Genomic DNA, 122,958 nt, shown 5'->3' with positions numbered 1-122,958 from the left:
ATTTATCCAAACAAGTATCCATCATGTGTCACTCAGATTGTATAACTAAAATTTTACTTCTTGGGGTGGAGGGCAGAAATAAAGAGAGCTATTCAGTGTCTTTAGTGATATTTGTCCACTGGACTAGCAGCTGTGTGATTCAATAAAATATGATTGAAGTGAGTGTGACCAGCACCCTGTCTGAAATCAATGGGTGCTTTGAATTCAATGAGAGCTGATTGCAAAGCCACAACATTCTATTCGTCTTGTTTATTTTGTATGCCATTCAAGTGGAGGTGGAAGCTTTCAGTCAGACACATCATCACAGCTAGCTGTCTCTCTTGGCTTTAAACTGTAAATTTGTCATGAGCATCTTGGATTTTGTCACAACTTGAATAAGTTTGATCAGCTCTGGTGGAGCATAAGTACTGCAGTCCTCAACTGTGCGCACACAAGTGCTGTGAGGCCGTAGGGTGTCCCATTTCACATTTTGCTGTTCAAAGGAGTGCTCACAAACAGCCTCTTTGCGCTTTTAGTGCAGCCTTGTCGAGCACTAAATCAAAGCAAACTCAGCAGCGGCCTCCAACCTAAAATTCCTTGAGATACAGACGAAGGTGAAAGGGTTTGTTTACAGCTGCCAGACGACCAAAATGACACAGAAAAACCTGCTTAGATGTGAGTCAAAACACATTTGTTTATTAATTTAACATATCATTGAGACATACTATGTCTGTAATCCAAACTGACCCATTGTAGAGAAGTAAATTAGATCATTAAAAAAAATGAGTACAACACAAGCCTCGGACCGGCCTGCTCCCTGGCTGTGTTTGTATGTGTCTTTTCTGCATGTGTGAATAAAAGAGCACTTCTTATGGCAGAAATAATGGCCTCTCTCACACCTTGTTCTACGACAACAGCACAACACAATACACAACTGCACACTAATGGATAAGCACACTTCTGATAAATTCAGAAACACATTGTGTAGCCGTGAACTTAAGCAAAACTGCAAACAGTATGGACTTTGGGACAGGCTGACAATCTAGTGGTCACCAACCCTGGTGTATAAGATCTACCTTCTTGCAGAGTCTTGTTCCTACCACGGTCTGCCACAATGCCTCCAGCTAATGAACTTTTTCAGACGTTCTTGATTGATTGGATCAGATGCATTAGCGTGAGGCGGCGTGATAGAGCCAGGCTGGAACTGAACTCTGCAGGAATGTAGATCTCTAGGAGGAGGCTTGGTGACCATGGGTCTAGTGTTAGTACAGATGTAGTACATATCCAGGCACTCTTCTACTGTACAGAGGCATGATGTCCTGCACATTGGAGATGTTTCCTTGCTCTAAACAAACCTGATTTAACCAATTAGGTCATTAACAAGCACTTCTTGAGTGCAGATAAGAACTCTAACTCGGGCAGGACATGGGGTGTTACAGGTCCAGGGTCACAGTAATGTGGAGGTGTAGTGTTCAGGCGACCTCTTTTGGTCAGAGGGTGAAAATAAAATAGAAATTCAATTATTCCAGTGCAGCTGGGGGCGCTGCGGGATGTTTCTGTTTCCAGCGCAGAGCTGAACTCGTTACTCGGTGTCCTTCCCTTTCCTGGCGGCAAGGCGTGCGGGTGAGCTTCAGAAGCAGAGGCGATTTGAATGAAGCAATATTTCATAGTTACTGAGAACTAATTTTGTTTTCTGAGCATGGTAAGTGTTTATCAGCCTTTCACGTTTTGTGTGCGGCTTCGTTTTTAACATGAATTAAAAGGTTTTCATTCATGAAGGAGGTGTCGACGGTGTTAGCATGCTAATGCTAAATGGCTGGTTAGTGCGGAGTGCTCTCATGCGGCTGAAGTGGGTTAATAACACCGACGCTTTTCTCCCTTTGACTGTATCTGGCTTGGTTAATCTGGCCGATGTCCGTGGCTTGTTTGTTTGTCAGTTGGACTCTTTTCAGGTACAGTAATGTAATGTAAATACGCAGAAAGGGACGTTTGCTCTGACGTCAGACGAACGTTTCTGTGAGCGTTAGCCGGAGCTGTGTGTGATAGACGGACCTTGGTTAACTAAAGTGCTGACCGCTCTTTCTCCTCAGAGTTTACCGCTGAACCCAAAGCCGTTCCTGAACGGCCTGACTGGAAAACCCGTGATGGTGAAGCTGAAATGGGGGATGGAGTATAAGGGTTACCTGGTGTCAGTGGACGGATACATGAACATGCAGGTATCGTCGTGCTCCGAGGCGTTTGTTCGTGCGCATGCGTAGTAACTATTCAGTGTGACTGGAAAGGGGTACTTCTAGTTGAAGTAATTCTATTAGTGTTTAGTAAACAAAAATGAAAACCTTTCACTGTTTATTTTGCATTGTTGGCCTGTTTAGCTGGTGCAAAATAAAACGTGAATGATTTTATAGCTTTAGAAGATCAATAATTACATGTTATAATAATAATAATTTCATGTCCCCATGAGAACATACTTAAAGGTAGCTTTAGGGGTTATTTAGTAATGGTTCTGTATAGAACCATTTCGTGGCTTTTGCTTGGTGAAATGATTCTTTTATATTGACAGAGATTGTGGCTTCTATGTAGAACCTTTTTGAAAATGGTTTTATATAGCACAGTCAAGCTTTTCTTACAATAGAATGCTTTTTGGTGCTATATAGGGCTGGACGATATGACCAAAATTTACACCACGATATATTTCTTAATTTTGGTCGATATCGGAATTATATCGTATCGATATGAACTACATAAAACCACAGAAAACTGCCAAGACAATCCACAATGAATGTCTGCACCTACAAACTTCTGAAAAATTAATTTTCAAAGTCTATGAAACCTCATCCTATAAAACTATATAAGCTTTTAGAAATAAATGGTACAAATGAATCAGTGTTCACCTTTTATTTGTATTCAGTGTAAGTATATGAACAAGAAACATGACAGACAAACTTCTTGGCTTTTTCAATATTATTATCTTCAAACTACATCATAGGCTGAGTATCTTCTTCTTATGTACATAGAATGAAACAAAAGTGCTTCATCCAGGATAAGGAATATGAAAAGTGCTCAGAGTTTCTGTAGAATACAGAAAAATGAGTGAACAACAATAATGTTTGAGGGTTGATGATGCCCTGTGATGGGCCCTAGAGGTTTTTTTACTTATTTATGTAATTCTTACAGCAAAAACACAATTCTCCTGCTTATTCACATTTGTTATTTCACTTGATTTGGAAAACATCTGTTCCAATGGCAATAAAACACATTTGAGCTTCACAGAATTGCTATATGTATCATCCATACAAATATGTATTTCTTTACTAAAGATTAAATAAATAACCTATAAAATCACATAAATCGGGGGAATTAAATCACCTAATCAAAACTACTAATTTATATCTAGTGTCTGGGTATGATATGGAGCATTACACTGAGTAGTACAGTGTACTGATCAGTCTGTGAAGGGTGCAGCACAATGCTCCATATACAGAACACCACAAAGTGTTTTATTTATCAAATGCACAGAGTAACACCTGCTCAGTGAAATTGTGTCATGGCAAGCAACAAATAGAAAACAGGCATAAACTTCACACAAGCAAGTTGTGTGAAATATATAAAGAATATAAAATAGCTGCCAACAACATGCAAGCACTGCTATGATACGTTTAGTTTATTTTGTGTATGGTGTTCGACTTGACTACAGGTCAGCTGTGGTTGGAGAATAAGACGCTGACTTCAGCTGCTCCTCCACCCTTTCCCTAACTTCACCGTAAAGCTTGGGTATAGCTGTGCGCGAAAAATACCGGCGGCCAGGGAGTTCGTATCTGGGGTCATGACTGACATCATTTTCCTGAAGCCTGCATTTTCCACCATACTAAACGGCATCGTGTCCTTAGCCAAGAAGTTGGTTACAGCTTTAGTGACGTCTTTATGATGCTTGGCCTGTTTGTCATATGGCCCGAACGCAGTTATCCATGTTTGCTACGTGGGATCCCTTTGCTTGACACACCTGCTGGTGATGTCTCAGGGACAGGTTAGCTTAAACTTAAACTAGCTTAATCTTCAGACTCTCAGAATATTCTGTGGAGTGGAAGTGCTTCAGATGATGGAACATATTTGATGTGTTCCCGCTGCTAGTCGGCACCACTCTACAGCACCTTTTGCAGCACACTGAAACCTGAAGTTGAAATCAAAACCTGAAATCAGATCTTCGATAGCCAAACCACTGAATTTGTCTTTACTCTGTTATCAACTGTTTCGTCTGCTTTATTATCACTCATGGAAACTCGTTCAGTCACATTTGTATTGCGGTCAGCGGTACTCATTTTGCAGCTAGAACGTTGGAGTCGAGCCGAACCGAACCGAGCCTGCTATTGCTGAGTAGTGGCTGCGTGCCTGTGGTGTACATCACTGTGCTTTGCTTTTTCAGTTCGGCTTGAATGTAATGAACTGATGGCAGCGCCCCGTAATGAACGTCAGCGCAGATGTTGTAAATAGTATTTATCGAAATATTGGGAATGTGCCTAAAAATCATATCACCGTTATTGAAACATTTATCACGATAGATATTGATATTGAGTTATTGTCCAGCCCTAGCGCTATAAAACCATTTAAAAAAGCTTCTGTATACAGAACCATATACAACACATTCTCTGTCAGTCTGAAGAACCATTTTAACATGCAAAGAACCATTTAAGCGTTAAATGGTTCTATATAGAACTCATGGCTCTAAATAGAACTAATGCCTTTACTAAATAACCATTGGAGAATCATTCATTTTAAGTGTGGTCTGTTTTAATGCTTCAAATATGATGCAGTGAGAATGTTGCTCTGGATTTTAAAGGCATGTTGAATGAAGTGCATAGGATTGCTGTCTCCCTTAAATTAAGTTCTAGATGTAATGGCCTCTCCGCAGTTCATATTAATGCCCAGTTTTGAATATTTGCACATCATGCAGTAAAAATGTTGCTCTGGACTTCAGTCATTTAGGTTAGTGTGTTTACTGAGTCATGTAGTGAAATTGGCAGATATGTATCATGAAGTAATGTTATTTTTGTGGCCATTGTTCATATCTGTTGTAACTTGATCAAGTCTTTGTTACATTCTGCCCCCCCTTTTTTTTTTCTATGCCCAGTTGGCTAACACAGAGGAGTACGTGGATGGAGCTTTGGCGGGTCACCTTGGGGAGGTGTTGGTCAGGTAAGCAGCAGGATACATAAACACTGGAATCATTACTAAGCAGTCATTTAGAGTCTGAGGTCCATTATGTGAAAGTGAATTGTGCAGGTATTTTCACTTGAGCTTTGTGTTCATGTGGTTCATGCTCAAAGTTCTCACTTAGTTGGATAACTTAAGCCCTTAAATGAGGACTGTCCAATGAGTGTCTGTCAGCTCTTCTCCTATTGGACAGACTTGACTTTGGGCTTAAGTTATCTGGCTAAACTGAGAAATCCTGCTTTGTAAAATACCCCCCCCTGATCCTTAGACACCAAACCAGTCCATACTTTTATCCTGTTCCAGTTTAAAACAGGCACTGTCCAGGCCATAAAGGGTTGCTGAAGGCTTTGCTTAGATGTGTCAAACATTAAAGAATAACAAAAGTGTGGACTGATTTGTGGATTCATGAAAAAAATTAAGCCAAAGTAGTATAATAGTAATAACAATTTTTTTTTTCTTCTCTATTTTGCAGGTGTAACAATGTTTTGTATATACGTGGTGTGGAAGAGGAGGAGGAAGATGGGGAAATGAGAGAATGATGATTAATTTGTGATTAGGGGACTTGCCTGTTTGTACTAGTTGTATGTGAAACTTTTTTTTTTCTTTGTAAAATTGATTTGTTGGGTTATTTTGTACACTGTAAAAGCATAATTCTGATGGCACAATTGTGCAAATAAAATTATGCATTTTGTATTTTGTGTTTGAGCTAGTGTCTGCTTTATCTTTTGAAATGGACTGATCTAAATCATTAACTGTAAGCTTTTCCATTTATTTCATTCATCCTCCAAGCCGCTTCTCCCTCAGGGTCGCGGGGGGGTGCTGGAGCCTATCCCAGTAGTCATTGGGCGAAAGGCAGGATACACCCTGGACAGGTCACCAGTCCATTGCAGGGCAGCTTTTCCATTTAATGTTGTGAAATTGATTTTTGAAAAAAATTTGGAGATTTGTATTCTATTTTACAGCATCTCAAACTTTTCATACACTCAAATATGTTTATTTGACTACTGCTGGCATGTGAGAGCTCATGGGTAGATTACTGCCTTATGTGATCATTTTTGTGATCAAGTTTGCTTTTCTGCACACCCTCATTAGGAATTAACATGAATTACTTTCATTGGCGACACAGTGGGTTAAAGCAATGGTTCAGTTGGGGGAGAAAAAAAAGCAAAGAATTTACACCTTCCCTTTACACCAAACACTGTAGATCAGCCAAAACGGGTTTTTTTCCTGTAGTTCTCTTGAGTTTTTCACTGGGGCTCCTGGGCTAATGCAAGTTTATATTAATCAGATTAGCATCATGCAACTCGGTGTTTCTCAGCCTGGGTGCCCGGAGGCCCGCTGCTCTGCGCATTTAAATATTTTCCTTGCTTCAACACACCTACTTAAACACAGTAAAGGTCAATTAATGAGCCGATTAGTTGGATCAAGTGTGTTGGGAGCAGGGAAAACGCTAAAAAGTGCAGGGCAGTTGGCCTCTAGGAGCAGGGCTAAGATACAGTGATATAACTGGCAAATCATCACACGTTGCAAACCATGTTATACTCAAATAGACGTGCTATTTGTCTTGCCCCATTAACCACATTTTGGGAAAATTAATTTGCATTAGTGTGCTAAATGCAATTAATTAACACTTGAATAAAACATTTGTCATTTCCACAGTCAGCTTTGCACTCAAGCATTTGCAAGGGAACCCAGTTGTATGTATGAATGTGTTTCTCTAGCACCCTCCTGCATATTTTGTAGCAACGTGGACACTGAGATTCACAGACAGTTTAAGCTCGACTTGCTGTACTCTGTTAACATCAGACACCCTCCCACCCCAGTCAACTGACCAGTTACTTCTCACTTCTGGGCCCCTCCCATGCTGACCTTTGCCCATAAGCCTGATTTTGGACCTTTGCTAAATATTTACCTGTCTTTCCATCCAGGAGTTCAGCTCAGCGCATGGTTGAAACGCAGAAACAAAATGGCCAGCAACTTAAAGCTTTTAGTGAAAGGTGCAGAACAGGTGGTTTTAGTGTGTAAAAGTGGTGAGAAGTTTCTGACCAAAGAGGGGATGCAGAATTTGGCAATCATTGAGAACGGAAGTGTGGTGATTGGACAGTAAGTCATTTTTGCATTCTCTTATAATGATCTGAAGTCTTGATTGGAAGTAAGTATTAATTTTTCTATGTTCATAAATGTATTGATTTATAAAAATGTTTTTTGCATGTGTAGTGATGGACAGATAAAAGCTGTGGGATCAGCAGACTCCATTGAGTCGCAGTTCAGAGACACTGTGTTTGATAAGGTTATAGATGCTACTGGCATGTGTGTCCTCCCTGGCAAGTATTCAGTTTCTCTGAGCAAATTTTCAAAATACCAGTGTGAGCCATTACACTGATAACACTTTTTTTTTTAGGTTTGATTGATGCACACACACATCCAGTTTGGGCTGGGGACAGAGTTCATGAGTTTGCAATGAAGGTAAATTGATTTTATGAGGATGAATAATTTTTCTATTTTAAAGACTTTTAAAATGACTTACATTTTTAAAGTAAAAAATTACTTAAACTTTACTGACTATATATATATATATATATATAGTCAGTAAATCGGTTTTTCAAAAATATCTGCAGGGATATTTTCCACACCTGCAAAGTTCAGAAGTAGCAGTTGGTTGCATTTTCCGCTTCACACAATCTAACTAATAACAAATCCCAAATTCAGTGAAGTCTGGACTGGTCTGTTTCATTCATTGTTCTGAGAACACTGGTAGTTTCTTTGTTTGATTTGGAATTTTTTTTGGTCTTTTAGGAGTCATTTTCTCTATAGCTTTTAGCAATAATGAATAAGTCCAGTTTTGGAAAGTTCTGTTTTTAAATTTATTTTACTTTCCCCTTATTATGCAAGTGGATTATCATATATTTAATCTCCTAAAAATGTACTTGTACTTAATGTCTGTTTTGACTGGAAATTAAATAAATGAAGGGTTGGATCTGACTTTTGCACACTATATTATTAGCTTACTTTGTGTCATTTTTAAGCTCTTGTATCTGTTAATCTTGAGTAAATATGATGTAAATATAAGTGAGTGTATGCGTGTTTGTGTGTGCAGCTTGCTGGAGCTACATACATGGAGGTGCATGAGGCTGGAGGGGGCATTCACTTCACAGTGAAGCACACACGTGCAGCACCTCCAGAAACTCTGCTGGAGGGGTTAAAGGGCCGTTTGGAGCGCATGCTGAGAGCCGGCACTACGCTGGTGGAGTGTAAGAGCGGATATGGGTTGGACCTCAACACTGAGCTAAAAATGCTGAGCGTTATAGATGCTGCACAGAGGAGCATGCCTATTGGGATATCCTCCACATACTGCGGAGCCCATGCCGTGCCCAGGTCAAACACAGTACTAAGTTTACTCTCTCATACACACTAATCATTAACAGCTTAGGGAAACCTGGTCTTTTCTGAACTGTCTTGCTGTTACTCTTCAGTTAAAGTCATTTTTTTCCCAAACTATCGTTTAAAGCATACTGAACATTCCTTAAGGTAGTTTAAACAACTGAACAGTTAGTGCTGACATCACAACAAGAGGATAAAATGTATTCTTTCAGATACACTCACTGGGCCACTTTATTAGGTTCAATTGCTTGTTAACATAAATAGCTAATCAGCCAATCACATGGCAACTCAGTGCATTTAGGTATGTAGAGGTGGTCAAGACAACTTGCTAAAGTGCAAACTGAGCATCAGAACAGGAAAGAAAGGTGATTTAAGTGACTTTGAACGTGGCGTGGTTGTTGGTGCCAGAAAGGCTGGGCTGAGTATTTCAGAAACTGATCTACTGGGATTTTCATGCGCAACTATCTTTAGGGTTTACAGAGAACGGTCCGAAAAAGAGAAAATATCCAGTTAGCATCAGTTGTGTGGATGAAAATGCCTTGTTGATGTGAGGTCAGAGGAGAATGGGCAGACTGGTTCTAGATGATAGAAAGGCAACAGTAACTCAAATAACCACTTGTTACAACCAAGGAATGCAGAATTCCATCTCTGAATGCACAACACATCGAACCTTGAAGAAGATGGGCTACAGCAGCAGAAGACCACACCGGGTGCCACATCTGTCAGCTAAGAACAGGAAACTGAGAGTACAATTCCCACGGGTTCACTGAAATTGGACAAAAGAAGATTGGAAAAATGTTGCCTGGTCTGATGAGTCTCAATTTCAGCTGCAACATTCAGATGGTAGGGTCAGAATTTGGCGTAAACAAAATGAAAACATGGATCCATCTTGCGTTGTATCAATGGTTCAGGCTGCTGGTGGTGGTATAATGGTGTGGGAGATATTTTCTTGGCACACTTTGGGTCCCTTAGTACCAATTGAGCATTGTTTAAATGCCACAGCCTGCCTGAGTATTGTTGCTGACCATGTCCATCCCTTTATAACCACAATGTACCCATCTTCTGATGGCTACTTCCAGCAGCATAATGCACCATGTCACAAAGCTCCTATCATCTCAAACTGGTTTCTTGAACATGACAATGAGTTCACTGTACTCCAATGGCCTCCACAGTCACCACATCTCAATCCAATAGAGCACGTTTGGGATGTAGTGGAACGGGAGATTCGCGTCATAGATGTGCAGCTGACCAATCTGCAGCAACTGCGTGGTGCTATCATGACAATATGGACCAAAATCTCTGAGAATTGTTTCCAAGACCTTGTTGAAAGTATGTCACAAAGACTTAAGGCAGTTCTGAAGGCAAAAGGGTGTCCAACCTTTTACTAGCAAGGTGTGCCTAATAAAGTGGCCAGTGAGTGTATGCTGTTCTGCTAAGAAAAGTGGCAAGATCTAAACAGTTTTCTATTGAAACACAAAGTTATTAATACACCAACACCCTTTCCGTTCTCACTTTGCGTCCAAAATTGCACACTACCGCACTAAACAGTATGTCAAAAGTAGTACCCCACCATTAGAATTACATTCATGTTAGTATGCTTGGTGAGGTAAGTATGCAGTTTTGGATGTAGCTGTATCTCACAAGCTTACACTCACATGCTCTTCACCTTTGCACATGTCCAGAGGTAAGACTATGGAGGAAGCAACAGAGGACATTCTGTCTGTGCAGCTGCCCGCTATTCAGAAGCAAATGACAGAAGGCAGCCTTCAGGTGGACAACGTTGATGTGTTCTGTGAGAAAGGTGTTTTCGACCTCAACTCCACATGCCGAATTCTGCAGGCTGGTAAAGACATGGGCCTCAACATAAACTTCCACGGAGATGAACTTCATCCTATGAACTCTGCACAGGTGTGTAACAAGAATGGTATGAAGTTTTTGTCACCAGTGCAGACTTTCAGGAGCTAAAACACTCATATAAGTAACAATATAAGCCAGTAATTTACAATGGTCATAAATAAATCAGACTGCAATAATGTTAGTTAAACAGTAGCTTACAGACTCATATGACTGTGAATAGTCAATTATGATTGTCAAATGTTTTCCTAAAAGTTTTAAACAGTATTAAAAAGGTCTAAAAAGTTAGGACAGTAGGTGAAATGCAAATAAAAACATCCAGAAATGCAGTTGGGCCCAAACTCATGTGAAATGGTCTGATGCACAGTGGTGTATGTATTGTGGTCTGACGAATCACTTTCAGACTGTTTATGGAAATATTGGATGCTATGTTCTCCTGTCCAAAAATGGAAAATGACCATCCAGACTTGTACCAATGTAAGGTTCAAAAGCCATGGTCTGTCATGGTATGGGAGGTGTATTACTGCCTATGGCATGGAGAACTTGCACATTTGATTTTCAGGCATGTCCATGCTTATTTCAACACTGAGCCACATTCTGTACATTTTTTGGTACATTTCTGTACCAAATTTAAGATTTAAATAGACAAAGTGCCTTATTGACAGGATGTCCACTGATGCTGATCAATCTCTGGAACTTTAACACTGGACAGTTTTATCAATCAAATGATACACTGATCTGGCCCTAGTATGTGTCGACCCTTACATACAAAGACAAATAGATAAAGCTAAAGTGATTCACAACATTGACTAAAGCTACAAATTCCTGCTGGATTAACAAGAACCCACGTTAAAACTGCAAAAACGTATCAAACAATACTGAGAGATGAAGCTCCAAAGCAACATTACCTCTGTTTATGCCTTCCTCCCACTCCTGATGTCAGCTTGGGGCGAAACTTGCTGCTTTAGCCATAAGCCACCTGGAGGAGGTGACAGATGAGGGCATTGCTGCCATGGCAGCCGCCAAGACATCAGCCATCCTTTTACCAACCACTGCCTATATTCTCAGGTACGCTGATCAGTAAATACGCTAAAAATACACCAACAAAGTACAAAACAATTTATTAGATGAAATAACATTTTAATGTGAAAACAGGCTCCCGTGTCCTCGTGCCAGAGATATGCTTGATGCTGGAGTCATAGTATCACTTGGCAGCGACTTCAATCCGAATGCTTACTGCTGTTCAATGGTAACTAATATACTCACGTGTATAGAAACATGTTGAAACATTTTTAACCCTTTAAAATGCCAGACTTATTACAACCCCAATTCCAGTGAAGTTGGGACGTTGTGTAAAACATAAATAAAAACAGAATACAATGATTTGCAAATCCTTTTCAACCTATATGTCACGATTGGCCCCTTCCAGTCCTGTCCATGTGCGTTTTTGTTTTGGTTTTGTAACCCCTGATGGTTTTCACCTGGCTCTCGTTGCCCCTGTGTATTTAAGCCCTGTGTTTGCCTTTTGTTTTCGCTGGTCGTTGTTTGCTCATCGTGTTTGTGCTGTTTGTTCCATTGCATCCTGTTTAGTGTTTTATCCTGCCATGTCTGTCCCCCGATCGCTTCGTATTGGCTCTATGACCTTGGACTGTTTTGACCACGACCCTGGATTTGCCTCCAATAAAAATCACTTACCTCCACACATGCATCCACTACCTCGCTCCACGTTACACTATATTCAGTTGAATACACTACAAAGACAAGATATTTAATGTTCAAATGGATAAACTTGCAAATATTCACTCATTTTAAATTTGATGCCTGCAACACGTTCCGAAGAAGTTGGGACAGGGGCAACAAAAGACTGTGAAAGTTGAGGAACGCTCAAAAAACACCTGTTTGGAACATTCCACAGGTGAACAGGTTAATTGGAAACAGGTGAGTGTCATGATTGGGTATAAAGGGTGCATCCCTGAAAGGCTCAGTCGTTCACAAGCAAGGACGGGGCGAGGTTCACCACTTTGTGAACAACTGCGTGAGCAAATAGTCCAACAGTTTAAGAACAACGTTTCTCAATGTGCGATTACAAGGAATTTAGGGATTTCATCATCTACAGTCCATAATATCATCAAAAGATTCAGAGAATCTGGAGAAATCTCTGCAAGTAAGCAGCAAAGCAGAAAACCTACATTGAATGCCCGTGACCTTCGATCCCTCAGGCAGCACTGCATTAAAAACCGACATCATTCTGTAATGGATATTACCACATGGGCTCAGGAACACTTCAGAAAACCACTGTCAGTGAACACAGTTCGTTGCTCCATCTACAAGTGCAAGTTAAAACCCTGCCATGCAAAGCGAAAACCACATATCAACAACACCCAGAAACGCCGCCGGCTTCTCTGGGCCCGAGCTCATCTGAGATGGACTGACGCAAAGCGGAAAAGTGTCCTGTGGTCTGACGAGTCCACATTTCAAATTGTTTTTGGAAATCATGGACGTCGTGTCCTCCAGGCCAAAGAGGAAAAGGACTGTCCGGCTTGTTATCAGCGCAAAGTTCAAAAGCCAGCATCTCTGATGGTGTGGGGGTGCGTTAGTTCCCATGGCATGGGTAACTTGCACATCTGTGAAGGCACCATTAATGCTGAAAGGTACATGCAGGTTTTGGAGCAACATATGCTGCCATCCAAGCAACATCTTTTTCAGGGACGTCCTGCTTATTTCAGCAAGACAATGCCAAGCCACATTCTGCACACGTTACAACAGTGTGGCTTCGTAGTAAAAGAGTGCGGGTACTAGACTGGCCTGCCTGCAGCCCAGACCTGTCTCCCATTGAAAATGTGTGGCGCATTATGAAGTGCAAAATATGACAACGGAGGCCCCGGACTGTTGAGCAACTGAAGCTGTACATCAAGCAAGAATGGGAAAGAATTCCACCTACAAAGCTTCAACAATTAGTGTCCTCAGTTCCCAAACGCTTATTGAGTGTTGTTAAAAGGAAAGGTGATGTAACACAGTGGTAAACATGCCCCTATCCCAACTTCTTTGGAACGTGTTGCAGGCATCAAATTCAAAATGAGTGAATATTTGCAAAAAACAATAAAGTTTATCTTTTTGAACATTAAATATCTTGTCGTTGTAGTGTATTCAATTGAATATTGGTTGAAAAGGATTTGCTAATCATCGTATTCTGTTTTTATTTATGTTTTACACAACGTCCCAACTTCATTGGAATCGGGGTTGTACATATTAATTCAGTAACTATAGGTGACTTCAGTGCAAACTTGTTGAGCTACTCTTAGATTGCAGAAGTGGATCATTGGCCATTTAAGGGGTTAACATGTAGCAGAGATACACCACATCCATCCTACCGGGCTGCAGTGCAGCACAGTTCAAGGGGAATCACACCAATTCTTCAAAATGTCTGCATAATGATTGCAAAATTAAGATCATTAAATGCTTAATAGTTATTCAGTTTGATGTGAAATGCAGCATTTTAGAGAAAATTGCGGTCACATTGTTTAAATTGACAGTGGTACACACTAGACGCCTGAACCCTTTAATGCCTCTAAAAGCGACATCACAGTTACAGCATGAAATAGTACTGCATATGTTGCATAATACTGGAGACATTGTTTAAATCCATAGCGTTGCAAAAAGGTGCAAGATTCACTCCTTATGAGAAGTCTTTATTTACTTATCACATTAAAACCATTTAAAACCTTTTCCTTTTTTTAATCCATTCATGACAGAGAGCTACACACAGCACACTGTAAGGCAAAATTGTACTTTTTCAGATTTACCATTATAACATGTAAAATATTAACATTTTACATGTTCAAAACTCAAAAAATATGTAGGTTTAGCAGCCATTTTATATGGTAAATAAAAAAGCTAAGTCTGCAGACATCACATCTCCTGGTTCCTAACACCACCGACTTTAAACAAAATCAGTCAGTGAGCACCATTTCACATCAAACCACTCTGGATGACTAATTACTTTGGAACAAATCAGTGAAATTCCCCTTTAATAGCCAGGTTTGAAAAGGGATATCACCAAACTGTGCTGGACCTCTAGAACTGAAATTACAGCATTTAATAAAAATGGCTACATACTGTATGTTAGACATGCCACTCTTTGCTAGCCCATGGTGATGCACCTGGCCTGCGTGACACTGAAGATGTCCATGCCTGAAGCTCTGGCAGCCGCCACCATAAACGCAGCCTACGCCCTCAATCGCTCCCACTCACACGGATCACTAGAGCCCAGCAAACAAGGAGATCTGCTCATAATTCATGCACCAAGGTAAATACACAAAAATTAAGAAATAAGAAATAAATCAGCTGAGCCACACAAACTGAAAGGAATTCATGTTAGGTGCACGGTTAGATCAGGATTATCTGCACTACTGGATTAAGATTAAGAAAGCAGGGAGATGAAACAGATTTCTGAATCTTTGAGGTAGTTTGAGCATCAAAAAGGATTACAGTGTGGATTACAGAAGCATGCTGCTCATCATTTCTTTTTCTCTGCAGATGGGAGCATCTCATTTACCAGTTTGGAAGCCATCAGGAGCTTATCAGATTTGTCATCATCAAAGGCACCATTGTTTATGTGAACGACAAAGTTTTGGATCTCTGAATGTAAACAAAGGTGATTTATAAGAGTTACTCTCATAAGGCAAAACAATCCACATGAAGCAATCTATTACAGTAACTGAAGTACTTACTTCACATTACACGATTTTGTAACCCTTACACATAAATATAAATAATGATATGAAACAATTGTTAAACGAGTTAAGGCATTAGAGTTGTACAAACTGAATGTCCTCCTTTAGTTTAAAGCGTTCCAACAAGTCACAGTTCATTCCTCTGTATGTCGGTATGTTTTCCTTAGGTTTTGAACACTCACTTTGTGTCCCAGTGATCTAACAACATTTATTCAGTGAGTCTGTTGAAAAGATTTCGCTAAATGCTTAAGAATTAAATGAATAAATCTAATCAATGTCTTAATATTAACAAATACATTTAACAACATATACTACTGTGCAAAAGTCAGAGACCACTGTTCATTCAATATCCAGCTGAAATGGTCATTAAGTTAGTTATTTATTAATTTTTCAGGAAAACATTTCTGAGATGATTAGATATACAGTAATCCACTTGCATATGTAAGGGAAGAGAGGAAAAAAGGGAAAATACATGAAAAAATCAGAGTCTCCAAAACAGAAGTTTAGAAAATGATTTAAAGGCCTAGAGAAAAAGAACACAACATCTGTTAGACCATCAACACTCTCACCATCAGATAAACAGTCCTTAAAGCTTTCCCCTTTGTGAAAGAGGAAAAAAATCTATCTGCTTTTATTTCAGATTTGTAAGACAACTCCATGCTATGAGTCTGAAAGGACGTGTAGCTCTCAAGAAGCCATTACTGAGAAAAGGAAATGGACAATTTTTTTTTAACTAGAACACAAACTGGAGATGTGTTCTAAGGTTTTACGGACTCAAAGAGTCTAAATTTGTAATTTGGCTTACAAAAAAAAAAAAAAAAAAATCAAACAACTCCTAAAACTGAAATTTGAAGGTGTAGAAAAATATCCATGCAGATTTCTTTAAAAGACTGAAAGCAACTTTTCCGAATGAATAGACCTGATGGCCATTTTCACTGGAAATTCAATAAATGAGAGGTGGCCAATGGCCTTTGCACAGTACTGTATTTACTCTAATGAACTGTTCAAAGTGTTGTTTTTTTTCATTCTGGATTTCAACAGAATACCAAGTAACTGAATACTTATCTGAAGGCTAAAAGTTATGGACATTTAATAATAAAATTAAAGATGTTACTAATAAACATTTAGCACTTTCTGATATTTACATACAGGTATGTACACAGAAATATCCAAAACAAAAGCAAGAAATATGGACCTGACACAGTATCTCTGTTGCTTAGATTGCAGACTACTATAGGTGACATGTATTGTGTCTGGAAAATGATTTCTAGTTTCTTTTGTAGTTTGGTCAGCTGCGTAGAGGAAAGGCACGGTTTAAAATAAGCTCCACTTTGTCTCCACCCAGAGCACAGGCCTCTAGCACACAAACCAGTCTCCGATTAGTCAGCTGTGTTGCTGTGGCAATCAAGTCAGCTGTGGGAGAGAAATAGATGTTGTAATTAAAGTGCCATGTATATTATATTGAATATCCTGTATACACCATTATCATCACACTATGTCGTACCTGGGGTTGGGGGCGGAGCATGTGGTGAAAAGCCACCATGTGACAGGACAGAATCCCAGGTGTTGTCATGTGTGATGGGGAGGGGCCTCCAATGCAAGTTTCCAGGAGTGGCAGGGAGGAAGAGAACATCCAGCATAACTCCATCAGACAGAGCTATACACACACACACACACACACACACACACACAAAACCATGCACAAACAGTGCACTTCAAGTAAACCAAAGACAGTAAAACCGACCCTATTTGGTAAGATATGCTAAGCTGCCAATTACCTTAATATACCCAAGTAAAATGATTCAAATCATTTTAAAGAACAGTTTGTTCACTGCCACTGGAAACCTTTTGAAAACCAGCCTCAGTGACCCAGGTTGTGGATATTGTCGTTTTAAGTCACCTCTATGCCTTGATTGGCTCGGGGTTTGTTTAAATTTGAATCACACCATCAACAATGTGTAGACATAGACAGCAGTGTTAGTCTGTTCAGATGTTTCGGTCATTCCATTCTGTACCTTTCATTGTTAATGTGAAGTAGCCAGTGTAACAGTGGGCTGGGCTAAAGGTCTCCAGTTCTCTGTGTGGGAGGAGCTTATGGAAGCTGCTGGTCTGCATTCCCACAGCAGCAGCCTGGACATGCCGTCGTTCATAACAGAAGCTCCGTGGCAACGTCTCCATGGCAACACGGGTTAAACCAAGGTGGTAAGACATAGGGCTAGTGGGTGCAGTGGAGAAACTTTCATTATCTTCATCGTCATCCTCGTCATCATCCTCCTCTTCTCCAACCAGAAATTCCAAAGCTCCATCAAACAGAGAGAACTCTGCAGAAGATTCAGAACACACTTAAAACGTTTTTTATCACTGATGCATTAAAGTAAAGTAGTATCACATATCAAGTTTAAAATCTCTCATAAAAAGATTTTTTTTTCTTTTCTTAATCTCAACCTGCTGCATCTCTACTGCCCCACTGACTGTCCACAGACAAGTCTCATAGATAAATAATCAAATAATCTATTTGAAAATTATTAGCCTGTGAAATTTTGTGAAAAGTGAAGTTTTTTCTCACCATTCTCTAAATCTTCCTCTGTTGATGCCTGCTGAAGAGGTGGAGCCAACCTGGCAAAAGTGACACACTGTGTTAGACACTGATGCCAGAAGTACAGTGGTAAGAATTAACCCTATCTGGGACTGTCCCAAAAAGGCAGCCTAAGCCCTATGGTTCTCCTTAAAGTCTGCTGTTTGGTGATGCCAGTGACATGCAGACACAGACCTCAGGGGTGCTTGCTTTAAAGGCATACATTTAGAACTGACTCATGCACCTCTCAGGCTATACAAACATCGCCGTACAAAGTGAAGATATGTTATTGGTTGTACGTGTGTGTGTGTTTTTATTTATTTATTTTAAGTAAAATCATTTGCTCATCTATAGTGACAAGTTACATGAACTTTATCCATCCAAGCATCTGGCTGCCAATCCATTCAGATGCTCTGGCGATGGTGCCTTTAACTTGTTTAAATCTGCCACCAGGGGAGTTGTCCATACTTAAGCATGTACAGTGTGTAGAATCAGAGCTTTCTATATGCTACAGTGTCTATCACCTTATAAAAAGGACACAAAAGGATTCTTTTATTGTTGATTGTACTGTTTTTTCAGTGCAAACATGCAAATTTATTCAGAGTTTGGATAGATAAGTGCTTATTACTGATTTGCTTAACTGGAGTAACAAAAAACATGACGTATGACTTTGATTCCTGCTCATATGTTTGTAATGTTTAACATCTTAACATCTGTATTTTTTTAGTTTCTGTTCTTACATACCAAAAAAATACAACAGCACTGAGAAATCACATTATTTATGCAGAAGAGCATGTTAAACAGCAGAAGCAGCCATTTTTCATGTGACAAATATTGTGAATTATTTGCCAAAAAAATGCATTTATATCAAGCTAATTGACTGCTCTGCCAAAATGCTTGCTAGTTATGTTTATATTTTCAGAGCAAGTCAGTATAAAACATTTCACTTTCCAAATCATATAGACCTCATCCCTCATGGACCAATGGTTACAGGTCTTTCAAAATGAAAGATCCTGAGGCAGTTGTCATTGTATCTTAGACTGAAGACTGAGAAAACCAAGCACAAACTGAAAAAAAGAAAAAACAGTAGTGAATAGCATGTGCTGCGATGCAATGCATGAGGACTATGAAAAACGTGCAACTACTGCTCTGTGCTGTCTGCGTGAAGACTACATATAATATGTACCTAACCTATTGAGTTGAGCAAGAATTCCATTTCCAACTCCCAGTAAGATCAGTTATTTCATTAGGTGAGTCAGAAAAACTGATCAGATCTGTAAAATCTTCTTGTGGGCAACACAAGAAGAACACAACACACTTTTGTTGGCTTTTTGCGCTGCGAGTTGCATAACTCTATAAACAAATCTCTCCACACTGACTGGTCCTGCCCTGTATTTCAAGGAGTTTTGGGTAAAAGGCTTCTGCTGAGTCTACATCAAAGGCAAAAGCTGCACATAGAGAGGACTCATGAGTGCCCTTTTGAATGCCAAAATGAGAGATGGGACACTTTATGGACAAATGAGGACCACAGGACTTCAAGTGCACCAAATGGGACAACGCATCTCTCTCAGATACACATTACCTCTTCCTGGCGCTGCTGGCTGTGCCTGCGGTGAAGATCAATTTCCGTTTTGTTGGAGTCCTAAAAAGGTCAGAACTGTGATGCAAACAGTACAGTGATTAAACACATAAACACATCAAATACTGTGTGAAAGATATGCAACTATTATAAACACACCTCTCTTTCTGTCTTGGCACTCTAGGGCTGAGTTGGGCAGATGGTGGGTCTGAATATCGCATCCTCCCAGAATCCTGAGAGAGAGATCATATAGATATCATAAAGCTAATACACAATGATCAAATCTTTTAGTGCCCTCTCATTTGCATATTTGTGTGTATACCTCTCTGCTGTGGTAGCAGGCTGCAGTAATGGTGCACAGAACAGCGAAACGTCGCTTCTCCCTGTAATGCAGCCTGTCACACTGCAGCTTCATTTCTCCCCCACTGATAAATCCAGCTTCCCCTGAACACAAAAAAACTTTAACACTGTTATCCCAGACAAGTCAAGGAAAAGTAGAAATCAGTGAGGATCAAAACAGTCAAACAAGTATACTACAAGTTCCTCTGTTCACCACAGGGGTGCAGCAAACAATGAATTATGATAGATCTCCATATTCATTTCCCCATCCTCCGTCTCTCTCAGCAAGTATATTTGTTGTGGTTTTGCCACCATGTGATCACATAACATGACCTCTGTGTCAGTGTCTTAAATTAAGCAGCAAGTAGCACGATTAAAAAACAACTGTCACACGCACAAATCATGTGCTGTACCATGACAGTTATAATGACATAAACGGAACTAGCCTGAGGTTCTTGAGGACCACACAGTTATTATACTTAATGTTAGTATTATCAGATAGGCCTTCTATCAGTGTTGCATTTGAAGCCTTTTTGGTATCCACCAGATCTTTTTTTTTTTTCTCTTTACCTCCTCTGTTGTCCATGAAGCTTTGCAGGGAAATAGGTAGGGGTGGGTAACTGAAGCAGCCCCCAATCACAGCCCTGTCCAGCATGCTGGCCTCATCCACCTCTTTCAGCCACTGCAGGAACTGCCTGATTGGGCGGAGTCTTCTGTACGGCATGACAGGGTGGGAACCAGTACCTGAGTGCCAGTCAACCACATTTACACTTCAGTAAAGCAATGTACACATAAATGATGTAGCAGTTATGGACTACATTTTGAAAGCTGAATGCACGTGTGTGTGTGTGTGTGTGTGTGTGTGTGTGTGTGTGTGTGTGTGTGTGTGTGTGTGTGTGTGTGATGGACATTTTTACTGTTTTAAACAAACAATATTTAAACAGCCCAATGAGCAAACTTTTTATTGTGATGTGAATAAAAACAAGGAAGGTTTAATATTTGTTTATTGTGTGCAGATAACATAAAAGAAGATATCTGATCGTTTGGTTGATTTGCTGGCTTAATTTAAGATTAAGGTTGCATGATAAATTTGACAAGATCTGACATGACAAATTATGGTTATACTATAAATATACTCACCAGCCACTTTATTAGGTACAATTGCTTGTTAACACAAATAGCTAATCAGCCAATCACATGGCCACATCTCAGTGCATTTAGGCATGTAGAGGTGGTCAAGACAACTTGCTAAAGTGCAAACTGAGCATCAGAACGGGGAAGAAAGGTGATTTAAGTGACTTTGAACGTGGCGTGGTTGTTGGTGCCAGACGGGCTGGTCTGAGTATTTCAGAAAGTGATCTACTGGGATTTTCACACACAACCATCTCTAGGGTTTACAGTGAATAGCCCAAAAAAGAGAAAATATCCAGTGAGCGGTCAGTTGTGTGGACGAAAATGCCTTGTTGATGTGAGAGGTCAGAGGAGAATGGGCAGACTGGTTCAAGATGATAGAAAGGCACCAGTAACTCAAATAACCAACCAAAATCTCTGAGGAATGTTTCCAACACCTTGTTGAAAGTATGACACGAAGAATTAAGGCAGTTCTGAAGGCAAAAGGGGGTCCAACCTTTTACTAGCAAATAAACCTAATAAAGTGGCCGGTGAGTGTATATTACAAATAATAATTATGAAATTATGTGAGACTGGGTTTGCAAGTTGTAGAGATATCTGAGTGTAATTAAACAGTAACTAAATGTAAATTTAGTAAATTTAAGTAATGAAATACTAATACTTCCAACTACATCATAAGGCTGCTAGAAAAAACAGGCAGCATTTCCTGGACAGCTTACAAAGATAAATATACATTTACAAAATGAATATACATTTTTGTTTTCTATATAGGTTTATAAACCAATTTAACACACATTCACATATACAATCATATGTGATGTGTTAATGTTTTATATTTTTCCAATATGTTAAACTCAGCAAATAAATAAAAGATGTGCAATAAAATTAGAATAAAATTTCCATATTTAAGTTTGCTCCTTGTAGAGGCTGTGTTTATTTATTTTACTTGGAAAATCAGCAAAACATGTAATTTGTCTATATATACATATTTAAAAAGCTCCTAATTGTGTTGCAGGTTTGTTGCGACCATAGCAAACACCATTTCACAGGTTTTACAGACACTGGGAATGAGAATAGTCACTATGTTTCTGTGGTAAACACATCGTTAAAGTATTTACACTAATAGTTGTCATTTTTGAGCTATTTACGTGTGTTTTGTAATTGGCTGTTTAGCTGAATGTTCAAGTCACTTTACACACAGAAGAGCAGGGCTCAAACCTGGCTCAAGAAAGCACATCAGGCTTCTAACGCTTCTCTCTAGCACGGCTTGTGTGATGCAATCCGATTCATTTTGTTACTGCTGCCCTCAACAATGCGTTTACCAAAGAAACTCACATTACGATGATGATAAAAATCTGATTAACCATGCAGTCCTATTTATTACACTACCAGCTGACCTACAGAACAAAAATTCTCTTCGTATATCTTCATCTAGATGCTGCCATTTCACTTACAGTAAGATGCAATAACAGCCCCCTATGTTGTTTACTCAGTCAAAAGCTTTAAGGTTGGGTTTCCTGAACAGTCATGGGCTAGAGTTTAGGGAACTGGCCCCGTGACCGGAAGGTTGCCGGTTCAATCCCCAGCACCGACAGTTTCACTTCACGGATGGGTTAAATGCGGAGGTGAAATTTCCCCATTTGGGGATTTAAAAAAGTGTCACGTAATCACAGGGATTAAGTCTCATCCTGGACAACACATGTTTATGAATGAAGAATGAATTTCATTCTAAACTATACATGCTTTATTTAAATAAGTAAATTACCCAGGTAAGTAAATGGACTAATCTGGATATACAAACAGGTGACCACATCCATTTTAAGTGTGTGGGTGAGTTACCTGTACAGTACACCTGGGTAATTGGTGTGTTGGTCAGGTATTCAAAGGCTGTAGCTCTGCCAACTGTATTTCTTATTAGCTTGAGCCTAGTAGAAACAAGCAGTGCCACTGAGAAAGAGAGGAAAGATTTGCTTTAGCATTACACTAAAAATAGACATAATGCATCACAGAATGAAAAATACAAAACAAATTACTTGGTTGGATTCGGCTCTGTATTTCAGGCTGTGATGTTGAAAAAAGCTTGATTGTGATTGGCTGATCTGAGGTCCCATCCTCCAACCGAAGCCATCGGTACTCTTCAAATTCTGTTCTCTGCCCATCTTAATACATATATAAAAAGCTTAAAATTACAGAACTTACTAACAATGCAAGAATCACACAGGACATTTGCTGCCAAAAGACATTCCACCTTTTCCAAACTCAGTTAAGGGGTATGTAGGTACTGAATCTATGTCTTACCCTTCTTCCTAACACGTTCTTGGCGACCCACAAAGGTAACAACACCGATCACATCACAGATGTTGCTAGGAGGACAACTTAGCAGCTCCTTTCTGGAAAAAAAATAATAAAATAAAATAAATTATAAAATAGAAACACCATATAGAAAAAGGACTAACTGACAATTATACAATAAAAGCTACACAGCTATAGAAAAGCTCAACAATGACCACTTTGAAAAGAGTTTTTAAAGTGACATGACCAAATTAAAGTATCTCAGCCTGGATTTGCATGAGAGGGAATTCTGCCTGGGTTAGCATTAGAGAGAAATATATAATGTTTATTTCTGTAGGGTTACACATACAGTAACATTAGTAAATACCACAGGAGCCCAGCATCTGCTCTTCTGGAGTACAGTAACTACATCATCAAATATCAGTCAAATCTGGCAAGAGTTTTCAAAGCAATTATCTGCCAATACCAAAAAGGACTCCGATATCAAAGTGCATCACTACTTAAAATGGTAGCTGCTAAACACCACAAAACTACAGCCTCAGAAATAGCCACAAAATCAAATAAGCACTTTAATTTCCCAGTATGTGGTGAGCTTCACAAAGCTGAATCAAATGTGACTCATTAACTGTTTATATTGAAAGACAATTCACAAAAACAAATAATGGTACACAGCAAGGCAATCAATGGCAAATGGTTGATATTATTATACTTGATATGCCGTACAGTTTTGGTACTTTTGGATTTGAACTGATACAGTGGCTGGGGTTAAAGTATAGACAATCACTCTCAAAAATATCCACGTGTGAGTGTTACCCGCAGAGGAAGTTGTGAGGCAGGCTTGGTAAACTCCACTGTGGAGAAACTTGCTGCTTTGGAATGATGGAGACTTCAGCACTGGGATTTCTTGAGTTGAGACTGATCTCTGAGAGGGAGAGAGACAGAGAGAAAGAGAGAAGTTGCATTTAAGAAAGGTATACATTGAAAAATACATTCAGCATGACAGTAGGACTTTAACGCATGGTTACTGGTTGTATAGGAATTTCATCCTATTGTTTGTTCTATGGGGAGCCAGAGAAAATGTTTTAAATGGAAGGGGGTGGAATAGTGGCACCTAGTTTTCTGGCACAGTCAAGTCAGTCTAGGGATAGTTTTTGTGTGCAGTGATGAGAATTGTGGCTGACATATGTGGGATGTTTCTCTGTACCAATGTTTGGCTCTGCATTGTGTGCACTGCGGCTGCTGTAGCTCTCCTTGACCCGGTAGCGGCTCAGCCTCAGAACCTGACCAGGCTGCAGACAGCGGTACCAGTCTAAACAAACAGTGTTCCACAGCACCACACACACACTCAAGGAGCCATCCGCTACCTGTAGCTCAGCCTGAGAAACAGCAAGAGAGAAAGAATGTATCAGACCTGCACTATACAAACAAAATAACAGTATTTCCATTACATTGCTACACATTTTGCTATATATTGAAAAGGCCAATATCACAATTAATAATGAACCGATACTGTGCAGTCCTACGGATCACTGAAGAGTTGTTGAAAGAAAAAATAAACAATAAAATCCCAAAGTCTTCAGTCATGTTATGTTTTCACAACACCTCATAAATATGACCTCTTACCTTATACGGGCATTCACAGCTCTGCTCTGCTTTCCCATAATACATGAGTCTGGACTTGTGCAGAATCCGCACACAAAGAGAGCCTCTTGGTCGCGTTGAGCCCTTTAGAAAGCGCCGACGAAGCTCTGCTAGAGACAATACTGGCCGGCCAGCAGCTAGAAGAAAAACTATTTATTATTACCTTTAACTTTGTTTTAAAGAACTCTTCACAGCAAATAAAACTGTAATAATTAGCAGTTTTTTTTTTCCTCAGGTTGCTTTACTTTTAGTCATTTTAAGAGCAGACTATGTCAGGTTTGTAAGATATTCTTTCAGTATGAAGCTACAGCAGACAGAAAGCATGGGTTCATTAACTTTATAAAATGAATAATTTATTAATTATTGAACTTTATGGGCCATATAATTAAAATGCAATTTTTCACTTTTTTAATAAAAGTGTTTGGTTGAGTATGTAGACAGCGCTGAAGTTTCAAAAAGTACCATTCACTACCCAGTCTACGAAAACATTCAGCCCACAGCAGCTTACAGCTGTCCATTCACATTAAAGCTATAAAGAGTGTTTCAGCCTGGACCTCATTTTGAAAGAAGCGTAATACACAACAGTAAAGCTGAATAGCCAATCAAACCAGAATTTATTATACAGTCTTAGAGGCATAATAACAAAAATGTTTAAGGTACAAGGAGAAGTTGTGAAATGGTCATTTAGAAATTTATTATGACCGTTTTTGGTACATTAATCCATAAAAACGTCATAAGTGAACCTCAGGGGAAAAAAATAAAATACAAGAAAAATGTACAATATGGACCCTCATTAAATCCATACTGTCATTCATATACATATATGTATATATATATATATATATATATATATGTGTGTGTGTGTGTTTCATATATATTAATAACTTTATAACATCTCATGCGTTATACCATAGTTTGATTTTACAAACTATAATTTGATACAAACTTTGATTTTGGGCAGGCGTGGGGTGGAGGTTAGGGAACTGACCCTGTGACCGGAAAGTCACCGGTTCAATCCCCAGCACTCATAGTTCATGACTGAGGTGTCCTTGAGCAAGACACCTAACCCCTAACTGCTCCCCAGGTGCCATGGATAGGGCTGCCCACTGCTCCGGGTAAGTGTGCTTGCTGGCCCCTAGTGTGTGTGTGTGTGTGTGTGTGTGTGTGTGTGTGTGTGCTCACTAGTGTGTGTATGTGGTGTTTCACTTCACGGATGGGTTAAATGCGGAGGTGAAATTTCCCTGTTTGTGGGACTAATAAGGGTCACTTAATCTAATCTGATCTTAATCTACACACACACACAGGGATGGTTGGTGAGCACTGGCATTTAACATCTCGGTCTCACATTCCTCAGAGGAAACGAGTCGTTTTCCTACCTTCTGCCGCTTCATCCTCAGATTCTCCTTCGCCGTGTTCAGAGGGAGGCGTGTCTCTCCACACATCCCCGGTGAAGTCGTGGTTGTTCCACAGAGGGAGGTAAGTGCTCCTGCGGGCTCTCAGAGGCAGACTGCTAGGTTCAGAGCCCAGCCAGGGCAGAGAGCTAACGGTCACTGAGGAGAGAGCGCGGAGGGCCGCGTCCACGCCGCAAAGACTGTCCACCTCCAGGCTGCAGACGGTAAAAGTCCTGCCCTGTGCCTGGCTGTCGTCGCCTCCAGCTGAAAACACGACGTTTCTCAGAGCGCTGCCGCAGCGCAGCTGGTTCCTGTGGATGAGTTTGTTGAGGCTGGGATCCAGAGCCACCTTCACTCTGCAGTGGCCGTCAGTCAGAACAGCGTCGAACAGACTCTCTGACTCAGAGATACTGTCCGGGAAATGCACGCCGAAAAGAGGGTCTCTGCCATAACGCTCCAGAGAAATCATATACAGAGGCTCGGCTTGTGATTTAGCCTTAAGCGAAGGAGAAGAAGCGGCTGTCAGTCTGTTTAGACATCTTTCCAGCGCACAACCATCAGAGAGGCTCGATGGCGCGGCCATTTTGAACTGGTAGAATAATAACAAAGCAAAGCACGATGGGAATTGTAGTCAGACTGTCCATTCGGTCTGGTTGCAGCACATGCGCTCTCTGCCAGATGCTCAACTGTTTCATTATTATACTTTTTTTTTTTATTTTGACTTATTTTATTATTTTTTTTTACTTTATTTATTTTATTATTTTTTAGAAATTGTTGAAATATATTATTGATGTTGTGGATATCCTGTAAAAAAAAACTTTAAAAGGTCCAAAGCGATTTTTTCTTTTTATTTTAAATAAATGTGACAAATCAGATTATGGAGTAGTGTTGTAAACTATTGTGTGCACCGTTTCTATTTAGAAATGTTACCACGCATGAACGGTCTAAAGTAATACTATTAGATAAACCCGGTCCAGTAACTCCAGTTCCATTGTGCTGTAGTCCTGTAATGATTTATAATACTTTATAAATCTGAATTTAGAATAAGGTATAAGACTCCAGGAAAAACAGTGTCTTTTCCATAAACGTGTTCTGTTTTGAAAATGGACGTGAGCTGTTTAGTTCCCATAGTGATGAAAAACTGAACGCAATGAATGAAAGTAGTGACAGATGAGAAGGAGACACGCAGGAGGGATTTGTGCGTTGTTTTAGCACAAGCCGGTCTGTTTCCTGTTGCGGCTGTGTGTCGGATAACCGCTCAGCAAGACTGATAAAGAAGAATCTACTGGACACCTTTGGGTTCCGGACAGTTTCAGTTTTTAAAGGTCGACCAATAATCCAACAGGCCAATTTACAATTCAACAATGTGGACAGTTTACAGACACGGAATTGCACCTAAAAAGAAGAAGAAAAAAGTATGTCTGTTTTCTTATTTAGCCTAACCTAACGATACCTAAAACAGTCGTGAAGTATTTTTTTAAGCGTAGTACTCTTTAAACCGCTTACCTGTGACTATTATGTGTGTATGTCATTTCTTTATGTGCTGTAGTTAATGTGCCTATAGTTGGTAGCATGTTGTTGTCTAACTACACCTTCAAATAAGTGGTTCCTCAACGGAGGACAGTGTTTATGAATAGAACCCTGGCAACTCAAAGAACCACCTGAATGCTGGTTCTTTGCGTGACACAGAAAACCTGCTGTTGTAGCATTTAGCACCAAAAATGTAATAGTCTAATACAAACCCGGTACATTTTGTCTGAAAGCTGTATTTTTCCTCATTGTTATATCGTATTCATTGTATCTGAGCCTGATTGTGAGTTACAAACATCACAAAAATACCATGTAGTTGAAGTTTATATCATTTGAAATTGAGTGAACGTGTATGTGGCCCATAGATAACCTGGGCTTAGTTCCATTTCATTAATGCATGCCTTTTCTCATGATTTTCAGAAACATGAAGCTGTAAGTTTTCCAGCGATTTCCAGTAGCCCATTTAAGCCGGTGGCACAGGTGAGTTTTTCTCAGACCCGCTCTTGTAATAATGTGATCGCTTCTGCTAATCCAGCCATTGTCAGTTCTGAATACTGTGGCACCTCAAGGCTGCCGGTGTCTTCTTTAAAGCAGCCTTGTGTCTTTGCATCTGCTGTAACATAATCTGTTCATTTAACTAATTAGGCTACTTGTACGTGGAATCAATCACTTGAGCAAGTTTGTGTGTGACACTTTGTTGTGGCCTCATTGAAAATGCATGACCTCTTCAGGATCATAAAACCAGGCTATCTACGTCTCAAAGACTTCAAGAGCTTTTCTTCTCCCAGTGTCTAAGTGATTATGGCCCTCTCGATAGAACAATCAGGAACAAGGTATGGAAAAATAACATAATATTTACTGCAACTAATCTTTAATCTAGCAGTTGGTGCTATTAACCCTTTAAATGCTAAGGCCTACACTTCAATACCCTTTCAGTACCCAATTCACTACAAAACCTATGTATATTCTTTGTAGTAGTTACCAAATAATTCATACTTGTTCCTAAATAATAAGTCTTTAACAATAATAACTGAATAATAATGGCTTCTCTCCTAGTAAATGTTAAAAGTAATAAATATGATATATTTAGTTTATTTGTCCTTTGGATAAGCAGAAAATCCCAGGTCGTCAGGTAGTTCCTTATGCCAAATTGAGTATGGAGACAGACTTGGAGATCACAGCTCACCTCAAGGTAAGTATAGCTTTAAAACAATTAACTTTATTGCTTATGTATCAATGGCTCATTCAAGCCAATGCTTTTTTAGGCATTGAAGAACACAAAGATGTTTTCTCTCTTCAGAACCATCTGCAACAACATCATTTTAAGCGCTCCAGCCATGATTCATCTCCTGGAGGGAAAGAAGCTGAAGTATTGAACTTTTTGAGAAGTAAAACATTTCAGTTAAAGGTGAGGTCCTACATTGCAAATGGGGTACTACTCTTTTGGTGAGAGCTTGCCTTCCAAAAAGCTTTTTCTAAACCCCAGGCTTGTTAAAATTTCAGGACCAGGCTGTGAAGACCATGTTTAATGTCAGTGGGCCTGCAGCTCCACTGGATGATGCTCCTCAGATTCTGCAGAGCTTAGCAGTACTGGAAGATAATGAAATGGAAGACAAAGAAGAGGAGGATGAGAGCAAGCAGGATAAAGGAGCTCTTCCTGCATTGTCATCTTGTACTGATGAGGCTCCTGACATAGGCTCTTCTGAAGGAACCTGTGTAGGCTCTGAGGCTGAGAAGAAAGTAACTTTGCTTCCTAAAGACTGTGGTCAAAAAGGTCAGGATGTTCAGGACTGTATTAGTGCAAATATCCTGCAAGAGGACACGGATGGATGTTGTCATGTCAGACAGAGGAGATTCATGATCTATTTGTGTGGAGGATATAGAGGTAAGGCAAATCACTGAACTGAAGGTGAAGAATTGATTTGGACTCAGACTGTATTATAGACCTGCATATTACAGAAAAAACATCAGTTTTGCAATTGTATTTTTACACATTGTGAAAACAATGGACCTTGCAATATGTTAAAAAGACTGGCAAATTAATATGTGTGACAAGATTATACTGCATTATTTGGAATTCGGAAGTCCCGCAAAATTGCTTTGTTCGACTTCAGTAATGCCTTATTTCATCAAAACAGTCTCAAAACATCATCTGGAACTATGACTAATCAGGTTGCTCACACCAAGAAAAAATACACTGTGGCTAGTAAGAGGGCTTTTTGATATCAGCATTGCAAAAGCCAATATCATCAACATCACTGTAATATACAATAAATAATAACACACACACACACACACACACACACACACACACACACACACACACACATATATATATATATATATGTGTGTGTGTGTGTGTGTGTGTGTGTGTGTGTGTGTGTGTGTGTGTGTGTGATTATTTTTTTTCTTTCTCCTGTAAAGTTACCATTTGATACAAGGTTTTCATACACACACACACACACACACACACACACACACACACACACACACACACACATATATATATGTGTGTGTGTGTGTGTGTGTGTGTGTGTGTGTGTGTGTGTGTGTGTGTATGAAAACCTTGTATCAAATGGTAACTTTACAGGAGAAAGAAAAAAAATCACTTTATTACTTTATTTTTAAATTATGTCAAAAATAGAGATGCAAGGTTTTCTTCTGACAACAGTGATATATAGAAATTATATATATGTGTATATATATATATAATTTTTAAAGCTATTTTGAAGAACAACTCATACTCATTGATATAGATACATTTTTGAGCATGTGCTTTTGTGTGTAGATACAGTTGCAGAGCGTTCTGCGCTAATGGAGAGAGTGTATCCCCAGCTGTACCTGTACTGTAAGCAGAGAGGCTTTGATTTTAGAATGGTTGACCTCCGCAGAGGCATAGCAGACACAGTTTCTGACCATCATGATTCAGCAGAGCTACATGTTGAGATGCTTAAGAAGTGCCAAGAGACAGAGGGACCAAACTTTTTTGTGAGTCTGGTTTTGTCTCCTACTGTAGCCACGTTTTGTGAAACCTTTCTGATTTAGCTTAAAGCTACACTATGTAAGATTTGGAGATTTGGAAGAAATTTGTAATTGCACATAACATGCAAACGAAAATTTTGTAGTGTCAGTTGTGCTTTATACCCCTTTCTTGAGCAGATGAATCAGATTATTGCTTGTAATTTTTTTGAAATTGTTGTTGAAAGAGTATTTAGGTTGGGAACTCAACTTGGTGAACGGTATGTCTTCCGAGGACAAGGGAATGATCTACTATTGCTATCATCTATTCATCAGTATAGTATTAATTTTGTATTTGAAACCTAAACAGTGAGCCAGACCTTCTTTTTGAGTCTGTGCATGTGACATATGACTTGGTCTGAAAAACTCCTTTGAATGATTATTTCGGAGTGCAGACACAAGACACTTGCAGCAGTGCATGGACACCTTATTTTAGCATTTTTTTCTCCTGACTCAGTTATGCTACTTCATTCAATTCTAATAAAACAATCTCACATAGTGCAGCTTTAATGAAAACTTTAATATACCTTATATATAATATACCTTATTATGGGTGCATTCTTGTGTATAATTATTTGTTTTTTTTCTCATCACTCCCCTGTTGTTTTTTTGCAGTTGTTCATGGGTCAGAAGCATGAGGTCCAGTCAATACCCACCATCATCTCCCACGGAGACTTTGAGGCCATTTTGAGAATTGTAGTAAGAGACAGGAAAAAGCTGTCCAAGAGACAGTCAGGGGTGGATGAAAGGGCTGTTGAATCGCAGTCCAGCCTTGCTGTTAGTAATGATGGAAGTTTTACACTGGACCGTGGACCTGAGGAGGAGAAGCATTCAGGAAGTTCTGCCTTAATGAGCGAAAACTCCCTCAGTTCCTTTTCAGATGGAGAGGAGACACGGTTGGCCAGATGCTGGGCAGACTTTGATCGGGATTTGACCCTCTTACAGACGTGGTACCGGCTAGATGAAAACATGGTCCCACCTGTGTACCGCCTGCTGCCTGTAAGGTAGAGATAAGGTGTCATCATTATATGTAGAGTTTAGCTCATAGGTATGCAGTTCTGATCCTGAAGGACTGAAGTCCAGCACAGTTTGATGCTTTCCTTTGATTCAGCCCATGAGTGGACTTCCTGGGTTAGTAGGTCTCAGAGAAGGAAGTCACAAAACTGTGCTGGACCAGACTTAATGACCCTTGGTTTAGCAGTTCATCTTCATGTACTAAGAAATTACAAATCTTTTTTATTTTTGTCCTGTGAATCTCATACTTGTTTATTAACGATTGAGCGATAGTCTATATAATACAGGGCAAACAATCTTATCATGTGCAATAAAACACAGCAGCAGTGTCCATTAGAGTGGAATAACTTGCTGAGCAGGTTACAGATATGGGGGATGTGATGTGTTCATGGGGCAGGGTTTGGTGGGGGGAGGAGGGAGGCAGTGTCTAGGTATCTAGGTAGATGCAGGACTTTCTGTTTGGTTCCAGTGGTAGGAAGTGTAACACTGGCACTGGCACAGGCATTAGAATAGATACTAAAGACAGTGAGAACAAAGTCTTAAAGCCAATAGAGAGACTAAGAATCTCCTTGTTGCACTAGTAAAGCAAAATAAAGGGCAAGGAATCACTAGTGGTTTTACCTTGTTCTTTCTATTTTGTCAGTTTGCCAGTTTTTTCAAAGTCAACAATCACTGGCAACAAAAGATATACAGTAATATACACATTATATATATATATATATATATATATATATATATATATATATATATATATATATATATATATATATATATATATATATATAAAATATTAAGACACTGAGAGTGCATGTCATTTCAACATGAATCAGTATATCAACACATCAATCATCAATCTGTGTACTGGATACTAATCTTTGGCAGTTATTGTGTTGTTGTAATAGCCTGTATTTTCATGCTCATGTGGTAATAATCAACACTTTGAATCAAGTAAATTCAGTGCATTTCAGTGCTGGGTCACCCAATGCACCTGGAAGTAGTGACTGTTCACTCTCCAGTTCATGCAATCCATATATGCGGTTTTTCAACGTGGCACAATACAGGACAGTCAGTTCTGAAGGCAAACAGGACAGCCAGTCATGAAGGCATAGTAACCTGTAGCCTGTTTTATTTGAACGGGTACAGAGAGGTAGGAAAATGGTCGTATAAAAATGAACTATGACTGTTTCTGGCACATAAACATGAATTTTACGACTGATTCTCAGAGAAATAAGTAAAATACCAGAGAAATGTAGAATATGGACCCTTCAAGCGTTTATTTAATTTTTTCTCTGAAATTTCTGCAAACATTAGTACACACCATCCTGACTACTTGAGTCGTGACGGGCAGCGCAGGAAAGCGGCAAGGAAAGCATGGCGCTCTTCGTGTCTGCGTCTGTGGGGGGTGCTACAGCGTAGTGGCCCAGAGGCCATTGGAGAGGCAGCTACATCCCACTTACTCAGAACAGGTTTGTGTGTGTGTGTGTGCGTGCGTGCGTGCGTGTGTGAGACTGGTTTTGCTTGCTATGTGAGGTATGGAATTAATTCACTGATGTATCAGACTTGAATATACACTTGTTAAAGTAATAGCTCAGCAAAAGTTCAAATTTACATCATTTTTCTCTAACCTCAAATGTGGTCGATTAGACATGTTTGTTGTCTGTTATGTAGCAGCACAACAGTTTGCTTTTTTAGTTTTGCACTGGAGCTAATTCAGGCTTCAAGACTGTTTTGACCATTTGTTCATTATACTATGCGCGTTTGTCCGTTTTACAGGTAACAGAATACAGTGTCAGAAACAACATATGTAAGTCTGCTTGAGACCACTTAACAACTTCTTAACAACAAATTGTTTTCCACAAGATTTTGGAGTATGTCTGTGGAAATTTGTGCCCATTCAGTCAAAAGAGCATTTGTGAGGTCAGGCACTGATAAGCTAATGTAAACCTGGCTCATAAACCAACGTTCCAATTCATCACAAGGAGACAGGAGACAGGAGATAGGAGATAGGAGATTTGTTTGCTGCTATGTACTTTAGCACTTGACAGCCCCATTTTGTGAGTTTGTGTGGTCTACCGCTTTGTGGCTGAGCTGTTGTTGCTCCTAGATGCTTCATAATCATAGCAATTACAGTTGACCAGGGCACATCTAGGAGAACAGAAATTTCAAGAACTTGTGGCAAAGAAGAGGTAGTACCCTATGACAGTGCCATCTTTAATGTCTGTGAACTCTTCAGTACAACCCATTCTTCTGCCACTGTTGACCTGTGGAGGTTGCAGGGCTTTTTGTGCTTGATTTTATACATGCTAGCAACTGGTGTGACTTCAACACCTGAACACAATCATTTGTGTACTTTTGACCATTTAGTGTGCGCAAAGTTTGCGTGGTCCTAAGTGTTAAGGGAGAAGCTTCACTCTTAAACCCTCTTCAAGAGTTTTCAGTAAAGGCATTGTTTATATTTAGAAAGATAAACACTCAAAGAACCAGTTGAATGCATACATAGTTCTTTACTTGCTTAAAGGGTCTATGATGAACCTTATATAAGTCTTTAAAGCTTTAATGAACCTTTTGAAATTATTCTATATAGCACGAGACATATAAGCCTTTTTAGTACAACATAGAACCCATTTTGTTCAATTAATAGTTATGTTCATTAATCTAATAGTTCCAGTTTAAAACTAACAAAGTAAACTGTGGAGAACTTGTTGTCTTTGCTGATCAAACATGGTGTCTTTGCTGATCAGTTGTATTTGGGGTAAAAGGGGAAATTTTGTGAATGAGTTTTTCTTCACATTATACTATTAAATGCTATGCATGTGTTGGCATGTTTGTGTGTCAGTATTGGACTGGGAGGTGGAGCAAGGACTAGGAGAGAAACTCCCCGCTGAGGAGTACAGTCACTGCTATAAGCGCATCATCACTGATCTGCTGTTTAACCTGAAAAGTGAATACGCCCCACAGTTCATCGACCTGCACAAAGGCAGACCAGAAATCAATCAAACTCTGTACCGAGCCCAACAAAGCTTCATGCGTAAGATCCACAGCATGGTGAGGAAACCTATAAATAAGGACTGGTGAGCGGGTTCAATGAAGAAACACAGTTGCCAAAATAAGTCAAATGAAAGATTAAACCATATTAATAGTGTTTATTCTTTTCATGGAAATGTACACATTTTAATCAAGCAAATTCAGTGTATCACTTTTTTAGTGCTGAGCCAGCAACTATATCTAAATGCAGCTTTGAACCAGATTACAAATCTTACAGATTTCAACGTCCCCCAACCTCCAACTGAAAGGGTCAGAATTTGGGCCTACATAATTGATTACTTACTGTCCTAAGTACAAAACATACATTATCAGTTTCAATAATTTAACATTTCAATGAATGTTAAGTCTGAATAAAAAGTCTTCAGGGGTTAAAACGTAACTCTGTGTTTCTTTTCATCCTGAAGCTGAGACATACTAATATCTATGAGACGAATGTTGGCTGGGGAAGGAAAGGCCTCAACCCCAAACACAACAGATCCCATCAGTTCTACACAGAGCGCCTCTGCACTCATTTCCAGCGCACAGTCACCACAGCCCTCAACAGGTAACCTACATAAACAAAAACATCACCGACTCTATATCAGAATGTGTCTAACAGTCACATTTGTTGCAGGGTGATGCAGGTAAAACCTGCCAAAGGATCCTATGACATAAGGAGAAGAAAAGCTTTACAGACTCAAATTCATGAGGAAATTCAGCTTCACCTTAGCCATGGAAAATTACTGTGAGTTGCAAACCTGTTCTTATATATTTTTATTTAGTTCTGTGGGTTTGAATGACAGCAGATTGTCCTTAATTATCTAATTACACCTGTAGCTTAAAGACCTATCTTATAGAAAACAGAAGTGTCCTTGCTTTTTGTTGCACTAATCATTATTTTAGGATGTTTCCATTCCCTTGGTTCATACAGAAATGTGGAAAAATATATAGATTTTTTATTCATCATGATTGTAATGTACACATTTAAATATGACTGCCCATTCAGGTAATTTACATATATCAATCTTCAAGCTACTGTAACAAAAGCAGCCTTTTAATTCTAATGCATAAAGAAAGATTTTAAAATGGTCCTGGAACAATGAAGGATAACTCTGTTTGGTATATACACCAATCAGGCATAACATTATGACAGCCTCCTTGTTTCTACACTCATTGTCCATTTTATCAGCTCCTATTACTATATAGCTGCACTTTGTAGTTCTACAATTACAGACTGTGGTCCATCTGTTTCTCTGCATACTTTGTAAGCCTCCTTTTAGGACCCCTGTGGACCCTCACAGAGCAGGTACTATGTGGGTGGTGGATCATTCTCAGACTGCAGTAACACTGATGTGGTGGTAGTGTGTTAGTGTGTATTGTGCTGGTATGAGTGGATCAGACACAGCAGTGCTATATAGTCCTATATAGTAAGTGAAGCTGATAAAATGGACAATGAGCATAGAAACAAGAAGGTGGTCATAATGTTATGCCTGATCTGTGTAAATCCTCACAAATATTATAAATGAGGGGAAAAATAAAATGCAAAAAAACAAAGGCCCTTTCATCTTTGTTTTCTTCCGCAGTGCACAGGGATTTCAGTTTAGGCAAGAATTCTTGCTGGAGGTGAGAAATACTGTGGTAATGTCCCAGAATGCTGTGCTGCTGCTGGGGGAGCCAGGATCTGGGAAGAGCACCATCATGGCAGAGGTTGCCCAACTCATAGCCACCTGGATACCGGGGTGAGCAAACAGAGGGAAGTGCTGAACTCTTATTAAAGCATCAGCTTTTCATCTCAATCAAATTTTGTAATTTGACTTTTAATTCTATTTAATCTTAGAGATGTGAAGGTGCTGGTGTGTTTTGCGGGATTGACATCGCACAGCAGAAACGTGCGTCTTGTCTTGCAGATGCTTTGCACACAGATATCTGACCTCTACTGCAAAAACACTGAAATATCTGAGGTAACTAGCCACTGTGGTTTTCACATACAGAAATTAGAAGAGGATTCTCTGTAGAGAAGTTTCACTGTAAACTTTTCAAAGAGCCTGTTGATTGTTGTCAAACAGACTTAATTTAAATATCATATCATTTAAATAAAAATATAATTTTTCACTTCATAAGAAAAAAGCACTGCTTGCTTCCCATACTGTATGTGTAGTGTATATGAATGAAGTGCAGTTGCAGTTGACAGTACTTGCACACGTTTTGTGTTCAGGATGTTTTATTTGTGGTTCTCCCCCCAACAGTCTTTACCCCAGCTAGTCAGAGAGCTGCATTCTTTGCTGGTGTTGGTGAGTGAGGACAGGCCGCTGGCTCTAGTGCTGGATGGTTTGGATGAACTGAGTGAAGAACATGAAGCTGATCTGTCCTGTTTCTACATTCCTCCACCTCCACATGTTTACACCATCCTGTCTGCCAGCACACAATCATCTTCTGCTCACTTGCTCAAGGTGCTCCCTCTTTTGAAGTTGAGTGTAGAGTGAGAAATAAATGGGCTTAAAACAATAGTTTGGTGAGATATTATGGATTTATACAGTATTCCACCATTTTTTTTTTACCCGAAATGGAGTCAGTCATATAATACACAATGGTGTTTGAAGTTTGCTTTTTGTGTTTTGCCCTGGAGCTACAAGGCTAATGCAGCTAACTAGAAGATTGTACCTCACCAGTAAGCACTGCACAAAGTCTCAAATGGACTTGACTGTGACTCTGATGTACTGTTATCAATGAAAAGGACATCATAAAAGCAGCTAGTGGATTGGGCTGCCCACCGCTCTGGGCAAGTGTGCTCACTGCCCCCTAGTGCGTGTGCTCACTAGTGTGTATGTGGTGTTTCACCTCACGGACGGGTTAAATGCGGAGGTGAAATTTCCCCGTTGTGGGACTAATAAGGGTCACTTAATCTAATCTAAAAACAATAGTACCAGCCATTTTGAAACCTAAACTATGTCTGTAATTTTTTTGCCTGTTCACCTTTGGGCAGTTGGAGACCTACAAACCCAAAAATAAACACATCAAAGTTTAAAAAATATATTGTCACTGTCGAAAGAAAAAACGTCTCTCTCTAAAACAGTAACTTTACAGGGAAAAGAAATAACTTTCTTAAAAGTTCATGGAGAAATGATTGATTCCAATTCATTTTTGGACCACTTCTACTAGATATCCTATTCATCAAGAAATTTTATCACAATATAAAGGGCAGCTGGTGATTCCGATTTATATCCAAATATGACAAAAAATAGAGATACTGTGACAGTTTTTTTTTTCCAAGGGCAACGATATTGGTGATCACTGGTAAAGTCTGTCAAAAATAGAATGAACATTGAGTAGTGTTTAGTACAAATCAGGTACAATTTATTTTTCAGATTGTTCTGGCTACTACGCAAGCACATGTATCCACAACAAAGCAGTTGAGTCCTTTTATCAAAGGTTCGGACTTTTCATAATACAGCTGCCATGATGAGTGTTTCAATCTGTCCCATTCATAAACTACAGTGTCTCCTCCTCCATTATAATGTCACTGCACCACTTCTCCATTACTTCATTAGACCCATAGCTCTAGTACAAAACAAAAATGAAACTTCAGACACTAAACATGTCTCAGCTGATCAATAAAAATGTGTAAAAAATGTGACTTTTTGTTGAACTTTCACTTTGAAGGGCCCATATCCTACATGTTTCTTGCATTTTATTTTCTTCCCTGAGGTGCTCTCATAAGTGTGTATTTATGTACCAAAAACAGTCAAAATTCATTTTTACATGAACATTTTCCAACCTCTTTTTATGCATTAGACCAAACAAGTTTTTGGGTTTTTTTTTTTTTTTTCTTTCATCTGATGTATATAAATGTGCTCTGTTCTAATTGGCTTCCCTATATTGTACCTCATCCAAAAAGCGGCCCACAATGGAGCCCCCCCCTTATAAATTCAGCTTGGATTTGCAGGGCTAAACTGCTGCAGTCTGAAGAGGTGGGTACATGTAAATTCACTGGCTTTCATGACATCACAAAACCAGTGAATTCAAATTGGGCTGTTGCTGCTTAGTGTCCATATATGGACACTCTGGAGAGGGGACTGAGTGGTATTTTTTTTATTTATTTATGCAGTCTTTACATTCTAGAAAAAAGTTTAGAAATTCTGTTTTGATTTCCATGATATGGGCCCTTTTAATTATTAATATTAAAATAATAATTTGCCAATGTCATTCTTGCCCCCCCCCCACTCTCTCCATCTTTATCTCTTTTCTCTTCTTATTCATCTTTTCATCGTTCTTATTTATCTTATTCATCTTTCTACCCCCATCCCCCCCAGACCCATGCTAAGGTCTCAGTCCTCACTCTGCCTCCTCTGAGCAGTGTAGAGGTCACAGCAGGTTTGACCTCCAGGCTTGCGTCTGACTCTCGTCGTCTTCAGGCAGCTCAGTGGAGTCTTCTATTACAGCGCTGCCTCTCTTGTCCTAACCCTCTCTACCTCAGCACGGCCTACAGCCAGACCAGCGTCTGGCGTTCCTTCACTGACCCTGAGCAGATCACTCTTCCTGAGCAGCTGCAGCAACTCTTCCTGACCATATTCATCCGTCTGGAGCGTGAACATGGAGAGCATCTCGTGCGCCGTGCTGCCTCTCTGATCTCTCTCTCGCGGGCCGGAGTGACAGAGGAGGAACTTTTGCAGCTTTTAGGGCGAGACCGGCGTGTTGCCCAGGAGCTGGCACAACTACACAATCAGACTCCACTCAGTTCGGGATATCCCACTGTGCCTTTCATGCTTTGGGTTCGGCTCAGACGGGGCCTTGGCTATCACCTTACTGAAGTGGAAAGTGATGGGACGTGGGTCCTGCGCTGGACACACAGTGAATTTGGCCGCGTTGCTGTACAGCGGTATTTGAAAACAGAAGATGCAGCAAGGACTGTCCATGCAGACCTGGCAGAATACTACAGTGGCGGTGATGCCCCCGATAGTGACATTTTCCAGCCACTCGCATGGATCAGAGAGGAGAAAGGCAGAAGAAGTTATGTCTTTAACTTGCGCAAGCTTCACGGACTGCCATACCACCTCATACAGTCAGGCCAGATTCTGTCTCTGCTTAACCTCTGTCTCTTCAACTATGAGTTCCTGCTACATAAGGTCTGGGGTCTGTCCATCTGCCATGTAGAAGAGGACCTGAAAGCTGCTGTCATCCCAGATAAGTAAGATAATGAGTGATATTGACTCTTGTCGTTTCAGGTTAGGCTCAGGGCCAGAACAAAATCATGAGTAGGGTATCTAAAAACCAAAGAGGGAGAGCTGGATGAGGGTTCAGCATATACATGTGGCTATACATGGGTTTCAGCATATACATCGCTGTCTGAAGAAAAACATGCATTAGGTCAGGAAGTTAGGAAGGACTTTGCCTTCTGTTATAACATTACACAGCAAAATACCCAGGTTGACCCATTTAAGAAATCTGCTCATTCATCTTCCCACAAAATGCAGAGCATCCCTAAAATGCAGCCAATACAGAGTGATCCATGCAAACCCTCCAACTCTAATTAATGTTGTATCAGGTGCATGCTGCAGTAGTTTAGTTTCATCTTTTTTTCCACCTGCCACTAGAAGTGCATGTATGAAAAGTAACGGGTTTAATGGGGCATGATGATTGGTTGGTAGGGCATTGCTCCACTATGTGCATCCCTGATGCTGGCCTGTTTCAGATCCAGGTGAATGATTAAAGAGATAGGGGACCTACATGTATGTTGGGGTGTGTGTGCTACAGAGAGCTGGTGGATGTAGAGGTGTTGGTCCAGGCTCTCCGTCTCTCACACTCTGTGCTTCTGAAGGACCCCTGCCAGCTCTCTTCTCAACTGCTGGGCCGTTTACTCCACATCACTACCCAGGACAAGCCTGTTGCTCCAGGTAAAATGCATTTAAAGGGCCCATATTCTACATTTTTATTTGCATGTTTGTGTGATTTTTGTGTGGTGATTCATTTCTCAATAACCATTTTAGTGGTTTCCATCATTTAAAAAATGTAAAAAAATTACATACAACTGTTTAAAGTTTAATTAAATGGGCTCTTTAGGTTGGATTCTTATGATTTCTTTGGCTTCTGTATCACGCAGGTGATCCTCGGCGCTACTCATACCTGCATACCCTGTTAGCCCAGTGTCAGCTCTCATCTCTTCCGGTCCTAGTGCCCTCTTACAGTTGCCTCCTGCCCCCAGGAGGACTCACATACTCTTTGCTCGCAGGTATGAACAGCAAGGAGAAACTGACCTGACCCTGATTGTGATATTATTCTTGTCATATTATGCCCTGTTCATGTGATTGCTGTAACTGTGCCTTGACTGTAGGTCACATGAGTCCTGTAACAGCATTAGCCTTTGGCCAGCATCATGCAGTGTCTTGCTCTGTGGAGGGAACCCTTAAACTGTGGCGGTTGGATGAAACTGTGGCATTGGCCAGAACTTTACCCAGGTCAGAGGGCCTTAACTCAAGCTGGACAGCTGACTCACTCACCTTGTGTCTGGGGGACAGTGTGTTGGCACTGAGGATGGGTCACCAGCTCCAGGTGCGAGAGGTGGAGTCTGGAAAGGTGCTTTATACAGATAGTGAGTCACTGGATGTTCCTGTGGTTACATCGACATGTGATGGACAACTGCTGGTGGTCTTTCATGATGGGAGTCACAGAGTCAAAGTAAGACAACATTAGTACACACCCTAATTACCCTGGATTAGTTTCCTTGAAAGAGATTAAGCTTAGTCCTGGACTACACAGCATTCTGAATGGAGATTGTCCTTTGAAAGGAAATATCAGTCCTAATTCCTTACCCCAAAAACTGACCCCATTAGTTATTTCAATGTAAAGTTATAACCTACAGGCCTATATGTCTTGGAGAAATCTGCTGCACACAACCATCTTTAGTGTCTTGAGCTGATGGCGTTACAGTCTTGCTAAAATATCACTGAAATAATAAAATCTAACATAAAGGCGTGGATTAAGCCTAGTAGTGGTCTAAATTGTAGTGAGAATCATGTTCTACAATTTAAAATTCTATTTTGTCTAGACTTAGACGTAATCTGTTTGAAAATCTCATACATTTTTCAGCTGTTATTTTTTTAACACCACCTTCCTCTTTCCATTGCGTCAACATTTCATGATATATGGTCCCGTAACAATGGGCCAAAATTACTTGGAATAAAATCTTGTAACAATAATCTACATTGTCTACTATAAAGTTACTGTTTTTGTGACCTTAACTTTTGTGACAACACCCGAGAAACAAAAGGAGTAAGAACAGAAAATGTTATTTTTGAAACAGGGTACTATAATTCCTGTAGCTATTTCCTGTGTGAGTGTTATGTTTAAGCTGGTCACTCGCTGTGTCTCATAGTGGATGGGATCGTCCTGCCAAAGTGCTACTTTCTTTCGTTGACCCTAATAAGATGGACAGTTGATCAATATTAGAGATATTACTCAACTGATAGTGTGTAAATTCAAAATGTATGAATTATATTTCACATACTTGTTTGAATTTTCACAGTCTCTTCACTCTCTCTGTTAGGTGTTTGACTTGGCAGCATCCTGCTCACTGCTGCACTGTGTAAAGGTCACTCTGGGCAGCGAGCCCATCCACAAAGACAACTCCATTCTACTCTCCCACAATTCTGTCAAAGACCATGTCCTCTTTGCATACAGGTCAGTGTTTATAGGTCAGAATAGATCAGAATAGAATCTTTCGAATTTTAGTTTTAAAGCTTATTATAGCCCTATAAACTCTAGGCTTACTATTCAGTTACACTACTGTGCAAAAGTAAGACCACCTTTTTTTCATTTTTCACCATTTTGAAAGAAGCAGAAAACATTATATATATAACAGACAATTACACAGAAACCTCAATTTTCAGTTTTGCTTTGATTACAGCTTCCATACTTGCTTTGAGTTTTTCAAGGAAAGCTGCAAGGATACTTTTCTGCACCTCCAAGGTTCAGTCCTAGACCTTGGTTGCATTTTCTACCTCTCACAGTGAAAATTAAGTGGCTCATGATTCACATATGTCAGGTGATTGCAAACAAATAAAATGTGTTACATTAGCACAATCACTTTCTTTAGGTTTACTTGTTTTGGCAGTAATTATGTTATTGTAATATATTTCATTAAATTGCAACCACCAAAACATTTGAGCTATGCCAATTCAAAGTGCTTTTTTTTGCACATAATCCAAATAATCACAAATACATTCAGTGATGTTGAGGTCTGGACTCGGAGGTGGCTAGTCCATCATCCTGAGAACACCAGCAGCTTCTTTGTTTGATAATGGTGACAGTTTGGTGGTCTGCCAGGTCTTGGACATTTTTAACACTTTCCAATTTTCCAAAGTCCAATTTTGGTTCCAGTTTATCTCTCACTCTCACTCACACACATACACATTAATATGCTATGATTTATTAATCTTTACTGAACATTTTGCTCTTAAGTAATATCACACATCCAATTGGCAGCCATGTGTGGAATGAGACCGGTGCCATTTCTGGACTGATTTCTATTGTCTGGTCTGACACTGACCTGTTCTATTATTAAAGGACTCTGCCGCTCACCCTTCCTCTCTTCCTGCCTGTGAATGTGTGTGGAGCCTGAGACTGAAAGAAGAGCAGTGCTTCCAATGTTTCCAACAGTTATTTGTCTTTCTATAATGTTAATGAATGACTGATAGGATGACCAGACAGCTGAATGAGAGTAGGGATGATCAAATGATGGATTAAACCTTAACTCATTATGTAATTAGTCTGGAGGTATCTCTCACTGACAAACACACACATTGTAAAGTGGGTCACTGGGTTGGCGGGTAATGCGAGACAGCATTTGTCATTAAAAAAGTAGTGGCTAATTAAGCCAAATGGCAGCCTGCCCAGTGATGTTAATGCCAATTCTTCCATTTTAAATTATTAGATATTACTACTACATTATAATTACATTGTATTCAATTGTATTACTGTGTTATTGTGTACGTGTCAAAAAATGAACATATGGTTTCTGCATTTTTGTTCAAAGGGTCACATTAGGACATGTCTGAGAGTGAGTGAAACCAGCGAGGAAGCGTTATACTGTTGTGAATAAACAGGGAGGTGTTGATATGGTAACACTGCAGCGGTGGAGAGAATGAGAAGTCCTCTGTAAGATGTATTAGCAGGCTGTTTGAGTTTGGGATTGGTCTCTTAGCTTCTTTAGTGAGCTGTTGTGGCAACAAAGGCATTGTGTTAGACTTTTTAAATAGACTCCTAGAGAGTATTGTACTGATGTGGTTTTCAATAGAATCTCTCTCTCTCTCTCTTTCTTTCTCTCAGGAGTGGTGGAGAAGCTGCTGTTTTCAGTGCTAAATCAGGGTCAGTACTGGTGACTGTAAAAGCACAGCAGCAGGCTGCCTCCATACAGGCTGTAGAGATGAGCTCTCAGTATTTACTGCTCTTCTGCAGGTAACAGTGGACGCTATCATTTTATAACGCGTTTGTAATCGAGTAGTGTTGTACTTGCAACACCACATGTTGCAGGGCAGAACCCATGTTTGAATTTTATTTTTTAAGTCTGTACATTGTGTGGTTGAAGATTGTTCTTCCTCATCATCATCATCATCATCATCGTTAACCGCTTAATCCAGATAGGGTCACGGTAGCAGTTGGGAGAGCAGAGAATCCAGATGACCCTGTCCCCCGCAACTTCCTCCAGCTCAGTCCTGGAGACCCCAAGCCGCTCCCAGGCCAACTTGGAGATGTAATCCCTCCAATGGGTCCTAGGACGACCCCGGGGCCTTATCCCGGTAGGCCATGCCTGGTACACCCCCACCAGGAGGCGTCCAGGGGGCATCTGAATCAGATGCCCGAACCACCTTAGCTGACTCCTTTCAATGCAGAGGAGTAACGGCTCTACTCCAAGCTCCTCCTGGATGGCTGAGCTCCTCACTCTATCAAATAGACTGTAGCCAGCCACCCTGCGAAGAAAGCTAATTTCCACTGCTTGTATTCGCAATCTCATTCATGTTCATTCAACTCATTCTGCTCATGACCATAGGTGAGGGTCAGGATGTAGACCGACTGGTAAACAGAGAGCTTTGCCTTATGGCTCAGCTCCCTCTTCATCACTACTGTCCGCTACAGTGACCGCATTACTACTGTCGCCTGTCCCAGCCTGTGGCCGATATCACGATCCCTCTTCCCATCACTTGTGAACAAGACCCCGAGATACTTAAACTCCTCCACCTGGGGCAAGTCCTTTCCGTTTACCTGGAGTGGGCATGCCATCCTTTTCTGGGATAAGACCATGGACTCAGATTTGGAGGTGCTGATTCTCATAACAACCGCTTCACACTCAGCTGCAAACTGCTTCAGTGAGCACTGGAGGCATCCATGTGATTCAGCCAAAAGAACAACATTGTCTGCAAATAGCAGAGACACCACCCTCCTGTCTCCACACATAATGCCTTCCTGACCTTGGCTACACCTTGACACCCTGTCAATGAATCTCACGAACAGGAGTGGAGACAGGGTACAGCCCTGCCGGGGCCCAACGCTAATACTGAAAGGGTCAGACTTAATGCTGAGTATATGAACACAGCTCTCACTGTGGGAGTACAGAGATCGAATGGCCTGGAGTAGTAGCCCCGGTACCCCATAGTACCGGAGGACCTCCCACAAGTTATCTCAGGGTACCCGGTCTTAAGCCTTCTCCAAATCCACAAAACACATGTAGACTGGGTTGGCAAACTCCCATGCCCCCTCAACAATCCGCGAGAGGTTGAAAAACTGGTCCATCGTTCCACAGCTAGGGCGGAATCCTCATTGTTCCTCCTCAATCTGAGATTCAACTTTCTATTGGTCGGAGTCTCCTTTCCAGCACCTTGGCATAGACTTTCCCAGGGAGGCTGAGCATTGTGATACCCCGATAGTTGGCACACACCCTCCAGTCCCCTTTTTAAAAAATGGGGACCACCACCCTGCTCTGCTAGTCCAAGGGTACTGTTCCTGAGGTCCATGCAATATTGCAGAGGTCCATCAGCCACGACAGCCCCACAACATGCAGAGCCTTAAGCATCTCCGGATGAATCTCATCCACACCTGGTCCCATGCCACTGAAGAGCTTGCCAACTACCTCAGTGAACTCCACCAGGGAACTGGAGCTTGACATGCCAGGGGTCTCCAGCCCTGACTCCTGTGAGGGAGGCATGTCTCCCGGATTAAGGAGTTCTTCAAACTGCTCCTTCCATCGACCGACAATATCCTCATTTGAAGTCAGAGATTCTCCACCCTTGCCAAATACAGCTTGCGCACAGCCACACCGACCACTTCTGAGTCGCCGGACAGTTGTCCAGAACCTCCTTGAAGCTGCCCGAAAGTCTTTTTCCACTCCTCCCACGCCCTGGATTTTGCTTCTGCCACCATTGCAGCTGCCACCTTTTTCGCCTGTCGGTACCTATCTGCTGAGTCGGGAGTCCTTCGGGCCATCCAGTCCCTAAAGGCCTCTTTTTTCAGCTTGATGGCCTTACTCACCACTGGTGTCCACCAGGGGGTTCTTGGGTTACCACCCCGACTGGCACCCACAAGCTTTTGGCCACAGCTATGCCTGGCAGCTATCACAATGGAATTTGAACCGGCTCCATTCAGACTCCATGTCCCCTACCTCCCCCAGGACATGAGAAAAGCTCTTCCAGAGGTGGGAGTTGAAATCATTCTGAACAGGGGCCTCCGACAGTCGTTCCCAGCACACCCTCACTATTTGCTTGGGCCTACCGGGTCTGACCATCAGTTTTCCTTGCCATCTTATCCAGCTTGCCACCAGATGGTGATCAGTTGACAGCTCAGCACCTCTCTTTACCTGAGTGTCCAGAACATACAGTCTCAAGTCAGATGAAACGACAATAAAGTCGATCATTGACCTCTGACCCAAGGAGCTCTGGTACCATGTACACTTATGAACATCCTTGTGTTCAAACTTGGTGTTATGGACAGTCCATGCCTGGCACAGAAGTCCAATAACAATTCACCATTCGAGTTTAGATCGAGCAGGCCGTTCTTCCCAATCACGCCTCTCCAGGTCTCCCAGTCATTGCCAACATGAGCATTGAAGTCCCCCAGTAAGACTATGGAGTCTGTAGGCGGGACCCTTTCCAGAACCCCGCCCACTCGCTCCAAAAAACCAAATACTCTGACCTGCTGTTTGATGCATAAGCACACACAACAGTCAGAGTTTTCCTCTCTGCAATTTTAATTCACATTGAGGCGACCCTCTCGTCTACCGGGACAAACTCCAACTGCACAGCCGCCAGCCAGGGACTCGTGAGTATCCCCACTCCCACCCAGCGCCTCTCACCCTGTGCAACCCCTGAGTAGGAGAGGGACCAACCCCTATCAAGGAGTTTGGTTCCAGAGCTGACACTGTGTATGGAGATGAGCCCAACTATATCTAGTTAGTACCTCTCAACCTCCCGCACAGGCTACGGCTCCTTCCCCCCCCAGTGAGGGTCCCCCCCACGTTGCCTCTTCGGGCTGAGCCCGGCCAGGTTACGTGGGCTGCCCAGCCATCAGGCGCTTGCCGGGGGACACTACCCCAAGGCCTGGCTCCAGGGGTAGGGTACACGGTATTTTGTGCCGGTTGTTTTGTTTTTTTGTTTTTTTTCTTGTTCTACCTGTGTTCTATTAAATGACAGCACAATTTTTGCACCATACTACTTATTGATGTTTCTGTATTTACTGAATAATAACAATGGTGGGGTTTTATGACCCACTTGCACAGAAATGTGAATATTTTTTCCTAACAATTCCTTTACCTTCCACTGATACATTATCAGTCTCTTTCTTTGGATGTAAACGTCTGCCTTATGCTGTAAATTATAGTTTAATTAGCTTTAAGGTTGCCCTTTTATTCTCCTAGAGCTCCTGCCCCCCAAAATGCCAGTGTAATGACTGTGGAAGTTAAAAATGTTCATTTGAAACGATGTTGATTCTTCTTTGCGTTACTTTTTTCTTCACTTTGCAAAACTGGTGTTTAAAACTTATCAATAACCTACACTGGTAATTATTGCCAGGCTTTCATTCTAACTCTAATTTTCCACAATATAATACAGTATTCTTTATTTTATTGTGAAATCAACTTGGTTTAACATATTTTCTATAATAACACAACATTTTAATGTTTTTATTCTGACAGTTTAAGGTTTAATGTTTGAAAGAAATGTAAAATGAATTTCTTTTTTTATTCTGGATATAATGACAAAATATTTCTCACTGGTATTGCCAGATTCTTGCAAATTATAAGCAGTGTTAAACTGTAAAATGTGTATTTGCATTTAAAAATGAGATGAGATACTAGAGATATTCTCTGCATATACAGTACAAAACATTGTGGATACATATATAGGTAACCACTGTTTTGATTTTGTTTTAATTTAGCTTTAATTTAATAAAAAATTTAACATATTAATTGAACTGGTAAAATGAAATGTAATTTTTTATATATATTTCGTGTCAGTAAATAGTAATACAGTAACTTACTGGCTACTGAGTTGCATTACTTGTACAGCTGTAAAAAATGCAGGATTTGTTTGTATTTAAACTACAGTTTCTACCTGAAAGTGTGCAGCAGAATACAGCTAGCTACTTGTGGTTCAGGTGACTGAGGTCATAGTATACGTATGACGTTTTACTGTTATTTACTGTTAATATAGTATAATTAATTAGTGTGAAAGCAATGCACTTCAGTGTTTACAGTGATTTTTTTTTTACAATGCACAGCAGTGATTCCAGAAAGCACATTCCCTGTTGTGATTTATGTGTCTTATCAGGCAGTTGAATAGCTCATTTTTAGCCCTTTGAACATATTTCTTTTCTTTCTTTCTCTATATTATACTCCTCATCATTATTAAATGTCCACTGTTGAAGAGGAAAAAAACTCATATCTGTTCTCTCTTATTTAAGGTATCCCTATAAGAGACACAGTGATATAATACACATCGAGCTCTACAGCACTGCTTCTTTCCAGTTTATGCGCTCCATTCTGGGCTGTAGTCAGGACTACATTTCCCAGGTTACCGTCAACAAGGGCGGGACCCACGCTGTGGCCTTTTGCCCCTCCCCTCGCAGTGTTACCACGGAGATCATAACCTGGAATCTAGAGACAGAGGATCATAAACACATGGCACGCTTTCCAGGCCTTCTGACTGCAGGTCAGACAGAGAACATAGCACCTTTTCCAGTGTATGCACTGCCTGTCACACATTTTGGGTCATCTAGGGCTTAATATGAAATTTCTCATTTGCTGTTTTAACACAGAATGGCTGTTTAATACTTTTGGTTTTATTTTGCAACACTCAGCTTCATATTCATCACAAATATAACGAGCAGGTTTGTCCTGTGTAATGATTTGACACTTTTCTCTTCTAAATTATTGTTAAAAGTACATATCAAAAAATCTTTTTGCTCAAAGGTAGTTTACACAGCTGAAAAGCTTGAGTGCTGATGAGTCCTAAAGGAAGTACTTTTGCCAGTTTTCCTTAAAAAGTTATCTTTTCCCAAATGTCTGATTGGTGATCATACAATAGCATGCATTAGTTAGGATTAGATGTTTATTTGACGTTAAATAATATGTATATGCTTTTCTCATGGCGATGTAAATTACAGTGTGCTAAGAACATACAACCTATTTCCAACAGTAGCTGGTTTAATTTATTATGACTAAACTTGCTCCTTTTATGTGGTTGTTCTTGTATCTGCAGGAATATGTTCTCACCTGCAGTTCTGCTTGGGTTTCTGTACGGGACAGCGGTGCATGCATCTGTGGAACCTGGCCTCTAGAATCAATGACCAGACTCTAACATACAACATACACAGGGTACAGAATGATGGCACTCAGGAGATCATGCCTGTGGACAAATATCCCAGGTAGACCCACACCATGTTATGTCAACAGAATCATAAGAACACAGTGTAGTTATTTCGTATTCTCATGCGAGAGCAGCTGAAGATCTAGGAAACAATGACTGTTCTGTTTTTGACCGTATCCAGCTATGTAGTGTGCCGCGGGATGCGTCCTGGTACAGTGCGGGTGTGGAACGTAAGCCGAGCAAGTTTCAGGGGGCGGCCAGTTCGAGTGGAGCACGGCTTATTCTCCAGCGCTGATGTGGCTTTGGCTCGAGACCTCAGACTGTACATTCTGACAGACCGTGGAATGGCCACCTTCACTGATACACCCACACCAGTGTACCAGGTACAGCCCTGAAAATATGGTATATTTATGATCCCATATGAAAACACCTTATTTCCATTATTTATTTGTTTGTTTGTTGTTTTGTATGCTTCATATATGTAACAATCATCATAAAGATAAAAAAAACAAAAACAAATGAATAATTAAAAGATAGATATTACCTATTAGAACCCACTGGTCCTCTAGATATGTTCTAGATACATGAAGAAGTGAAAGGAAATACTATATATTAAAACACATTTAGACTGGTAACCACTTAAGGCTTAAAACTAAGAGTTTTTAGCGTCCCTCAATTGTGAAACTCTCTACCACAAGCCCTTGATATTTCATCATTTTTGTGTGGTTTTATTTTGTGGTGGTTATGTAGTTGCTTTCACTATTTATTTGTTTATATATTTATTCTTTAAACTTAAATGTACTCTACTGATATAATACACTTGAGTGAGAGTTGTTCACCATGTACTGTAGTGTGTGTGTGTGTGTGTGTGTGTGTGTGTGTGTGTGTGTGTGTGTGAGAGAGAGAGAGAGCTGTTGAAAATATGCTTACAATATTGCAAATTGCTTCTAACATATTAATGTATATACTTTTTCTTTATGGACTGATGTAGACACTGCTGGTATATGATCTCCTAACCAGAAGCTATGTTAAGAGGCAGTCAGGCCTCTTCATTGTACCCTGTCCTCAGCAGGACTACCGGCTCCTGAAGGGGGAGCAGCTGCTTGGCCTGTCCGAGAACCGGTCAGAAACTGTTGCCTTTTTTGTTACCACTTAAATAGCAGACATAGATACCAAGTGAGAGAAAGAGGAATCCTTTAAAGACTCAAAAGTGATTGAGTTGTTTTTGTCCAGTTCAACTACATGCGTAGTATTCACATATAAATTGTAAGTCTTGTGAATTATATTATTATCTACTATGAAGCTAATTTGAAAGCTGTGTAGTTATGAGAGTGAAATATTGATTTAGTCAAATTACATGTTTTGTTGATTTTTGAAGTGAAAGTAAGTTGACACATCCTCTGCAGAAAACATATTGGTTATTTTCCATATTAACATATTGGAAAAACAGAAAATATAACATATAAAATGTGCCATAACCTTTGTACATGCTACATTTTATATTTCATTTTTCCCCATTATGTTAAATTCAGCAAATAAATAGTAACTGTGCATCAAAATGTGCAGAAGTGTGTTCTGTGTAGAGGGTGTGTTAACTTATTTTCATTTAGAAAATCAACAATATATGTGATTTGACTAGGGGAGCCCATACTTTTGCATATAACTGTATGTTAATATGACATAATTTGGTAGCACATGGTAAGAGAAATATATGTAATTCTCAATGTTTTATTAAAGTGACCATCTGATATTGTGGGACCTGGAATCTGGCTACATTAAAGGACGCATTAAAACATACCATAGAGAATCTCTGCTGACCAGCACCCCACTCAAAGACATACAGTCCCAGACTGTGTCCACTGGAGAGAGGAAAGGTACTGATTAACATTACAAGGCTTCTTATTGACAGGAATAAAAGCAAATCCCAGATTCCTTTCAGTTACAGATAACAGTATGTAATTTACACAATATGCACAATTTTCCCTTTACCACCTCAAGATGATCAGCTAACTCTGGTCTCTTAAATTTACTTCTTTAATTTTGCACTGGAGCTACAAGGCAAATGTGCCATTATGTTTAACACATAATGGTAGCTTATGTCCACCCAGTAACTGCATAAATCACATTTTGTGCCAAACCACGCAGAGTTGGCTAGTAATCTCAAACAGACATTCTTATGTGCTTTTTGCCACTGTTATCTGTCAAAATGATAGCAGTATAACTGTATGTCACAGTGTCAAGGCTGTTCCAATATGTTTGTTGTGAGGAGTTCATTGGTCAATTTAAGTTCTTGCAAAACTTCATAGCCTTCAGCTATCTGTGCCTCCTTAATGTGTCCTCTGAGCATTAGCGGTGCACTGATCTACAGGTTTGCTGATGCCTTGGGACTGGCGCACGGAGAGCCACACAGCCAGGAGGAGGAGGCAGGAGTGTGAAGTGCAGAGAGAGAAAGAGGAGCAGCGCTGCTTAGAGAGAGAAAAACACAACTCCATTGACCAATACCTCCTCAGTGGAGATGAAAAAGTAATGTTAGAAAACAACTTCTCTATTTGAAATCAAAGGATTATTATGCAGTAATTAATCTTAAGGCTTGCAATTCAATAACTTTATCTATTAATCAGTCACTATACTAATATGTAGTAAGTCGTTAGCACTTAAGAGGTTAAACCATGGTGGTACTTTGAAATGTTCAATGGAAAAGAAATTAAAACTTAGGTCAAATTGCTTTTTTAATGCAACCAGCTGCACAGCTTATTGGAGTTATCTCGCATTTCTAGTAAATTGTCACCACTCAGTGAAGGCGACAATGCAGTTTATACTTACTTGATTAAAGACAGTGTGGGTATCTCTTGAGAAACTGACTTTGCTAAAATGTTTTAATTTTTCACTTTGCTTTCCGCTCTTTTGCCCATTGCTGATCCTTATTCATATTCCAAGACCCTGCATATGGCACAATGCCCCCATACTGGTGGGGTGAGGGCTAAGTTTTTCCTTAGCTTGGACTCCCGACCATTCAAGCTCATCTTCTGATGATCAACTAGTTATTCAGCTGCGCTGCTCAGGAGCCAAAAAGTTAAATGTTTGGGTCCAAGATGGAGCAGACAGAGAGAGTTGTCTGCACTCACATTAAGAACAGTTACTTGTGCTGAAACAACTGAAGAAAATGTCAGGGTTTTTTTGTGTAATTAAACATTTTGCTATGTTTTCATTCTGTCCTTCAGAAATCTCATGGCTCTATATCGGCACAACTATCTTAAGTGCATAGTCATCAGGTGATCATGAGTTTGAGTCCTGGTAATGCTACAGCCCTCTGGAATGAGGAAGCACTTAGCTCTCACTCCTTCAGCCCGGGGAAAGAATATGATAGGGGGAGAAATAGCCTGCAGGTGGGAACCAGCAATAAGCAAATTGACAGGACGGATAAATTGTAACAAGAAATTTAAATGACTTCAACTAATAAGGAAGCAGCATGTTCACTTTTTTGTGTAAGCTCAGCTTAAACTGTATCTGAGATGAAGTACTAAAAATGTGAGAAATACTTTTGACTAATCTAGATTCGTGTCTTTTTATTTTTTAGGCTTGCATATTTTTGGCCTTCCTATTGCTTTTCATTGTAGGCTCTTCACCCTTTTCTAAACTCACTGACCTTTTTTGTCTCTACATCATTCTCTCTTTTGGTCAGGTGGTAGTGTGCTCCTACTTCGCCCACCATCTAAATGTCTTTAGTGTAGTTACCCAGGAGCACCTGCACACTCTTGAAGATCGTTGGTCCCTTCTGGGCCTTCGTATTGCAGCACTCACACACTCAGGAGGACACCTGGTCATCTCTAACTACAGTGAAACCCAGCGATCTCCTTACCTCACTCTCTGGAACACGCAGCATGGCAGGGTAAGCTAGCAGCTGGAACAAGTCTATTAACCCTAGACTTATTGTTCAGTTATTGAGTGATTTCCTTTATTCAGTAACTACTACGTGTTACTAGTTGCGAAAGTGAAAAACTGAAATGTTGACCCACATACAGGCCTTTAGAGTTTAAGGGGTTTTAAAGAACACAAACATTTTAAAATGTATCTCAAGGGTGCTTTAATGATTGAAAATGAAAGTGTAGATGGTATCATGGTCCTTGAGTTCTGAGGGACTTCAGGGACCTGCGTGACCCCAAATTCTGGTTTTGTTAAGGATAAACCATTCCTTATTCTAAATAAACATGTCATATGACAAAGTGGCATTAGTAGCCTGCAGCAGAGGTATAATTGACAGCTTGAGTAGGAAAATTCTTCCTATTAATACTTTAAGAAAAGTTTTGGATAAAATAGTGCCTATATTTATTTAACTTTATCATTGCAAGTAAAGAATAATAGATTGTGTATGTTTTTTTCTGGTTTTTTTAGAGCTTTTCATTTAATTTTGTCAAATAGCTATTAAATACTTGTGTATAAAAGAGGAAAATAACAGAAAAAGGTTCCAAAACTACACTTCAAAAATGGACTAAAAGTCACTAAAAGAAAATGGGACCATGCAAAACCTGATGGACCTAAAACTGTCATCATCAGATAAACAGTATTTAAAGCTTTCATCTATGAGAGCAAGGGGAAAATCCACAGGTGTCTGTGTCCATCCACTGTGAGAATGCTAGCAGTCTAAAAGATTGTGTAGCTGTAAAAAGCTGTTACAGAATAAACAAATGGGCAAAAAACAAAGAAGCCACTGGTGTTCTTAGAACATTGGACTGACCAGAATTGGACTGACTGCACCAGAGTCCAGAACTCAACATCACTGAATGTTTTTAGGGATTATTTATTGTGAGATGCAGAAAATGGAGCCAACTTCCAAGAGTGAAATGTAAAGGTGTGGAAAAATATCCCTGCATATTTCTTTGAAAAACTGAAAGTCTCTCAAAAAACGTAATATGCGGTATTAAAGACTGTAATAAAGGCAAAGGGTGGACAGACTCAATACTGAAAAAATATATACATTTACTTCGGAGGCGTCTGCATAGTTTTCTGTGCTATTTTTAAAATGAGTAATTTGTAAATGTAAATATTAAATAAATAAATGTTATTTTCTAACGTTTGCACGTGATTTTGCTGTTCCAGATACAAAAGAGATTGAAAAATCAGCCTGGAATTTGTTGTGTGGCCATCACCAGTGATGCCAGCAGAATTGCCTTTGGCATTGCAAAATGTAACAAGTATGTGAAAACTGCAGTTTTCCTCAGTGTTTAGACTAAACATATCACCTCCCCCTTAGTATCACACTACAGAAAGACCCCCAGAGCTATGACAGCACAGTATGTGAGATTTCTGTTACTCTTTATTGCCTCCTACAGCATGAATGGTGACATTACACTTGTGATTTATGACATCACAAATATACAGTAATTTGTGACTCCACAGACCTTCAAAACAGACAGACAGTTGAATGCATAGTAAAATACCACACCTATCTGTCATTCTAAATCTGTGGGCTGTTGGTTTATCTCATTGATTTGTTATCCCGCAGATTAAAGGTGTGGGAGCCTTTTAGGAGAAAGCACAAAACCATCTCTGGATATGGAGACCTGAAGCTCGATGTGTCCAGCCAGCTGTATCTCACTGACAGAGGATCCAAAGCCATTCTGCTAGCAGGTATTATCAGGACACACCTGTGTTGGAGTGAAATCAGGCCTTTGAAATCTGTTTGAGTCGCAGTAGGCTTACACGTTTATATGTCTCTGTACTTTGGACTCTAAGGTAGATATTTGTTTATGCAGAAGCTGATTCTAGATAAGCGAGAAAAATATCAAATGAATACACCAGTGTTTTTCAACCTAACCTCTATCTGCTGCATTCGTATCGTAGCTGAATTATAATAGACAGTAATTTCAACACATCTCCCCACAATTAAGAAAAGAAAAGTGAATTTGAAGTCACAGCGTTTTCTGTTCTTTTATGTACAGGGAGACACATTAAAGTATTGGAATTGGAATTGGAATGGAAATTAATGAATTTGAACATTTAAAATACTTGACTATGTACTGTGAATTTGGATCTATATTAGGAGATCTAACAATAGGAGAACTGTGAAGTTAAAAAATAATAATCTGCATAATTCAGTCATTGAGATGTAGAGTCATTCAGGGTGGTTTGATCTACAGTGGTTCATTTTAGAGAAACTTACCAACTTGTATTTTCTTTGCAGTGCTGATGATAGAAACCAGGGGCCATGATGTCTTCATTCCAAATATAGACATTTTATTTACTATTGCATTGAGTTTTTTGTAATGTTACGGAGCCCTGCTGGTGACATACCATATAAATAATAATAACACATGGCCACAACTTTGGTTTGGTGTGGGAACAATATTCTAATGCATGGCCACAACTTTGTAAGGCATAGGAACAAGATAATTTAGCCTTGGACAGAGCTTAATAAGGCATGATCTCGTTCCCATGTCTCACTAAGTCATGGCTACAACTTAATTATCTTGTTCCCATCAAAGTCATGGCCACACATTAGGTTGTCGTTCTATTTTTTGGGATACAGAATTCAAGCAGGACTCCTTTTACTATTTATAGTGATAAAATAAAATTTTTTTCTCTGTGTACCATTTTGCCTTTCGGCACATTTAGGCCAATGTCTTATCTCAAAACTATCACCATGCAGTGTATTCATAATAATTTCATGTAATAACCTTTTAGAGGCATTAAACTTTTAGTGGTGAATGAATCAGGCATGATCTGGCAAGTTTCTCTCTAGAATGGAGCATTTCACATCAAACCACTCTGAATGACTTTGTTTACCTCTTAGTCATTTAATTCCATCCATCCATTTTCTAAGCCGCCTCTCCGTCAGGGTTGCGGGGAGTCATTTAATTATGCAGAGAATTTTAAATTACCCTTTAAGATGGAACAAACATGATGACCTGTCTTTACCAAAGCAGTTCTTTCGAGAAAGTAACTTCAAGTTACTTTCGCTTTTCTTATCCATGTCTGTTATGACAGGAAACTGACTTTGTCAATACCACGGAGTTGCTAACATCCATCCATCCATCCATTTTCTAAGCCGCCTCTCCGTCAGGGTTGCGAGGAGTCATTTAATTATGCAGAGAATTTAAAATTACCCTTTAAGATGGAACAAACATGATTACCTGTCTTTACCAAAGCAGTTCTTTCGCGAAAGTAACTTCAAGTTACTTTCGCTTTTCTTATCCATGTCTGTTATGACAGGAAACTGACTTTGTCAATACCACGGAGTTGCTAACAATATACCACAATTTCTTTTACCTGGAAAATTCCATCTATGAAACAAAAAAATCTTACAAACATGCTGCTTAATGTACAAATACATTTAACTGAAAAGCCCTTGCCAGTGTTCCATTAGCAGTATTTTAAAAGATGTGGTGGCAAACATGTAAATAAAGCAGTGGGGCTGCAGTGCTCCTATGCAAAAATAAGCTGAAAGGCTGCTATTCAGACAGCTATACCTGGTATAAGAATGGACAAAGTGAGTAACCATTAATATTCCAATAGATGAGGTGAGCATGTGGGACCTGGATGCAGGGACGCTTCTGTCGGTCTTCACGCCGGACTCCAGAATCCAGTGCGTGTCTGTACTGAGCAATGAGAATAGCAGTCTCCTTGTGGGTTTCAGTGACACCCCCACCCTCATCACCATGACTCTCAGCAAGCAGGGGCTCACCACAGCAAGCAGAGACAAACACCAGGATCAAATGTTTGGGGAGTCGAGCAGCAGTGAGGAAGAGGAAGAACCAGAGTTGAATAGGGTCAGATAAGAGGACTGTTTGAAGCAGATGTAGAGGACATGTAAAGGACCATTCCAGTGTTTTTCAACTTAATCTCTGTCTGCTACATCTGTACCGTATTATCAGTTACAACACACAGTCATTTGTACCCATGTCCTTGTACTTAGAAACCCACTGACCAGAAGCTCTCTTATAAAAAAAGTAACTGTGCAGTTGCTGAATTCCACAATGAAACATTTAAAAGTCTGTCTATATACCACAAATTCAAAACTACAAACATGAATAAGATATACAGTACTGTGCAAAGGTTATGATCACCTGAGAATATTCTATTTAAAAAGACATTGAATTGGGCACTAAGTGTTTATTTGCTTAGGAAACACTATTATTATAATAAATACAAATAATAAATAACAATAATACAAGAAGTATATATTTTATGTGTGATGGATGGAGGCGACAGGAGGTGCCTGGAAACAAACCTGTGTTCTATTAACCAGCTCACAAGACATCAATTTAAATATACAATATTTCGATCTTTTTTTTATATTTTTGAGATACGTTTTTGTTGTTTTAATATATTTGACAGCAACTTAGATAATTAGATACAACTTTTGCACAGTACTGTATATGAGAGAACATCCTATGAAGTTTTAACAAACTCTCAAACACTGTTGTGCCACAGTAAAAAGTAGTTCCGGTTACTTTTGCTTTCTCTGAGGTTTTCTGGTATCTATGCATCTATCATGAGGTAGAACCTGAGAAAATTCCATTCACACCACTACACATATTACCACATATTCTTCCCTCTGCAAAAAATAGTCCCATTGCCGAATAAATTAGTGCTGAATATTTCCAGCTTCATTTGTGAATAGCTTTGTCTGAAGAATTCTTGAAAGCATTCTATACACAAAGTATGTGGTACATATAAATGTTTACTGGCAGAATTCAGCAGCTACTCACTGGTTTCTATAACAAATGTGTTTCAAGTTAACATGTCTTCTGTTTCTTTTAGGAATAAGAAGTTATTAAGTATAGTGAAACATAGTTAAATTATAGTCTGTATAATACAGATCTGGTAGGTCAGATATGTTTTTTAATGGTAGATGGAAGAGATTAGGTAGAAAAATGCTAGAATGTAACATAAATACAATAGACTTTATACATGAGTCATAGTTGCTGAAGAAGTTAATCCACAGAATGAGGCTGAAACAGTAAAGATTCTGTGTCAGCAGTGAGAACCTTCATCTTCTGCTACCCCAGTTTCCTCTATCGGTCACAAGATTCTGAGGTTATGCTGAAACTAGCGACCTCAGCTACCGAATAATTTCAGATGGTGCAGTACATCATTAGTTACATTCCTCTTATCATCTGTAACTGAACAACTAGCTTGCTGGTGGAATTTGACTTTTGGAAAGCTTTTTTTCAGACAAATGACAAATTGTGTGTTTCAAAGTGTGTGTGTGTGTGTGTGTGTGTGTGTGTGTGTGTGTGTGTGTGTGTGTGTGTGTGTGTGTGTGTGTATGTGTGTGCCAGCAATGCTGGTTTGTAACCAGGTTTTCCTGTTTCTTGTCACATGAATGTCTCACAAAAGGAGTCATCGAACAGCTTCCTGCCATGTGCTTCAGTACTGCTACATATGGTCAGTCAGACCTTTCGTTGAAAAACAAAGATGTTTGTTGAACATTAATAAAATATGTTACATCAACAGAGTTGCTGTCTTTCAGTTTAGTTATTTAGGTATCTGTTGATGTACAATTTGTGTAATAAATTAAGAAACAAACACACACACACACATAAATATACACTGCTCAAAAAAATAAAAGGAACACTCAAATAACACATCCTAGATCTGAATGAATGAAATATTCTCATTGAATACTTTGTTCTGTACAAAGTTGAATGTGCTGACAACAAAATCACAAAAATCATCAATGGAAATCAAATTTATTAACCAATGGAGGCCTGGATTTGGAGTCACACACAAAATTAAAGTGGAAAAACACACGACAGGCTGATCCAACTTTGATGTAATGTCCTTAAAACAAGTCAAAATGAGGCTCAGTATTGTGTGTGGCCTCCACGTGCCTGTATGACCTCCCTACAATGCCTGGGCATGCTCCTGATGAGGTGGCGCATGGTCTCCTGAGGGATGTCCTCCCAGACCTGGACTAGAGCATCCACCAACTCCTGGACAGTCTGTGGTGCAACGTGGCGTTGGTGGATGGAGAGAGACAGGATGTCCCAGATGTGCTCAAACGAATTCAGGTCTGGGGAGCAGGCGGGCCGGTCCATAGCTTCAATGCCTTCATCTTGCAGGAACTGCTGACACACTCCAGCCACATGAGGTCTAGCATTGTCCTGCATTAGGAGGAACCCAGGGCCAACCGCACCAGCATATGGTCTCACAAGGGGTCTGAGGATCTCATCTCGGTACTTAATGGCAGTCAGGCTACCTCTGGTGAGCACATGGAGGGCTGTACGGCCCTCCAAAGAAATGCCACCCCACACCATTACTGACCCACTGCCAAACCGGTCATGCTGAAGGATGTTGCATGCAGCAGATCGCTCTCCACGGCGTCTCCAGACTCTGTCACGTCTGTCACATGTGCTCAGTGTGAACCTGCTTTCATCTGTGAAGAGCACAGGGTGCCAGTGGCGAATTTGCCGATCCTGGTGTTCTCTGGCAAATGCCAAGTGTCCTGCACGGTGTTGGGCTGTGAGCACAACCCCCATCTGTGGACATCGGGCCCTCATACCATCCTCATGGAGTCGGTTTCTAACCGTTTGTGCAGACACATGCACATTTGTGGCCTGCTGGAGGTCATTTTGCAGGGCTCTGGCAGCGCTCCTCCTGTTCCTCCTTGCACAAAGGCAGAGGTAGCTTTCCTGCTGCTGGGTTGTTGCCCTCCTACGGCCTCTTCCACGTCTCCTGGTGTACTGGCCTGTCTCCTGGTAGCGCCTCTAGCCTCTGGACACTACGCTGACAGACACAGCAAACCTTGCCACAGCTTGCAATGATGTGCCATCCTGGATGAGCTGCACTACCTGAGCCACTTTTGTGGCTCACTTTAATTTTGTGTGTGACTCCAAATCCAGGCCTCCACTGGTTAATAAATTTGATTTCCATTGAAGATTTTTGTGTGATTTTGTTGTCAGCACATTCAACTTTGTACAGAACAAAGTATTCAATGAGAATATTTCATTCATTCAGATCTAGGATGTGTTATTTGAGTGTTGTTCCCTTTATTTTTTATTTTTTGAGCAGTGTATATATATATATATATATATATGTGTGTGTGTGTGTGTGTGTGTGTGTGTGTGTGTGTGTGTGTGTATATGTGAGTGTGTGTGTGTGTTTCATTAAAAGTTAAGTAATCAGGTACAATTATGCACCCTTCCCTTGGAAAAGTGAATGTAGTGTACCCTTAAAACTCATTTAAGATACAAAATCATACCTTCTCTTTCCCCTCAATAGGTAAGAGGATGATGCTGTGCCTTTTGAGGGGATGTTTACATTGTTTGTAGAATAAGATTGCCTTGCATGAGCAGTATAGGCAGCACGTGGATATTAAATCCTTTGTAAAACCAACAAGGAGCCTAAAGGGAATTTTTAGATGTAAACTGGAATTTCTACATAACTCTTGCTTAGTTTGAGAGAAACGTACCTTCTCGGGTTTCTTTACAGTGGTGGTGATAGAAACCAGGGGTCACAATGTCTACAGTGCCAATATAGTCATTTTACGTATTATCCAAAATGACCAGTGAGCCTACACTTGACTTCTGACAGGTGTAGGTTCAGTGAACAGTGCATTTGACATCACAGCACTCACAATGACCTTTTAACCTCGCAACCCTTTAATTCTGTAGGAAATTTCGGACAAAATTGGTGGAATTCCCCTTGAGGAACTCAAATTTACCTGGACAGTACCCTGTACCCTGTACTCTGCTGGCAGTGTGGTCTAATAATGAATATATAGATATGGATATGAACGGTACTGGATACACGAGCCTTAAAGGCAGTCAAGACTAGACTGGACTGTTTAAATGAAGAAAAACGCGCTCGTCCATTACTTCACACAAACAGAACTACAAACCAAAGAAAAAGAAAATGTCGCCTCCTCCGAAAACCAAAGTGTTAAATCTCAGACTGAGTCTAAAAGACGGTCTCCTACGAGCCAACCGTTTTTTTTAAACGTTGTTATTTTAACCCTCTGCCCCAAAATCGTGACAGTCTTCTGTTATTCCACTAATACAGTAAAGTCAGGTCAGTGTGCTGCAGTTGCACTCAGATTGGGCAATTCCTGTCAGTAATGTGACCGGCTTTACTTCCTTACTCTCACTAGTTTCGTTTCTGTCAGTTAGGCAGAGCCTTTAGCGACAGCCTTTAGCTTCACACCTATCATCTCTGCTCAAGCCTCAAAGAGACCGAGGAGTTGCTGCACAGAGGAGACTGAATACATTCAGGACATCACGGCAGAGATGGCAGGCGTTAGCTTTGTTAGCTTGTTGGTGGCCGCCTTCATCCTGAGCTCAGGTAAACACGCATTTACTCTCTGGCGCGAACTGAAAACAAAAGAGGGGGGAACGCTGTAGTTAGTGGGCTAAAGCGGTCGGGCCTGACGAGCTTACATCAGATTATTATTTTTAATCTGTATGAAATCAGAACTGTCTGGCAAATGGGACTGCGTTTGAGATAGGCTGATGGACTTTTACACCCTTAAATACTAAAACTGCTGACACTGTATTGCTGTACCTGTATATACAGCTTTAAAAAACATTTAAAGTCGAGTATTCCTCTCGAAACGAGGCGCTACAAGAAAGTATGGCATCAGTTTCCGTTTCCCGAGAAGGGTAGAGGGGGGTCTGACGAAAACTGAAGTTTTTTCCCCAGTAGAGACAGAGAGAGAGAGAGAGAGAGAGAGAGAGAGAGAGAGAGAGAGAGAGAGAGAGATGAAAAAAAGGCTTCAGGGTCCTGGATTTAAGATTAATAATATTTAACAATAATATTAATAGAAACAACAACATCAAAAATAATACTACTAATAGCCTTATTGGTCATTAACCTGAGGGTATGTATCTGTTTTCCAGCACTAAAAGCGCAGATCGGTTTAATGCGCTTGTCTGCATTAAGGAACCACAGGCCCGTTCTACCTACAGATCACGTGCAGCATTTTCACGTGATTGAGCTGCGATATTGAAAGGCTTCGGTCCGTGAAATTAATCATGTATCCGCATAATGTGTGTATAAATCTTACATGTAAATATGAGTATTTATGTGTGTGTAATGTTGAAATGGACAATTAGGTGAATAGATGTTTTCCATTTAGTATTTTTATCTAGCCAAATCAGAGTCACGTGACAGGAGCTTTTTGTGCTAGGTTTTAAAAAAGACCTTCTGGCCTGTACAGGCTAAGTGTATTTGTGTAGCCTGCAGTTCATCTTATAAATACTAACAATAAAGTCAACCACACTAGCTTTCAAAGGCTGGGATCACTTGTCATTCTAAAGATTATGTAAAGATGTTATTTATTATGTTGATGATGGTAAAGTGGTGGCCAGTCAAAGAGTTTTCTTTGAGTAATATTCTGCTTTACAACACCCTTTATGTAGCACTCCACCACGATTTCATTAAAGAAATAGGTCCAAACGTTTTCTCAACGCTATCATAAAACGATGTGTCAGTCGTCAGGTGGGGTATCTGTAACCATTTCATGTAATAACTGTCCGTGAGGGAGCTTTAAGAGGGATTCGATACTTCAAATGTCTGGTTACTATCACCACCAGTGTGAACATCTCTGACTCAATATGCTTCTGTAGAATTGAGCATTTCGCACCACTGTGTAGAAGTAGCATCACTATAAAATCATTTCATACACATCCTCTCAAAACCGTTCACCATTTTCATTCGATGTTAATAGAAACAGCGATTACAGACCTTTACACAGTAGTGTATATTGTAAATTTTGTAGTAGTAGTGTAAATTTAAAAGTCAAAGTTAAAAAGTCAGGTTAGACTTTTAACTGACTTGTATTTTAGACAAAAATCCGTTTGCTCTGAGTGATCCTATACCTTAACTCTATTTATTTTATTCAAGTGAATGATTATTTTTGTCACCACCAAAACAGCACAACAGAGACTTTACTAAATGTGTCAGTAGCTCTTGTTTCAGTAGTGACAATTTGAGCTCATTTTGAACATAACATCAAATTTTAGCCTGACTAGCAAACATGGCTTTGCACAGTTGTACAAACATCAAATCATAATAAAGTTTTTTTTCATTTAAACAAAAAAAAAGTTTATTTCATTGCAAAAATGTGTGTATCACTAGTGACAAATTACTAGAAAACTTATAAGTTTTCACATTGATTTTAGACATTGGAACACATTTGCTTCAAAACAATGGGAGCTAACTGCTCACCATGTGGGGATGCAGTCTCACTTCCTGCTCTAAAATGCTAAAATGCAGGGGTATGGCTAAAATAAGGCTCCACCCATGGATTAAAACTCTTTGGGTTTCAGTAGTGACATGAAAATGAGGGACAGTATTTTTTAATTTAAACATGAAACTCAAAATAAATCAAATACTTTCAACTTTAAAATGAATCAAACTCACACACACACACACACACACACACACACACACACACACACACATACACACACACACACACACACACCTTCTAAGCTGCTTATCCTTCTGGGTCACTGGGGGAGTTGAAACCTTATCCAGCAGTCAGTGGGTGGAAGGCAGTATACACCCTGGACAGGGCAATAATTTAACTAAATCTTTAAAAAAACAACATTAAAAATGTAAGCATTATTTTCACAAGTTGAAATTTAGGGGTTAAGATTTGGGACCGAAATAGCAAGGGACTCACCACTGAAAGAACCTTGCAAATCCTGATTTTGTAAATATTAGTCTATCGTTGTCTTTTTGATTGATTTGGGTTTAAATAGATCATTATGCAATCCTTGTAAATATCTAAGGTCTGAATACATTTTTTTCTATAATACTGCAGTTTGAACTAATTCAGTAGAATGGTCCATATATAATATAATAAGCCTAAATATATTCCTTGTTAGCATCAATAAATGTAATATATAAAGACACAGTTAGTTAGGTTTGAATAAGGCCATGTTTCCAGTTTTTAGCTATGCACATTAATGAAACATGACTACTATTTTTTACCTGTAGAGGTTTTATTTGCATTTTCACTTTGCAAACTCTAACTGACTCTCTCTGTTTTTCTTCAGAGCTCACTTTGGCACAAAATCCTCCTGCTTCAGTGGTGCCCCCTGCTATGTTTGGAAGCACTGCTGCTTCAACTAAAATCCCTGCTCCCACCACTGCGACTACAGTTCACATCACCACCACTGCTATTCACAACACAACTGCTCACACCAATGCCACCACTACTGCTGTTCCTGCAAATGCAACAACTGCCTATGTCAACATTACCACCACTGCCCCAGTCCAAAATACAACTGCCACCTTGACAACCCCTCACTCTGCGCACACCACCACTCATAAACCTCAACCAACGCCACCGACCAACCTCACCGTGGGTAACTACACCTACAAGTCTGGAGGCAAGCTGTGTGTTATGGTCCTTGCAGCAATCCAGGTCAACGTGAGCAACTCTAAGGTAAAGAGCTGGCGTGCCCTGGTGATCTGGTGATAACAGCTTGCAGAGATAACACTATCATGTCATTATGTGTGCTGTTCTTTCAAAACACCTGCTGAAACCTCCATGACATTTGCAACTTACAATAATGTAAATCATTAACGAAACAAGTTAATCAATAAATGAATTTAATGTCAAAACTAATGTGTTGTAGGCTCTAGTTTTGTATAATTAGTCAAAGCCCTCAAAAATATCCCTACTGCAGTAAGTTGTGTGTTTAGGAAATGTAGTCATAATATGAAATGATGTCCAAGTAAATACACAGTTTTAATCTTTAATTGTGCATCTTTTTTATTGACTCTTTATATTTTTTTAAATTTTGTAGGCTACAGGTCTATTCATTGTTCAGCCAAACAGTGTCACTGTTGCCGGGAACTGTGATGCCAGTACATCTAATATTGACCTGAAGTTCAAGGAGGGAAGTATCTCTTTGGGCTTTGTCAAGGTAAGGCAGAGGATATTTTGAACATTGTTGGGGTGATAATATGATGATTATTATTATTATTATTATTATCGTTGTTATTATTATTATTATTATTATTATTATTATAAAGGATTAATGTGCAAAGAAGAACATACAGAATTTGATGTATCCAGAATGATAGTGTCAGATATAATGTGCTGACAATGGTGTATGTATATGGTGTGTGTCATATAACATATAACTAAGTAGAAGTATTTCTTCGCAGAAGCTGTTCTGTTCTTAAATTAGGCCTTGTGATAATAGCATTACATGCTTGAATATTCTGTTGAGTAGAACAACATGAGTCTTCAGTAGAACTGTACATTGAACGCTGTAAATGTAGATCAGACTCTAATGGATGCTGTAAAATAAAAAAGGAACTTTGGCTCCTAAAGAGGAAGTAGGTCGATAAAAGTACTATTTATTCTCTCACTCATGCACCTAAGCAACCTCCCAGAAACCAGCAGAGTGCAGATGGTGTATGGCATTAACCTCTTAATACCACTCCCACCCTCTACATTACAGTGAGGCTAGAGATACTATAACTGTGCATACGCTCACGTAGAACTGCCTGTAATCTGCTATTTAGTTCTAGAAACGTACTAATAATTTTAAGGATTTCTTTCATTCTTAAAAAAAAAACCACACACACAAGCAAGATTAGTGTTATTCTTTATAGATGTGCTATGTCTTCCATGAACAGGCCTTAGTCACATGTCATATGGTGTCTTTCTAATATGAATCATCCTCTGATTCACAAGTCATTTACTCACACTCAGCATGTGTGTGAGTGCTGTGTGCGTTTTGTGGTAATTTGTGCATACTTTTTTTGTAGAATGACACCACAAAGAAGGTCTATGTCAACACTGTGGCTGTCAACTTGATCTACGCCTTCTCAAATGGAGGTAGGCCTAACTGTCTCAAGCATTTCTTTCCATGTTAAGAAAAACAAGATATGAGCGATATTGGTGTCACGATATTTTCCAACTATACACCAGATGGTGTTTAATAAAGTTAGAGAACCCATGTGCCCTGTGTACTGCTACAGTTCTATCAAAAAAGGGATTCTTTCAGAACAGAAGTCATTGTTTTTCCTTAAATGAAACAGTGCTCCATAAAGCTATCATGTTTTATCCAGTGATAAAACAGCTATAGCTATAAACAAAGCAGAAATTGATAGGATGTGTCCTGACGCCTAGTTGTGATCAGTGACAGTTGTTTCCACAAAAGATTGTATATATATATATCTGTATATATATATCTCGCTGCTGTTGGGACAAAACCTCATATCTCCAAAATACAAAATGATAACTTTACAGGAGAAGGAAAAAACTTACTTTACTTTAAATGTAAGTCAATGGAACCAGAATTATTGTAAAGTAATTTTGGGCCATTACACAATGTAAAGAGCAACAGGCATTTTCAAATTACATCAAAAACTGAAAAATGATACAAGGTTTTGTTCCGACAGCAGTGATATACATATATCTGTTGAAAACCTGGTATCCTCCAAAATGGTAACTTTGCAGGAGAAGGGAAAAACATGCTTTACTTTCAATGTAAGTCAATGGAACCAGAATTTTTCATAAGTCATTTTGGGCTGTTTCTTTAAGTCCGTTCATCATGAAAATTACATACAATGTAAAGGTCGACAGGCCTTTTCAAATTATGATAAAAACTGAAAAATGACCAAAATGGAGCGATATATATATATATATATATAAATCACAATCATCAGAGTCAAATGTGTTTTTCATTCATTTGTGCAGCATATTGTACAGCTGTTTTGCATTGATTGCATTACTTTTAAAGTTTACAGACAATAATTAAAATTTGAACTCAAAGTACTACATGTTCACTATTACCACCTTTTATAGGCGGCATACCTTGATAATGGCATGTTTATGGCTATATGCTAATTGCAGTATGCTGCCAAGGCCTTTGGTCACATGAAGTCAAGCAGATAAATATCAGCGATGCCATTAGCTATTATCTTCCGTATTCTGCTTGGTTTTATGAGGATGTGGCTTTTGCTTCAGCTTTACAGAGGTAAAGTGTAAAGCAACCGTGCAGTAAGGACAAGCTGGTTCATGTGTTTAGAACGGTTAACTCTCGCTGTCTTTCAGGTTAACAAGTAAATGAGATGGATGTAGTTAATTTAATTGATTATGAGGTATAGATGTAAGAATAATTTTGTTAAAAAGAGCTACAGATATTTAAGGTGTTACTGAATGTACAGTTGTATTTTTATGCAAAAGTCTGAACACACCTGGCTAAATGACATATTTTGTTGATTTTCAAGTGAAAATAAGTTAACATCCTCTACAGGGAGCAAATTAAATATGACATTTGCCTGCAAATGTAACATATTGGGGAAAAAATAAAATGCATGAAATTTCGCACAGGCCACTTTTTAAATTTGATTTTTCTCCCCAATATGGTACATTTAACAAAGAAACAGTAATTGCAGTAATTTTCCCTGCAGAGGATGTGTTACTTATTTTCACTCAAAAAGCAATAAAAACCTTTGGCATACGACTGTAACTAGTAAGAGCTGGAATTGGTCATACAGATTATTACAGTGTGGCTTTTTATGGTAGTTTTGTCTATGTTGTGCAGGTGGAGCTATGAGGAACAGTGCTTTCCAAATCGACAATACGACGATGCGGTTTAGCCCGTTTAACGGCACATGTACAGTAACCCTTAGCTATCTGTAGAAAAGGGAAGCACATGTGTCTTGATTACAGTAAAACCTCCACTGTGACACATGAAGATATAAACTGTATTCAAGCAATAAAGTAAATTCTGTAGGATTATCTACTGCATTGGAGAAGGAAAAGGAAAAGCAGCCATTGCAGATGAATGGAAAAAAATTTTAAAAACAGTTTAGGCACATGAGAAATTCAGAATTAAAAAGCTGTTTATCTGGTCAGTAGGCATTCATTAGCTCAAAAAATGAGAATACAAATGACAATTAATACAATGTGTAATGTTATGTATGTCATTGTGTTTCCAAACTTCTCCATGTATGTCGTAGGCTACTATAAATTGTAATTATCAACCAGTATCTTGTTTACGTAATGTTATATAGGTATATATGTCATATATAATGTAGGTGATAAATATACTTAACTATGCCATCTTGATGGTATGCCAATATATGCGCACCAGTATACTGCAATATAATGCATGCTCATGTGTAGATATATAATGTATAGAAATATATGTAATATTGTTTGTATTTAATGTTAATGTTTTTTTTTATATTTATATATATGTCAAACATATGGAAATACATTACAAGCTTGACACACATTTTTAGCTGTTATGCTTAATCTGTTGCAGAAATAAATTAATTTAAAAATAAATGTATGCAGTACTGGGTTAGGTTACAACTGCCTAGTCATGTCTGGGTGGATTGTAAATTTAGTCGAGGCTGCAGTTTCCTTTCTCAAACATCTGAGCCATAGAGGCATGATTCAACAGTTTTATAAAATAATCTGTCTGACGTTGAAGACCCACGCATACTCAACTCAGTGTGTCATCTTACCACAAAGGCGCGTGTAAATGTTGCATTTCATTTTTTTCCTTTTCTGCAGGCTTGTACAATATCTCCAAAACGAATACATCACTTCAGCTTTTCAGTATGGAGGTGGGTCACTCCTATTCCTGCAAGTCAGAGCCTGTCTTTCTTGGTGACGGTATTAATCTAGACTTCTCAAAGCAGAAGATTCAAGCCTTTAACTTCATCAACAACCAGTTTGGCCCAGGTGAGTACTCTATGCCTTAGCTCAACCTGTGACATAGTCACTCTGAAAGAGTAGTGACCTATTTTCAGTTGCTGCCAAATACACAGGAAAAAGTCATGCAGTGAATTTATTCTAATATGTACATCATTTTCACATAAAGTCCATCAGTTTTCTGGATTTGTCCAGTAATCATGCTGACGTCATATATTTTATATCACTAATTTTGAAATTAGTTACATATTTCAATCACATAAATTCTGTATGTTACTTGTTTCGGTGTTCCTAAAGTTCTCTAGTCAGGAATTATTGTTCTCTGTACTGGCACCCAAGTGGTGGAATGAACTCCCACGGGCCGTCCGTACAGCAGGGTCTCTTGCTGTCTTCAAGCAGTATCTGAGCTCAGGACTGTCTTTTTCTCTAGATAGACAAAGCACTTCTTGTAAGTCGCTCTGGATAAGAGCGTCTGCTAAATGCTGTAAATGTAAATGTAATTGTTCATACATGCTCATTAAAGCACTTAGATCAGCCTTAGGCCTGTGTTGCTGGTTACAAGGGTTCTCTTTGGAGAATAGCACTAGCCTCAGATTGCTATCTTCATCAGATACATCAAAATCATTAAAATAAAAATGGACACTAGTAAATGTCTTATTTTTCTTATATTTAAAGAATACTTTCTTTACTTTGTAAAGCATTAATATTACTATATACACCCTCATGTCTGGTGTACATGTGCTGAGATTTTGTGTCAAGCTTTTTGCAATACAGTCACATGCAAAAGTTTGAACTCCCCTGGTCAAATCACACCTTTTTGTTGATTTTCTAAGTGAAAATAAGTAAACACGTCCTCTGCAGAGAACACACTTGGCATCTGTCTGCTCATTTGAGTGTTTATTTGCTGAGTTTAAAATACTGTAAAAAATAAAACCCAAGTCCAAAATGTGGCATAATTAATTTTATACAAAATGTTAAATTTGGCTGATAAACAGCCGTTGTTCATTGGTATGCACAGTAGTGTGCTCTCTGTACAGGGTGTGTTAATTCACTATTTGCACTTATTAATTTGACCAGGTGTGCTTACACATTTGTATACGACTGTAGCTATGCAAAATATTTAATATAAACACAACACACCATATAGTCACTCATTAAACCCTTACACTTAGAGGGCCCATATCTGGGTCAACACTTTCTCTCATAACTATCAGATTTCATAGTAGTTAATAATAAAACGAATAAGATTTTATAAGAAGAAGCAAATAATTAATAGCAGTTATTTTATAAGATTTAAGATTTATAACTGAATAATAAGCCTAGAGTTGAAGGGGCCAAAGTGCTTTTTCTACTTTTATCTATGTTTACTGCAAAGGCAGAGACAAGAAGGGCCTTCAAGCCTGTGCAGTTAAGGAGGCCTGTTTGTTCTAACGCTTTAAAAATGCAACAAGAGCCTCTTCCCCCTTACAAAGCTGTTACATTAGGAGCTATAAATTGATGGCAAGGCACGGGCATGTTTGAAAATGCTGTTTGTAGCTTCTACAACGCTTCATTGTAGAAGGTCAAATGGCAACATGACAAGCGAAAACCCCAAAACTCATCAGTAATGGAGAAACCCCACTGAATATTAAGAATAAAAGAACGTCAGGATTTCCTTGTTATTATGTTTTGCAGACCACATCTCTTTTAACCCGTTTTAATTTATGTACGGTAAAGAACTTAGAACCCTCTTACATCACCATTTGCCCTCAGTCTTCCTTTATAATGCTTTGCTACGCTTTTTCTGCTGCCATCTCAAGTTCGTGTTTATGTTGACAGGTTTCTGATTTCAGTCTCCTTGAAAGCCAGTCAAACTTGTGCTTTATTGGATATAAACTAAGAAGGTCAAACATGCTTCATCCCCCACCTTAACCGTCGCTTCATGTCGGTAGATCAGTATCTCATCTTTCTGTATAACTCTGTATGATAGAAATCTGCTGTGTCAGGCATGGCCTAATCTGGCCTTTCCAGTTTGATGAGACGTTAGATCTTGAATTGAACCCTGTCTTTCTGCTGAACACTCCTGCATGACGTAGACTCCTCCTGCACTGTATTTACTGTGCCATATCAGACTATTACATTTTGATATAAATAATTTTTTAAAAATCACAACTTAAAATGACAGGTGTATTTTCTACGCCTTTTATTTACTGAAATGTTCCAAATTCTTTGCTATGGTTCAATGTTGTTTTGTTGTTGCTTTCAAATGAAACAGATATTACAGAAAGCTTTTTAAACCAGTTTAAGACATTCATGCTTTCATTCGTTTTTTTTTTTTTTTTTGCATATATTCATTTTTTTCAAACTTAATCAAAATGGCTTACAGCACAATTCAGAATGTTGACTTCACAGGTTCAATGAGTGTCACTGTGACAAAAACACAAGGTCATAGGATATAAAGGCTCAAACACCCTCCGTCAAATTACATGTTCTGTTGATTGTGAAGTGAAAATAAGTTAACACATCCATTACAGGGCACGCATTTAAATATGGCCTTTTTCTGCAGATATTAGTGCACGGTTTCTATTTATTTGCTGAGTTTAATATGTTGGAAAAATGAAAAATAAATGTGGCATAACTTTTGCACAGGTCAAATTTTATGTTTTATTTTTTTCAATTTGTTCAATTCAGCAAATTAACGGTAATTACACATTAATAAACAGTAAACGTGCAGAAGTGTGTTCTTTGTTGAGGATGTGTTCATTTATTTTCACTTAGAAAATCAACAAAACATGTCCTTTGACCAGGAACTTCTGGATATGACTATTACTACCACATTGTTCCAGGTTGCATTCCCTTTTACTGATTTCCAAGTGAATGTATCGCAGATGCTTTTCAGAGAATTCATGTGAAATTGTTTCCTTGAACTGCATAATGTCTGTGTCATCCGTTGGCGTCCAGATGGATTTGACTAATCAAATCACTAATCGTTTGTCTACTGCAGTTGACCTGTGCAAGGCTGACCAGCCTAACTACAAGGTGGCCATTGCTGTAGGTGTGGTCCTGATCATCCTCATTGTCATCGTGGTTATAGCTTACTTGATCAGCAGGAGAAAGAGAACAGATGGGTACCAGACTCTCTGAAAGACTCCATCGATTAACAGAAGAGGACATCGTCATCATTAGTGCTACTTAAAACAGCATTATACAGTTAGAACCAGCACTCGTATTTTTAAACAGTTAAGAAAAAGGAATTTTTTTGTTAATGCCTGCTCTGTGAAAACTGACATCCTTCAATACAGGCATCAGGTATTGCTGCTCTTGTAGCCGATACAATCTGTACAGCCACTAAAATTGCACTAAAGTGAAATCAGATTTCTGAATAGCAGATTTGTTGTACAAAGGTGCTCTAAATGCAGCATGTAGTTTCAGTTCCTAGTGCTTCTGCCTACCTAGTTCACCTAGTAAATCACAAAGGGATCTTTTGTGCTTTCCTTACTGTGCTTTAAACGTCTTAAACCTTATGTATGTGTATAATTGCACTCATTATTTTCATTAGCAGTGTTTTTTTCCAAAATTATGCTTGACTGTGACCCCCCCCCCCTCCGACAATTACTGGATCCAATATGATTTTGTTGAATATTCAATATAGTTCAATATAATTCAATATAATATTCAATATTCAAAAAGAAAATGGAAGACTGATCATAGTTCAGTAGTAAATCCTAAAAAACAGCTTCATTACCAAAGATATTTACAAGCAATATCAACTGCAAAATGTGCCTATTATTTTACAGAACGAGAACAATGATATACAATTTGCGGCACTTTATTATCACTTAGTTTCAAGGATATCATCTGACTGATAAAAAAAAAAAACAGAAAACCCAAATTACGTTTTTGTTGATTTTCTATGTGAAAATAACACATTCTCTGGGATCGTACTTAAATATAGTACTTTTCTGCAGATATTAGTACATTATTTTCTGTATTTGCTGAATTATTGCTGCATATATATAAACTGTAAAAGTGCTTTAACTTTTGCACAGGCCAAAATTCAAAAATACTAAAGAAAATCTCTTTTTGTTCTATTTTTATTTGTATGCATAATTTGAAGACAACAGCTCCAAAATTGCTTGAAAGGGTTAACTTCAACTAAAAGTAAAGAACATATTTGCCATCTGCTATTAAAGTACAATTTTGGGGGATAGCTTCTTTTTGTAGAGCAATGATATGCAAAGTCTCCTCTAAGGGTCTGTATCTCAAACTAAGCACTGACATAATAAAGAATGAAAATGGCTGATTATATAAAGGACATGTTTTAGTATTAAACTGTTAAAATATTTGCTGTTATTCCCCACATTTTTCAGAATGATGTTCGCTGAATTTATGAGGTAAGAAATGCAAAAATGATTTCAGGTACACTCTTCAAAATAAAGGTTCATAATGGTTCTTGGCTTAGACAAGTGGCGCTAGGAAAAGTGTTTGATATAGAATCATTACATTAAGTGGATCTTCTTAAAACGTCAAAATGTTCTTCACTCACACATCATTTTCTAAATGTTTTTTGTAAGAACCATCCATTGAAAAGGTTCTTTACGGAATACAAAGTGTGTATCTTACATTCTGTTTTTGTTTTTTTGTTTTTTTAATTGGCTGTTGCATCTTAGCAAAACATTATAAATTTAGCATCTACGTTTGATCTATAATTTCTTCAGTATATGCCAATTTTCCTGTAGCTTAATTTAGCTTGAATAAAGCTAAGGTAGCTCCTTTAAAGCAGCCTAGCTGAGTTTTTGTCTAGTATATACAGCTATAGCTCTGATCCATTGAGTTTCATGATTTGTTTCAGCATCCTGGGCCATTGTCAGTGTGCTACTGACTACTGACATATGCCTTTATAGGCTTAGTAGCACCTTTTTTTTCAGTGATGGACAACAACTCAATTAGGGCACCTTTAAGAAATGGAAATGTAAAGGAATAAAGGGAATATGAACATGATTGTGGCCTAATAAATAAATATCTTCCAAAAAATCTGGTCAGTATTTTCTTTCATATATATATATATATATATATATATATATATATATATATATATATATATATGCATATATAGTATTTTTTATTCTTACATGGATTTAGATGTTGACAGTCTTGTTATTTTGTTATTTTAGCTGTCTACCACAGCATTTTGAAGTTTAAATTAAATAATCAGCTTTTGTTTGAGTGTGTTTACATTCAAACCAGGTACTCAGTGTTGGAATTAAAGCTATTTTCAAAGAAGTATATGCATCAACAGTCAAGAGAAGACTTCAACTGAGCCAATACAGAGGCATTACTGCAAGATGAAAACCATAAGCCTCAAAATCAGAAAGCCCAGATTAGAGTTATAAACGTCTAAAGAAACTTGCAAAGTTCTGTAACATGTTATGGACACATGAGTTAATGGTCAACTTGTACCAGAATGATGGGAAGAGTATGGAAGAGAAAAGAAACTTCTCATGATTCGACATCTACCACCTCATCTGCATGGTGCTTTATTTATATAATGCTTTTCATACACTGCCGTCATTCAAATGCTGCACAAATGGGGAAAATACAGTAATACATTATAATATTAAAAGTAACGTAAAAGAAGAATAGAAATTTTTTCATGTTCATGTAAAAACATGATCAAAACAATAGATTTTAAAGGAGAAGAAATTACTCATTGAATTAAAATCCAAATAAACAAATTAAGACAAAGTGCTGTTACAGAAAGTGCAGTACAGCTTTAAGGTGTGGGCATGTATGGCTGCCAGTGGAACTGGTTTTCTTGTATTTATTGTTGATGTGACTGCTGACAAAAGCAGCAGGATGAATTCTGAAGTAGACTGGGTTACATTATCTGCTCAGGTTCAGTCAAATGCTTCAAAATTCATTGGACGGTGCTTCACAGTGCTGTGATAAACAATGACCCAAAACATACTGTGAAAGCAACTCAAGATAACTTTGAGGCAAAAAGTGGAATGTTCTGCAATGGCCAAACCAGTCACCTGACCTCAATCCAACAGAGCAGACATTTCATTTACTGAAGGCAAAACTGAATGTAAATCTCCCCATGAACACGCAGGAACTGAATACTGCTGTGGTAAAGCCCTGGCAGAGGATCATCACTATAGAATCCCAGCCTCTGGTGATGTCTGTGGGTTTCAGACTTCAGGCAGTCATTGATTGCAAATAATTTTAGGGAGTATCAAAAACAACAATTTAATTCATGATCATGTTAGTTTGTCATGTTTTTGAACTCTTAAAATGAGGGGGCTATGAATGAAAACGGTTGTAATTCCTACACTGTTCAAAAAACTCCAATATGCTGTGGTAGACAATGCTACAAATGAAACGAAGCATTTCTTGAGGTAGTTTTTACACGTCAAATTGGATCTCATTTGGTGTGTATGTGTATATACACATTAAAAGGCATATTCCAATCACAATATGTAACAAAATATTAGCAAAATAGTATTTTATCCATATTATGTAAACTTGTGACGACACAGTCAAAGGAAAATCCGAGACTGCATCCAATTCTGTCTCCTTTCTCAGCAGATCCAGATCAAGCTGACATATTGCAATCATATCTAATGCTCTTTTATAGCCTTGCTGGCCCAGAGAAGGTGAAATGTCACATATATTGACATATGTTGCACATATATTTTGAATATGTGGAAATATATGGACGTTATGTACATATATTTCCATGTACTTGTGTATGCTGGAAAATCCTAAACCGACTGGAACAGCAATGGGTTTTATTTTGTTTTGATTTTTTTTCTGAAACAAAACTGTGCCAACAGATCTTTTGGGCCTCTTGCTTGGTTACAAACTCACAGCCTTGCACCAGGTTTGTAGATCAAGGCTGCAAGTTTCTGGCAAGTGGACAAGGACTTCTCCCTCACTTGTAGCTGGCAGTACCAGAAGAAGGCAATGAGGTTGCTGGTATTCCTGGAAGCTGCAGCCATTGGCTGTTATTAGCAATGAGAGCACCATCTGGTGGCTTGGAGAGAACCAAACTAAAGCTCTTATGTCATTTTGAGCAAACACAGTGTGTACTACTTTCTACTACCTACACCAATGTGCCCACTACTGCCTTACATGTCCATCATTGTCTATTAGTTCTGACTTTTATTACACTGTGTATACAGTCTTACACTGTCCATTATTACTGTGACTTACACTGTCCATGATTACACTATGTGCCTTACACTGTCCATGATCACACTATGTCTTACACTGTCCATAATTCCACTGTCTTACACTGTCCAGTAGTACACTGTGTGTCTTACACTATCAATAATTTCACTGTGTCTTACACTGTCCGTTTTTAGACTGTCTTACACTGTCCATTATTACACTATGTGTCTTACACTATTATTACACTGTGTGTCTTACACTGTCCAGTATTACACTATGTGTCTTACACTGTCCAGTATTACACTATGTGTATTACACTGTCTATTATTACACTGTGTCTTACACTGTCCAGTAAAACAATGTGTCTTACACTGTCCAGTATTACACTATGTGTCTTACACTGTCCAGTATTACACTATGTGTCCTACACTGTCCAGTATTACACTATGTGTCTTACACTGTCTGTTATTACACTATGCGTCTTACACTGTCCATGATTACACTGTGTGTCTTACACTGTCCATTATTACACTATGTGTCTTACACTGTGTGTTATTACACTATGCGTCTTACACTGTCCATGATTACACTGTGTGTCTTACACTGTCCGTGATTACACTGTGTGTCTTACGCTGTCCATGATTACACTATGTGTCTTACACTGTCCCTTATTACACTGTGTGTCTTACACTGTCTGTTATTACATTATGCGTCTTACACTGTCCATGATTACACTGTGTGTCTTACACTGTCCATTATTACACTATGTGTCTTACACTGTGTGTTATTACACTATGCGTCTTACACTGTCCATGATTACACTGTGTGTCTTACACTGTCCGTGATTACACTGTGTGTCTTACGCTGTCCATGATTACACTATGTGTCTTACACTGTCCATTATTACACTGTGTGTCTTACACTGTCCATTATTACACTATGCGTCTTACACTGTCCATGATTACACTGTGTGTCTTACACTGTCCGTGATTACACTGTGTGTCTTACGCTGTCCATGATTACACTGTGTGTCTTACACTGTCCATTATTACACTGTGTGTCTTACACTGTCCATTATTACACTATGCGTCTTACACTGTCCATGATTACACTGTGTGTCTTACACTGTCCGTGATTACACTGTGTGTCTTACACTGTCCGTGATTACACTGTGTCTTACGCTGTCCATGATTACACTGTCTTGCACTGTCCATAATTGCACTGTGTGTACTGACTTATACTGTCCATTACAACACTGTGTGTCTTACACTGTCTATTATTACTCTATGTGTCTTACACTGTCTACTACTACACTGTGTGTAGTCTTACACTGTCCCTTATTACACTGTGTGTCTTACACTCTCCATTATTACACTGTGTCTTACAACACTGTGTGTCTTACACTGTCTATTATAACTCTATGTTTCTTACACTGTCCATTACTACACTGTGCATCTTACACTGTCTATTATTACTCTATGTGTCTTACACTGTCCCTTATTACACTGTGTGTTACAACACTGTGTGTCTTACACTGTCTATTATAACTCTATGTTTCTTACACTGTCCATTACTACACTGTGTGTCTTACACTGTGTATTATTACACTATGTGTCTTACTCTGTCCCTTATTACTGTGTGTCTTACACTGTCCATTATTACACTGTGTCCTACACTGTCCATTATGACACTGTGTGTCTTACACTGTCCATTATTACATTGTGTGTTTTACACTATTATTACACTACGTGTCTTACACATGGGAAAAATGAAACATAAAAATGTTTCTTTTTAGAGGATGAACTTATTATCTGACCAAGGACATGATATGTGACATAATACCATGAAACATGTGTGTGTCTGTAAGGGTGTACAAAAAGTCAAATGACAGGCATCTCAACCCCTCTTCATAGCCTCATATCTCTGCAAGTGCTGCAGCTCAACCTGAAAGCAGCTTGAACAACAGTCACACAAAAAACAATAAACAGGTTTAACAAGACAACTCCAAACATGCAAACAAAATAACACTGGTTTCTCTGTTTCTGTGCTGGAAGGAATGGGCTAAAATTGAACCATGATGCTGCTAATTACTTCTTAATGTTGAAGCTGCAGCAAAGTACGTTAGTATGTTATTTGTATGTTATTCATTTGGAGTTTAGGAACACTTCTTTATCAGTTTTGTTTAAACCTGTCCTTGTTTATACAAGTAAATAGGTACTTTTTTGTATAAATACAAAGTCAAAAGACATTAAATATGTGAATCTGAAGTTGATAAATGCACTGAAAGTATAATACATAACAAAAAATAAGTGTCTGTATACTTATTCCCACTTACTCTAACTGGCTCGTCACTGATTTATCAGTCTACTGAGGCTTCAGCACTGAGGCTTAACTTCCCCTTTGAGTCTGTCTAATAAGTTTGTTAGACTATAAAGTTTTTAGGAGTTTATAGACAAACACTGATTTATATTAGACTCTACATTTTCTTTTATAATTATTGCTATTATTATTATTATTATTAAGATTATTTAATAATTGTTGAGTACATGCTGAGGTTTGAATACTGCCTTTTCAAATTGTAATGTGAAGTGAATAAAGATACAGTATCTTGCATTCTGAATATCGTCACTTTTGCAAAAAAAAAAACTTTTTTGGCTGTAAATTAAAAAAGCTCCAGTTACCCTTTGCACCGTGTTGAAATGTCATGATGAATGGAGCAACAGAAATGGTCCAAAATGATTTTGAAAATAGTCTTGTTAGATTCACTTTCATTCCAAGTTAAGAACGTTTTTCTTTCTCCTGTAAAGTTTTCTTTTTGAGATAGAAGGTTTTGTTCCAACAGCAGTGATTTGTGCCCCAACCCTGGGCTCAGAGTCCCCAGCATGGATGAGCAAACTAATGGACATGTAGAGCCTGTAAGATAAAGTAAAGGTCGAGTCGTGTACTTGGGAGAGACTGTATTAATCATGATGAAGACGGGAAAGAGGCGTTTAATCACAGTGGAGTTCAGTTCTACAGTAACTGCACGGACTGTTTGAAGGTGATTAAACCTGTAAATCGTAACTGTTGGTCCTTCTTAACTCCCCACATGGTGAGTGTGTACAGGGTTAATGTACGAGTGGAGGAGCTGACAGTGAACTGTGGCCATGTTGGAGCCCCACAGCTGTGGCTTCCCAGATGTTTATCGGGGTCAAATTTCTTGGTTCGGGGGCGGGACTGAATAACGGGAAAACTCAAAAACACCCACAGACTCACTGCCAGCGGACACGCCACTTCTTGTCCTTTCAAGCTGCGAAGTAACTGACTTTAGCACACGGGACCAGCGGAGATGACAGGTAGGAACATCCAGCGCGGTGTGTTCGGTGAAGAGCGAGCGGAGAGAAGTCAGATCACAGGCGGGGTTAGACACGTTCTCAACGGACCGCCAGGCAGCGCGCGTTCAGACTGTAAACAGCAGCGCTTGGGCGAGTTCAGCCGCGTCTGTGTAGCCTCAGCAGCTGTAACTCACTCGGGTTTACAGCAGAACACGACTCAACAGAGCTCAGTCCTGTAGCCCGAACGTGTTAAACTACGAGGAAAAACAGCAGAGCTGAAAATGGCAGTTCACGACTCTCTGCGACCTTACAGAGGCAAAAATCCGAGCAGCAGCCGCTCGCAGTGTCCTCGGGAGACAGTAAGACAGCATGTGATGAGGATACGAAGCGCTTCTCTTACACAGTTAGCAGTCCTGCCTCTGAGACACAGACCTCTTAAACCAGTTCCCCGCAGCTCCTCCATACTGTCAGTGGCGCAAAAAGGGGGTTTGCAGCGTATGCGGCGCATATGGGCGCTGCACTAGAGGGGCGCCAAAACGATGCCGGAAAATTATTTCTAGTCTGCATTTTCTGTAAGAGCTGTTTGTTCAAGTATGATAATACACATCAAAAAACAGCACAGCACTAATCAGGCGCCCATCCACTCCGTCCCCACCCTCCTGTCATTTGCTCCCAAACACAGGCGCTTGAGAACGCGCCCCATAGGGAACGGAAGAGGGAGAGAGAAAAAGATGTTGTAGGGATGAAGAAAAACTTCTCAAAGTGTTTGAAAGACAGCAGGTTGGTCAGTTTATACGCTTTATTCACCTACGTCACCTTTGTCTACCAAAACGAGACTGTAGGGCACGAAAGTAGCGTTGGACCACTGGGTTCTAGCAAAGCTGCCTCACTGCTGTGTTCCCAAACGCACTTATTCAAAAATAAAGGAATCTAATAGAGGTCAAACCTTCCATAGTTTCCCCAAAGATCCCGTACTTCACCGTGAATAGATTCACACAATCAGAAGAGATCGCCTGTTCAGTTTAAGATGTATGTTACTGTGCTAGCTAAGGCTAGCCATATTAATATTACCCAGCCAGCCAGATGAATGAGAGCAGTGAGGAAGCAAGCTAACGTTAAAGCTAAACTTGGTTCTCCAGCGACGACCTGATTAACCCTGAACTGGTTATTTTCTCGGTTTAACTTCAAAACGAGTGACATTAGTCAAGCCATAGCTCTTTATAGTAGCCTGTTTAGCTAGCTAACCTAGCTAGTCAACATTCTAGTTAATATCCTAACCGTGGTAGCCTGGTCTAAAGCTCAGCTCGCTGGTGGCACTAAATCATCTTAAACTCTTAGTTTCTAGCCACATTCAGACACATTCAGCCTGTAACTGTTTTAGTTGAATTTTCCTTTACATTTTTATTTATTCTGTCCTTTTATTTATTTAATTTTCTGTTTTACCTTTTTATTTATTCCATACTTTTTGCCTTTTACCTTTTTATTTCATTTATTTCTTCCTTTTATTTATTCTGTCTTCTGTTTTACTGTTTATTTTATTTCCATAATTTACTTTTTTATATAAACTTGGTGTTTTAACCCTCTTTCTTTGTGCTTATATTTTATTATTCTAATTATTAATCTCTATTTTATTGCGTTACATTTTAGCCTGTCCACTTATCAGTTTATTCTGAATTATTTTATTTCTTCTTAATTAAATCCTCATTGCTTGTTTTTTGCTCTTACCATTTAATTTGTATTCTGTTTATAAAGTTCCTTATTTTAGCTTGCCTGCTTAAATATTTGATTTTAATTTAAATTTTTTTCACTTTAAGTTAAGGGGCGGGGTTTTGGGGGGGGGGGGGGGGGGGGGCGCCGATAATATGTTTGCATCCACCTCAGAAAGTATGTAGTTGCACCCCTGCATACTGTACTCTTCTCTCCTTCACTCTGCCCCCAAATCTTTATTTAAACTCTCATTCCTCCACAGGAAAACCTGCATGACTTTCAGCTGTGAATAATCTCACCCTTTCTCCACACGTGGACTCACGTGATGCCTTTTTCATTCTTTTTTTTTTTTTTTTTTTTTTTACAATTAACAGTTTATTTGCATGTACAGGTTTGCAGTTACAGATATTTTGTAATGTACATACACATGGTTAACAGTGGGCACGGTAAACTAAAAAAGGAAGGGGAGAATACATCGAATAGTTAATTCCGTGCCTCAAGATAAGACATTAGCAATTGCCAAATTTGCCAGAACTTATGCATTTTCTGATTTGAGTTGTAGGTCAGTTGCTCTAATGGAAGTACTGTTGTAACCTGGGAAAGCCATAGATCAACAGATGGAGCATGAGGAGTTGACCACAAAAGCAAAATACATTTCTTGGCCAAAGACACCAATATGAAAAACAGATGCTTTGTCCTATAATCAAGTACAGATTCCATTTCAAGGTTTGAAAGAAACATAGCAGGAGAGAAGACCAAGCAGATCTTCAGTATTTATTCCAGTTCACGGTGAATCCCCTTCCTATAAAATTGCATCTCATCACATGAACAAAAACAGTGCATATATGTACCTTTTTCCTGTTTACATTTGAAACAAAGATTTGAGCAATCTGAGGAAATCTTCTGGAGGCGAACTGGCATAAGATAAGTCTCATTGATAAACTTAAAATTCATTTCTTGAAGGGATGGGAACCTAGGCATACTCTGGGTATTAGGCCTTCCCAAACAAACTTCCAATCATTGTCACTTATGTTCATGCCCAGATCTCGTTCCCACATACCCCTCAAATAGGGTAGAAGGGATGTACATACACCAGACAATAAGTTATATATTTTTTAGATGAGTCCTTTCAGGTCACAGTGCCCATTCAGAAGCTCCTCTATCTCAGTCATGTCTATTCTTAGTTTACCCGCATCTTACAGGGATTTAAGAAAATGTCGAATTTGTAGGTATTTTAAAAACTCTGATTTTGAAATACCAAACTGCTCCTGAATCTGTGAGAAAGATTTCAGAATGCTGCCTGAAAATAAATTCGATATTTGGATGATTCCGGAGCAACACCATCTAGAGAGTCCTACATTCAAGAGCTGATGAGTATGAAAGGCAGTATGAATTGTGAGGGTTAGAATAGAACGTGTAATCTTTGGTGGTGGGGTTTAATTCTCTCCAAACATCTGTAAGGCCAAGCTCACAGCTCAACTGATTAACAATGGAGGTTGATTTGACGTTGACTGGAAAAACTGATGCCTTATCTAAATTCTGATTGAGAACACAATTTAAGTCCCCAGCTAATATGCCAATATCTTTACATGACTGATTAAATTGCAAGATGACATCAGACATAAAGACATGAAAGAATGAAAAACTAATTATACGTTACTTGTATGTTGTTGCATGTAGCAGTTGTATGCACCTAAACAAACCTGTTGAGCCTGTCATTATTCCATCCCGGTATATTCCAGTTCCCTGTTGGATAAAACACTCAATCAATTCTCCAACACTGAGATCTGCGTGTCGGCAGTTTAAGTAGTTTCTCTGATAGAGTTCAGGAAAGCTTGTGCTTCGTCTGGGAAGAAAACGCCAACAATCTCATTTTTATGCAAGCAATGCAACTTCACTGGGTAGCTGAATCCTTGAAACATCTTGAGATCCATGAGGGCCTTCCTCACTGCACTGAACTCTCACCTTCTCTTTAACACCTTGGATGAGAGATCCTGGTAGAACCTCAGGCGGTTATCTTTGTAGAGAACATCTCGCTTCCTATGTGCTGCCTGGAAGATTCCCTATCCGTGTAACAGAGAAAGCGAATGAGCACGCTCCAGGGGGGGTGCCCCGTCTGGCAGTGCGGGGGTGAGAGAGCGATGTGCCCGCTCAATCTCAATCTGCACTTTGGAAGATAAGTTTAGCCATTCCGGTAACTTCAGACTCAAAAACTTGATGAGAGTCATAGTTCCCTCAGCCTTCTCGGGCAAGCCCACTATTCTGAGGTTTTTATGCCGCCCTCTGTTCTCCAGATCGTCCAACTTAGCTTGTAACTGCGTGATGTGGCTTTTCATTGTAGAAAGCTGCCCTTCTTGAGCCTGATAGGCGTCTTCAGTTGTACAGATTCTAGCTTCTGCTTCAATTAGCCAAGTCTCATTCGATGCCACTCTCTCAGACAGCCCCAGCCCCTGTTTGCACAGACGAGAGAGAAGTTGTAATGGTGTCTAAATGGCCATTGATAGTATCCAAGCGGTTTGAAATAGTGTTCAGACGAGAGCTGACCTCTCAAATTTCAGTTAGCAAGTTGCTTGAAGCTATAGGTTGCAATGTGGCCTCCTCCTGATCGACATTCCTTTTCTTTGTGCTACTTTGGGGTCTGGAGCATGTGAAAAGTGGGAAATCGTGCACTTCTTGAGTCTCTGACATGTTGTCTCAAAGTTAAACAGACAATAACTGGTCACTTGACACACCCCCCGTCCCCCCACCCCCCATGATGCCTTTTTCATTGGTAATTTTCTTTCATGATTTCTTCATTTACACTTTTCACGCCTATAGTTAATGGTAACATATTACACAGACTTCTACATGCTATGACATAATTACCAAAACACATCAAGTATAATACATTTACACAATAATGTAATTTTAATTGTATGCTAGAAATATAATAGGGCAGCCTGCACAAACTCTGTACAGTGTCATGTATTTTCTGACCCAAAACACCCAATCCAACATATAAACACAGAGGACTTGATAATTAGCTGCTGAGTCGGATTGTAACAGTGCAGGACTGGAGGTCCTCTGGACTTGAGTTGGAGCCAATGTCTATAATGAGGTAAATGGGACTATTGTGTGTGAATAATGCTAAAAAATGTGGTGACTGAGGCCCATAGCTGCATTTTTACAACACTGAACAAAACCGGCCTCAAATTATTGTATGGACAGATGTTATATTTTTAAAGGGGAAGACATGGAAAACCCACAAATCACAGATCAGATACCCAAACAAGAATATTATTAGAAGGCAGCCATGTTTGATTTTCATGCGATGTTACTCAGGATAGTACAATGTTTTCTCCACCTGTGGTGCTATGTTGCAAGCCTGAATACAAACTGCCTACAAGACGAATACAAACTACAAGACGCTGTTGGCTGGATATTTTGGGTTGGTGGACTGTTCTCAGTCCAGCAGTGACATTGAAGTGTTTAAAAACTCCAGCAGCACTGCTGTATCTGATCCACTTGTACTAGTGCAACACACTGACACATAGCGCAGTAGTGTGCTAAAAAATGATCAACCACTCAAGTTCTACCTGCTCTGTGGTAGTTCTTTGGGGGTCCTGACCATTAAAGAACAGGGTGAAAGGGGGCTAGCAAAGTGGGTGAATGAGTGAGCTAGTGCATTAGTCAGAGAGCGAGTAGGTTACTGAATTAATGTGTGAATACAGGATGGTTTTATTTGCATTTTACCTACTGTGCCGACGTTTTTGGAATTGGGTTTGCAAACTGAAACCAAAACAGAGGGCTGTTGGTTGGTTTATGATTAGCAGTGCCCGAGCTTTGGTTTGTAAATCTGTCATGCTGCATTTCCTGTGTGACTCGCTGCCTAATCCACTCAGCTATGAGGCTGAAGTCAAAGGACATATTCATATGAAGCTGTTTGTTATTTACAAAATAAGTTTGTTTTGTAAATAAAATCCATTTTGACTATTACACACAATCCATTGTTAAGTGTTTCCCTTTTATGACTGATCCAGTTGAGTCAGGAGCCAAATGAATTGTTACACTACTAGTTATCACAATATAACTTGGAATTCTCTGGGACAAATAGCCAAATTTGTGGCATGGTTAATCTTGCACCAGGCTAAAATGTTCTGTGTTTCAGTATTATCTGTAATCCAGAAACTATAAATGTTATTATTTACAGTGATGCGAGAAAGTTTGGGCACCCCTGGTCAACGGTTGATTTTCTAATTTCTGATTTTGCTAATATAAAATCATAGAGATGTTTATATTTCATGACTCAATATAGCAGAAAATGAAAATACTTTCCTGGGCAGGATAGGATTTTGGCCTATGGGCCTTGTGTTTGACATATGGATTGCAGAGAATATGTAAACTCATTTTCACTCAGAAAATCAACAAAACATGTAATTTGACTGGGGGTGTTCAGACCTTTTTTATTTTGTATGTTTTTGGTAATTAAATACTTTGATTTGATGTCTCCAGGTGACGGTGACATGGAGATTGTTGACTCAGCTGACCATAATGCTGCATCCCAAAACGATAATGCCACAAATGAAATAGGAGCACTGGTGGAGGTCACCTTTCAGAAAAACCCCCATCAAGAACAGAAGTACTTGGAGGCAGAGCCCAAAGCTTTAGGGGTGTGTTGACAGAGATTGCCTCTGAAGTTCACTACTCTATCTTTAATGTTACCCACAACTTCAATGTTTTGTTCTGTTTCAACACAAAACAGATGAGATTATTTGTGATTTTTTTCTACAGCTAACCCAGATTATGCTGAGTCTCTTTGCCATAAGTATATCAATTGTAGCTTCTTACAGAAATGAATATATAATCATTCCATACAGTATCACCTGCAGCCTCTCTACACTTGTAAGTATTACCTGTTTAAAACAAGTGTCTTTGGAATTACGTTAACATACATCATATGTCAGTTATGTTTGGAATTAGATAATCTTAACTGGGTTGAACACAGAACCTTGCTGTGATGCTGTTTGTGGGTTGTTTTAATGCAGTGTCTGACAGTGTGCGTTTTCTTTCCATAATGAAGGGAATAATAGCTGGTAGCGTGGCGATAGCTGCACAGAATCTTCATCTTCCTAAAGTAAGTATAGAAGAGCTAACTTTCCTCTTGGACATGTTGACACATGGTTAAAATGAATCAAAGGGTTCAAAACATGAATAATCTTCAGCATTTTCTTAATGAAAGGGTTTGAATTGTGTTTTATAATGTAACAGTCACTTCCCAAACCATATGGTGCCTATTAGAAATGGCCTGTTTTGAATATATTGCTTATGTGATGTCACAAAAACTGACACATATACTTTGCAGCAGTTCATCTTATTCAGAATAGTTATAATGAGTGATTCAGTCTGGACTTCCTTGTAAATGATCATCATCATCGTCGTCGTCGTTAACCGCTTAGTCCAGATAGGGTCGCGGTAGCAGTTGGGAGAGCAGAGAATCCCAGATGGCCCTGTCCCCTGCAACTTCCTCCAGCTCATTCCCAGGGACTCTAAGCCGCTCTCAGGCCAGCTTGGAGATGTAATCCCTCCAGCGGGTCCTAGGACGACCCCTGGGCCTTATGCTGGTAGGCCGTGCCTGGTACAACACCACCGGGAGGCGTCGAGGGGGGCATCCGAATCAGATGCCCGAACCACCTCAGCTGACTCCTCTCAATGCGGTGGAGTAGCGGCTCTGCTCCAAATCCTCCCAGATGGCCGAGCCATATCAAAGAGAGTGTAGCCCACCACCCTGCAAAGAAAGCTCATTTCCGCTGCTTGTATTCTTGATCACATTCTTTCGGTCATTACCCACAGCTCATGACCATAGGTGAGGGTCGGAATGTAGACCAACCGATAAATAGAAAGCTTTGCTTTATGGCTCAGCTCCCTCTTCAACACTACAGTCCGGTACAGTAACCGCATTACTGTGATGCCTGTCCCAGCTTGCGGCCAATCTCATGATCCTTCTTCCCATCACTTGTGAACAAGACCCCGAGATACTCCTCCACCTGGGGCATGTCCTTTCCCCTTACCTGGAGTCGGCATGCCATCCTTTTCTGGGCTAAGACCATGGACTCAGATTTGGAGGTGCTGATCCGCATACCAACTGCTTCACACTCAGTTGCAAACCGCTCCAGTGAGTGCTGGAGACATCCATGTGATTCAGCCAAAAGAACAACATCGTCTGCAAATAGCAGAGACGCCACCCTCTGGCCTCCACACATAATGCCCTCTTGACTTTGGCTACGCCTTGACATCCTGTCCATGAATCTCACGAACAGGAGTGGAGACAGGGCACAACCCTGCTGGAGCCCAACGCTTATACCGAAAGGGTCCGACTTAATGTTGAGTATACGAACACAGCTCTCACTCTGGGAGTACAGAGATCAAATGGCCCGGAGTAGTAGCCCTGGTACCCCATACTCCTGGAGGACCTCCCACAAGATATCTCGGGGAACCCGGTCGTAAGACTTCTCCAAATCCACAAAACACATGTAGACTGGGTTGGCAAATTCCCATGCCCCCTCAACAATCCGCGAGAAGGTGAAAAGCTGGTCCATTGTTCCACGGCTGGGACGGAATCCGCATTGTTCCTCCTCAATCTGAGTTTCAACTATCAGTTGGAGTCCTTTCCAGCACCTTGGCATAGACTTTCCCAGGGAGGGTGAGCAGTGTGATACACTGATAGTTGGCACACACCCTCTGGTCCACTTTTTTAAAAATGAGGACCACCACCCCGGTCTGCCAGTCCAAAGGTACTGTTCCTGAGGTCCATGCAATATTGCGAAGGCACGTCAGCCATAACAGCCCCACAATATCCAGAGCCTTAAGCATCTCCGGACGAATCTCATCCAACCCCGGTGCCTTGCCATTGAAGAGCTTGCCACTGAAGACCTCCACCAGGGAAATGGAGCTTGACACATCAGAAGCCTCCGGCCTTGACTCCTGTGAGGGAGGCATGCCTCCCGGATTAAGGAGTTCAAACTGCTCCTTCCACCGACCGACAACATCCTCATTTGAAGTCAGAGTTTTTCCACCCTTGCCGAATACAGCTTGGGCACAGGTACCCGGACCACTCCTGAGTTGCTGGACAGTTGTCCAGAACCTCCTTGAAGCTGACCGAAAGTCTTTTTCCATGGCTTTGCCAAACTCCTCCCACGCACTGGATTTTGCTTCTGCCACCGTTGTGACTGTCACCTTTTTCGCCTGTCGGTATCTCTCTGCTGAGGCAGGAGTCCTTCGGGCCATCCAGTCCCTAAAGGCCTCTTTCTTCAGATTGATGGCCTCCCTCGCCATTGGTGTCCACCAGGGGGGTTCTTTGGTTACCGCCCCGACAGGCACCCACAAGCTTTTGGCCACAGCTATGCCTGGCAGCTTCCACAATGGAGGTTTTAAACCGGCTCCATTCAGACTCCATGTCCCATACCTCCCCAGGACATGAGAAAAGCTCTTGCGGAGGTGGAAGTTCAAATCATTCCGAACAGGGGCCTCCGACAGTCGTTCTCAGCACACCCTCACTATTCGCTTGGGCCTACTGGGTCTGACCATCAGTTTTCCTTGCCATCTGATCAAACTTGCCACCAGATGGTAATCAGTTGACGGCTCAGCACCTCTCTTTACCTGAGTGTCCAGAACCTACGGTCCCAAGTCAGATGAAATGACAACAAAGTCGATTATTGACCTCTGACCCAAGGAGCTCTGGTACCATGTACACTTATGAACATCCTTGTGTTCAAACTTGGTGTTTGTTATGGACAGTCCATGCCTGGCACAGAAGTCCAATAACAATTCACCATTCGAGTTTAGATCGAGCAGGCCCTTCTTCCCAATCACGCCTCTTCAGGTCTCCCAGTCATTGCCAACATGAGCATTGATGTCCCCAAGTAAGACTATGGAGTCTGTAGGCGGGACCCTTTCCAGAACCCTGTTCTCTCGCTCCAAGAAGGCTGAATACTCTGACCTGTTGTTTGGTGCATAAGCTCACATAACAGTCAAAGTTTTCCTCTCTGCAATTTTAATTCGCACTGAGGCGACCCTCTCGTCCACCAGGACAAACTCCAACTGCACGGCCACCAGCCAGGGACTCGTGAGTATCTCCACTCCCGCCCGGTGCCTCTCACTCTTTGCAACCCCTGAGTAGGAGAGGCCACATGGTCCCCTCATATTGCCTCTTCGAGCCACCAGGCACTCGCTGGGGGACACTATCCCCATGCCTGGCTCCAGGGGTAGGTCCCGGTGACCCTATCCTGGGCAGGGTACACGGTATTCTGTGCCCGTTTTTCATGGTAAGGTTTTTTTTTGGCAGAATTGATGACTGATATTATTACTTTTATTGTTACAGCCAAACATGTAAAAATTTAAATGTGCTATGACTGTTTCTTGCACATAAAACCACTCAAACATCAAAAGATGTGAGCCTTTTAAAAATCGCATGTACAACAGTTCATGGTTATTTCGTTGCAATGTCTTAAAGATGAGTAAGTCTCTGTTTGTGTGTGTGTTTTGTTTTCTAACAGCTGAAGGCCTGTTTGGTAATGCAGATATTGACATGTGTCGCGGCAGGGGTCTGCTTCATTATCAATTTGGTGGTAACAGTCGACATGGGTTCGGTTTACGCCTGCTGGCAGTATAACTATGAAAATTCAACTTTGCACCAAGATCTCTGTGAAAGAATGCTGGTAAGATTGATTTAATGGCAGTATTAATACTACTGCAGCACCAGACTTGATCTCATAATGAAAACGTTTTGAGACGACCATGAGACCTCTTGTCCTGACTGATAACATGGATCAAAGTGTGTTCCAAGCTTGACTGTATAATGAAGGATGGACCTGAGTTCCACACTTTTAAAGTATAGTAAAAGAAAGTCCTTTCCATGGTTTCTGTATTTTATGAAGGGAATTTGCAGAAAGCCATTGTCTTTTAATTTTCTGCAATTAATGAGGATTTGAACCATTCTAAAACTGTGCCTGAGCAGCTTACCCAGTTTTCAGTATGATGGATTGGAATTTACGATTAAGATTATTGGCTTTGAATTTGCACTAAAATGCAATAAGACCACAATAATTTTGTGCATCAGTGAAATGCCTGTGTTCACACCAGTGATGTCTCTAAATCCCAAAAACTTTTATAGTGTTCCTAGGATGAGTAGTTTGAGAGGAAGCTGAATCAGTGATTTTTTTTTTGTTTTCTTGGAGAGCAGAACTAAATCATGGACATTTTAGATCAGAAGCAGATGATGATTAGATCAGACAACAAATGATGCATCTTCCAAAGAATTAAAAATTTATTAGGCTGTTTTTTTTAGATCTGTGGCAGACAGTAAGCAAGGCCGTGTGTGAAGTTATTGAATGTGGTGCAAAGGACGGCAGAAGGAACACTCAGCCTACTGTAATGTGCTGTGAACTAATTAACCAATGTGTAGATATGAACCAAACATCCAAAATCTGCCACAGTACACAGAGGGGTACTACTAGTTAATTAGAAAGATGAACATTTATTCTGCTTATTCACAGGAGGCACATTCACATCTGGTAGGACTCAAAATGCTATGTCAGGCAGCTCAGGTTGCCATCTCTGCCACCTTAGCTGCATTCTGCTGCAAAGTGATTCAGTGCTGCTCACCCCGGGCTAGCATGGTAAGAACCCAGTAAAACACACCTAATATTCCATGTTCTCTGTCCATTGAAGATGCCATTGTTTGCTAACTGTGTTATCTTCTGCTCACGTTTCTTCCTACAGCCCATGATTGTTGTGAACGCACCCACAGCTCCTCACTGAAGGTTATTCATTTAACAAACCATATAGTTCTTATACGGAGTTCATCTAAATCTAACCCATACATAACTGCAAATATACTGTTGATTGTACACATATGCACATTTAAAAATATGTAGTAAATGTTGATGTAGTAAATTAAACACTAATGTATTATTAAAAAGTAATTTCTGGCTAGTGTCTGGCTGTGCATTTTTACTCATGAATAACAGCAGTTGTTAAAAAATGCATTTGTGTATGTATTAAGGTATATATACAGCAGCCTGACTTGCAGTTTAATGGAGCCAAAATTCCCTAATGTGAAAAAATATGCACTACAGCATTGTTTATGGAAAAAAACAAAAACACTTTTCACTTCCAGTTAAACCTGAACCTGAGAAAGTTGGCTATTTTGCTTAAAATGGACCTTAAAAGGAGCTCCCTTCAGTTCCAACAATACATGCAAATAAATGTGTTGTGTTAATAAGTGAGTATTAACAAGTGCCATCAAACGATCTAAATTATAATAACAACTAGTCTTTATTGGATCTTTCCAAACAAAAACAGCTTCACATCACAGCTTAGACTCTACTAGACCACTGGGATCCAGTCAAAATACAAATAAAATATATGTACAGATTATACAGAAAAAACATGTAAAACATTTAAGAACACAACCAATTTAAGGAGTCTCTGAGTTGTTGTTTAATTTTTGTGTTTTTTGCCCTCAAATCAGTTTGGGGGGGATTTACTGACATTCACTCACGTCACTAATGCACCGCTAGCCTTTTTGTCCATTGCTTATCTCTAAGGAATGGTGGGTAAATTTTAAATAATTGACATTTTTGCAATAATTGTAATGTATTTTATGGTTGTGTGTCACTTTTTTTTATTCATATCATTACATTGACTTTTCACTGACCTTCTGTGACTTTGTTTCACTGTTGTAAATGGTTTTATTGCATTTTTAAATTCCATTGGACAAGCAAAGAAGCAGCATTTATGCAATATGCTCCAGTTTTACAGTGTTGTAATGAGATTTATTATATGCATAATTTGTCAATGCTTTTTCACATGAAGTGGGGTGTAAAGGTCTAAGGCCACTTTAAACCTGCAGATAAACAAGTCAAAAGTTTTAGAACTTTGAAGGGTTTAAAGAAAAGAAAGCTGTGACAAGTAAATTGAATGTGACAGCCACCATGTTCAGGCATTTGTATTTTTTTTTTTATCTTGCCTCTTCCATTAAAGTTTGTGTTTATGCTACTCTCACGTGTACTTGATCTATTAATCAGAGGCTTTTGCACAAACGTGTCCATGTCAGCTTGAGGGGACATAAATACTAAAATACTAAGAAATTAAGAGGTTTGTTACAATTAAAGAAAATCCAATGTTATTGTGGAAGAATAACAACTGTGTATTTGTCAGGTCTGACCATAACAAGCAAAAATGAACTGTGTACTGTATTAACACGCTTTGAATTCTCCCAGGGCCTCGGGATCCATATTCAGTTCCAGTTTTAGATAAGAAACAAGAAATGCTTATACTACATAAAAGGATACCTCATCTTTGAAATTCTCTCAGTACAACATATTATAGCTAGCTTTCCTCTGATATGGGAATTGTGGGCCGATGCTAACATCTGACATTTCTTCATGTACATACAGTACATTCATTTAATTTCCAGTCAAAACGGCCATTGATAGATATAAAATAAGCCATTTGCATTAGGTGGAATGTCAAAGGAAAATAAGAAAAAAAATGGGAGTTCTTACAACTAGAGTTAAACACTTCACTACACTACCCCCTCCTTTCTGAAGAGGCATGTCCCCATGCACAATCAAGGTTGCATTGCACACAGTCTTCAAAATGTCTTGGTGGACGGCGTTCACGTACCGGGCGTGTTTCCTGGGATGGCTGTGGTACCACTGGCCTACTCGGCTTAGGTCTCTGGTCCATTGCTACAGTTCCAAATGTGACAGTCTGTTCAACATTATGGGGGCAACCCCCTGCATCAGTGAGTAGCGTCGCTGTGTTTGTAGCCATCATGCTACAGGGACCCTAGGGCTCCCCTCAGTTTGCTGCTGCCCATATACCCGAGACCCGGGCAAAGGTTGTGACTGCTTGAGTGTGGCGGACCCGGGCGAAGGTCTCAGCAGCTCGGGTGGGGCAACTTCCACTGTAGTTGCCCCGTCTACTGGCTGTTTATCCAACTCGTCTTCAACAAGGTTGGTTCCCAATGTACCTACATCGAAGCAAGGTTTCAGTCTATTGTAATGCACAACAAAACTGGAGTGTCCCTCTTCTTTAATCTGGTAAAGAGCAACTGAGATCTTTTGTTGGATCACAAAAGGGCCCTTATACTTCTTACAAAACTTTGGACACTTTCCTACTGTCCTAGTCGCATCCCGTACCCAAACAAATTAGCAAGACACACTCATTAAAGGAGTGGTTCTGCAGGTGGGGACCACAGACCACCTCTCAGTACCGATGCTTTCTGGCTGATGTTTTGGTCACTTTTGAATGATGGTGGTGCTTTCACACTCGTGGTAGCATGAGACGTACTCCAGCCAGGCCAGAAGAATTGTCTTCGCACTTTATCCCTAAGTTTGGCAGCACCTAGATGTCCACCTGTCATTGTGTTATAAAAGTTATGCAAAACGTTAGGGACCCACGATTTAGGCAAAACTACCTGCTTACACAAGTTATATGACTCTGCCTTCCACCAGACCACACAAGCAGACCCTACTCCACTTCCAACTAGTCCCATAACTCCAGCAGCCATCTCAGAGTTGGAGTTCCTGAACCATCACATTTACCTTCATGTGCTTGAGCTTCTGTATGTCAACATTTTCGTTCTGAGCCTTGACCAAGTCCCAATCTTCTAGAGATAACACTTGCTGTACATGATGCAGCACATTAAGAGTACGTTGGTTCACATGCTAACATGTCAAAGTGCCGTTCTGGCCGAGAGTAGCTTCTATGGAAGGACAGTCGAGATGCACCATTATCCCTTGAGATGCTTCTACAGACAACAGAAGAGACAGACCTGGACATATTCACTCTCCTTCGAACGGGCAAATCTCCTTGTTCCTGCTCAACCGTAGGGCTCATCACATCACTGCAGCTTAGCAGCGCAGGCCTTACAGGTCTACTTTCTGGGACAAGATGGCTCCTATGGCCACATGACTTGCATCAGTGTCCAAAATAAATGTCTGCCCAGGATCAGGAAAGGTGAGAATGGGAGCACTCACTTGCTTGTTCTTTAAATGTCTGGAAAGCAGTCTGGCACTCCTGAGTCCACTTCACCCCTTTCTCCATCAACTTATGCAGCAGGCAAGCTAATTCTGCGAACCCAGGAACAAAATGACGCTAATAAGAGGCCAGTCCAACAAAACTCCTTACCTCTCGCACATTAATTGGCTCCGGCCATACATGCACCGCTTCTGTCTTATAATATCGTCCAAACAGACCAAGCACATAACCCACTGTAAGTCTGCCAAGACCAGTTCCATCAGGCTTTGAAAAGTACTTGGCGAGTTACACAGTCCATATGGAAGAACATTTAAATGGAATAAACCTTGGGGTGTAACAAAAGCGGTCTTTTCTCTATGCTGTGGGTCAATTGGTACTTGCCAGTACCCGCTAGCCAAGTCCAGAGTGGAAAACCACTTCACTGCAGCCAGAGCATCCAGCGTTTCGTCTATCCGTGGCAGAGGGTATGCATCTTTGACTGTAATGTCATTTAATCATCTATAGTCGACACAGAACATCAACCCACCCCTCAACCCATCTTTCTTCTGAACCAGCACAACTGGGCTTTGTGACCTCAAAATAATGTTGTTCCTTTCCATGTCCTGCAGATGCACAGCAACTTCACCCTGAAGATGGACTGGAACATGCCAAGGGTACATCTTCATGGGTGGAGCCAGGCCACTGTCTATCTGGTTGTGAAGCACAGTAGTTTTACCCAAATCATGGTCTCCCTTCCATGCAAAGAAATGGCTCAACCAACCCCTCGATTTCAGTCTCCAGCAGCCCTTCTACTTTTCCACACATCAAACGCTCTGTTCAGTGCAGTAGGCTGATATCGTCCAGAATTACTACTTGTGTTACAAGCTCATCTGTTGAGGAGCACATCAAAAGGAAACATTTGCCGATTAACTTGCACCCATTTTATGGCAAATCCAACTCCATCTTGTACTGTCTCATAAAATCGAAAGGAACTCTCGTTTCCATCTACTCCAAAATGTACTGGCACGTACTTGTGTCTGCTTCCACTAACTTCTGTAAAGGTCCTTTCCCAATAATCCTTACATAGGAGGGAAAGCACCAACCTTCTGTGTAACCAGCATGTTAGAAGTCAAGATAAATGGAACATCAGGATTGGTGGAAACTGGAACAAGGGGTCTGGCATTGATGATTGCAGAGACTTCGGTCATGAGTGTACACAGCACACAGCCCTTGTGCTTCTGCAGCATGGCATCAAGTATTCTGCGAGCTACTCCAATCGTGCATTCCCAGGAACCCCCATATGTGAAAAATGAGGGGAATTGAACTCCCAAGTACAAATCTGCTCGGTCAAATATCTCCGCATACTGGATTCTGATTGCTGCTTCATCTGCTCTAGTTCGTTCCTAGCACCGACGAAGTTTGTTCCACGGTCCAATCTTAGCTGCTTCGCTGGTCCTCGAATTGCAAAAAAATGCCTTAGGGCGTTGATGCAGCTAGAAGTGTCCATGGACTTGATCACTTCAATGTGCACCGCTCTAGTGCTCATGCAGGTAAACAACATGGCCCAAAGCTTGCTCTCTGCATGCTCCCCTCTTGTGCACCTTGCAATGGCCTTCCAGGGCCCAAAAACATCCAAACCCACGTTGGTGAATGGTGGGGATGTGCTGAGTCTTGAAGGGCATGTTTCAATGTAAAAACAGGTCCTTGTTGGTGATTATATTACAGTGAACAGCAAAATGAAGTGCATCATCAGCAAAGACAAAATATCAGAAGCATATGAACTCTAAAGAACCTAAAGTAGTCGATGCATTGAAAGGATAAAGCTACAAAAACATGAGAAAAAGCTTTGTCAGAAGCCATCATTTAAAGATTACTTAGACCCACTCAGCCATTAAACATGTATCTATTGAACACTGTTTGTGAAGATGTACAGAATATATGGCAATGAAGGTGCATATAATTAGAAAACATTTTCTCAGCCCTTTCTCAGGAAAACAGTAAAGAAGCCAAACATGCTGAAAAAATGTCTGAACACTTTCCTAATAGGCAATCAGAGTGTATTCACTCAAACAAAGAAGACAAACAGTTTATCTGAGATGACATGAGCAGGGCTATTACTGCTAAGCAAACAGTGACCTTCAGAGAGGTCCAGGAACACATGTAGCTTCTCAGTGATTCCTTACATAAATTCAGCCTGCATGATCTCCTGCCCTGTGGCTCTGACTGATGCAGGAAGTAACACAGTGGTGGGAGCAGAGGTGGGTAAAGCAGCCTAAATCAATTCTCAAGTAAAAGGATTGATATTGCTTTTTTAATTAGACACTTATAGACCTGCAAGTGAAACTTGCAAGTAAGTAATCATTTGTCAGCAAAGGAACTGAAGACTGTACGGCTCTATTCTTTTTGGGATTCTTTTGGTCTAATATACAATGCTAAAGCTCCAGAGTTGGAGATGTGACCAATCACAAACTAGTACAAACACTGTCATCATCAAAAAATAAATATACACAAAAAGGGAATTAGTGATTAAACATGAATGGCTAAACATAACAGAGTAAAAAGTCATTTCTTTTACTCACCATACTATACTTGAGTAAACATGCAATTATTATGATTTAAAAATACTCAGGAGAGTACAAGTCCAGTACATGTACTTGAGCAAATGTACCTCTGATGGGGAGCAGTAGCCTAAACTGATTGTGAAGCAAAATTAACATTACTTCAGTGAAATAAAATTCAGTGACGCTAAGCTTCAGACAAAGCTTTCCAACAAATACCAAAAAACCCTTTATCAAAAACAAAAATGAACAGATCAAAAATGTCCTGTGTACATATGTACTGAGTAATACTCAAAGTACAGGTGTAATGTGACAGAATGAATCAGACTGGGGGATAATTTTGGCTTTACTGGTTTAGCCATGATCCAACAGCGTTGTCAGAAAAAAGGCACAGGTCTAACCCAAAGAAACACAAAAAGGTACGAAGAAACAAACATAATACCAGGCAAAAAACAGTCCAAAGATGTCAGGTCCGTGCTGAATCCTTGGAGGCCTTAGACCCAGAGGGATGCGTGACAGTATATATATATATATATATATATATATATATATATATATATATATATATATATATAAACTAAATCAGTTAATTTCAGTGGCAGATATTATTTTGGATGGATGGCAGGAGAGCGCGGACAGAAAAAGTTTCCTTACACTTCTGAAGTACATGGTAATAGACAGCATGCCTCCATGAATCCTGACAACGTCTGCTTGTAGTGCACTACAGGGCAGCTCCCCTTTACATTTTGTGAGAATGTCTTGACGAATAGACCATCAGAAATGCTTCAAAACTAACTGTAATAAAATCTGTTTACATTAACTTATATATCTTGGCTGCTCTCTACTTCCTCTGTGGTCCACCACCCCATTGATGCCAGCGATGCTGCTACTTGTGTATGCTGGAGCTCCAGTGCTTGGCCTTGATCAACCATGCTGCCAGCACCCACTCAAAACGTTGTTGGAGGGCCCTGTGCCGGCAGGTCTTCAACATTGCCCCTTTGACCATCCAATTTCACATACCCGTCCTGTTTTCACTTCCCAAGGACCTTAAGTAGGCAGTGTTAGCATATTTTACTTATCATGTAAGTTGCTACAGTTAACTGCAAAACTTCCACTGAATTTAATTCCGTTGTTTGCTAGCTTGCATCTGATGCATTTGTTCACATATAAATTCTAGTTCACAAAAGTTATGAATTTACTTATCTGCCTATGCCTAGTGAGGTTCGACCCTGAGTTTATTGACGGCTGTGATATACATGATTCATTCAATAGTGACCAGAAACCAAAGGAAGTGAAATCAGGATGTGGATGTGAGATTGGGCTTCACACCAGTTAGAGGGCGGCAGCTGAAAATAAGCTTAAATATGCAAGGCCTTCCTTAAAAAAGACACCATCTGGATGGCAGCGTATGTTACTCTTTTATGTGTTAAGGATTAATAGTGCCTTGACAGATGTGCACTAATGAACCCCGTACCATCTCAGGTGCTAGTTTTTCATATGATAACATTAGCACAGGTGCTGATGATAAATTAGTAAAACTTATGACCGGGAGTAACTTTGACTTTTCCTCTCTGCTTTAAATGGTGCAGCAGTTACATGTTGGTGCCTGTACGTGTGTGAGAATGCTGGGCTGTTTAAGATGGAAAAGAAAATTTGAATAAGTAGCTTAGCTGTAAATATAGGATGCTGTAGGTGGTAAAATAGGCAGCAAAATGTAGACATAGCTAAAGTCATACTTTCCTTTTTATGACTACAAACTATGTTTATTTTTTTCAGTTAAGAACCAACTTCTTTAGCTTTAACTAACCTAAGGTTAGTGGTTAGCTCACTGCACAACAACCATCACTTATTTATTTTAGTTGCAAAAGAGGTTCTTAATCATTAACCATTATCACATGAAGATTATTAACTTTCAGTCTTTTCATTTCCCAAATATTATTCATACCTTTACATATTACATATTTTTCCTTATCCTTTTCTTTCTTTTAACATGTTAAAGTATTATCTTTATTTAAAGCACAACAATAAAAAAAAAAACCCTAGATCGCATCAGGGAATTAATATTTTATAAACACAGATTTGAGATTGGTGGATTAGTCTATATAGTAGATAAATTAGTCAATGTGTTGGCACCCCTTTATTTTAGTACAGTTTTCCATGCCATTCTTGGAGGCATCCACCTTGACTACAAATGGTTCAGACGGGTCTGAGTGTTTTTATGATTATTTGTTTTAATTTTAGCAGTCCACTGCTGCAAATTTGAAGTTTAAGTCAAAGAATGAATATGAGCTCTAAGTTCAGACTTTTGCATAGAGGAATTTTCTCCAAGAGGTAGATCTGTGTGTGTTAGGTCAAAATCAAGAGAAGTAAATTTAGAGGGTTACCACAAGATGTAAACCATTAGCAAGTGTCACATCTGCCGCCTGCCATTCTCCTCCCAACCACTAACAACTAAATCAGTTTGTTTAGTTAGCCTGCAAGCCTTGTGTTTGACACATCATTACTAGACATCAGTAATTAATTATATCAATAATGCTATACTATAATATCAATAATTATATAACCACCCTGTCTGGATCAGGGTTACCGGGGCCCCACCCTGGAGCCAGGCCTGGGGGAGGGGCTCGCCAGCAAGCATCTGGTGGCCGGGCATTTACTCATGGTGCCCAGCCGGGCCCAGCCCGAAGGAACTACATGAATCCCCCCTCCCATCGACTCACCACCGATGGTAAGGGCAGTAGTAGGGGTTTGGTGCTTTGTGGATCGGGCAGTGTCTGAAGGCGTGGGCCTTGGTGTTCTGATCCTCGGTTGTTGAAACTGGCTTTTGGAACTTGCAATGTTACCTCACTGGCAGGGAAGGAGCCCGAGTTGGTGCATGAAGTTGAGAGATACCGGCTAGATATAGTCGGGCTCACCTCAACACATAGCTTGAGTTCTGGGTCCAATCTCCTTGAGAGGGGCTGGACTTTATTCTTTTCTGGAGTTGCCCATGGTCAGAGGCGGCGGCGGGCAGGTGTGGCCTTTCTCATAGCCCCTTGACTCGGCGCATGTATTTTGGGGTTTTCTCCGGTGGACGAGAGGGTAGCTTCCCTACGCCTTCAGGTCGGGGAAAGGGTCTGTGCTTATGCACCGAACAGCAGTTCAGAGTACCCAGCCTTCTTAGAGTCCTTGGGAAGGGTGCATAAAAGTGTTCCTCCTAGAGACTCTATTGTCCTACTTGGGAACTTCAACGCTCACGTGGGCAATGACAGTGAGACCTGGAGGGGTGTGATTGGGAGGAATGGCCTCTCTGATCTGAACCCGAGTGGTGTTCAGTTTGTCCATCATGAACACCATGTTGGACACAATGGACACAATGATGTCCATAAGTGCACATGGCACCAGGACACCCTAGGCTGCAGTTCAATGATTGACTTTGTAGTCGTGTCATCAGTCTTGCGGCTTGGTGTTTTGGACACTCAGGTAAAGAGAGGAGCTGAACTGTCAACTGATCACCACCTGGTGGTGATTTGGATTAGGTAGTGGGGGAAGATGCCACTCAGACCAGGCAAACCCAAACGTATAATGAGGGTTTGCTGGGAATGTCTGGCAGAAGAACCTGTCAGATTGATCTTCAACTCACACCTCCGTCAGAACTTTGACCAGCTATCGGGGGAAGTGAGGGACATTGACTCAGAATGGGCCATGTTCTGCTCCTCCATTGTTGAAGCGGCTGACTGTAGCTGTGGCCACAAGGTAGTTGGTGCCTGTCTGGGCGGTAATCCTCGAACCCAGTTGTGGATACCCCAGGTGAGCGACACCATCAAGCTGAAGAAGGAGTCCTACTGGGCATGGTTTGCCTGTGGGACACCAGAGGCAGCTGGCAGGTATTGACAGGCCAAGCGATCTGCGGTTTCAGTTGTCGCCAAGGCAAAAACCCGGATGTGGGAGGAGTTTGGTGAGGCCTTGGAAAGTGACTAAGTCGGCTCCGAAAAGATTCTGGCAAACCGTCAGGCGACTCAGAAGGGGAAAGCAGTGTGCCACTAGCACTGTATATAGTGGAAATGATGTGTTGTTGACGTCGACTGAAGACGTCATTGGGCAGTGGAAGGAATACTTTGAGAACCTTCTCAATCCCACCGACACATTCTCCAGTGAGGAAACAGTCTGGGGACATGGGAATAGGCTTGTCCATTACTGAGGCCAAAGTCGCTACGGTAGTTAAAAAGCTCCTTGGTGGCAAGGATCCAGGGGTGGATGAGATCCGTCCAGAGTTTCTCAAAGCTCTGGATGTTGTGGGGCTGTCTTGGCTGACACGCCTTTTCAGCATTGCGTGGACATTGGGAGTGGTGCCACTGGATTGGCAGACTGGGGTGGTGGTGCCTCTTTTTAAAAAAGGGGACCGGAGGGTGTGTTCCAACTACAGGTGAAATCACACTCCTCAGCCTCCCTGGTAGGGTCTATGCAAGGGTACTGGAGAAAAGAGTCCGGTTTATAGTCGAACCTCAGATTCAGGAGGAGCAGTGCGGGTTCTGCCCTGGTCGTGGAACATTGGGCCAACTCTTCACCCTCTCCAGGATTCTGGAGGATTCATGGGAGTTTGCCCAACCAGTCCACATGTGCTTTGTGGATTTGGAGAAGGCATTCAACTGTGTTCCCTGGCGTATTTTGTAGGAGGTGCTTAGGGAGTACAGGGTACATGACTCTTTGCTACGGGCCATTCAGGCCCTGTACAAACAAAGCAGGAGTTTGGTTCACATGGCCGGCAGTAAGTCAGACTCGTTCCCAGTGAGAGTTGGACTCAAGGTCACATCGCTGCTGTTTGCAGATGATGGGTCCTATTGGGCCGTAAACTTCAGCTTTCGCTGGATCGGTTTGCAGTGTGAAGCGACCGGGATGAGAATCAGTACCTCCAAATCAGAGGCCATGGTTCTCAGGCGGAAAAGGGTGGAGAGCCCTCTCTAGGTCGGGGATAAGCTCTTGCCTCAAGTGGAGGAGTTTAAGTATCTCGGGGTCTTGTTCACGAGTGATGGTAAAAGGAGCTGGAGATTGACAGGTGGATTGGTGCTGGGTCAACATTGATGCGGGCTCTTTACCGGTCTGTTGTGGTAAAGAAAGAGCTGAGCCATAAGGCAAGGCTCTCGATTTACCGGTCGATCTACGGTCCTACCCTCACCTATGGTCATGAGCTTTGGGTAATGACCGAAAGAATGAGATCGTGAATACAAGCGGCCGAAATGAGTTTCTTCCGCAGGGTGTCTGGACTTCCCTTAGAGATAGAGTGAAAAGTTTGGTCATCCAGGAGGGACTGAGTAGAGCCGCTGCTTCTCCACATTGATAGGAGCCAGCTGAGGTGGTTCGAGCATCTGGTTAGGATGCCTCCTAGACGCCTCCCTCGGGAGGTGTCACAGGCAAGTCCACCCGCGAGGAGACCCCAGGGAAGACCCAGGACACACTGGCATGACTATATTGCCCAGCTAGCCTGGGAGCGCCTCAGAAATCCATGAGTACTCCTCCTGCCTCTTCCACGATGACTGCAGTGGCTGCAACGTCCCAACAGTGGATCCAATCTCATAGTACGCCTCTACACAACCAGAGGCAAACATACACGTTTAGCAGCAAAGCCAATGCAAACAGCAACAAAAGGGTATCCGTGCGCAAAGTTTGTGGTTGGATTGTACGACAAAACACATGGCTCTCCAGAAGCCACAGACTCCTCACCAATAAAGTATCAAATAATGTCAAAATACACTTTAAATACCAAACCAAAAATATCCAGACGCATAATCTAAATTAGTGAATTCAGCTATTTTAAGATATGATGATGTATGTGTTCTATAATCTACAGGCGCTCTCTATGATGTATGTATTGAGCTGGTGCAGAAACTCATGGCACAGACAGCAGTGTCTGCCAGACTTATTCAAAGAATCTGTCAGACAAAAAAAATGGTTATGATGTTGAAGGAAAATGGTGGTCTTGGAAAAAAAACATTGACTGGTTGAATGTTTACATTTGTGTAAATAATTAAAAAATAGAATATAGAATAAATGAATGTAAAATCAACCAAAAAGAATGAAACTCTGCCTACTCCTGCATTTCGGCTGTCTCTCTCTATCCCAGTTCCCTGCTGCTGTTGACCATATTCAACTACTCCTCTTTCGCTGGCTGGTCAGATTGCCTCATACCTTCACTTTATCCTTCCTTTTTAAGCTGGTATCTTGTACATCAGCCTCTTGCCCAATCAAGCATAATTTATGCCTTCCAAGTGCGCAAACTAGACAGACTGAAATAAAATGTCAAAGATGATACATTTTTTTTTTTGGGCAGAGTGTGACCTGTTATCTACAATCACGAGGGAGAGAGAGTCCCCAGATTATCTTTAAACACACATGACTGTAAAATGATCAGCCCTGGAGTATAAGTCAACACTCAGAAAAGTCTCTAATTTCAGCAAATCAACAGAAGATCCACTTCAAAATGATACACATTTGTATGCAAACTCCGACAAATCACTTTTTTTTTCACAATCAGTTTTGTTAACTGTCTGAATAAAAATAAGTCAAGACATCCTCTTCAGGAAACACGCTAAAATATAAATTTTTCACTGTATTATCACAAACACACACATGTGGAAACGCATATAGAAACACTGAATTTGATGCACAAGTGAGTTTGTGGACTGACAGAGGTTTACGATACAAAGAAAAGGTTGTTGTGCATGGTGCACAGTGAAGGACTAAAGTTCTCAGGTACAATATTATTAAACAACATTTCAAACAGAAAAAGCTACAGAGTGATAGCAAAGACCTTAAACATCCCTGTCTATAAAAATGGTTCAGCAAAGTTGACTGAACCACAACTAATCATCCCTGGACAAGTGCACCATGCAAGACTCCACAGCACGCTCTCGGTCTAATGATGAGGAAGGTAAGAGAGAAGCGGACAGTAACTCAAAAAGAGCTGCAGCACAACGTGAAAACAACAGGAACAACAGTTACACAGAAAACAATAAGCAAGTTTTAACAAGACAACAACTCCAAACATGCAAACAAAGTAACTGATTTCTCTTTTTTGTGCTGGGAGGAATGGGCCAAAACTGAACCACAATGCTGCTAATTACTTCCTCCTCTAGTGTGTTTCAAAAAACCCTACCTACCTATTTAAAAAGAGGTTTAATGATTATCTGTAGCTAATGTGGCCTAATGTTTTATATGAAACACACACACACAAACATGCCTACACACACACACACAAACAACTTCTAAGCCACTTATCGTTCTGGGTCACGGGGCAAGCTGGAGCCTATCCCAGCAGTCATTGCGTAGGATACACCCTGGACAGGTCACCAGTCCATCACAGGGCAGACACACAGACACATACATTCTCACACACACACACACACACACACACACACACACACACACACACTCTCTCTCTCTCTCTCTCTCTCTCACCCCTAGGGGTACTTGGCCTGACTGCACGTCTTTGGACTGTGGGAGGAAACCAACACAGACACAGGGAGAACATGCAAATCCTGGTTGCCCAGCCAGGGAAACCAACCCAGGCTCTTGCTGGGAGGTGACAGCGCTACCTACCGTGCCACTGTGCCACTCTTATGTAATTTAATTTATTTAAAATTTTAGATCATTTATTTTAAAATATTTTTAATAGTCCTCTCCCAGGTTCATGACTCAAACTTTGCTTTATCTTACAGGCTTGTTGGTTGGTTTTGTTCCAACAGCAGTGATTTGTGCCCCAACCCTGGGCTCAGAGTCCCCAGCATGGATGAGCAAACTAATGGACATGTAGAGCCTGTAAGATAAAGTAAAGGTCGAGTCGTGTACTTGGGAGAGACTGTATTAATCATGATGAAGACGGGAAAGAGGCGTTTAATCACAGTGGAGTTCAGTTCTACAGTAACTGCACGGACTGTTTGAAGATGATTAAACCTGCAAATCGTAACTGTTGGTCCTTCTTAACTCCCCACATGGTGAGTGTGTACAGGGTTAATGTACGAGTGGAGGAGCTGACAGTGAACTGTGGCCATGTTGGAGCCCCACAGCTGTGGCTTCCCAGATGTTTATCGGGGTCAAATTTCTTGGTTCGGGGGCGGGACTGAATAACGGGAAAACTCAAAAACACCCACAGACTCACTGCCAGCGGACACGCCACTTCTTGTCCTTTCAAGCTGCGAAGTAACTGACTTTAGCACACGGGACCAGCGGAGATGACAGGTAGGTACATCCAGCGCGGTGTGTTCGGTGAAGAGCGAGCGGAGAGAAGTCAGATCACAGGCGGGGTTAGACACGTTCTCAACGGACCGCCAGGCAGCGCGCGTTCAGACTGTAAACAGCAGCGCTTGGGCGAGTTCAGCCGCGTCTGTGTAGCCTCAGCAGCTGTAACTCACTCGGGTTTACAGCAGAACACGACTCAACAGAGCTCAGTCCTGTAGGCCGAACGTGTTAAACTACGAGGAAAAACAGCAGAGCTGAAAATGGCAGTTCACGACTCTCCGCGACCTTACAGAGGCAAAAATCCGAGCAGGAGCCGCTCGCAGAGACAGTAAGACAGCATGTGATGAGGATACGAAGCGCTTCTCTTACACAGTTAGCAGTCCTGCCTCTGAGACACAGACCTCTTAAACCAGTTCCCCGCAGCTCCTCCATACTGTACTCTTCTCTCCTTCTCTCTGCCCCCAAACCTTTATTTAAACTCTCATTCCTCCACAGGAAAACCTGCATGACTTTCAGCTGTGAATAATCTCGCCCTTTCTCCACACGTGGACTCACGTGATGCCTTTTTCATTCTTTTTTTTTTTTTTTTTTTACAATTAACAGTTTATTTGCATGTACAGGTTTGCAGATACAGATATTTTGTAATGTACATACACATGGTTAACAGTGGGCACGGTAAACTAAAAAAGGAAGGGGAGAATACATCGAATAGTTAATTCCGTGCCTCAAGATAAGACATTAGCAATTGCCAAATTTGCCAGAACTAAGGAATTAAGTTTGTATGATGAAAAATATGTTTGTCCAATCCAGCCCCTGTTAAGCTTTAAGTGTTCTTGTCTTGATAAATGCGTCTCTTGTAAATAGGCTATCATTACATTATCTTTCTTAAGAGCTGTAAGAATTTTCCTTTTGACCACATGTCTTAAACCTCTGACATTCCAGGGTAACCAATTTAAGATAGTTTTCCATATATATCAAAAAGTATCATACAAATAACAAAAATGACTTTGGGAATATTTCTGTACAACATTGTAAACCTGATGTTCTTAGTTAATTAAGTGTCAATAAGCAAGAATGAAAGAACAAAACAAGTTTGTTTTGTAAATAAAATCCATTTTGACTATTACACACAATCCATTGTTAAGTGTTTCCCTTTTATGACTGATGCAGTTGAGTCAGGAGCCAAATGAATCGTTACACTACTAGTCATCACAATATAATTTGGAATTCTCTGGGACAAATAGCCAAATTTCTGGCATGGTTAATCTTGCACCAGGCTAAAATGTTCTGTGTTTCAGTATTATCTGTAATCCAGATACTATAAATGTTATTATTTACAGTGATGCGTGAAAGTTTGGGCACCCCTGGTCAATTGTTGATTTTCTAAGTAAAAATAAATAAACACATCCTCTACAGAGAGCACACTACATTTTAACACACAATTACTGTTTATTTGCTGAAATTTACATACTGGGAAAAGTAATACAAAAGTGGCCTGTGCAGATATGGCACATTTTATATTTATATATATAGTTATATTTATAGTTTTTTTTCTAATATGTTAAACTCAGCAAATAGATGTAAAATACACTAAACATTGCGGAAAAATGCCATATTTAAGTGTGTTCTCTGTAGAGCAGGGGCATCAAAGTCAACCACTAAAAGGGCCATATTACAAATATGAAAATAAATACAAATAGAAAATCTTAAAATACTACATAAATACATGAAATATTAAAAAACCTGCCTATGTGCTTGATCTAGATGCCTAGCATCTTTGCTGTAAGTTCAATCATTGTTGGGATCAATTTCTGAGCTGCTGAACTAAATATTAATATTAGTTGAACTACAGCTGAAGTGCAGCTGGTGTATGTAGTGATATGACTGGTGTGGTATTGTGTAGAACTGTGATGTAACTATAACTCTTATGTAACTGCTGTATATAGATTGTTCTCGGGGGGAGGGGAGTGCACATTATGTTGCAGTGCATGCTGGGGATTGTAGTTCATATTATGCAGCATGCTAATATAAAATCATATTTATTGATTTTATATTATGATTTATATGATTTATATATAATATAAATCATGTTTATATTTCATGACTCAATATAGCAGAAAATGAAAATACTTTCCCGGGCAGAATAGGATTTTGGCCTATGGGCCTTGTGTTTGACATATGGATTGCAGAGAATATGTAAATTCATTTTCACTCAGAAAATCAACAAAACATGTAATTTGACTGGGGGTGTTCAGACCTTTTTTATTTTGTATGTTTTTGGTAATTAAATACTTTTTTTTTTATTTGATGTCTCCAGGTGACAGTGACATGGAGATTGTTGACTCAGCTGACCATAATGCTGCATCCCAAAACAATAATGCTCCAAATGAAATAGGAGCACTGGTGGAGGTCACCTTTCAGAAAAACCCCCATCAAGAACAGAAGTACTTGGAGGCAGAGCCCAAAGCTTTAGGGGTGTGTTGACAAAGATTGCCTCTGAAGTTCACTACTTTATCTTTAATGTTACCTACAACTTCAATGTTTTGTTCTGTTTCATCACAAAACAGATGAGATTATTTGCGATTTTTTTCCACAGCTAACCCAGATTATGCTGAGTCTCTTTGTCATAAGTATATCAATTGTAGCTTCTAAAAGAAATGTATATATAATGGTTCCATACGGTATCACCTGCAGCCTCTCTACACTTGTAAGTATTACCTGTTTAAAACAAGTGTCTTTGGAATTACGTTAACATGCATCATATGTCAGTTATGTTTGGAATTAGATAATCTTAACTGGGTTGAACACAGAACCTTGCTGTGATGCTGTTTGTGGGTTGTTTTAATGCAGTGTCTGACTGTGCGTTTTCTTTCCATAATGAAGGGAATAATAGCTGGTAGCGTGGCGATAGCTGCACAGAATCTTCATCTTCCTAAAGTAAGTATAGTAGAGCTAACTTTCCTCTTGGACATGTTGACACATGGTTAAAATGAATTAAAGGGTTCAAAACATGAATAATCTTCAGCATTTTCTTAATGAAAGGGTTTGAATTGTGTTTTATAATGTAACACTCACTTCCCAAACCATATGGTGCATATTAGAAATGGCCTGTTTTGAATATATTGCTTATGTGATGTCACAAAAACTGACACATATACTTTGCAGCAGTTCATCTTATTCACAATAGTTATAATGAGTGATTCAGTCTGGACTTCCTTGTAAATGATCATCATCATCGTCGTCGTCGTTAACCGCTTAGTCCAGATAGGGTCGCGGTAGCAGTTGGGAGAGCAGAGAATCCCAGATGACCCTGCCTGGTACCGTGCCTGGTACACCCCCACCGGGAGGTGTCCAGGGGAGCATCCGAATCAGATGCCCGAACCACTTCACCTGACTCCTCTCAATGCGGCGGAGTAGCAGCTCTGCTCCAAATCCTCCCAGATGGCCGAGCCATATCAAAGAGAGTGTAGCCCACCACCCTGCAAAGAAAGCTCATTTCCGCTGCTTGTATTCGTGATCACATTCTTTCGGTCATTACCCACAGCTCATGACCATAGGTGAGGGTCGGGATGTAGACCAACCAATAAATAGAGAGCTTTGCCTTATGGCTCAGCTCCCTCTTCAACACTACAGTCCGGTACAGTAACCGCATTACTGCTGTCGCCTGTCCCAGCCTGTGGCCAATCTCACGATCCCTCTTCCCATCACTTGTGAACAAGACCCCGAGATACTTAAACTCCTCCACCTGGGGCATGTCCTTTCCCCTTACCTGGAATCGGCATGCCATCCTTTTCTGGGCTAAGACCATGGACTCAGATTTGGAGGTGCTGATCCGCATACCAACTGCTTCACACTCAGTTGCAAACCGCTCCAGTGAGTGCTGGAGACATCCATGTGATTCAGCCAAAAGAACAACATCGTCTGCAAATAGCAGAGACGCCACCCTCTGGCCTCCACACATAATGACCTCCTGACCTTGGCTACGCCTTGACATCCTGTCCATGAATCTCACGAACAGGAGTGGAGACAGGGCACAACCCTGCTGGAGCCCAACACTTATACCGAAAGGGTCCGACTTAATGTTGAGTATACGAACACAGCTCTCACTCTGGGAGTACAGAGATCAAATGGCCCGGAGTAGTAGCCCTGGTACACCATACTCTTGGAGGACCTCCCACAAGATATCTCGGGGAACCCGTTCGTAAGACTTCTCCAAATCCACAAAACACATGTAGACTGGGTTGGCAAATTCCCATGCCCCCTCAACAATCCGCGAGAAGGTGAAAAGCTGGTCCATTGTTCCACGGCTGGGACGGAATCCGCATGACTCCTTTCCAGCACCTTGGCATAGACTTTCTCAGGGAGGTTGAGCAGTGTGATACACTGATAGTTGGCACACACCCTCCGGTCCCCTTTTTTAAAAATGAGGACCACCACCCCAGTCTGCCAGTCCAAAGGTACTGTTCCTGAGGTCCATGCAATATTGCAAAGGCACGTCAGCCATAACAGCCCCACAATATCCAGAGCCTTAAGCATCTCCGGACGAATCTCATCCAACCTTGCCATCCAACCTTGCCTTGCCATTGAAGAGCTTGCCACTGAAGACCTCCACCAGGGAAATGGAGCTTGACACATCAGAAGCCTCCGGCCTTGACTCCTGTGAGGGACGCATGCCTCCCAGATTAAGGTGTTCAAACTGCTCCTTCCACCGACCGACAACATCCTCATTTGAAGTCAGTTTTTCCACCCTTGCCGAATACAGCTTGGGCACAGGTACCCGGACCACTCCTGAGTTGCCGGACAGTTGTCCAGAATCTCCTTGAAGCTGACCGAAAGTCTTTTTCCATGGCTTTGCCAAACACCTCCCACGCACTGGATTTTGCTTTTCGCCTGTCGGTATCTCTCTGCTGAGGCAGGAGTCCTTCGGGCCATCCAGTCCCTAAAGGCCTCTTTCTTCAGTTTGACGGCCTCCATCACCATTGGTGTCCACCAGGGGGGTTCTTTGGTTACCGCCCCGACAGGCACCCACAAGCTTTTGGCCACAGCTATGCCTGGCAGCTTCCACAATGGAGGTTTTAAACCGTCTCCATTCAGACTCCATGTCTCCTACCTCCCCCGGGACATGTGAAAAGCTCTCCTGGAGGTGGAAGTTCAAATCATTCCGAACAGGGGCCTCCGACAGTCATTCTCAGCACACCCTCACTATTCGCTTGGGCCTACTGGGTCTGACCATCAGTTTTCCTTGCCATCTGATCAAACTCACCACCAGATGGTAATCAGTTGACGGCTCAGCACCTCTCTTTACCTGAGTGTCCAGAACATACGGTCCCAAGTCAGATGAAATGACAACAAAGTCGATTATTGACCTCTGACCCAAGGAGCTCTGGTACCATGTACACTTATGAACATCCTTGTGTTCAAACTTGGTGTTTGTTATGGACAGTCCATGCCTGGCACAGAAGTCCAATAACAATTCACCACTCGGGTTTAGATAGAGCAGGCCGTTCTTCCCAATCACGCCTCTTCAGGTCTCCCAGTCATTGCCAACATGAGCATTGAAGTCCCCAAGTAATACTATGGAGTGTGTAGGCGGGACCCTTTCCAGAACCCCGCCCACTCGCTCCAAGAAGGCTGAATACTCTGACCTGCTGTTTGGTGCATAAGCTCACATAACAGTCAAAGTTTTCCTCTCTGCAATTTTAATTCGCATTGAGGCGACCCTCTCGTCCACCAGGACAAACTCCAACTGCACGGCCACCAGCCAGGGACTCGTGAGTATCCCCACTCCCGCCCAGTGCCTCTCACTCTTTGCAACCCCTGAGTAGGAGAGAGACCAACTCCTATCAAGGAGTTTGGTTCCAGAGTTGACACAGTCGGTGGAAGTGAGCCAAACTGTACTCATGTTGCCTCTTCGGGCCACCAGGCACTCGCCGGAGGACACTTTCCCCAGGCCTGGCTCCAGGGGTAGGTCCCGGTGACCCTATCCCGGGCAGGGTACACGGTATTCTGTGCCCGTTTTTGATGGTGAGGTGTTTTTTTTTGGCAAAATTGATAACTGATATTATTACTTTTATTGTTACAGCCAAATGTAAAAATTTAAATGTGCTGTGACTGTTTCTTGTACATAAAACCACTCAAACATCAAAAGATGTGAGCCCTTTAAAAATTGCATGTACAAATGTTCATGGTTATTTCATTGCAATGTCTTAAAGATGAGTAAGTGTCTGTTTGTGTGTGTGTTTTGTTTTCTAACAGCTGAAGGCCTGTTTGGTAATGCAGATATTGACATGTGCAGCGGCAGGGGTCTGCTTCATTATCAATTTGGTGGTAACAGTCGACATGGGTTTGGTTTACGGCTGCTGGCAGTATAACCATGAAAATACAACTTTGCACCAAGATCTCTGTGAAAGAATGCTGGTAAGATTGATTTAATGGCAGTATTAATACTACTGCAGCACCAGACTTGATCTCATAATGAAAACGTTTTGAGACGACCATGAGACCTCTTGTCCTAACTGACTGATAACATGGATCAAAGTGTGTTCCGAGCTTGACTGTATAATGAAGGATGGACCTGAGTTCCACACTTTTAAAGTATAGTAAAAGAAAGTCCTTTCCATGGTTTCTGTATTTTATGAAGGGAATTTGCAGAAAGCCATTGTCTTTTAATTTTCTGCAATTAATGAGGATTTGAACCAATTCTAAAACTGTGCCTGAGCAGCTTAGCCAGTTTTCAGTATAATGGATTGGAATTTTACGATTAAGATTATTGGATTTGAATTTGCACTAAAATGCAATAAGACCACAATAATTTTGTGCATCAGTGAAATGCCTGTGTTCCCACCAGTGATGTCTCTAAATCCCAAAAACTTTTATAGTGTTCCTAGGATGAGTAGTTTGAGAGGAAGCTGAATCAGTGATTTTTTTTGTTTTCTTGGAGAGCAGAACTAAATCATGGGCATTTTAGATCAGAAGCAGATGATGATTAGATCAGACAACAAATGATGCATCTTCCAAAGAATTAAAAATTTATTAGGCTGTTTTGTTTAGATCTGTGGCAGACAGTAAGCAAGGCCGTGTGTGAAGTTATTGAATGTGGTGCAAAGGACGGCAGAAGGAACACTCAGCCTACTGTAATGTGCTGTGAACTAATTAACCAATGTGTAGATATGAACCAAACATCCAAAATCTGCCACAGTACACAGAGGGGTACTACTAGTTAATTAGAAAGATGAACATTTATTCTGCTTATTCACAGGAGGCACATTCACATCTGGTAGGACTCAAAATGCTATGTCAGGCAGCTCAGGTTGCCATCTCTGCCACCTTAGCTGCATTCTGCTGCAAAGTGATTCAGTGCTGCTCACCCCGGGCTAGCATGGTAAGAACCCAGTAAAACACACCTAATATTCCATGTTCTCTGTCCATTGAAGATGCCATTGTTTGCTAACTGTGTTATCTTCTGCTCACGTTTCTTCCTACAGCCCATGATTGTTGTGAACGCACCCACAGCTCCTCACTGAAGGTTATTCATTTAACAAACCATCTAGTTCTTATACGGAGTTCATCTAAATCTAACCCATACATAACTGCAAATATATTGTTGATTGTACACATATGCACATTTAAAATATGTAGTAAATGTTTAAAATTAAACACTAATGTATTATTAAATACATTAAGTTTAGTTAATGTAGTTTAGTTTTAGAACTTTGAAGGGTTTAAAGAAAAGAAAGCTGTGTCAAGTAAATTGAATGTGACAGCCACCATGTTCAGGCAATTGTATTTTTTTTTATCTTGCCTCTTCCATTAAAGTTTGTGTTTAGGCTACTCTCACGTGTACTTGATCTATTAATCAGAGGCTTTTGCACAAACGTGTCCATGTCAGCTTGAGGGGACATAAATACTAAAATACTAAGAAATTAAGAAGTTTGTTACAATTAAAGAAAATCCAATGTTATTTTGGAACAATAATAATATATATAATATAATATATAATATAATATAATATAATATAATATAATAATAATATAACAACTGCATATTTGTCAGGTCTGACCATAACAAGCAAAAATGAACTGTGTACTGTATTAACACGCTTTGAATTCTCCCAGAGCCTCGGGATCCATATTCAGTTCCAGTTTTAGATAAGAAACAAGAAATGCTTATACTACATAAAAGGATACCTCATCTTTGAAATTCTCTCAGTACAACATATTATTGCTAGCTTTCCTCTGATATGGGAATTGTGGGCTGATGCTAACATCTGACATTTCTTCATGTACATACAGTACATTCATTTAATTTCCAGTCAATACGGCCATTGATAGATATAAAATAAGCCATTTGCATTAGGTGGAATGTCAAAGGAAAATAAGAAAAAAAAATTGGGAGTTCTTACAACTAGAGTTAAACACTTCACTACACTACCCCCTCCTTTCTGAAGAGGCATGTCCCCATGCACAATCAAGGTTGCATTGCACACAGTCTTCAAAATGTCTTGGTGGACGGCGTTCACGTACCGGGCGTGTTTCCTGGGATGGCTGTGGTACCACTGGCCTACTCGGCTTAGGTCTCTGGTCCATTGCTACAGTTCCAAATGTGACAGTCTGTTCAACATTATGGAGGCAACCCCCTGCATCAGTGAGTGGCGTCGCTGTGTTTGTAGCCACCATGCTACAGGGACCCTAGGGCTCCCCTCAGTTTGCTGCTGCCCATATACCCGAGACCTGGGCAAAGGTTGTGACTGCTTGAGTGTGGCGGACCCAGGCGAAGGTCTCAGCAGCTCAGGTGGGGCGACTTCCACTGTAGTTGCCCCGTCTACAGGCTGTTTATCCAACTCGTCTTCGACAAGGTTGGTTCCCAATGTACCTACATCGAAGCAAGGTTTCAGTCTATTGTAATGCACAACAAAACTGGAGTGTCCCTCTTCTTTAATCTGGTAAAGAGCAACCAAGATCTTTTGTTGGATCACAAAAGGGCTCTTATACTTCTTACAAAACTTTGGACACTTTCCTACTGTCCTAGTCGTATCCCGTACCCAAACTCTGTCCCCTGACCGTTGCTGTACACTCACTTTCAAATCATAGTACTCTTTGTTTATCAGAGGCCATGCCTAAATGTTTGTATACAGCTGCATGTACATAACTTCTGCACATAATCAGAAACAGGAAAAACCTTGCTAAGGCTCCAGGCCTAAAACTACACTGCTCAAAAAAATAAAGGGAACACTTAAACAACACAATATAACTCCAAGTAAATCAAACTTCTGTGAAATCAAACTGTCCACTTAGGAAGCAACACTGATTGGCAATCAATTTCACAGCTGTTGTGCAAATGGAATAGACAACAGATGGAAATTATTGGGAATTAGCAAGACACACTCAATAAAGGAGTGGTTCTGCAGGTGGGGACCACAGACCACTTCTCAGTACCTTTCTGCTTTCTGGCTGATGTTTTGGTCACTTTTGAATGTTGGTGGTGCTTTCACACTCGTGGTAGCATGCGACGGACTCTACAACCCATACAAGTGGCTCAGGTAGTGCAGCTCATCCAGGATGGCACATCAATGCGAGCTGTGGGAAGAAGGTTTGCTGTGTCTGTCAGCATAGTGTCCAAAGGCTCAAGACGCTACCAGGAGACAGGCTAGTACACCAGGAGACGTGGAGGACACCGTAGGAGGGCAACAACCCAGCAGCAGGACTGCTACCTCTGCCTTTGTGCAAGAAGGAACAGGAGGAGCACTGCTAGAGCCCTGCAAAATGACCTCCAGCAGGCCACAAATGTGCATGTGTCTGCACAAACGGTTAGAAACCGACTCCATGAGGATTATATGAGGGCCCGATGTCCACAAATAGGGGGTTGTGCTCAGAGCCCAACACCGTGTAGGACGCTTGGCATTTGCCAGAGAACACCAAGGATTGGCCTTCGCCACTGGCGCCTTGTGCTCTTCACAGATGAAAGCAGGTTCACACTGAGCACATGTGACAGACGTGACAGAGTCTGGAGACGCCGTGGAGAGCGATCTGCTACCTGCAACATCCTTCAGCATCACCGGTTTGGCAGTGGGTCAGTAATGGTGTGGGGTGGCATTTCTTTGGAGGGCCGCATAGCCCTCCATGTGCTCGCCAGAGGTAGCCTGACTGCCATTAGGTACTGAGATGAGCTCCTCAGACCCCTTGTGAGTCCATATGTTGGTGCGGTTGGCCCTGGGTTCCTCCTAATGCAGGACAATGCTAGACCTCATGTGGCTGGAGTGTGTCAGCAGTTCCTGCAAGATGAAGGCATTGAAGCTATGGACTGGCCTGCCCGTTCCTCAGACCTGAATCCGATTGAGCACATCTGGGACATCATGTCTCGCTCCATCCACCAATGCCACTTTGCACCACAGATTGTCCAGGAGTTGGCAGATGTTTAGTCCAGGTCTGGGAGGAGATCCCTCAGGAGAACATCCGCCACCTCATCAGGAGCATGCCCAGGCGTTGTAGGGAGGTCATACAGGCACGTGGAGGCCACACACAATACTGGGCCTCATTTTGACTTGTTTTAAGGACATTACATCAAAGTTGGATCAGCCTGTAGTGTGTTTTTCCGCTTTAATTTAATTTTTAATTTTGACTCCAAATCCAGGCCTCCATTGGTTAATAAATTTGATTTCCATTGATGATTTTTGTGTGATTTTGTTTTCAGCACATTCAACTTTGTACAGAACAAAGTATTCAATGAGAATATTTAATTCATTCAGATCTAGGATGTGTTAAGAGTGTTCCCTTTATTTTTTTGAGCCGTGTACATCAATGGGTAGCTGAATTTCCCTCCTCAACAGGACGTTATAAGAGCTAAACTTCGTGCTAGCTTGAGTACTGCTATGATAAGCCATCATAACAAAAGGAAATAGTGTGCCCCACCCATTCTTGTTAGCCTCTACAAAAGACGCCAGCATACTAATTACAGTATGATTCAGTCTTTTAAGTAACTCATCAGATTAGGGACTGTAGGGTGAAATGCGGGTCTTATCAATTTCCAATAGCCGATACAGCTCCATAAACAAGGACGATTAAAATTTTCAGCCTTGGTCAGTATGGATAATGTGAGGCATCCGCCACCCAAGAAGAAAGTCTTGCTACTGTAACTGCTTTTACAGTATTTGATTTGGTAGTGTAAAGCTGAGCCCATTTTGAAAAATAATCAGCGATAACCAAGATGTATTTATTACCAGTGGCAGTAACTGGCAGGAGGCCAACAATATCTAACACAATACACTAAAAAGGGCGTGTCACCACTGACGGCATTAAAGGAGCCCTAGGGGCTTTCCCAACAATTTTGTGTGTGGCACATACCTCACATGCTTAACACCACTCTGACATCCTTACTCCAGCCAGGCCAGAAGAATAGTCTTCGCACTTTATCCCTAAGTTTGGCAACACCTAGATGTCCACCTGTCATTGTGTTATAAAAGTTATGCAAAACGTTAGGGACCCACAATTTAGGCAAAACTACCTGCTTACAAGTTATATGATTCTGCCTTCCACCAGACCACACAAGCAGACCCTACTCCACTTCCAACTAATCCCATAACTCCAGCAGCCGTCTCAGAGTTGGAGTTCCTGAACCATCACATTTACCTTCATGTACTTGAGCTTCTTTTTTTTTTTTTTTTTTTTTTTTTTTTTTTTTTTTTTTTTTTTTTAACCTGTCATGTCTGGCCATTTTTGCAATCGGAATGGTAATCCGAATGTACTGATGTACCAAACATATTTGTTTTCACAAGAAAAAGCTCTATAGGTTACTAAAGCCTATTCTTGTTAAAGTTTTTATTTTATTTGTTTGGCCAGGCCTGACAGGCAATAAAAAAGAGGACAGGAAAGAAAGAGAAGAAGGGAGGAGAGAGAAAAAAAAAAAAAAAAAAAAAATAATAATAATAATAAATCATAATAATGATAATTAAGTAAGTAAATAAATAAATAGAAAAAAGAAAAAAAAATAAAATAATAATAATAAAAAAGAGAGAAAAAACAAATAAAATAAGTAAATAAACAGACAACTAAATAAAAATAAATAGATAAATAAGTAAGTTAAAAAAAAAAAAAAAAAAAAAAAAAAAAAATGGGAGGGGAAAAAAAAAATTATACAGATATACATACATATACATATTCACATATACATATACATATATACACCCAGACATAATTCTACTATTTGCTGCTACATACATACACATGTTTACATATCTATACATATGCCTCTATACATATACACCCACCCACCACACACAATTCTACTGTTTGCAGCAATGTGTATATGTGTGTATATGCGTTCACGTGTCATGTGTCATGGAATGTGCTCAGCAATGAGGGCAAGAAGCCGCAACCATGCCCCCGTGGTCCAGAGACAGATAGGGAAGGACCCGGGGGACCCGGACCATCCACAGCCCATTAGGAACTCAGGAGACCTGAGGCCACACGCTCCGACGGCCACCGCGTGCACGCCCCAGAGGACGAAGAATGGAGGCCCCAGACAGAGCGCCCACAGACAAAGGGCAAGTGACCGGAGAGCCAGAGGCAATGAGCAGCCCACCCCCCCCGGCAGGCCAACATCCCCAGCATGAGCCGAGCATGCGGCCCCCGAGGGCCCAGGCGCCCGAGACCGGCCGACCCCCGGCAGGACCCCCCCCCCATGCCAGAAAGGCCCAAACCACCCTCAGGACACAACCGCCAAGGGAGCAGGGCAGGGACCACGCCACGATGTCCAGTCATGCACCCAGGGACCCACAGGGCACCCATACCCCGGGTGTGGGGCGGAGTCGGCAAGCAGCGGGGAGCGGTGGGGAGGGGTAACTCCTGCCCACCACCATGTACCACAGATGTCCAGGCTCAGCAAGTCATAGACCCAGGCCCAGCTGTCCACACACACATGTTCACATGCACCCACACACACCCACACCCACACTCGCACACACCAGTCACCCACTCATGCATACACACGGAACATACATGGACTCACAGTATCGGCGGGCGGACACCAGCACGGGTCAGCGGTAACCCAGGGAGGCAGCCACCCCGGCCCCGAATGACCGGCCGGTCTCCCCACCAGGCAGGGTGCACCAAACCGGTGTGAGAGGACCTGCCCACCCCCCCCCCCCCACACACTCAATATGTGTGTGAAATGAAAAGAATGTGTGTGAGCTACAGTGCAATTAAAATTGGAGGGACAGAGGCAATGTAGTACTGAATAACAGCACACTGCCACGCTGCCCCCCAAGGCCCTCAATGTCTAATGTGTAAATAAAATTGAGGGGCAGGTAGCAGTGAGCAGATAAGTGAGGTCACATCAGCAGCGCCACCCACCATCCACTGAGTGACACCTGCCCCCCAAAGCCCTGTGTGTACTGTACTGTGTCATGAAATGTGTCATTGTAAGGGGGGAAAAAAGGGGAGGAGTGGGACATCACGCATCACAGCGAGCAGAGCCAGGTAGGTGGCCCTACTCACTGTAGCATGGGCCCCCCTCCCCCAGAACCCCCATGTGTAGTGTGATGTTTGACTGAGTGGGAGGAGGGGAAGGGTCAGGATAAGAAAGACCGAGAGGCAGAGAACTACCCCTCGGAGGAAGAGAGCCAGCTGGCGCTAGCTCACTAGGCACCCCGGTTTCCTACACCCGGCCGCGGCGCAGGGAAGGCCGGCCCAGGGCCCGAAGCGGCCAAGCCCCCAGGACACCACCGCGCTCCAGGCCGGCGCCCGCCCACACAGCTGACACAGCACAAAACATACACACCCACACGCACACAAGAGACAACAATTATCACACATACACATACTCACGGTTACAATACACATACTCACGATTACAATACAAACACACACACATACATACCAACACAAACACACTCACCCGCACAAACTTCACACACACCCATATATACGCAAACACAGTGGTCCTGGGTCCAGAACCAACCAGCCCTATGTGGTTGTCCCCCTACTTGAGTGCCCCACCCCTCCTCCCGGGAGGCATCAAGAATCCTGGAATGCCAGACAGACACCCCGGCGCGCCCCAGACCCCCCACCACCCGGCGGTGCGCCCAGGGGGGCACAGACCCCTCCAGCGCAGGGAGGAGCCCAAACGGGGGACGGGCGACCCCAGGCGCCAAGGCCCCAGATCCCACACCCCGGCCCACACAGAGGAGGCCAGCCCCCCGGACGGGGCCAGCACCCACCCCCACGGGTCCCCAGGTCCCCACCCCAAGACCGTGAGCGCACACATCCAGGCCCCCCACCATCAACAACAGGGCCCGCACACAGAAACCGCAGAGCGTCAGCCCCCATCTCCAGTCCAAGAGCCATCAGACATCCAAATCCCCCAGCCCACCCCCAGCCACCTGCTGGGTACACCACAAGACAAGACTACAGCCGGTTACCCCCATCACGTGATGGAGCTGATCAGTGGGGACCAGAGGGATTCAAATGTAGTCAATTGATTTTTAGTGGTAGCAGACATTCTTTCCAGACTAATGTGGTCTAGAAGTAGGTTTCTGTAGTGAGTTATACATAAATCATTTTTTGATTTCCACTTCATGAGGATAGTTTTCTTGGCGATGCATAAGGCAGTAAGAACTATATGTGATATATTCGTTTCTATGTTTAATTCACTTATATCACCTAAAATGCACAGTTTTGGTGAGGCTTGGATATCACAATGGAACCATGTGGATAAGTCTTCACATATTGTCTGCCAAAATCTCTGAACAGGCATGCAAGACCATATAGCATGCATATAATTTTCAATATAATTACCTGTGCAGTTAGTGCATATATTTGTTTCTCTGAGGCCCATTTGGAACATTCTGTGCCCTGTATAATGTATTCTATGGAGAGTTTTGTATTGTATAAGTTGTAAATTTGGATTTTTAGTCATTTTAAAAGTATTTAGACATATCTGTGTCCAGAAATTTTCATCCGGGATGATGGAAAGATCTCTCTCCCATTTTGTAATTGGAAGGGATATTGAATCATTAATTTTTAATAATAATTTGTATATTTTTGATAACAGTTTAGGGGTATAGAGGTTTAGAAAGTCTGTTATCCACACAGGGATTTCTAGATTTAGATTACTTAGATTAAATCTTGCCTGTATGATGGACCTCAATTGGTGATATTCCAGAAATTTGCTACTGCTAATTTCATATTTTAAAATAAGATCTTCAAATGAAATAAAGGTCCCATCATGAATAACATGTTCTAAATTATTTATTCCTTTTTCTTGCCATTCTGAAAAATTCAGTACTGTCTTTTTCCGACATATATCGGGATTGTTCCAAATGGGTGTTAATTTACAAGGGATTAGTGAAGACTTAGCCATCTTTAAGAATTCCCACCAGGCTATCAGGGTGGTGCTTATTGTAAGGCTTTTAAAGCAATTGTAATGTTTAATGCTGGAGCTAATGAGAGGTAAGTCAGATATTTTCAATTTCCCACAGAGTGTTTGTTCCAGATCCAGCCATGGGCTGTCTGAGCGGTTTGATTTCATCCACCTTGAAACATACTGTAGTCTATTGGCTAAAAAATAGTGATAAAAATTTGGTAGTTCTAGACCACCGCTGCATTTTAGCTTTTGTAAAGTCTTCAAGCTTATTCTAGATGTTTTACTTTTCCATAAAAATTTAGAAATATATGAGTCTAGCGACTTAAACCAAGCAATAGAAGGTTTATTAGGGATCATTAAGAACAGATAATTTACTTTAGGCAGAATCATCATTTTTATTGTGGCAACTCTCCCCATGAGAGATATAGGTAGAGAGTTCCAACGTGTGAGATCGTCCTCTATTGTTTTTAGTAAAGGAATATGGTTCAGTTGTACCAGATCTAACAGCCTGGGAGAAAAATTTATACCTAGATATCTAATGTTGCCCGACTGTAGTGATGTAGGTATGATGTTCTGAAATTTACAATTCAGAGGCAAAACTGTTGATTTACTCCAATTAATGTAATGTACTTGAGCTTCTGTCTAGAAGTCCCAATCTTCTAGAGATAACACTTGCTGTACATGATGCAGCACATTAAGAGTAAGTTGGTTCACAGGCTAACATGTCAAAGTGCCGTTCTGGCCGAGAGTAGCTTCTAGGGAAGGACAGTCGGGATGCACCATTATCCCTTGAGATGCTTCTACAGACAACAGAAGAGACAGACCTGGACATATTCACTCTCCTTCGAACGGGCAAATCTCCTTGTTCCTGCTCAACCGTAGGGCTCATCACATCACTGCAGCTTAGCAGCGCAGGCCTTACAGGTCGTCGTGTCAACGAATCAGCATTGGCATGCTTCTTCCCTGAAAGATAATAGTCAAATTGAGCCAACTGTTCTAGCTAGTGTGCCAGCTGACCTTCAGGTTAACTAAAATTATACAACCATCTTAGTGAGCTATGGTCAGTCCGGAGTAAAAATCTCCTTCCCAGCAGATAATGTCCAAAATAAGATGTGAAATGGACTACTGCCAGCAGTTCTTTTTGTCATTGCATAATTCTTCTTGTCTCGACAGGGTTCTACTTGCATAAGCCACCACTTTTTTAAATCTGTCTACTTTCTGGGACAAGATGGCTCCTATGGCCACATGACTTGCATCAGTGTCCAAAATAAATGTCTGCCCAGGATCAGGAAAGGTGAGAATGGGAGCACTCTCTTGCTTGTTCTTTAAATGTCTGGAAAGCAGTCTGGCACTCCTGAGTCCATTTCACCCCTTTCTCCATCAACTTATGCAGCAGGCAAGCTAATTTTGCGAACCCAGGAACAAAATGACGCTAATAAGAGGCCAGTCCAACAAAACTCCTTACCTCTCGCACATTAATTGGCTCCAGCCATACATGCACCGCTTCTGTCTTAGCAGGGTCAATGGCTACCCCCTCCGCAGAGATAACATGCCCCAGATACTGGGCTTGATCTGCAAACAGATGATACTTAGCAGGTTTCATTTTCAAGTTAGCCTGACCCAGCTTCTGCGACACTCCATCTAGCCAGTTCAGGTGTTCATCAAAAGGTCCTTCCATACACTATAATATCATCCAAACAGACTAAGCACATAACCCACTGTAAGTCTGCCAAGACCAGTTCCATCAGGCTTTGAAAAGTACTTGGCGAGTTACACAGTCCATATGGAAGAACATTTAAATGGAATAAACCTTGGGGTGTAACAAAAGCGGTCTTTTCTCTATGCTGTGTGTCAATTGGTACTTGCCAGTACCCGCTAGCCAAGTCCAGAGTGGAAAACCACTTCACTGCAGCCAGAGCATCTAGCGTTTCGTCTATCCATGGCAGAGGGTATGCATCTTTGACTGTAATGTCATTTAATCATCTATAGTCGACACAGAACATCAACCCACCCCTCAACCCATCTTTCTTCTGAACCAGCACAACTGGGCTTTGTGACCTCAAAATAATGTTGTTCCTTTCCATGTCCTGCAGATGCACAGCAACTTCACCCTGAAGATGGACTGGAACATGCCAAGGGTACATCTTCATGGGTGGAGCCAGGCACTGTCTATCTGGTGGTGAATCACAGTAGTTTTACCCAAATCATGGTCTCCCTTACTAAAAACAGCCAGATTTTTGTGAAGCTCTACAGCCCTAACCTGCCTTTGTGTAAGGCCTCTATCATACAAACCCAAATGTTCTAGTAATTCTGACACTTGCTCCTGTTGCTTAGCAACTACATCTGGAGAAGTGGTATTACTTACAACTGCCCTCACACTGAGTTCACCCACTTTAGTTCCCTTACGCAGGGCCTGAGGTTCAACACCAAGGTTAATAAGCCTCAAGGGAGTGACACCATCTCTCACCGTGGTAAAGACACAA

The 122,958-nt window shown here is 40.7% G+C and overlaps 7 protein-coding genes and 1 long non-coding RNA gene across 10 annotated transcripts; 6 read left to right on the top strand and 2 right to left on the bottom strand.

Annotated features, from left to right (window-relative positions):
• The first annotated feature begins 1,532 nt into the window (after nucleotides 1-1,532).
• Nucleotides 1,533-5,880, top strand: snrpf (small nuclear ribonucleoprotein polypeptide F). Its single transcript, XM_017718865.2, has 4 exons — nucleotides 1,533-1,681; nucleotides 2,070-2,195; nucleotides 5,105-5,169; nucleotides 5,660-5,880. The coding sequence occupies exons 1-4, from the start codon at nucleotides 1,679-1,681 to the stop codon at nucleotides 5,724-5,726; spliced, it is 261 nt and encodes an 86-aa protein (XP_017574354.1). The 5' UTR covers nucleotides 1,533-1,678; the 3' UTR covers nucleotides 5,727-5,880.
• Nucleotides 5,881-6,948: 1,068 nt separating this feature from the next.
• On the top strand, nucleotides 6,949-16,276 carry amdhd1 (amidohydrolase domain containing 1). The gene is made up of 9 exons (XM_017718833.2): nucleotides 6,949-7,290; nucleotides 7,405-7,511; nucleotides 7,589-7,653; nucleotides 8,285-8,562; nucleotides 10,251-10,476; nucleotides 11,366-11,490; nucleotides 11,578-11,671; nucleotides 14,568-14,728; nucleotides 14,959-16,276. Exons 1-9 carry the CDS (start codon nucleotides 7,049-7,051, stop codon nucleotides 15,062-15,064), a joined length of 1,404 nt encoding a protein of 467 aa, XP_017574322.2. The 5' UTR covers nucleotides 6,949-7,048; the 3' UTR covers nucleotides 15,065-16,276.
• On the bottom strand, nucleotides 15,383-26,737 carry si:ch73-71d17.2 (RPA-related protein RADX). 2 transcript variants are annotated; one of them, XM_017718832.2, is made up of 15 exons: nucleotides 26,089-26,737; nucleotides 24,695-24,849; nucleotides 24,276-24,447; nucleotides 23,885-23,993; nucleotides 23,078-23,169; nucleotides 22,813-22,938; nucleotides 22,619-22,726; nucleotides 20,219-20,392; nucleotides 19,632-19,753; nucleotides 19,469-19,542; nucleotides 19,313-19,387; nucleotides 17,722-17,771; nucleotides 17,171-17,476; nucleotides 16,660-16,812; nucleotides 15,383-16,568 (listed from the first exon to the last, which is right to left on the bottom strand). In XM_017718832.2, exons 1-15 carry the CDS (start codon nucleotides 26,684-26,686, stop codon nucleotides 16,444-16,446), a joined length of 2,439 nt encoding a protein of 812 aa, XP_017574321.1. In that variant the 5' UTR covers nucleotides 26,687-26,737; the 3' UTR covers nucleotides 15,383-16,443. The 2 variants fall into 2 exon arrangements, with proteins under 2 accessions (XP_017574321.1, XP_037387518.1); XM_037531621.1 differs by having other exon boundaries at nucleotides 19,313-19,372.
• Nucleotides 26,738-27,276: 539 nt separating this feature from the next.
• LOC108440128 lies at nucleotides 27,277-58,990 on the top strand. Its single transcript, XM_017718861.2, has 31 exons — nucleotides 27,277-27,518; nucleotides 28,054-28,113; nucleotides 28,365-28,466; nucleotides 28,748-28,825; nucleotides 28,934-29,041; nucleotides 29,137-29,518; nucleotides 30,422-30,621; nucleotides 31,267-31,655; nucleotides 32,977-33,131; nucleotides 34,502-34,710; nucleotides 35,115-35,254; nucleotides 35,324-35,434; nucleotides 36,273-36,428; nucleotides 36,527-36,650; nucleotides 36,936-37,139; nucleotides 39,000-39,874; nucleotides 40,441-40,580; nucleotides 40,787-40,915; nucleotides 41,018-41,361; nucleotides 42,230-42,363; nucleotides 44,011-44,139; nucleotides 48,631-48,878; nucleotides 49,428-49,593; nucleotides 49,717-49,918; nucleotides 50,527-50,657; nucleotides 51,273-51,409; nucleotides 51,904-52,058; nucleotides 53,218-53,424; nucleotides 54,633-54,727; nucleotides 55,039-55,163; nucleotides 57,048-58,990. Exons 1-31 carry the CDS (start codon nucleotides 27,468-27,470, stop codon nucleotides 57,308-57,310), a joined length of 5,949 nt encoding a protein of 1,982 aa, XP_017574350.1. The 5' UTR covers nucleotides 27,277-27,467; the 3' UTR covers nucleotides 57,311-58,990.
• On the bottom strand, nucleotides 54,832-57,119 carry LOC119265157. The gene is made up of 2 exons (XR_005131443.1): nucleotides 57,002-57,119; nucleotides 54,832-55,180 (listed from the first exon to the last, which is right to left on the bottom strand). It is a non-coding gene; the product is annotated as an uncharacterized LOC119265157 (long non-coding RNA).
• A 2,621-nt stretch (nucleotides 58,991-61,611) lies between the features above and the next one.
• Nucleotides 61,612-74,184, top strand: si:ch211-212k18.7 (macrosialin). The gene is made up of 6 exons (XM_017718831.2): nucleotides 61,612-61,817; nucleotides 64,538-64,929; nucleotides 65,294-65,413; nucleotides 66,267-66,336; nucleotides 69,031-69,201; nucleotides 72,155-74,184. Exons 1-6 carry the CDS (start codon nucleotides 61,763-61,765, stop codon nucleotides 72,292-72,294), a joined length of 948 nt encoding a protein of 315 aa, XP_017574320.1. The 5' UTR covers nucleotides 61,612-61,762; the 3' UTR covers nucleotides 72,295-74,184.
• Nucleotides 74,185-79,459: 5,275 nt separating this feature from the next.
• Nucleotides 79,460-92,378, top strand: LOC108440106. Of its 2 annotated transcripts, none has more exons than XM_037531907.1 (7): nucleotides 79,460-79,658; nucleotides 85,836-85,993; nucleotides 86,115-86,225; nucleotides 86,404-86,457; nucleotides 89,876-90,037; nucleotides 90,875-90,997; nucleotides 91,101-92,378. In XM_037531907.1, the coding sequence occupies exons 1-7, from the start codon at nucleotides 79,652-79,654 to the stop codon at nucleotides 91,137-91,139; spliced, it is 654 nt and encodes a 217-aa protein (XP_037387804.1). In that variant the 5' UTR covers nucleotides 79,460-79,651; the 3' UTR covers nucleotides 91,140-92,378. The 2 variants fall into 2 exon arrangements, with proteins under 2 accessions (XP_037387804.1, XP_037387811.1); XM_037531914.1 differs by lacking the exon at nucleotides 79,460-79,658 and adding an exon at nucleotides 80,310-80,417.
• A 12,493-nt stretch (nucleotides 92,379-104,871) lies between these two features.
• LOC108440104 lies at nucleotides 104,872-112,949 on the top strand. The gene is made up of 7 exons (XM_037544975.1): nucleotides 104,872-105,118; nucleotides 107,436-107,593; nucleotides 107,715-107,825; nucleotides 108,002-108,055; nucleotides 111,374-111,535; nucleotides 112,377-112,499; nucleotides 112,603-112,949. The coding sequence occupies exons 1-7, from the start codon at nucleotides 105,112-105,114 to the stop codon at nucleotides 112,639-112,641; spliced, it is 654 nt and encodes a 217-aa protein (XP_037400872.1). The 5' UTR covers nucleotides 104,872-105,111; the 3' UTR covers nucleotides 112,642-112,949.
• Nucleotides 112,950-122,958: the final 10,009 nt, after the last annotated feature.

This window comes from Pygocentrus nattereri, chromosome 2 (assembly GCF_015220715.1).
Source record: "Pygocentrus nattereri isolate fPygNat1 chromosome 2, fPygNat1.pri, whole genome shotgun sequence".
Classification (NCBI taxonomy): domain Eukaryota; kingdom Metazoa; phylum Chordata; class Actinopteri; order Characiformes; family Serrasalmidae; genus Pygocentrus; species Pygocentrus nattereri.
This window is presented reverse-complemented; position numbering and strand designations above follow the sequence as displayed.

Coding starts and splice junctions, on each gene's coding strand:
- LOC108440104 (XM_037544975.1), top strand. Junction 107,826..108,001: donor CCTGCAGCCTCTCTACACTT/GTAAGTATTACC, acceptor TCCATAATGAAG/GGAATAATAGCTGGTAGCGT. Junction 112,500..112,602: donor GCTCACCCCGGGCTAGCATG/GTAAGAACCCAG, acceptor TTCTTCCTACAG/CCCATGATTGTTGTGAACGC.
- LOC108440128 (XM_017718861.2), top strand. CDS start 27,468: ATGTGGACAGTTTACAGACACGGAATTGCACCTAAAAAGAAGAAGAAA. Junction 41,362..42,229: donor ATGGGAGTCACAGAGTCAAA/GTAAGACAACAT, acceptor TCTCTCTGTTAG/GTGTTTGACTTGGCAGCATC. Junction 52,059..53,217: donor TCCTCAGTGGAGATGAAAAA/GTAATGTTAGAA, acceptor TCTTTTGGTCAG/GTGGTAGTGTGCTCCTACTT.
- si:ch211-212k18.7 (XM_017718831.2), top strand. CDS start 61,763: ATGGCAGGCGTTAGCTTTGTTAGCTTGTTGGTGGCCGCCTTCATCCTG. Junction 64,930..65,293: donor TCAACGTGAGCAACTCTAAG/GTAAAGAGCTGG, acceptor TAAATTTTGTAG/GCTACAGGTCTATTCATTGT. Junction 66,337..69,030: donor CTACGCCTTCTCAAATGGAG/GTAGGCCTAACT, acceptor CCTTTTCTGCAG/GCTTGTACAATATCTCCAAA.
- snrpf (XM_017718865.2), top strand. Junction 2,196..5,104: donor ACGGATACATGAACATGCAG/GTATCGTCGTGC, acceptor TTCTATGCCCAG/TTGGCTAACACAGAGGAGTA. Junction 5,170..5,659: donor CTTGGGGAGGTGTTGGTCAG/GTAAGCAGCAGG, acceptor TCTATTTTGCAG/GTGTAACAATGTTTTGTATA.
- si:ch73-71d17.2 (XM_017718832.2), bottom strand. CDS start 26,686: ATGGCCGCGCCATCGAGCCTCTCTGATGGTTGTGCGCTGGAAAGATGT. Junction 23,994..24,275: donor CAATGCAGAGCCAAACATTG/GTACAGAGAAAC, acceptor TCTCCCTCTCAG/AGATCAGTCTCAACTCAAGA. Junction 19,754..20,218: donor CTTCATGGACAACAGAGGAG/GTAAAGAGAAAA, acceptor TTTTGTGTTCAG/GGGAAGCTGGATTTATCAGT.
- amdhd1 (XM_017718833.2), top strand. CDS start 7,049: ATGCTGACCTTTGCCCATAAGCCTGATTTTGGACCTTTGCTAAATATT. Junction 10,477..11,365: donor ATCCTATGAACTCTGCACAG/GTGTGTAACAAG, acceptor TCCTGATGTCAG/CTTGGGGCGAAACTTGCTGC. Junction 11,491..11,577: donor ACCACTGCCTATATTCTCAG/GTACGCTGATCA, acceptor ATGTGAAAACAG/GCTCCCGTGTCCTCGTGCCA.
- LOC108440106 (XM_037531907.1), top strand. Junction 86,458..89,875: donor AGAATCTTCATCTTCCTAAA/GTAAGTATAGAA, acceptor GTTTTCTAACAG/CTGAAGGCCTGTTTGGTAAT. Junction 90,038..90,874: donor ATCTCTGTGAAAGAATGCTG/GTAAGATTGATT, acceptor GCTTATTCACAG/GAGGCACATTCACATCTGGT.